This window comes from Maylandia zebra, linkage group LG13 (genome assembly GCF_041146795.1).
Source record: "Maylandia zebra isolate NMK-2024a linkage group LG13, Mzebra_GT3a, whole genome shotgun sequence".
Lineage (NCBI taxonomy): Eukaryota > Metazoa > Chordata > Actinopteri > Cichliformes > Cichlidae > Maylandia > Maylandia zebra.
Window position 1 is genome coordinate 33,625,853 of NC_135179.1, and position 144,179 is coordinate 33,770,031.

Consider the following 144,179-nt stretch of genomic DNA (forward strand, 5'->3'; position numbering starts at 1 on the left):
AATTATGCAAATTCTGGTCATGAGAATTTGCATAATTATGATTAAGGAACTGACCTCCCAGTCCATTGTTCCTTCCTTTACTGTTTATAAGATTTGGGGAAACCTGCAGTCAGCTGAGACTGAAGAAGTCACCTGGATGAGTGACGAAAACGTTTCTCCCACAAAACGGTAGTCCAGATGAACAGAATCAACTTTTGGAGATACCATAACAGCAACAAAAATAAAAGATAACGGAACATAATACACCCACTTAGAGCCATTTACAAGTGTGACTGAAGAAAACCTTTTAGTAGTAATACAAAAACAGAAAAGAAAAATAGCAGACTTCTGTCAGCGACCTACAATTTTGTAACCAAAAAAATAAAAATAAAAGAAATCAAAAAGTCTTCCCAGAATTACTTGGCAGACTAACCACCATGCTAAATCTCTTGATGCACTCTCTTTTTTTTTTTTTTTTTTGTGTCCCGTTTGGATCTTTAGCCATCAGAATTGTTGTCTTAAGGCCAAGAAAGATGCCAAGCGGATTTATTTTACCAAGTGGATCATCATGGCCTTGCCATATTGGTCCATTTGATTGACCTTTATTATAATTACCGTATTTTCACGACCATAAGGCGCACTTAAAAGCCTTAGATTTTCTTCAAAAAGTACGGCGCACCCTATAGCGCAGTGCGCCCTGTGTGTTGTAAGGAGGACGTAGTAGAGAACACCATGAGAACGCTAAAGGGTGAAGTGTGGGCGTTGATCGTATATACCGGGACAATCGCACATACCTGTATAAAAGGACAGGTATGTGCATTATGTGGAACATCGTTGTTTTAACAACCCTGAAAATGGCAAAGAGACACGCTTATGAAGCACAGTTTAAACTGAAGGCCATCAGCTATGCGGAGGAACATGGAAATCGAGCAGCCGCGAGAGAATTTAAGATTAACGAATCAATGGTTCGCAAATGGAGGAAGCTAGAAAACGAGCTCCGGCAGGTCAAGAAAACGCAGCTGAGTTTCCGCGGACATAAGGCGAGGTGGCCCGAGTTGGAGGAAAGACTCGAGCGGTGGATCATCGAGCAAAGAACGAGCGGGAGAAGCGTTTCGACGGTCACCATTCGGCTAAAAGCAGTTTCACTAGCTGAAGAGATGAACATTGAACATTTCCGAGGAGGTCCGTCTTGGTGCTTTCGTTTTATGAAACGGTGCCATTTTTCCATCCGGAACAGGACTACGGTAGCGCAGCAACTTCCAGCGGATTATAAGGAAAAGCTGGCCATCTTCCGCTCCTACTGCAGCAAACACATCGGCGACAAAAACATCCAGCCCAGCCACATCACAAACATGGACGAGGTCCCGCTCACTTTTGACATCCCGGTGAGTCACACTGTGGAGAAGCAGGGGACCAGCACGGTAGTGATACGCACAACGGGGCACAAAAAGTCTTCTTTTACTGTTGTGCTTGGCTGCCATGCTAATGGACAGAAACTGCCGCCTATGGTGATTTTTAAGCGAAAGACTTTGCCTAAAGAGAAGTTTCCAGCAGGAATCATCATTAAGGCAAATGAAAAGGGCTGGATGGATGAGGAAATGATGAAAGAGTGGCTGAGGGAGGTGTATGTAAGGAGACCAGGTGGTTTTTTCCACGCATCACCATCGCTCTTAATCTGTGACTCTATGCGTGCCCATCTCACAGCCGATGTGAAAAAACTAGTGAAACAAATGAACTGTGAGCTTGCTGTCATTCAGGAGGCCTGACAAAGGAACTCCAACCGCTGGACATCGGTGTGAACCGCCCGTTCAAAGTAAGGCTGCGAGCGGCCTGGGAGCGATGGATGACCGATGGAGACCAGTTTCACCAAGAGTGGAAGGCAGCGCCGGGCGAGTTACGCCACAATTTGCCAATGGATTGTAAATGCTTGGGCTAACATGTCTGCTGGCACTGTTGTTCGAGCTTTCGCAAAAGCCGGCATCATTTCCGAGGAGCCGCACGGCACGGAAAGTGACTCTGACGGTGAAGAAAGTGAACCTGGCATGTTTGATGGAGATTTAGCGCAGCTGTTCATTTCAGACACAGAGGATGAGGACTTCCATGGGTTTGATTGATGATAAAAATGTGAGTACCAAACTTCGTTTTGCTCCTGCTTTATTTTTAAATACGCACACTTGTATGCTTGTGTGTTGTTGATGATGACGATTACCGATAATAGAAATAATAATAATAATAATAATAATAATAATAATAATAATAATAATAATAATAATAATGGATACTTTATTGATCCCCATGGGGAAATTACTTGTTTTTCTCTGCATTTGACCCATTCACTCAGTGAAGCAGTGGGCAGCCGACTAAGCAGGCGCCCGGGGAGCAGTGTGTAGGGACGGTACCTTGCTCAGGGGTACCTCAGGGTAGCCGTTAAGTGGATTCGAACCGCCGACCTTCCGATCATGGGGCGACCATGTGAGTAGAAATGTGAGTAAGGTACCGAACTCAGGTTTGCTCCCGCTTTATTTTTAAATACGCATACGGTACTTGTATGCGCCCTATGATCCAGTGCGCCTTATGTGTGTGTTAAATACAGTAATGGCACACATAACTGAGACTGCGCCTTTTAGCACAGTGCGCCTTATGGTTGTGAAAATACGGTATGAATTTATTTTATTTTCAGTTGCTACAAACGGGACAGACATGACTGGGGGATAGGACAGGGAGAAAGAATGAAAGAAAGAGAGGGAGAGAAAGAAAACCAAAGGGGAGAAGAGACGGTGAGAAGGGGGGGAAGAAAGAAAAAAAAAACAAAAAAAAAAAACAAAAAACACCTGGGTCACCTGTATGGAGAAAAAAAACAGAAGAGAAAGCAAACAACAAAGAGCAACATAATAAAAAAAAACGGCACCATCACAATAAACTAGCTAGCAGTAGATATCAGTAGATACTAAATAATAAACGATATTGTGCAGCACGCAAGATAGACAGCGCACAATGTGCTTTGAGGCAGCAGCCAAGAAAGCTGTAGTCCGCGTCTGTGAATACCCGTGTGTACACCTGCTAGGGAGTGTGGGGAGCCACAGCCCCGTCCTCCAGGGTATGAAGCAGGTATGGAGGAGATCAAAACTCCAGACATCCAGAGGCCCCCAGAACACAAGAGACCAAGGAAGACCAACAGAGGGGCAGCCGCACCACTGTCCCAGAAAGAGCTGAGGAGAGTCCCAGATGAGGGCTCACTCAGCAGCCGCGGAGCAGAAGCCAGGGGGAGTTGCAGTGACGCGCCCGTGAGCCCGTGAGCAGCCAGCCGTGCCTGAGTGACCGAGCCCCAGGCCAAGAGGCCAGGGGCACCCCACCTCCGAAGTGGCCCGAGCGAGCCCCAGGCTCCAGGCCCCGATAAGCGGCCGCCAAGGAGTGAGCCCACCCCCAGACACAAAGAACCACCAACGCACCGACACCTGAGGGAGTCCGCCACTGGCAGGCGAAGTGGTGGTAGGTGGAGATAGGCCTCCAAACCTTGGAGGGCCTGAGATGTCCCCAGAGAGGTGGCGTCTGATACCCAACCTGACATATAGATACAGGCACACACAGACACAAACATCCATTCCCACCCTCATGCTCTCATATGCACTTACTCCACACTCAACCAACGTGGAGACAGACATAAAGAGACGCTGTACACACGATCACACTCCCCAAGCGTACTCTACGAACCGGGTCTAGGTACCCTTGCCCCTGGAGGGGGGAACTGCACCCAGACCCAGGTGGTGTTACCCTTTTCCCTGTGGTGGGGAGAGGCAGACCGCCCCGACTCCGCAGCAGCAGGGAGGCCCCACACTCCAGACCGCAGTCGGACGGCCAACTCCTCCTAGCCCCCCCGCTCCAGCAGGCCGCAGAGAACGGGGGTGAGAGAAGACTCCAAACCTCCCTCCACCCGCTCATTGTAGTATTGATGCATGTGTGTTCTAAGGTGCAATTAAAACCCAGGAGGGCTTGGAGCTACCTGCCAGAGAGCAGCAGGTAAGCGCATGGTCCCTCCTGCTAGCCCTCAATGTCTACGTGTATTCAAAATTGAGAGGTGGGCAACGACGCCAGGGGTGAGGTGTACACCCTGATGGTAATTTGGACTCCGTGTATCGTGCCCACCCCCAAGGTCCTATATGTATGTGTAATGAGAGTGTGAGTGATGTGAATGTCTAAGTTGTGGGATAAAATTGAGGCAGAGGCAGCCAGAAGGGGACGGGGGGGACGGGGGGTAGCCTCCTCTGCACCCTGGTGACATACCCCTACTCCAAGGCCCTGCATGTGTGGGTGGTTGTGGTGGAGCGGGAAGAGGGAGGCAGCTGGAGATGGGGAGGGAAGGAATGGAGGGGCAGGTGACCCCTCCCTGGGGCCAGCTCCCCCGCTGACCCCATTAGGCACTCCCATACTCCGCGACCCGCCAGGGAAAGGGGGCCCAGGCCCATCCAGACCGGGGCCCAGCGCAGCAGCACCCCCCGGCCCCACAGAGCCCGGGACAGTCCACCCAACCCCACCACAGAGAAAACTGCACCCACCCCACCATCCATTCATCTTCCAGACTACATAAGACAATAGACGCCCAGGCTGAGATCTTCCTCCACCTCTCCTGTATCTCCCCCTCCTGCAGAGAGTTCCTGAGGAGAGGAAAGCTCCTGCAAGGTGTGACAATCTCCCCCACCAGTTGAAGAGCCCCCCAGGCGGCTCAACACACCGGCGGCACCCTGCGCCAGGGATGGGCCCCCACGCACCCACCCGCCCACAACCCCGGCAACACACCAACCAGGACCCAAGGCCCCGAGGCCCGGCCAGGGCCCCAGCCCAGAGACGGAGCGCCCCCAGAACCTCACGCCCATCCCGGACCCACCCAGGAGCAGACAGGCTACCAGGTCAGTAACCCACATCCGTCAGCACAGACCTTCCCCTAGCCCCGCTGCACGCAGCCACGAGGAAACAGTCACCCGAGAGCCAAAAGAGCCCCCACCCGGACATGACCGCTACCCCGGGTTGAGCCCCCCAAGGAAGATGCCTCTGGGGAACCCCCCGACGCCCTAAGCCTGTCCCTACCCCCACACCAATCACAACAGTGAAGGCGGGACCAAACTATGACACCCCCCCCCCCACTAGGTGATGGAGCTGATCAAAGGAGCCCAGAGCAATTGATCTGATGTGGTGGCAGAGGCTGTATCAAGACTAATGTAATCTAATAGATAATTTCTATATTGGTTAGAATTAAGATTGTTTTTATTTTTCTAGTTCATGAGGACTGTTTTCTTGGCTATGCATAGGGCAGTGAAGATCATATGGGCTATATTCTTTTCTGAAGTGACATTATCTAAGCTGCCCAACAAACACACTAAGGGGGAAGTTGGAATGTTACATTTCAGACACTTTGATAAGTCTTCACATATCTCGCGCCAAAACTTCTGCACTGGTGGACAGAACCAAAGAGCGTGAATGTAATTGTCTGGTGTATTGCCTTGACAGTGTGAGCAGTTGTTGGAAGATGTAAAGCCCATCTTGAACATCCGATGACCTGTATAGTGCACTCTATGTAGTATTTTGTATTGTATTAATTGCAGACTGGGATTTTTAATCAATTTAAAGGTTTTTAAGCATACCTGAGACCAGAAGTTTTGGTCTAAGCTGACTGATAAATCTGCTTCCCACTTTGCAATAGGAAGGGATATTGATTCATCTAATTTAGAAAGTGTTCTGTATATTTTAGATAATAATTTGGGGGATTTAAGAGTAAGGAAATGTGCCGCACTTGGTGGTGTTTGTAATTCAACTTGACTGAGGTTAAATTTCTTTTTTACTATGGATTTAATTTGTTGATATTCTAAAAATCTTTTCTTGTTGATCCCATATTGTGCAACTAGTCTGTCAAATGGAATAAATTCTGTTCCCTCTAATATATGTTCTAAGTATTTAATTCCTTTACAACTCCATTCTGGGAAATTAATCATATTATTGTTTTGTAATATGTCAGGGTTATTCCAGATAGGTGTACGTTTGCATGGGATTAATGAAGACTCCGTTATTTTTAGAGACTCCCACCATGCTGTCAGAGAGAAGCTGATGTTGATACTTTTAAAGCATTCATGTCTTTTGATGTTTGAGCTAATAAATGGTAGGTCTGAAATCTCTAGATCCTTGCATAGTGCCTGTTCAACATCTAGCCAGCGCTCATCTAAGAAGGTATGTTTTGACCATTCTGAGATGAACTGAAGCCTGTTGGCTAAGAAGTATTGGTGAAAATTAGGCAGATCTAATCCTCCTCTATCCTTGGTTCTTTGTAGAGATGGCACGATACCACTTTTTTATGTCCAATACCGATACCGATATCATAAATTTGGATATCTGCCGATACTGATATGAATCCGATATAGTGTTTTTTAATCAACAAAACTGTTTTTTAAATATCTTGCTGCATTTTGTATAAGTTCATACTCAAGTTTAAAACAACAACTACACTAAAGCTATTCTGTTATACCTGTATGCAAAAAAAATTATTTCATAGTTCAGCAATACTGATCAATCTAATAAACTTAAACCTACACCATCCTCCCTATTCTGGTATTTTAAAGAGTACTTAGCGTAAATATTAAGCAACCTAACTAATAGGGTTCCAACTCCCAGCAACAACAAAAATAAATAAATAAAAAATAGGGAACCACCCTCCACCTCATGATGCTTAATCGACGTAATCAACCTTAATTTGATGCAGTGTGAAAAAAAATGCACAGAAATCAATTATTTTTCAAGAAATATTAAATAGATTCAACATCTTTCTTCAACAAAATTGCAGACTGCACAGATGGTACCTTCCCAAAGGAAAGAGTACTATAGCTTACTAGGGTATATTAGACTTAATAGTCACTATATACAGTAATTGACTTCTATTCATTTTACATCAAATTAAAACTTTGGGTGTAAGATTTGGATAATAATAAGCTAGACATTTTAAATGAGAATAAGAAAGAAAAGTATGTCTTTGTGCCCCCTTTTCCCTGTTAATGCCCTATCGGCCCCCCTGGCTAAACTTTGCTAGATCCGCCCCTGCACAGTTACCAGCCGTCAGCTACGTAGAAAAAGATCCTCGAGTAGAAAGTAATATTAAATACATTCTAACAACAGCTGATCAAGCTTAAACGTGCTGCTGTTGTTCAGCCGCTGGTTTCCTCTTTCTGGTGCAAAGTGGGCCGAAAACAAAGAAGAGAGACGGAGTCCCGACAGAAAAGCCGATCAGCTGATCATTAAGCAGTTTCATGATTGAAGTAGCAGCGAGAAGAGGCAGTCGCTTGTTAAGCTTAACGCAGGAATGCTTTACAAACATTCAGAGATGGACTTACACACTTGCTTTACTTCTCTCGGGATAACTTTGTCGGAGATGAAATGCCGGGTTGCTAGCGAAGCTCCAAATGCTATCCAGACCACCGACAGGTCCCACATGCCACAGCCGCTCTATCACGTGATGCATACTGCTCCGACGTGCTAACGTTCTGAGGTGAGTTACGGCGTGTTGCAAGTTTTGTGAGGTGCTTTCGTGATATTTAATGGATCGGATTACATTTTTTATTTTTCTCCGATATCCGATCCAGTAATTTAGGTCAGTATCGGACCGATACCGATACGTAATATCGGATCGGTCCATCTCTAGTTCTTTGTAGCGTTTTTAAGCTGATATGCGGGGGTTTATCTTTCCAAAGGAATTTGGAAATATATGAATCCAGAGATCTGAACCAATCTTGTGATGGTTTGTTAGGGATCATCAAAAATAAGTAATTTATTTTTGGCAAGATCATCATTTTTATAGTGGCGACCCTTCCCATGAGTGATATGGGTAAAGATTTCCATCTAGTCAGATCGCCTTCTACTTTCTTTAGAAGTGGGATGTGGTTTAATTTAGTTAAGTCTGAAAGCTTAGGAGAAACATTAATACCTTAATATTTAATATTTCCGGATTGCAGTGGGGCAGAGGAAGAATTATGGAAGGAGCAGTTAATGGGGAGAACTGTGGATTTTGGCCAGTTAATTGAATAATCTGAAACTCTTGAAAACCAGTTTAGTAGAGTAATTACCTCAGAGAGGTTGGTTTGTGTGTTTTGCAGAAAAAGCAACACATCATCCGCATAGAGACTGATTTTATGTTCTATGTTCTTACATTTTATGCCCTTAATTGTTGTAGCCTGTCTAAATGCTGCTGCTAGAGGTTCGATAAAAATTGCAAAAAGTGAAGGGGAGAGTGGGCATCCCTGTCTGGTGCCCCTCAGAAGACAGAAGCTGGAGGATGTCTGGTCATTTGTTCTGATACGAGCTGTTGGGGAATTGTATAATATTCTTATCCAGTTTATGAAAGTTGCAAATAAAAATTTCCAGTTAACTCTTTTTCTGCATCTAGAGATAATATTGTGGTTTCGATGTTTTTATTGTATGAGTAGTCTATTAAATTAAGTAATCTACGAGTGTTTGTTGAGGAGTGCCGACCTTTTATGAAACCAGTTTGGTCAGGATGAATTAAGAGGGGGGTTATTTTCTCTAATCTCTTTGAGAGAGCTTTGCAGATTATTTTAAGGTCTACATTTAAAAGAGAAATTGGACGATAGCTTGAGGGAAATAAAGGGTCTTTGCCTGGTTTTAGCAGGAGACTAATGTTGGCAGAATTCATATTTGGTGGTAGTCTGCCATTTTCCTCGATTTCCTGCATCATTCCGTGTAATACTGGTGCCAGAATTGTCCAGAATTCTTTGTAGAATTCTGCAGGAAAGCCGTCTGGACCTGGAGCCTTATTATTGGGCATACTTATCAGGGCTTCCTGGAATTCACTTGGCGTCAGTGGCAAATCCAGTTCCATTGCTTGACTGTCTAGTAATTTTGGAAGAGTTACGCCGTCAAGGAACAGATCAATTTCATTTTTAGATGGGTTTATTTGTGGTGAGTATAAAGTTTCATAGAAATCCCTAAAAATTTTGTTTATTCTTCCAGGGTCATATATTGTGTTCCCCGATAAATCTTTAGCAGCACATATAGTTGTTTTTTCTTTATTTATTTTTAACTGGTTAGCTAGAAATCGACCTGATTTGTTACTGTGTTCAAAATTCTGCAAGCGAAGTCTTTGTATAAGGAATTGTGTTTTTTTATTAATAGTTTCATTTAATTCTAGTTTTGTCTTGCGTATTTTGTTCAATGTTTCCTGATCTTGGTCGCACGCGTAGGCTTCTTCTAGTGATTTGATGGTTTTTTCTAATTCCTGAATATTTTTGTTTTCTTTTTTCTTTTTATGTGATGAGAAAGAAATTATTTTACCTCTCATCACAGCTTTCCCTGCTTCCCATAGAACAGAAGCAGATATTCCGGGAGTGTCATTAAAATCTAAATATGAAGTCCATTCCTTTTTAAAATATTTAATCTTTAAGTCTTCATCTTTAAGCAATGATGTATTAAATCTCCAGTTTTTACTTGGCGTAGTGTTATTCTTGTGCATTAGTGTTAAAGATACAGGAGCATGATCGCTGACAGCTATAGGATGAATCTCAGTGTCTGAAATGTCGTTCAGCAGTGAGCTGCTGACCAGAAAATAATCCAGACGAGAGTAAGAGTGATGGACATGTGAGAAAAAAGTATATTCCTTACTGTTGGGGTGAAGGGAGCGCCATGCATCGCAAAGACCAAAGTCGCTCATATACTGTTTGATTATATTTGTGGATTGCCAATTGCGCTGAGTTCCTGTTGTGTTGAGCCTATCCATGTCTTCATTTAGTCCAAGGTTGAGGTCACCGCCAAGAATGAGTGTGCATTCGAGGTGTTCAGAGAGTGCACTAAAAAATCCGTGGAAGAATGAGGGTTCATCAACATTTGGACCATATATACTTACAATACATAGTTTTTTGTTCAATATTGATAGTTTAATAATTAGAAATCTACCCTCTGGATCTATAACTGTATCGAGTACTGTAAAATTAACATTTTTATGTATTAAAATTGCTACTCCCCGTTGTCTAGAATTATAACAGGCTGCAAACACGTTAGGAAACTCAGGTGTTTTAAGTTCGTTTAAACCTGTGACAGGTCTGTGAGTTTCTTGTAATAAAACAACATCTGCCTGTAGTTTTTTAAGCTGGTTAAATATCTTTAACCTCTTTCCTCTGGTGCCAGCTCCATTTATATTCCATGTGACAAGCCTCAGAATGCCCATAATTGTGTGTGTATGTCTAATGATGTACGCTGGGTGTTTCGTTTAGACAGGTGGAGAGAGTGTGGAAACATCCCTTGTTTGTAAATAGAAAGAGAGAGAGAGGAAAAAAAAGTGTGGTGAGAGGCTGTGTGTTATACTTGTATAACTATGCATGTGACAAATAAAGAACCTTCAACCTTCAACCTTGAACGTGTTCTCCCTGCTGCTGGGACAGGAGGGAGGCTTTATCAGGACGGGCGTCCTAAAAAGCTTCATTCTGTTCCTCAGTAACACTGTTTGTGCAGGGTCAAAGGTCATCAAGAAACCAACCAATAGGTTTCAGTCAATTTTGGTGGCTCCACCCACCTGATAAAACCCCAGATCATCCAATCAGAGCTGGCTGAGGCAGCTGGACCACTGAGGAGGTGCTGTACAGATGGTTCTGTTCTGTAGAACGTCATGTGACTAACATGTCACATGACGTTCTTCCCACTGAGTTCTCTCTTTCTTTCGAATGACATCATTGTGTGTGTCCATTCAGAACTCCATTTGAATATGAATCAGTGGTCGCTGGGCGGAAAACAGCCGACACAAAGACTCCTTCACTGTGCCCCCCCTTACTTCCTGACTGACTGTACTGACATTACTTGAACAGCTTTCCATCCACAGTTGCAAGTCCTTCAGCTCAACATTGGTGCCACCATCTGAAAAAGGAAAGATGAGATAGGAGTGATTAAGATAGTGAGCATAGGAGTACAGAAAAAAAAATACAGAAAATTCAAGTTATTAGAATAGAATAGAATAGAATTCAACTTTATTGTCATTGCACATGCACAGGTACAGGGCAACGAAATGCAGTTTGCATCCATCCAGAAGTGCTTAGTGATATAGATATATTACAATATATATTAGCAATAATATAGATATGTAAGTATATTACAGAAATGGGTCTATTATGTTATAATGTACACGGTATGAAGTATGTTGTGAATATTCTATAACTATAAGTATGTACAGGCTGTAGTGAGTACAAGCTATGTACAGGATATGGACAGGATATAAATATGAAAAACTATACAGAATATGAAATAAATAACTTTACAGGAATCTGAGATATACAGCTATACAGAAATGGGAACTATGCAAGTTGTAAACAGTTGTAGGGTTAAAAATTATCGTATGTACAGAATGATTGTTTACACAGGGCTATACAGTAGTGCAGTTAAGGTAAGTGAGGGTGTGGATAATTTCTACAGAGGCTATATAAAGTGCTAGTGGTTGTGAGTGGTGGTTCACTCCATGTTATTATTGTGTTTGAGGGTACAGTTGTCCATTGTGGGGGTGTGTATGTTCAGTCCATGAGCTAACGTGGGTCAGATGTCAGGAGGCAGAGTTCAGGAGTCTGACAGCTGTGAGGAAGAAGCTGTTCCGGTACCTGGTGGTCTTAGTCCGGAGGCTCCTGTAGCGCCTCCCAGAGGGCAGGAGGGTGAAGAGTCCATGTGATGGGTGACTGGGGTCTTTGATGATTTTCCCAGCCCTTTTCAGACACCGCTTCCTGTAGATGTCTTTTATGGCAGGAAGTGGTGCTCCGGCGATGCGCTGGGCAGTTTTCACGACCCTCTGCAACGCCTTCCGGTCCGAGGCAGAGCAGTTCCCGTACCAGACTGTTATACAGTTGGTCAGGATGCTCTCGATGGTGCAGCGATAGAAGTTCACCAGGATGTCTGAGGACAGGTGGTTCTTCCTCAGAGTCCTCAAGAAGAAGAGGCGCTGGTGAGCCTTCTTGACCAGCTTGGAGCAGTTGGTCGTCCAGGTGAGATCCTCGGAGATGTGGACTCCCAGGAACTTGAAGCTGCTCACACGCTCCACAGCCGTCCCCTTAATGTGGATGGGTGGATGTGGGTCAGCATTCCTCCTGTAGTCCACGATGAGCTCCTTGGTCTTCTCGGTGTTAAGCAGCAGGTTGTTTGTGTCGCACCACTCAGCCAGACGATACACCTCCTCCCTGTAGGCGGCCTCATCGTTGTCACTGATGAGGCCAATCACCGTGGTGTCATCTGCAAACTTAATGATGGTGTTGGAACCATCAGCAGGTCTGCAGCCGTGGGTGAAGAGGGAGTAGAGGAAAGGGCTCATCACACAGCCTTGTGGTACACCGGTGTTCATTGTGATGGTAGATGAGCAGCGGTTATCCAGCCGGACATGTTGGGGGCGGTTGGTCAGGAAGTCCAGTAACCATTTGCAGATGAGGGAACTGATGCCCAGGTCTGTCAGTTTCCTGATGAGTTGTGAGGGGTGGATTGTATTGAATGCTGAACTGAAGTCTATAAACAGCATTCTGGCGTAGGTGTTGTTGTTGTCCAGGTGTGAGAGGACAGAGTGCAGTGCGATGGAGACTGCATCCTCTGTGCTCCTGTTCTGGCGGTATGCGAATTGGTGGGGGTCCAGGGTGGGGGGGAGACAGGATTTGAAGTGTGCTAGGACCAGCTGCTCTAAGCACTTAGTGATGATGGGGGTGAGTGCTACTGGGCGGTAGTCATTGAGGCAAGATGGGTTGGAGTTTTTGGGTATCGGGACGATGGAGGTGGAGTTGAAGCAGGCCGGTACCACAGCGTGGGCCAAGGACAGGTTGAATATGTCTGTCAGTTCTCCTGCACCATTGGACCATATATACTTACAATACATAGTTTTTTGTTCAATATTGATAGTTTAATAATTAGAAATCTACCCTCTGGATCTATAACTGTATCGAGTACTGTAAAATTAACATTTTTATGTATTAAAATTGCTACTCCCCGTTGTCTAGAATTATAACAGGCTGCAAACACGTTAGGAAACTCAGGTGTTTTAAGTTCATTTAAACCTGTGACAGGTTTGTGAGTTTCTTGTAATAAAACAACATCTGCCTGTAGTTTTTTAAGCTGGTTAAATATCTTTAACTTCTTTCCTCTGGTGCCAGCTCCATTTACATTCCATGTGACAAACCTCAGCATGCCCATAATTGTGTGTGTATGTCTAATGATGTACGCTGGGTGTTCCGTTTAGACAGGTGGAGAGAATGTGGAAACATCCCTTGTTTGTAAATAGAAAGAGAAAAAGAAGTGTGGTGAGAGGCTCCATAAGTCTGACTATGTGTGTGAATATTCACTAATATGAACAAGCGTGGCTTGCTTATGTGTCCTGCAAGTCTGTGCGTGCTGTGAGGCTGTTGTGAATGTGCTGCCGTTGAGCGGATGTGTTTGCGTGATCGTGGTGTGAAAATATGGAGAAATAGAGGGTGTTGTTTGTAGGTGAGTGGGGAAGTGGGTGATCACAGAGGTGAAACACAAGAGAAAGAAAGAAACCACATGAACTGTGAGCAACAACTAAAGAAAAGAAACGAAACGGAAACATTCCAATTAAAGCAATGACGGAGGGTGACGGTGTTATATCTGCTATGACATCATATTGATATTACTAGGTTAAACCCATGTTAAAGGGGAAAGTGTGAATGAATAAGAAAAGAGTGTAGCGGGTTCTTATCTGGAGTGCAGTCAATATAACCACGGTGTGGTGCCGGGGTCGCGGTACAGCTGTCCGTTCACGTAGAGCCGGTCCACGGCGATGACAGCACGGAAGCCTTTCTGGATGAAGCTACGTCGAACTGGGAACAGGACCTTGCGTCGTTCCAGGATCTCTTTGGGGAACTGGTCGTTCACGCTGAAGTCCGTTCCTTTCAGCTCTCTGCCGCGACTCTTCACCTGTTCCTTCTGTTTGAATTGACCGAATTTGGCCACAATAGGCCGTGGTCTCCCGGTCCGCGACCTCACGCCCCCCAAGCGATGTACTCTATCGAAGTCGATGTTCTTTACGGTGTCCTCCGGCAGCTTCAGGTGGATTTTGATGAAGCTTTTCACCGTTGCCTCCGCGTCCTCTCCGGCAGATTCTGGAATACCAGAAAACACAAGATTATCTCTCATGCTACGGGCTTGTAGATCGATAACGGACTCTTTTATTTTTTTATTTTCAATGTTTAGCTGGGTCACGTTATTGGTGAGAGATTTGACCGACTCCCGTAGCGTGGCATTTTCAGCGGCAAGCGTTTCCACCTGCTGCTGGCTGAATTCCAGGGATTCTCTCAGAGATTTAAATTCCCGGTGTAAAATCTCCACCAGGGACAGCCTCGCATCGAAACTGGACAATCGCTTGTCGATTGACTCCAGGATGTCTGCGATGTCTTTGCCGGCAGGCGATGTTGTACCGGGGGAGTCTGCCGGGCGACATCTCTTCGATGACGGCGTCTCAATTTTGGTCGGGGAGGATGCACTCTGGGCCTTCTTCATTACTAAATCTTGAAAACAGCGGTCGATGTAATCTTGGAGAGCGTCTAAACTCTCCCCGTTGTCCTCCAGGGTGTTAGAGATGATAAAACAGATGTTGTTAGTTATATGACAATTGATTAGTATATTTGGTAATACTGAAGCTTGAAAAACTTTTGTTAAACTCTATGCTACCATTTGCTTTTTTTCTGCCAATTCTCCGGCGTCTGACGTCACCTACAACATGGGTCGCTTACCTTACTCGTCACTTACCGTCACTTACCTTGATGCACTCTCAATCATCCAGGGAAGGAAATCCCAAAAGTTGATTCTGTTCATCTGGACGTTTGGAGAAACGTTTCATCATCATCAGGTGACGTCTTCAGTCTCAGCTGACTGCAGGTTTCCAACCTTATAAACAGGACATTTGCATAATGACAAAAACTAGCACCACTGACTAAGAATGGCCTGTGAGGTCAGTTTATCAAGATTAAAATGCAAACTGCGATGACCATTGATCAACAACCACTGATCAATCACCAATGATCCTATAACTCTGAAGGTTTTTGGCTTCGATCCTCATCCCGTTGGTAGGCAGCTCTGAACACCACATCCAGAACACCTTGGATTTTGTTGAGAAGGTGAGAGATGTCGTTATGGAGGCAGATGAAACCATGGTTTTGTACGATGTTACATCTCTTTTCACTTGCGTTCCAGTCATGGAAGCATTAGAGGTGGCTTGGCACTTTCGTGGATAAAATCATATCCCTCAGGAACTTTTGTCTTACGTTGGGTTAGGCCTCATCCTCTCTGGTCCCTCTGCCATGGGGGGTACCGCAGGGATCTATTCTTGGGCCATTATTGTTTTCATTGTATCTCCTGCACTGGGTACGATCTTCAGAAACACAATTGCATTTCTTCTATATGCTGATGATTGCCAGCTTTCAGTCACTCTCATAGCTCCTCCATAGGACATGCTTGATCGTCTTAGTGATGATAAATCAGGGATCACTCAAAATCTTTTAAATTTTAATGAACATAAAACAGAAGCAATTTTATTTGGTCCCAGTCGTTCCTCTGGTACCCCAGATGTTGACTTTGCTGCTCTGACCCTCACCTGAAGAGCTCAGTTACTAATCTTGGGATAAAAATCGACTCTGCACTTAGTTTTGATGGCCACGTAAACGGGGTGGTGAAATCTTCATCCTATCACCTCAGCCGTCTGTCGAAGGTCAAGCCTTCTTTCTCAAATGCTCTCAGTCCTGAAAGCACAGCTGAAACTTAGAGACAGAGTGTTCTCTATTGTGGCTCCGAAGCTTTGGATGATCTTCGTCTTCACATCAGGCAGTCTACATCAGTGCTGGTTTTTAAATCCACATTAAAAACTTATTTTCACTCGCTGGCCTTTGACTCGGTGGGTAACTGATAATGTTATTTTATTGTTATCATTATTGTTATTTATTCATCATATTTATTATTCTTACTGTCCCTCTTATATTTCTGTTGTGCAGCACTTCAAAAACAGCACATGGCTGACCAAAGTGCTTTAGAAATAAACTAAGTGTGTGTGGACGCTTCATCTCTTTGCTCTTGAATGCTTTGCTTCTTATATTGATTTTTATTGATTTTTATGCTGATTTTTTCCCTTTTTTCCGTGTGAGCTTACCTGCGATAACTTCTGGACACTTGTAGATCATTAGGACTAGAGTGTTCTTAACAGAAACAGCAACATTTTATGGTTACCTTGTCCTCAGCGCTCCGTGTGTCTGTGGCCTAGACACAGCTGAAGCCTGATTACAGCGTCTGGGCACCGAGCAGCCTCAATAGCCTGGAAAGGTGCTAACCGCTAGGCTAACTAGCAACAAGATGCCTTCCCTCTCCACAGATGACTACCACAGCCTCCTGCAGAAGATTGCAGTACTGGAGACAAAAATTCATCGCTTAGAAGTAAACGTGGAGGTAAATGGACTGTGTGGAAATGAAACAACCTTGCCTTTGATTCAAAACAATGGCGATGAGCAAGCTAGTACACAGCTAAGGAGCACAGATAACATGACCAAGAAAGTAGACTCTGTGCATTATTATAAATCCTCAAGTGATAATCCCCCCTTAGACTGTCTTGGTGCAAAACCAAGACATAAATCATGTCTCCTGGAAGGGGGAGGACGTATCACAGGCAGGGCACAGCGAGCTGAAATCTCTGAAACCGACTGGCCTTCACTTCCTACGAGACAGAGAAGCTCTTCTACCCCTATATACGGGAGGAAACAGGACTGGACAACCGTGAATAGGAAGGTTAACAACAAACCTCCAAAACAACTGAATGTGAAACTGCAGAACAGATTTGCTCCACTATCAAAGGACCCTGGATCTATATCGGACAACCATCCATCTAAAAGCAGCGAAATAAGGTCTGAAAATCTGTTGAAAAGTGAAAGGCCACAGGGAAAGCTAAAGGCTAGGCCTGAAACTCTGATTGTGGGTGACTCTGCCGTAAAGGATGTACAAAGGATGTGCTGTAAGAACACTAAAGTCCTCTGCTTTCCTAACGATATGGTCAACAACCTGAAGGAGAGAATTCTTCAAATTGCAGATGAATATCCAACTGTGACAAACATTGTTCTGCATACAGGGTCAAACGATGTGTCCAAACAACAGTCGGAGGTTCTGAAACGGGACTTTACTGGATTACTAAATACTGTAAACTCTCTGAATGCAGCTGTATTCATCAGTGGACCTGTACCGCCGGTCAGAGGAGGAGACGAGAGATTCAGCAGGTTGTTTACACTGAATAAATGGCTTATATCAGCATGTGCTGACCACTCAGTGCACTTTATCGACAACTTTAATATTTTTTGGGAACGCAGGCATCTGTTCAAAGCAAATGGATTTAATTTTAACAAGTCAGGGGTGAAACTGTTCACCTCCAACTTGTTTTATTCCATACGTCATCCATCCGTGCTTGGTGCCAAGGCTGAGATAAACGAGGAGTTATCTCATAAAGAGGAACAAACAGTACTCCAAGAACAGACAAAGCCCAGCAGAAACCTTGAGGAGGAGCTCCATTTGACCCCACCCGGGAAGAGCCTCAGAAAGGAGAGACATCCATGGCATCTGAGGAAGAGCCTCAGAAAGGAGAGACATCTAAGGCAAGAAGAGGGGTCCCTATTTGCCTCCAACTCTCTCAACAACACCAACGACCAGGACAAGGGACCACGACCTTCCCCAGTCCCCCAAACCCTCCTCCCCCTCCCTTTCTCCCTCCTCCCCACACCTGAAATTCACTGAGGAGATGATGGAGCGGGTCAATGCTGGGCTCAGATCTACCCCCCGTCCCAATCCCTTTTTGTCCCCCATAAACCCCCCACCAGAGCGGCCAAAGGTTCGCCATCGAGCCCCACCCTCAACAGAGCAATCGAAGTCACATTGCCCAGCCTCGCCCCCCTTAGTTCCTCTTCATGCCCTGTCTCCGCAGTCTGATGCGTGATGTGTGAAGGGTCCGGGCTGTGAGGATTATGGCAGTGATGACTTTTCCCAGGAGAAGCTGGGACCCTGTTTACTAGAAGGTTTTAAAATTTCTGTACTTTTAGGTGACAGGAGACATGTGGCCTGGTCAAAACACAGAGAGCTGCACTCTAAAAGATCTTTAAACATAGTAAACATACCTTGTGTGCCACAGACTGCTCCCAAACACGAGGGGACAAGTAATACCTCTAAAACACTTAAGTTGGCTTTATTAAACATTAGATCTCTAGCTGGGAAAACATTTTTAATTAATGATTTAATCACTGAGCACAGCCTTGATTTTATGTTTTTAACTGAAACTTGGTTGGACCAAAGTAACAGTGGAGCTGTTCTCATCGAGACGACCCCTCCTAACTACAGTTTTATCAGTGAGGCCAGGGTGAGCAGGAGAGGAGGAGGGGTTGCTGTCTTATTTAATGAATCATTTCAATGTAAGCAGCTATCTCCTGGAAGTTTTCAGTCTTTTGAATATGTGGCTTTACAGCTGAAGGCCCCATCCAAAGTTGTGTTTCTTAATGTTTACAGGCCTCCCACATACTGCACAGACTTTTTTTAATGACCTCAGTGAACTGCTGTCTGTGATCTGTGTTGATTTTGACTGTGTAATTATTGCTGGGGATTTTAACATTCATGTGGACAACCCTCAGGACAAAGGGACTAAAGACCTGAGTAACACTCTGGGCAACTTTGGGCTGACTCAGCATGTAACAGAGGCCACACATAATAGAGGACACACTCTTGACCTACTGATCTCCAAAGGCCTGAGCATTTCAAAGGTTACTGTGTCTGATGTGGGCCTGTCTGATCATTACTGTGTTTTCTTTGAAAGTAAAATCTCAGCCCACACAAATATATCAACAACAGTGATCACAAAACGGTGTATAACTGAACACAGTAGTGCAATTTTTAACCAGGTCTTCCCATTAACACCTGACCTGCCCAGAGGGTCAGTCAATGAGCTCGTCAATAGCTTCAATGCTAACATGTTAAATGTAATGGACACTATTGCTCCCATTAAGGTGAAGGTTATCTCTGGAAGGAAAAAGTCTCCATGGAGAAACTCCACACTAGTGAAAAATGAAAAAAGAGAGTGTAGGAAAGCTGAGCGCAGATGGAGAAAAACAAACCTCCAGGTTCATTATGACATTTATAAAGAGAAACTTCACAATTATAATTTACAACTGAGGAATGCAAGGAGGTCCTACTTCTCTGACATCATCACTAAAAACAGCCATAATGCTCGGGTCTTATTTTCTACAGTTGACAGGCTAACAAACCCTCCTGTGCCAGTGGCAGCTGAACTTCATTCGACCATGGCCTACAATGACTTTGCCAAATTCTTCACTGAAAAAATCCAAAAAATTAGACAAGCAATTGGTACATCAACAGCAGATCCAGGATATGTACTGTGTCCACCAAAAAACTGTTTAAACACCATGAAACAGTTTCAACCTATTAACAGCAAAGACCTGGAGGACATCTTAGGTAAACTGAACTCCTCCTCCTGCTGTTTAGATGTCCTGCCAACAAGTTTTTTCAAAAAGGTCTCAAAGACTTTAGAGTCAGACCTGTTACAGATCGTCAACTTTTCTTTATTATCAGGTGTGTTTCCAGAATCACTAAAAACTGCTGTAATCAAACCTATACTGAAAAAGGACAATCTTGACAAGACACAAATGAAAAACTACAGGCCGATCTCAAATCTCCCATTTTTAAGTAAGATCACTGAAAAAGCAGTTTCTCAACAGCTCAGTTACTTCTTAAAACAGAATAACTGCTACGATGCCTTCCAGTCAGGTTTTAGACAGAACCACAGCACTGAAACCGCTCTGACCAAAGTGTTTAATGACATATGTCTGAATACAGACCGTGGAAAAATGTCAGTCTTAGTTTTACTGGATCTCAGTGCAGCATTTGATACAGTTGACCACAACATATTACTCAAACGACTGGAGAACTGGACAGGTCTTTCAGGAACTGTACTAAACTGGTTCAAAACATACGTAGAAAACAGGAAATACTTTGTATCAATAGGTAACTTCACATCTGAGCAGACAAGTATCACATGTGGAGTTCCCCAAGGTTCCATCTTGGGACCCCTTCTGTTTAACATCTACATGCTCCCACTGGCACAGATTATAAACAACAACAAAATAAACTATCACAGCTATGCAGATGACACACAAATATATATCACAATGTCACCAGGAGACCGAGGCCCTGTACAGGCTCTTGGTAAATGCATTGAGGAAATCAATGACTGGTTGTGCCACAATTTTCTCCAGCTAAACAAAAACAAAACTGAGGTAATAGTCTTTGGCGCCAAAGAAAAACGATTACAGGTCACCAGAGAACTTCAATCTATACATCTAAAAACCACAAACCAGGCGAGAAATTTGGGTGTAGTGATGGATGCAGACCTAAACTTAGAAAAACACATTAAGACAATAACAAAATCAGCTTACTATCACCTCAAGAATATATCAAGGATAAAAGATCTGATGTCTCAACAGGACCTGGAAAAACTAGTCCATGCATTCATCTTTAGTAGGCTTGATTACTGTAACAGCATCTTTACAGGTCTACCTAAAAAATCAGTCAGACAACTACAGCTCATTCAGAACTCTGCTGCTCGAGTCCTCACTAAGACCAAAAAAGTGGACCACATCAGTCCAGCTCTGAGGTCCTTACACTGGCTGCCTGTCCGTCAGAGGATAGACTTTAAAGTTCTGATGCTGGCCTATAAAGCTCTGAATGGTTTAGGACCAAAATACATCAATGACCTCCTGACCCAGTATGAACCATCCAGATCCCTCAGGTCATCTGGATCCGGTCTTTTATCAGTTCCCAGAGTCAGAACCAGACACGGAGAAGCTGCATTCAGCTTTTATGCTCCTTATATCTGGAACAAACTCCCAGAAAGCCTCAGATCAGCTGAAACACCCAGTTTATTTAAATCCAGGTTGAAGACTCACCTGTTCTCAGCTGCATTTGAATAAAGCACCAAATCCACACTTTAAGCTTAAATTTCAAAACTTACATTTAACTACTGATTTTATCTACTGTTCTGATTTTATCTGTTTTGATTTTATATACTGTTTTGTTTGTTTGTTTGTTTGTTAATTAGTTAGTTAGTTTATTTGCTTGTTTTAATCAATTTTAAATCATGCTTTTTATTTGTTCTTGTTTCTAATGTCTCTGTAAAGCACTTTGAATCACCTTGTTGTTGAATTGTGCTATACAAATAAACTTGCCTTGCCTTGCCTATGGTATGGTAGTGGAAAAGAGGGCTTTGCTATCCTACCCTGGAACACCACCAAGCCATTGGTTGAGATATGTGGATGACACCTGGGTGAAAATCAAATCTCAGGACGTACCACATTTCACAGATCACATTAACTTGTTGGACTGACACATCAAATTCACCAGGGAGGATATGAAAAGTGGCAGGTTAGTCTTCTTAGACTGTGAGATTTCCATCAGTAATGGGGGACATCTAAAAGCTGATGTGTACCGGAAACCTACGCATACGGATCAGTATCTAAGGTTTGACTCTCATCATCCACTAGTGCCAAGTTTGGCCCTTCTGGTACAGAGCGCGAGTGTTGTGTGATCTGTTCAGTTTAGTGTTAAGGTGATGGATAAGATGTTGCACAAATGGAAGAAAGCAGTCTTACATATTTGTTTAATATGTGCGTTGAAGGACATGTCCTGGTCAAAAATGACTCCAAGGTTCCTCACAGCGTTACTGGAGGCCAAGGTAATGCCATCCAGAGTAAGAATCTGCTTAGAGACCATATTTCTAAGATTTTCAGGGCCGAGTACAATAACCTCAGTTTGATCTGAATTAAGAAGCAGAAAGTTAGCAGCCATCCAGGTCTTTATGTCTTTAAGACATTCCTGCAGTTTAACTCATTGGTGTGTGTTATCTGGCTTCATGGACAGATAGAGCTGGGTGTCATCTGCATAGCAGTGTAAATGTATGCTATGTCTTCTAATGATGCTGCCTAAGGGAAGCATGTATAATGTAAACAGAATTGGTCCTAGCACTGAACCCTGTGAAACTCCATAATTAACCTCAGTGTGTGAAGAGGACTCTCCATTTACATGCACAAACTGGAGTCTGTTAGTTAAAACTGTCAAACTTCTGAGTGAGTTTTTACTAAAAATGAGAAGACTGGGAAAACCTAAAAAAAAAAAAAAAAAAAAAAAAAAAAAAAAGAAACCCTAAAGACGCCCTGAGTGAGTCTGAGAGGACTTACAAGCGGCATTGGTCAGATTAGGCAAAGCTGAAGGAGCTTTTATGAGCCAACTTAAGAATGGATGTATCAATCACTGACAAGCAAAAAAAACAAAAAACAAAACTTAATAAAATAGAATAAAATTAAAAATTGTTTCACCTCCAAGTACTGTCATCAACTTATCAGGTTCCTGACAAATCGCTGACGATTTGTCGTGTCGCTGACGTCACCTAGCCTTCCACAAGAAAGCGACTCAACTGACTCTGACTGAAGTTTCTGATACAGTAAATCACCTATAAATGAATACACCTCAATATGAGCAATACACACACATTCTTACCTTTTATAGGATTTCCACATTTTCATGTTTGCTCAGCGCAATTAAAAGTTGTCAATATAAAAAAACAACAACAACCAATCTTTGCTTCACTTGAACAAGCTCCACCTCCAGCAGGTGTTTTCTCAGTTTATTGATTAGCTACTTCTTTACCTCCACAGATTTGACCCACCTGACAGGTGAGAGCAGGCTTACTGGAATGTCTATGTCCTCATAACAGGGTATCTGCCCCTGAAGTAATGAACTGACAGGAAGTGATGTCACTTTAAAGTTTTTATTGTTTTTATCATACACGTCCTCGTTTATACAGGAATTCACATATTAACAGATCATGTGATCAATGAGGCGCTCAGCTGACAGCCATTAAAAAATACCCCCAAAAAACAAAAGACATCAAGCTGAAGACCTGACCGCGCCATGTTTTAAATAATTCTCAGCATTCAAAAGTAAAACACAGAAAGTGACATCACACAGCACGCCACCAATCAGTTCTAAGCAAAATGTTAAACTAAAGTAAAAAGCGATCGATCGCTGATATGTGCTCTGATATGTCTTCACTGATCAGTCTTCAGCTGAAGCTCAACCCCTACCAGACACTTTACTGACCATCCATCCATCAATCTGCTACCATGGAGATGGCTGCTTTATGCTCTTAGCCAATCAGAAATGAAGGTGGTGATGTGTTTGAAGTCAGGAGGCAGGGCGTCACTGGACCGAATTCGAGTTTCCTGTTCCTGTCCCACACTGATTGGTGGAGAGACATGTGGAGGGTCAAAGGTGAAAAATCCCTGAAAGCAACTTAGCATCAAGCAGGCAGCTTATTGGTTCAAGGATGTGGTTTTATATAGAAAGGGGCGGGACACAATTGAGAGCCAATCAGTGTCTCTCTAAGGGCAGGGGCGGCGCAGAGTCAAACATCACAGGTGCTGCCAGTCGATAGCAACCAGCGCCTGATTGGCCTCCTGGGCGTGACCTATGACCTCAGCGATGCCGTGCTGGCGCCACAGGCGCTCGATCTTCCTGTAACGCTCGGCACACAGGTGGAGAGGATTCCCACGCCTGTAACAAACAAATAAACAGGTAGAGGGTGTGGTCAGGGGTGGGGCCAAACAAACTGGTAGAGGGGGTGGGGCTGAACAACCAAACGTACATACTTGAGGCCCTGGTCAGTTTCTCCATAGTCATCCAGGTATGGGGGCGGGTAGAAGCAGCCCTTTGTTTTACCTGCTACAAACAACACCTGACTCTCTCTGACCCTGCTCACACACAGACACACACAGGTTAGCAGGGCATGGCCGAGCGACATGCGTCAGTTCACTTGTGCAGGCGTTACCTGAGGAATAGGCCGAGGCCAGCTCCGCAGGTGAAGGTGTGTGCGGTGCAGGCGCCCACGTCCTCGCCGTCCACCTCCGTCTGACAGCAGTAACTCTGAGAGCACAGCATGCAGCCGCACACCAGGCACAGCGTGGGAGCGCGAGACTTATCCCCGCCTGAGCGCGGACACCTGCACATGTAACACTTAGGTGAGTTCAGATGGGCCGGCAAAGTTTCAGGTCACCTCACAAAAGAACTTCACAGCATTGATCCTTTTTAAATCGATCACTCTGATCTCACTGTGTGTTCACTGACGTGAAGCTGGACGCCTGATTGATGAGCACGCTGTAATCTTCCGGCAACTCGATGAGTCGATTTGACTCTCTGGGGAACCTGATGATGGCTCCGCCCCCCTGCAGGGTCTGTCTCATACCTGGATGACAACACCAACTGAACACACACACAGGAGTGTCAGGTAATGCTTTTCCAGGTACTTTGGAGTATGAGATGCGTCATTCAGGTGTTACCTGTGTATGAGCGGCTTCAGCAGTGTTTGCTGGTTGTGGTGAAGTAGCAGCAGGTTGGAGGGCAGACTGAGGTAGCTGCACAGTGCCTCCCACTGACCAGGACCTGCAACTACAACAAACACACACACTTCTGTGAACACACAGTGTAACAGAATCGTTACAGGAACTTTGCTCGGTGTTCGTCTTACTCATCAGCTCAGCGGGAGGCGCTGTGGAGTTCAGGTAGTGGAAGAAGAGGGCGGCGGCTCGGAGGAACGGCAGGACACCAGCTTTAAGACAACGATACAGCTGCCACCCAGAGGACACCTCAGGTAACACACTGATGATGAAATGAAGTCCTCTTTACTGATTTTGAATGTACTAACAGGGTAAATATGTCTCACAATCCAAACTCACCTGCCCAGGTGTTTCCTCAGTGTGCTGTACAGCTGACAGGTGAGCTCCTCCTCTGATCCACTGTTGTCCTGATCCATACATACCTCCTCTGCACACACAGGTAATACACACAGGTGAGACAGAAGCATCGGGTTCACAAAACTCAAGAGACTGTGTGTGAGTGAGAGAGAGCGACACCTGTGGTGGAGGTGAGCAGGATCTGAACCAGGTGAGCCACAGTGACCAAGTGAAGGAGGTGGAGGTGGCTCGAGTCCACCACACCGCATCCTGATTGGTCCAAACAGTGAACGGAGGAGTATGCCAGCACAGAGTAAACCTGCAGATGCCGAGAAATCAGAGTCACCTGCACCCACCCGACGAAAACGGAGCTTTAAGTGGTCCACGATGGACAGGTGTATAAACTCACCAGCAGGTGAAACATGTCGATCTCGAGGATACTCGGAGTATTTTCTACCTGAGTGTCTGGAACCAGAGCTAAACAAACAAACACACACAATTATATATAACAGATATACATATATATACACACACACTCACACACATGTATAAATATATGTGTATATATATATCAAATAAATGTTATCGCCCTCAATGGTTAATAATTGCAGGATAATTTCCAGAATCAGAATCGTGTTTATTGGCCAAGTATATGTGCAGACACATACAGGGAATCTGGTTCCGGTAGATGGTGGCTCTCAAGCACAGCAATGTAAATCACACACACACACACACACACACACACACACACACACACACACACACACACACACACACACACACACGTCTATATATACACATTACACATACATGGTAAATGGTAAATGGCCTGCATTTGTATAGCGCTTTCCTAGTCCCTAAGGACCCCAAAGCGCTTTACACATCCAGTCATCCACCCATTCACACATACACAAAGCTATGTAAACCAACTATAAATAACGAATCTAACTTATATACATAAAATACAGAAATGAATGAGGTGGAATGAATACTACAAAATGTGCATAAGGCAGCTGCAGTCTGGCAGTGGGAGCAGTGTGACAGGTCAACTGTTAAGAAGGGAGATGGGAAAGAAAGAGGGGAACGAAACTGTTCCTGTGTCGGGTGGTCCTGGTCTGCAGGCTTCTGTACCGTCTGCCAGAGGGCAGCAGATCAAAAAGTCTGTGTGCAGGGTGTGAGGGGTCTGCGATGATTTTCCCTGCCCGTTTCCTGGTTCTTGAGAGGTACAGGTCCTGGATGGAGGGCAGGGGGGTGCCGACGATCCTTTCTGCTGCCCGTACAGTCCGCTGCAGTCTGCTCCTGTCCTGTTTAGTGGCTGCTCCATACCAGACTGTGATGGAGGAGCACAGGACAGACTCAATGACCGCAGTGTAGAACTGGATCAGCAGCTCCTGTGGAAGACTGTACTTCCCCAGTTGTCTCAGGAAGTACATCCTCTGCTGGGTCTTTTTGAGGATGGAGTTGATGTTGGTCTCCCACTTCAGGTCCTGGGAGATGGTTGTACTCAGGAACTTGAAGGTCTTCACAGTCGACACAGGGCTGTCTGATATGGTGAGGGGGAGCAGAGTTGAGGGATGTCTCCTGAAGTCCACTGTCATCTCTACAGTCTTAAGAGTGTTCAGCTCCAGATTGTGCTGACTGCACCAGAGTACCAGCCGCTCAACTTCCTGCCGGTATGCAGACTCATCACCATCTTGAATGAGGCCAATGACAGTGGTGTCATCTGCAAACTTTAGGAGTTTGACAGCTGAGTTACTGGAGGTGCAGTCGTTAGTGTAGAGGTAGAACAGTAGTGGTGAGAGGACACATCCTTGAGGGGCACCAATACTGAGGGACCGGGTTTCAGAGGTGATCTCCCCCAGCCTCACTTGCTGCTTCCTGTCTGTCAGGAAGCTGGTGATCCACTGACAGGTAGCTGGTGACACGCTGAGCTGGGAGAGTTTGGAGGAAAGAAGTTCAGGCACAATGGTGTTAAAAGCCGAACTAAAGTCCACAAACAGGACCCTGGCATAAGTTCCCGGGCGGTCAAGGTGTTGCAGGATGTAATGCAGCCCCATGTTCACTGCATCATCCACTGACCTGTTTGCCCGGTAGGCAAACTGCAGAGGGTCCAGCTGGTGGCCTGTAATGTCTTTCAGATGGGCTAACACCAGTCGTTCGAAGGATTTCATGACCACAGACGTCAAGGCGACAGGTCTGTAGTCATTCAGTCCTGTGATGGTGGATTTCTTGGGAACAGGGATGATGGTGGAGCGTTTGAAGCAGGAGGGAACTTCACACAGCTCCAGGGATCTGTTGAAGATGCGAGTAAAGATGGGAGCCAGCTGTTCAGCACAGGTTTTGAGGCAGGAGGGTGAGACGCGGATGATCTGATATCCTCGTGTTGGTGTTGTTCCCAGACCATCATGAAAATGTTGTTCCAGGTTCAACATTGCAAGTGACCAATCACATTGTTGTGACGTTATTCCTTTGCGCACCAAGCCATTCGTGCATTTATGAAATTCCAATGTTGCAAGGACAATATCAATTCTGCTTACTGTTTATTAAAGGGTTACGGTTAGGGTCAGGGTCAGGGTCCGTTGATCGGCGGACAGAGGCGGTTTCACGCAGCTTAAGTACAGTTTTTTGTTTTACGCCGGTTTTTCCCGAAGTCGCAAAAGTATGACATCACAACATTCTGATTGGTCACTTGCAACGTTGATCCTGGAACAACATTTAGTATGATGATCTGGGAACAACACCAACACGAGGATATCAGATCAACCGGTGAGACGCCGTCTGGTCCGGGGGCTTTCCTGGGCTTCTGTTTCTGGAATAGTCGGCTCACATCCTGAGTGTGTATTCTGAGTTTCAGGGAGGAGGAAAGGGGGGTGAGAGGTGTGGTGGAGGTCGTTGAGTCTGGATTGGAGAGGGTGGTCGTTCCAAACTGGTAAATAGTCAACTTCAAAGTTATCTGGATGAAAATAGTATTTTATCTCCTTTCATCAGGAAACTGCGCAGTACTCTAACTGTTCTCAATGATGTCTATGAAGCCTTGGACACAAAGAACTACAGTGCAGCTCTTTTTATTGATCTAGCAGAAATCTTTGACACTGCTGATCATGGCATTTTATGTCAGACATTACTGGATACCTATGCTTGCTCTCTTCACCTGTTAGATTTGCTGTCTATGGCCAGGCATTCAGATTTATAACTGGCTGCAAACCTTTAACACACCACTGTTCTCAGGTTGACTGGTCCTCATTGGCCCCACGCAGGTATCACTTTCTCTATAAAATCTATTCTGATTTATTGTCCTCTTATATATCAGAGTATATGTTGCACAAACAGTCACAGACTGCAGACTCAGGACATCATTACGTTCGTTGTTCCATCAGTTCGTACAGAGCTTGGGAAGAAGGCTTTCTCCTTTTCTGCTCTGTCCTCATTGCACAACGATCTGAAGCTCTCTTCACTTGCAGACTTCAAAAGACGTACAAATGCGTCTGTGAAATCGTCTCTGGGGACTCTTTTACATTTTGTTTCTTTTATTGTTGAAATTTTAGTGTGTTTGTCAGTAATAGGTCTCTTTTGTAAATTGAGGCATTGAGTGTAAATGAGACTGTGTGTGTTTGTACCTGACAACAGTCTGATGAAGTGGGTGTGAACAGTTTTCAGAGGAGCTGCAGTCCAACACGCTGAACTGAACCTGGTGAGAGAACTCAAACAGTCGTCCTGCAACACACACATTATCAGGTTACCAAGGAAACCGCAGCATCCGCCGGAGACCAATCGACGCACAGAACTCAGTAATCAATACACTGATCTATAATATATTCGGTGAACTCTTCTTAAACCCCACCCCCTCTGCCTGACCATTCACAGCTCTTCTTTGTCATAAACAGTGTTACCTGTCGGCAAGGTAAACTTCCAAAAAGTGGCTTCTCCTCATCCATTAGCAGGCGCTCTGCAGAAAAACAAAATAACAGGACAACCTGTGACCTCTCAGGTGGGAGCACACCTGTGTCAGGTGTACACCTGTCTCGGGTGGTTGTGCGTGCATCTGTCTCGGGTGTGTATACCTATGCTTTGGATGGTGTAGGCGCAGGAGGACCAGCTCAGCACCGGGACTCGGGGGTCCTGCTCGTTGGGGTTCACCTTCAGTCCCACCTTATAGGTGGACAGGCTGAAAGTGGTAATCATCTCACTGATGCTGCTTGAGAATGGGTTCCTGTGACATCACAATGACATCATCACCACGTAATGTCCCATTAGGTTATTGATCAGGATCAGTACAAACAGCACATGACTCACTGTGGCGTGAAGTCTACTCTGAACCCTTGAGGAACGACAGGCTCCGCCTCTTCTGCTGCACCTGTAACACACGCATTAATTAACATTAACACACACGGCTCAGTTTGACTCAGTTTTCTTACAGGTAACTCACCTTCAGACTGCGTCCTGTGTGCAGAGTGCAGAGCTGCTATCAGCTGATTGGTTGTCTTAAGCCACACCTCGAAACTAGGATTTTCAACACTGAAGAAGAAGAAAAAAAAAAAAAAAAACAGAGAGAGAGAGAGAGAAAACCATTCACGCAACATCAGGTAAAAGCCAGGAACCTGTGTACCTGTGGTCAGCACAGGTGTGCTTATTGTGTGAGTGTCTCACTGCAGTCAGGTGAGCGTACCTGTGGTCAGGTGAGGCTGCGTGCGGTAGCATGGGGATCACGGTGTTGCTCAGACACTCGCAGAGTGGACAGAGGAACTCGCCGTTCTCCACATCGTAGCTCGTGTGGCCTCTCAGACGCTGCTGACGCCGCTGCTCCTTCAGCTGTACCGCCTCAAAGTACCTGAACAGAGTGAGGACAGGTGTAACATCCTGAGAGCCGACTGGAAGGTGTGCAAGTGAGGGGAGTCACCTCTGCCAGCAGGTGGCGTGCATGATGTGTCCACAGCTGGCGGTGTGAATCCCCAGACAGAGGTCGGGGTGCATGAACAGGGGGTCACGGTGCTCTGAAACACACGATCACAGGTTAACACCTGAACTTCGACTGGTCACTCGCCTGATGATGTCAAACTGGAGCTCTGCCCACCTGGGTTGGGCAGGTTGCAGTGGCGGTTTTTGGACAGAACAGTGGACCTTTGGACAAATGCTGCAAGCACCATTGCTCTGCTGTGACCTCTGACCTCTTGCTCTTCCTGACACAGGATACAGGTGACCAGCTGTCGGCGCTCAGTCCCTCCCACCCTCCTGGGACCAACAGCCACCTGGGACACACAGGTGAGCTCTGCACTGGGAGGACTGTAAAGCAGGAGGGAGAGGATCTTTTAATATTCTCTGAATAAGCTCTTCAATCACACGTGTGCTCTGCAGCAGGTGAGTCCACAGGTGTACCAGTCCTTGCCTGCACTTAATGTTAAGTGCATTTCATATTCCAACAGATAAATACGGCTTTGTACAGTCATACCTGTGCTCAGCTGATAGTAAGGCATCTAGTAAATGTGAATGAAAGTGGGTATACAGGTGTATTAGGAATGTACTGGTGTAAATATGCAGTTGTACCTGTGGTCGGCAGCTGACGTGGACGCCTCCAGCTCTTCCATGCTCTGCTGGAACAGCTCTTTGTTCTCGTTGATGAAGTGTTTCTGCATCTCTGACATCTGAGCCATGATCTTTTCCCTGCGGAGCCTCGCCATCTCCGCTTTCCTCTTCCTCTCTGCCTTATCTTTGTCCCTCATCGTCTGCAGCACGGAACCAATCAATTCATCACTTAATCAACACATACGTTAATGAGCCAATCAGTCAGTAGATAACCAGGGAAGAGGAAGCGGTGCTGAGTCTCACCTCCTCAGAGCCTCTTTCCAGGCTGACGGTAAAAGAGGAGGCTGACGATGTTCGCTCTCTCATCATTTTGATGTTTGACACCATCTACACACACACAGAGATCATACTGATTCAGCTTCACACCTTCACTCTGGTGTTAATTCACAATGACATCACAGTGACATCAGCGGTTACCTTGAGAATCCAGGTGATCATGTCTTTATGGACTTCCAGGTGAGGAGTGTTCTGCAGACTTTCCAGCAGAGCCAGGACACTTCCTGAAGTACTGGGTGCTTCACCTGGACCTAAACACACACACACACACACACACACACACACACACACACACACAGGTAAACACTCAAACACAAACACACACACACACACACACACACACACACACACACACACACACACACACACACACACAGGTAAACACTCAAACACACACACAAACACACACACACACACACACACAGGTAAACACTCAAACACAAACACACACACACACACACACACACACACACACACACACACACACACACAGGTAAACACTCAAACACACACACAAACACACACACACACACACACACACACACACACACACACACACACACAGGTAAACACTCAAACACAAACACACACACACACACACACACACACACACACACACACACACACACAGGTAAACACTCAAACACACACACAAACACACACACACACACACACACACAGGTAAACACTCAAACACACACACATACACACAGGTGTACTAACGTGTGATCTTGCAGGTGTAGTTGAAAGTGACATCTTCATCTCCGCTGCTGCTCTCCAGCTGCTGCTGCTCTTCCAGCAGAGCCATGCCCACCAGGTGGAGCACCTGCAGGTGAGGTACAAACACACACACACTTTGAATCTGATGTTCATTTTATTTAGGACAGAGGGCGGCCTCTACAGGTGTTTCTGAAGATCACAGTGATGATTACAGTCAGCCATTAAAGCTGGTCACCTGATCTAACACTGATGAACACACGAGAAAACAAAAGCGGGACGCAGAGCTGACTATCGAAAACAGCAACGCAAATCTCCGCTTTCACCCAGCTTCCTCACCAACACCAGATCCCTCACAAACAAAAGGGAGGAGCTACAATCAGAGATGTACTACAACCGTGTTGTCTGGGAGTGTTGTCTACTGAGTGTAACTGAATCCTGGCTCCATCCTAACATCCCTGATGCCCCAGTGGAGTCACCAGGCTGGACCCTACACCACCAGGACCACAACAAAGGTAAGGGCAGGGGCTGTAGGACTACAGTCGTAACAACACAACTATAAACAGTCACTGCTCACCGGACTCAGAGGTCATGTCATGTCCCTTTGATCTACCTTGCAAGCTAACGGTAGCCATAGTTACCATTGTTTACATCCCCCTGATGCTAACGTTAGCTCAGCGCTCAACCACCTCCAACTTACTATTAGTAAACAGCAGAGAGAGCATATCTGTCCATATCATTGTTGGGGACATTAATGAGGCAAGTTTGCAATCTGTACTCTACAAATGCCACCAACAGGTCAAGCGTCCTACCAGGGGGACAATACAGTACTCGTGGACTCGTGATATGTCATCAGTCGGAGACCAAGTACTGTTCCAATTCAAAGTACACATCAAGCCGAGAACGTGAAAAATTCCCAGATGTGTTCTCGCTCCGCAAATTTTATCGAGCATACATCGGCGGTGACTTGTGTGTACTTGGTACAGCTAAATATCCCAGAATGCATTTCGTCCAAAGCTCAAACATGGCAATGGTGGAGGAGTGCGGCTAAAAACGTTTAAATTTAAATATTACTCTTAAAATAACATTTTTAGATACTTTCAGGCGAGAATGTAGCTGTGTAAGCTTCAAATATCTGCTCGGTTTATCAAAACATCACATACTTGCAAAAGTGCTCCGACGTTTTCAGAGACGTCTGTACCCACCAACTCGATAGCTGACCGGGAGGTCAAGGGTCACTAGAGCCAGCAGGAACAGCGAACTACCGGCAGATCGTTTTCAAACCACCTGCGGTCTTTGGCTACTCAGGTTAAACATGATATATAAGTCACGTAGATCACTTCTAAATGTTAATGTTTGGTTTATTTCAGTGTTTTATTTGTTCCTGAGTAAATCGGTTTGGCTGAGATGAAAGTTCAGCTTCATAACATATTACTCACAGTTAAATTAAGAGGTGACAGCAGTAAAAACTGTGACATCATCAAGTACGCTGGTGTTCCAGTTGTACAAATCGTGAGTCTGTAACCCGAGTACGGACTTGCGTATTGAGAAAGGCCCATGGTCTGACTAACCCCCCATCACTCAGGCCACTCACACTGTGTTCAGACCAAGTCTCTGGACTGGTTCCCAGACCTCTCCTCTCCAGTGTGTCCCTCCTGTTGCTTATTTATTCCTGCTCCCTCATTTACATTTTATTTCATGTGCAACGACAATAAAGAGCTACTCTATTCTAAACACACACACTCACCCTCTGCAGCATGGACTCAGTCCAGCCCCCCCCGCTGGGCTCCACGGCCCACTGCAGCACGGCGCCCTCTATGGCGAGCAGCGCATCACATTGCAGGAGGTTCACCAGGCTGCCGAAGAGAGGGCAGAGGGGGGGAGGAGGGGGAGGGGGCAGGGCTATGCACACAAAGACACGTTACCAAGGTGACCATGTCATCCATCAGTCTTCCTGCTGGTGTTTTGTACAGGTGTGCTTACCTGTGTCCTCGCCACTCTGTCTCCTCAGCTTTCTCTGAGCTTCCTCAGCCTGAAACACAGGACGCAGCGTTACCATAGCAACAACACGTACACCAATCAATAACGCTCTGATCCGCATCCAGATCAGTGAGCGTACCTTTGACTGGTCAGCTCTGCTGTAGTGATGGAAGTACAGGTTGAAGTATCTGTTCCACTCAGGGCGGAGCTCATACAGCCCTCTACCTGTCACACCTGGTTTCCTGTTAGTACAAATACACTCAGTACTGCAGTTATTGTAACATAGAGAACAAAGAGAAATTGTAAGGATGCACGTGTATTTAAGGTGGACTGATGATATTTGAGGTGGAAGACTGACTTGAATGAAGCCACGCTGTCGATGACTCTCTCCAGCCCCGTCTCCTTGTTCCCCTGAAGACACAAACTCAGGTTATTACATCAAACTAAAAATGTTTCAGCGCACAGAAGTAAAAACAGTAAATTCCCTGCGCTCAGAAACACTGAATAGCAAACAAACAAAACATTTTAGCCTCAGGTAAGTCAGGGTTCACCTGTTCAGCAGATCTTGTATGATCGAGCCTTACAAAGTGTCTGAGTTTAACGCTCTGGGGTTACCTTTGATTTTACTCATTTACTTTGCCTTGTTTGGTATCATTCTTTTCAGCACGACCTCACATGTCTGAATTTACAGTCAAACTACTACAGTTGTATTAACACAACTGATCTAAAGTCAGGTAAAAAACATAAAATCTGAGTAGAAAAAAAGGTTATATTTTTTGCTGTAACTAACACAAACATTAATGAATCATTTTCGTAATTTGAAATGCAAATATAAACTGTACATTTTAATAACCTATGCACAAGTTATTTGCATCTATTTACCTAAAAATGCAGCCAAGGCGGGCCATTTCAAACCATTTCAAACAATTCACAGAACAATCAGCTGTTCTGCATCAAATATCATGCCACACAAATTATTTCCGCCACTCTAAAATATAATTTGTGTCCACTATAAGATAAAGGAGAACATCACAGCCTGATACCTGCAGGCCAGACAGCAGCAGGTGTTGGAGACACAGTTTACACTGTAATCTGCCTTTGGTGGCTTTTTGGCAGCAACTGTGACATTCAGCAGTCGACTAACTACACAAAATTGCACACTAAGTACATAAAACTGCACACCAACAACACAAAACTACCCACTAACTACACTCAACAAAAATTTAAACGCAACACCTTTGTTACTGCTCCCATTCCCCATGGGATGGACGTAGAGACCTAAAATTCATTCCAGATACACAATATAACCATCCCTCCCAAACAGTGGTCACAAATCAGTCCAAATGTGTGGTAGTGGGCACATCTGCTATATTGAGATAATCCATCCCACCTCACAGGTGTGCCACATCAGGATGCTGATCTGACATTATGAGTAGTGCACAGGTGTACCTCAGACTGCCCACAACAAAAGGCCACCCTGGAATGTGCAGTTTTTTGCGCTATTGGGGGTCTGGGGACCCAGAACCGGTCAGTATCTGGTGTGACCACCATTTGCCTCATGCAGTGCAACACATCGTCGCATGGAGTCTATCAGATTGTCAATTGTGGCCTGTGGAATGTTGGTCCACTCCACTTCAATGGCTGTGCGAGGTTGTTGGATATTCGTGGGAACTGGTACACGCTGTCGTATACGCCGGTCAAGCACATCCCGAACATGCTCAATGGGTGACATGTCCGGTGAGTATGCTGGCCATGCAAGAACTGGGACATTCTCAGCTGCCATCTGCCCTGAACAATGGGAACCACCTCTCCAACGTGCCAGACGCCATCGAATGTGAGCATTTGCCCACACAAGTCTGTTACGGTGACGAGCTGGAGTCAGGTCAAGACCCCGATGAGGACGACGGGCATGCAGTTGAGCATCCCTGAGACGGTTTCTGACCGTTTGTGCAGAAATTGTTTGGTTGTGCAAACCAATTGTTCCAGCAGCTGTCTGGGTGGCTGGTCTCAGACGATCTTGGAGGTGAACCTGCTGGATGTGGAGGTCCTGGGCTGGTGTGGTTACACGAGGTCTGCGGTTGTGACGCCGGTTGGATGTGCTGCCATATTCTCTGAAACGCCTGTGGAGACGGCTTATGGTTGAGAAATTAACATTCAATGCACGGGCGACAGATCTGGTTGACATTCCTGCTGTCAGCATGCCAATTGCACGCTCCCTCATTGCTTGTGGCATCTGTGGCATTTTGCTGTGAGACAAAACTGCACATTCCAGGGTGGCCTTTTGTTGTGGGCAGTCTGAGGTACACCTGTGCACTACTCATGATGTCAGATCAGCATCCTGATGTGGCACACCTGTGAGGTGGGATGGATTATCTCAATATAGCAGATGTGCCCACTACCACACATTTGGACTGATTTGTGACCACTGTTTGGGAGGGATGGTTATATTGTGTATCTGGAATGAATTTTAGGTCTCTACGTCCATCCCATGGGGAATGGGAGCAGTAACAAAGGTGTTGGGTTTATATTTTTGTTGAGTGTAGTTAAAACTGCACACACTACACAAAAGTACGCACTAACTAGCCACAAACTACACAAAACTACCCACTGACAACACAAAAGACTACACAAAACTGCACACCAACTACACAAAAGTACACACGAACTACACAAAAGTACAGGGTAACTGCATAAAACTGCAAACTACATAAAAGTACACATCAACTACACACTCCAAACACACTGAATGTCACAAATCTCTTGTGTCTAAACACTCTCTCACCGCTGTCACTCCTAAAACCTCTCCTTCTTCCTAAACAACCAATTGTCACATGTTGCCATATCATTTTGTGATTGGTTGACATGGTACATTTTTCCACCAATAGGAAAGCGGTGCTTTTTCTTTCTTTTATTTGGTCACAAGCAGAGAGTGCCGATAGTATTCAGCAAAAAACATCAGGTATATTTTTGATCATGACTCTGGTTTTTCGTGTCCTATCAACACAACTTAAAAACTTGTATATAGTTTGAAGTCCGCACTTAGACTTTAAACTTGGAGACTCGGGTTGGCTGCATCTTGTTGCAAAGTCATCTTAAATTGGTCGTGTGATTTGGATGTGCCGACGCGTCCGTCGAGCCCAGAGGGTTAATAAACTTTTAAAAGCAGAACTCACAAATACTTACAAATATGTAACAGCATAACTAAAAAAACATTAACAGACAGGTTAGGGTCTCACATTCTCAGGTAGAGCCTTGGCAAGCTCGCTGTGAGCCATCGGTCTGATGGACAGCAGGTGGATGATTTCTCTTCTGACCTCATCGTAGGGCTCCACCTGGCCAACGCCCGCCACGTACCGCTCACCTGTAACACACATGCAGAGGCAGTGCTAATGTTGCACCTGGACAAGGCGACCTCTCTGACTCATTTTCAGAGGAAACAAACTCACCGACCACCATAATGATGAGATGAAGCATCTCTTCGATGAGAGTGTTCTGCTGGACCAGGTCCTGAAACACAGGACAGAGTGGGAGGAGTCAGTCATACACCTGTAGCGTTTAACTCGAAAGATTCAACATTGCAAATGGATTTTTGAGGACTTGAATCCTTCTTAAAATCCTTCCCAAATCAAAAACCCTGGATTAACGGAGATGTTCGCGCGGCACGGAGCACCGCCTTTGCCTCCGCGAACACATCGGACTACAAACACGCACATTACCAACTCCGGAAGACGATCAAAGCAGCCAAACGTGAGTACAGGGACAGGGTGGAGCAACAGTTTGACAACCCTCGGAGTATGTGGCAGGGACTAAACACGATCACAGACTTTAGAGGGAAAACCAGCACACCGCAGACCACGGCTTCTCTGTGTGAGGATCTAAACGTATTCTACGCTAGATTCGACACAGCGAACACCATGAGACCGGACAGTGTGCGCACCGCGGATGACGTCAGTGCGCACACTGTGTCTGAGGAGGATGTGCGGAAGTGCTTCAGGAAGGTGAACGCACGCAAAGCTACAGGTCCGGACGGGATTCCCGGCCGCGTCCTCAAGTCATGCGCGGCTCAGCTGGCTGGAGTGTTCACGCACATCTTCAACCTTTCCCTCTCTCTGTCTGTAGTCCCAGCCTGCTTCAAAATGGCCACCATCGTCCCTGTACCCAAATCCTCCACCATCTCCTCATTGAACGACTGGCGACCTGTAGCCCTGACCCCCATCGTAAGCAAATGCTTCGAGAAGCTGGTCAGGGACTTCATCCGCTCTGCACTACCCGACTCACTGGACCCTCTACAGTTCGCATACCGCCACAACAGGTCCACTGATGATGCCATAGCCCTGACACTACACACTGCCCTGTCACACCTGGAGAAGAGAGACACGTATGTGAGGATGCTGTTTGTAGATTACAGCTCAGCATTCAATACCATCGTTCCCTCGAAGCTGGACAGGAAACTGCAGGATCTAGGACTGAGCAGCTCCCTCTGCAGCTGGATCCTTAGCTTCCTGTCTGACAGACGCCAGGTGGTCAGACTGGGCAGCATCACCTCATCCCCCATCACACTGAACACTGGTGCTCCACAGGGATGTGTACTGAGCCCTCTCCTGTACTCACTCTACACCTACGACTGCACAGCCACTAACAACTCCAACATCATTGTGAAGTTTGCGGACGACACTACAGTGGTGGGTCTTATCACCAACGGTGATGAGACGGCTTACAGGGAGGAGGTCAGCGCCCTGACCCACTGGTGTCAAGACAACCATCTCACCCTCAACGTCGCAAAGACAAAGGAGTTGATAGTGGACTTCCGGAGGTGCAGAGAAGTACACACCCCCATCACCATCAGCAGCGCTGCTGTGGAGAGAGTGAGCAGCTTCCGGTTCCTTGGTGTACACCTGGCTGAGGATCTTACGTGGTCAGTACACACAAACAAAACAGTGAAGAAGGCGCAGCAGCGCCTCTTCTTTCTCAGGAGACTGAAAAGATTCGGCATGAGCCCCCGCATCCTCAGGACCTTCTATCACTGTGCCATTGAGAGCATCCTCACTGGATGCATCACCACCTGGTACGGCAACAGCACCACCTACAACTGCAAAGCTCTCCAGCGAGTAGTGCGGTGCTCTGAACGGATAATTGGAGGTGAGCTTCCCTCCCTCCAAGACATCTACAGGAAGCGCTGCCTGAGGAAAGCGGGGAGGATCATCAAGGACTCCAGTCACCCCAGCCATAAACTGTTCAGACTGCTTCCATCAGGAAGGAGGTTCTGCAGCATCTGGTCCCGTACCAGCAGACTGAGAGACAGCTTCTTCCACCAGGCCATCAGACTGCTGAACACTTCATAGACACCTCAGCTTCACTACTGGAACTTCAACATTATGCACTCCATACTGTACAGTAACGCCACTGTTTTGCACATATTCAACTCTGTATATTTTATATATTTTATTTATTGTTTACTCTATTTAATTTGTAAAATATGTGTACACACACACACGTAGAAAAATATTTAGTATACACATCCAGAAATGCATATACTATTATATATTGTACATATATTTATTAGTTTCAGATGTAGCCATTCTTGTATTTTGCTTGTTTACATTATTGTATTTTGCACAACTCTGTTGCTTGTGAAGCTCGCACACAAGAATTTCACTCACATGTGCTGTACCAATGTACCTGCACATGTGATGTGACAATAAAAGTGATTTGATTTGATTTGAATGTCAAACACGACGTAATGTGAATGTCTGACCTGCAGATGTGATTCTAATTTCTCGTTACGTGCAAATAAACAGACAAGTCAAAGCGACCTGCTGCAAAATCTGACTTCTTGTCTGTTCATGCAGGTGTCTGAATTTAATCTGCTGCAGCTTTGCATCACCTGACGCTGCAGGAGCTTTAACATAACAATCTTTGGAAATGTATCTGTGTCGAGGGTGGGGCGGATAAGCTTAGCAGTAAAATCATGGCGTCTTGACAACAGAAGAGGACTGACCTTGTTGGCCTCTCTGTATCTTTTCCTGATGTCAGCGGTGCTGAAAACGTGAAACACTTCAAATCGACTCAGAACAATCATCAGGAAGTGGTTTGGATCCATCATGGACGCCCCTGCCTGCACCCAACCAAAAACAGCAGCAAGCATGAGCAGAGAGTCTGCACCAACGCTTCACAGAGGCATTAGTGCTGTTGAATCAGCACTGGTAGAATAAGTGGAGCGTCAGTAGAGGCGAGTTGTACCTGTAGCATGATGATGTCTTTGTCGAACATCTCGACTCGACACTTTACATTGTGGTAATAATAAATCTGAAACAACAAACAGCAAAAAACTTAGCTAATCAGCATTGATCTCTTCAGCATAGATTAACAGGTTAGAACTCACCTGATTAATCAGTGAGAATCCGTTCCTCCTCCACATCCCAGCATGCACCTGGGCACAGAGCACCAGGCAACGGAGGGGGAGTTCGATCAGAAGGGGGGGGCTTAGTTCACCCTGAGGGACACGTGGCATCAACAATCAATGAATCAAACTGGTTGGAAAATGGCGTTTCCAATCAGGGATCAATAATAATCTGTTACTGACCAATGGGAGCTGCTCAGGGAAATGAGACGCCACCTCTGTTCTGCTGAGGAGGATGTGCAGACCTGAGGAGGTGATTGATACAACTTCAAACAGGACGTGGAGACAGATGGTGTGACTTTTAAAATGTGTGTGTGTGTTTACCTGCCAGCAGCCTGCAGACCGGCAGGTGTATGGAGACTTTTTCCTGAGACACCTGATACCTGAATGTTTCCACGCTGTGGCCTGCCAGGCTCAAGCTGATTGGCTGCTCACCATCTGGAAGGCTGTTATGACAGTGACTGAGAGCGCTCAGACACTTCTTGTAGGCCTCGATCAGCACACGCTCCTGACACACACAAAGGAGCAAAGAAAAGGCTTGGATGGCTCACTCAATCAATCTATTTATTTAAAACTGATCAGATTATTGATCCAGAAAACAAAAAATAAACTGTAGGAACATAAAAGGTAACATTTGTAATGTTACATGTAGCGTGTTCAGTGTGTTGTCTCACATCAGTGGAGCACCATTCCTGGATCATCGTGATGATGTTTGTCAGCTTCATCTGCAGCGTGAACGCCGCCTCCCACTCAGGCTCCATCTCAATATGCTGCCCCACCTGTCTCACCACTGGGTCCATGCCCTGCAGGGAGGTGGGTTCACAGACAGACAGGCTCAGAGATGTTCGGGCTGCACCTGTACAGGTAAACCTCACACTGTCTCCATGTTACCTGCATGCACTTGAGCAGCTCCAGAAAAGCGTAGAAACCTTCTAGAAACTTGAGTCTGAGCTGATCGCTCCACTTGGACGGAGGGCTGATCAGGACATACCTGCATGTAGAAGCACTGGTTACACTGACAGGCCTGGTTTTATCATAAAACACGACACACACCCACAGCGTTTACACTTGTGAAAGAAGATTCATCAAGCTACAGAACAGGATTCATGGGTACCCTGCATACACAGTGTAGGGTCATCGCACAAGAACCAGTCTCTGTTTAGTCTCCAACTAACCTCTAACTGGCTCTTCATAACCTCTAACTGGCCCTTAACCTCTAACTGGCCCTTAACCTCTAACTGGCTCTTCATAACCTCTAACTGGCTCTTCATAACCTCTAACTGGGGCTCACTTGAGGTCACCAATGAGGCTCTGGACTCTCCCGAACTTGAAGGCCTGCTGGGCGGTGTAGCGGTCGAACTGGAAGCGCCCCTGCGGGTCTCTGTGGCGGAGGTGATCCACAAAGGTCCTGATGATGGTGGTCATCAGGTTCTCCTCCACCATCAGCATCCGGGCCTGCAGAACATTTGAGACCCACACACCAACACACACACACCCCCACACACGTACAGACGTGTCGTTCCTCATGTTCAGTGTTGGGCCTGTTATCATTTCGATCTGTGTTTCTTTGCTTGTGACATTTATTTTGGTGGATTCTGAAGAACTAAACTTTAAAGGTGATTGATCTGATTATTATTAATACTATTATTAATACATAATATATTAATAATAATTATATCTGTTATAATTATTGATTATCAACTAATCAGCTTTCAATGAAACTTCAGGGATGACTTTAGATCATAACATTTTTTCAGTGATGTCTGACATCTGTTCCACCTGAGGGTGAAGCACCCACTTTAAACAACTCAGCCGGTGGGATGACATCTACTCCGGCGGCAGCCACCTGAACTCACCAGTGACGGTACGGTGAACATTTGCACTGACAGGTCAGTGATGGAGAACTCACGGCCGTGGTCGTCTTTCACATAGTCGTTCTGCAAGCGTTCGTAATTCTAGCAGCGGGAGAGAGAGGGGAACACAGAGAGAGAGAGTTGTGTGGAGGTGCAGGAGGAGTACTCACCATGGTCGGGACGGTGAAGAGCTGGACAGACAGCGACGTCACTGACACCACTCGCTCGTGGTCGTCCTCCATAAAATCTGTCTGTAGGCGTCTGTAGTTCTGGAGGGACGACATTTCACCTCTGGGTCAGAGGTCGCTGCTGTCCGCCCAACACCCCACCACCACCCACACACTGACTCCTTTAAAAACCTGTCGCTAAAACTCTGATATTTTTAAGACAGCTCACAAAAGAAAAGTGTATCAAGACTTCTGTTAGTTCTGTAAACCTGACCTTAACACAGCACATGCACAGCAGCGACTGGTTCTTTAATCAAGATCAGCAGCAGCTTTAGGCGATCAGCTCAGCATGACCCATTTTAAATTATTTGTTTCCCACCTGAGGGTTATTTTCAGTCCGAAGACCGATTCCTGTGAATAATATGTGGACATACGTGCTTTGATCACTGAAGTCTTTCTGTCAGTCGACTTTTTAATGATTCATTTTCTAGCTGAGTGATCACCAGCATCTTTAACTTCAGTGAATTTTTATCCTGATATATCATCCTATCCTTCTTCAAATTGAGAACCACCAGTCTGCCAATCCAGAGGTACTGCCCTACATCTCCATGCAACACTGTAGAGACGTGTCCAACACAGCCCTACAACATCTGAGCCTTCAGAAACTCACAGCAAACCTCATCCACCCCAGGGGCTCTGCCATCAAGGAGTCGTTTACCTGCCTCAGTGACCTCGCCTCCAGTGATGGATGACTCACCACCCCCATTTGCTGCTTCCTCTACAGAAGTTGTATCAGTGGGATTAAGGAGGTCCTGGAAGTATTCCTTCCATCGTCCAACTATATCCTCAGTCAGCAGCGCTCTACAGTGCGGGTAGAGCGCTGTAGAGCGCTGCAGTTTGCCAGAATCGCTTTCAAGGAAAGTCATTGACCTTACTGAACTCCTCCCACACCCAAGTTTTTGCTTCAGCCACTGTCTGAATAAGTGTTCCGCTTTACCTTCCAGTACCCATCAGCTGTCTGTGAAGTCCCGCAGGCTAACAAAGGCCAATAGGATTGTTCTTCAGCCTGATGGCTCAGTTGGAAGTAAGAGTTCAAGAGCTCACGGACTGTGCCCGGCATTCACATTGCACTCTCACTATATGTTTAAGTGAGGCAAGCCTGTCCACAGTCCTAACCTACAACCTGATCCAACTCACCACCAGGAGGTGATCAGTTGACACCTCAGCAGCTCTTTTCACCCGTGTATCCAGAATATACACCTGCAGATCCGATGATACGATTACAGCATCGATCATCAACCTAGGGTGTCCCTGCTGCCATGTGCATTTACAGACGCCCTTTGAACATGGTGTTTGTTATAGACAAGTAACAGAACACCACTTGAGATCAGACCAGGCAGGCCGTTCCTCCCAATGACGCCCCTCTAAGTCTCACTGTCAATTGCTCATATGAGTGTTGAGTCTCCAGATGGAGCACCTCGAGCACCCCACCCAAAGACTCCCCAACCTGAAGGTGTCTGGTCTACTGGGAAAAAATCCAACATACAGGGCCCAAGATACCCACATCAACACACTGTCTCTTACCAAAGGCAACTCCAGACTGGAACAGAGTACAGCCCCTCTCTAGGAGACAGGTTCTAGAGCCCAAGCTGTGTGTTGAGGTGAGCCTGACTATATCTAGCCGGTACATCTCAACCTCGCATACTCCTTCTCCACCAGAGGGATGATGTTCCGTGTCCCGAACGCCAAACTCGGGGATCGATCGGTCAGGATCTCTTGCCATTAGCACACACTGCACCAGACCTCTACGGCACCCCATGGGGCTGGTGCAGGCCTACGTCGGGTGTCGGGTGCACCCAGCCGGGCCTTTTGAGCTAAGGCCTGGCCACCTGGCGTTCTCCCATTGGACACACTTCCCAGGCCTGGCTCCAGGACGGGGTCCCAGTAACCGTATCCCAGGCAGGGTGAACTCCCTTGTTGTTAAACTCATAAGGGTCTTTTGAATATCTCTTTGCCTGGTTCCTGACACAGGACCAATTTGCCATGGGAAACCCTACTAGGAGGCAAAAGGCCCTGAGAACATAGCCCTTGGGTTCCCTAGGACAAACAAACTAGTCTACCACACTAAGACAGCAGTTCATGGAGGGGTTAATGTGAGTTATGGCGCTCTTTGACAGGACACACTTTCCAAAGAGAGAAAAACCCCAAATTAATGAGATTTATGGTTTATTTTTGGCAGCGTAACCCCTTTTCTCTGTTGTTTTTGTCTGCTACATGAGCATGAAGGCTCTACACCTCAGGGTTGCTCTGTTCTACTTTGTGATGTCTTGTTGTTACATGTTTTGTTGTTTATATGACACTGTTTAGTAAAGTCTGTTTCAATGAACAAAGTTCACTCCAGAGGATCTTTTTGAGTACTTTGATTTATTTGGATCTAAAAATTCAATCGACACACGACTGGCTGGATGAAGTTTTTCATTTTAGCTGTAAACAAGCCAACAAGGTCATGTGGTGAGGTTTTAGGCTGTTGCACTGAGGAAACAGATGCTGCCAGGGAATCACAGATCATCGAGATTCTACTAGCATAAACCCCCCCAGACTATATAAAGCTCCACAGCTGTCATGGGTGTTCCGATCAGGTATATACACTTACCAGCCACTTTATTAGGTATGCCTGTTCAACAGCTTAATGCAAATATGTAATCAGGCAATCACAGGGCTTCAGCTCAGTGTATTCAGACATGTAGATATCAGACGAGCTGAAGTTCAAAATGAACATCAGATTAATGAAGGAAAGTGATTTAAGAGACTTTAAGCGTGGGATGGTTGTTGGTGTTTCAGACTGCTGATCTGATGTCATGTTCCCACCAACCATGTCTTAAATATGACAGTGAGTTTGCTGTATAAGGGCCTCCACGGTCAAAGATCTCAGTGCAGCAGAGCTCCTCTGTGCTCAGATGGAACAGAAGTTCTCATCATGCCGTGTCCACATGGACCAGCCTCTCTGAGTGTTTCCAGCAGCTTACCAGCAGTGAAGAATTGAAGCAGCTCTTAAAGAAAAAGGAGAACCAACCAGTACCAGCAAGGTGTACCTAATGAAGTGGCTGGCGGGTGTCAGGTATACTGCACAGGTGTGTTACCTTGGCAAATTGGATGGCAAAGATCTTCTTGTACTTGAGGTCCATGAGGAGGCTGTTCATGAGTAGCTGGTGATAGATGTTCCTCGCTCCTGCAAACATGACAGATCAGCTGACCTCAACTTGCTCGCATTTACTTGCAGCTCATCAACTCGCACACCATGAACAAACAGATCAAGGAGACTGCCATGCATCCAAACTTCAGCTAGTTAGAGTGCCTGTCAGTCACATTCAGCGCCAATCGAGAGTTTAAGACCACTTGAAAAATGGCCAAAAATCCTATTTTGCATTGTTGGATCTTCCAAGTTCCAAGTAGAGCTTCAACATGCAGAAACGGGAGTGAGACATAACATGCTTTGAGCATGCAGTTTACTAAAAACAAAACTTATACCAGGGGTCTGCAAACTTTAACACCTAAAGAGCCACTTGGACCCGGTTTCCACGCAAAAGAAAACACTGGGAGCCGCAAATACTTTTTAAAATCTAAAATGAAGATAACACTGTATATATTGTTTGTTTGTTTGTTTTTTTAACCTTTATGCTTTGTGTGAACAACTAAAGTAAGTAAGTAAAGTTTATTTATTAAGCGCTTTTCACAGACAAGCAGTCACAAAGTGCTGTACACAAATATTAAAATAAACAATACAATCAACAGACATTATACACAATGTAAAAGATCAAATGTAAATAATGTAAAGAATATAAAATACGTACAACAAAAGGCTTGTTTGAACAGAAAAGTTTTTAACTGCTTTTTAAAAGAATCCACGGAGCAACTAAGGTGTGTTGCTTATGAAATCCATGAAGTGCTACAGAGAAAATTACCTTTTATTCATGTAATTAACACATTTTGAACTCTTAAAGAAATATAACAAAAGGAAAGCTGAACTAAAATGATCCAGCAAACAAAAACTGTTGTGAGCCGCCCCGCTCATATCGCCTTTGGGCTTTTGGAGCCTTGACCTGACTTTTAAAAAGTAATTGGGAAAAAAAGCTCTATGCTGCTAAAAAAAAATAGATATTTGCAAAATTCTGCTTAAATATGTATTTACCTGGTTAATGTGTGTGGCGGGGTGTGGTCTGCAGCGCCGCTGCAGGGGAGGTGGACTGTAGCGTTGTCCTGCTGATAAACCCAGTGTTTATCACACAGATGAGGGCCCTCAGTCACGAGGACGCTCTCTGCAACATCTGGACATGGCCAGCAGCCATTTGCCACCCCTGCACCTCCTGAAGCTCCGTTGTTCCATTGAAGGAAAAAGCACCCCAGATCATTATGGAGCCCCCTCGCTGTAGGCGTAGTAAACACCTCAGGTGAGACCTGCTTATCATGGCAGTAACACTGCAAACCATCAGGACCATCAAAGTTACATTTGTTCTCATCGTCTAAGGAGCTTGGAAAGAAAAGTGTCTGGACTTCTGGAAGTTGCTTGAAGACGTTTCACCTCTCATCCGAGAAGCTTCTTCAGTTCTAGGGTCAAATGGTGGAGAGTCCCAGATTTAAGCCCTGTGGGAGTAACCCCCCGAGAGGGGACAATGGACCCCCTAATGATCCTCTACCTAATCACATGAGCCAAGGTGTGAAAGAGGCTCATGTGATTAGCTAGAGGACCTTTCAATGTCCCATGTTTGGTCAAAACGGTCAGTTCTGTGGCGTCCATGGAGACGAGGCCTCTGAAGACGTGTTTTGAGGCCGTCTGATGGTTATGGGGCTGCAGTCGGCACCAGGAACGGCCTTAATTTGGGTCGAGGGTTATCCAGTGTCTCGACGGACAGCCAACTGGATCCTCCGGCTCAGTGCTGATGACATTTGTTTGGGTCTTCCACTTGACTTTTGTTCCATAAACCTCAGGATCATTTCAGGAATTCCAAATAACTGTCTCACTGCGTCCCACCTCAGCAGTGACGGTGCTGTGAGAGACCATGCTTATGCAGTTCAACAACCCGACCCCGTTCAAAAAGGGAACATTTGTTTGCCTTTGCCATCAGAACATCATGACAGTGTGACTACCTGACAGGAAATGACAGTGAATCCACATTTGTGCCCAGATTTGTCCTTTTAAAGGCATGTGGCCCGAAACTTTTGATCAGCCGTAAAACAGCCCGTTTCAGTTTGTGTTGTTTTCAATAAACTGCATGCTCAAATGTTTTGTCTCAATCACATTTCTGCATGTTAAAGCTCTAGTTGGAACCTGGTGAAGATCCAACCATGCAAAATATGACTTTTGGCCACTTTTCAAGTGGTCTTAAACATTTAATTGGGACTGTATCTCTGCTGTGTGTCTTTGAAGGACCAACTCACAGATAAACACAAACTGTTTCACATCCGTTGGCTTCACGACCGTGGCCGTTCGAGCGCCATATGACTAGCAGCGGTACGTGCGGTTACCTTTCCACATCTTGGAGTCGTTGAGCATCAGTCGGTCGACAAGCGAGGAGTTCTCTCCCTCTGGACCTTTCTGCAATCCCACCTGACACAGGATCCTCCTCAGGCCATCTAAAACACAGTACACAGTCACCACATGCAGCAGCAGAGACACACACAGAGGAATTGTGGGTAATGAAGTCCACACGTACCAGAGTACTGAATGATCTGACCCAGCCAGCTCAGAGCCTTCAGAGCAAAACACTGATGAGCAACGACAGACGAGTGCATCACCTGAACCCGGAGAGGCTTTGACTGACGGCTGGTGTTTCTCTGAGGGGATAGGATAGGAGGAGGAGCAGAGAAGGAGGTGATGGGGATGTAGGAAGAGGAGGAGGTGAGACATTCTTTGTTTTCTTAAATTGTTGTGATGAGTAAAACCAGAAGGCAGTGAATGTAAATGAGTGCGACATTGAACGTCCCTGAAGCAGGCACCGTCAGCACCCCCCCCACATCAGTTCAAGACTTCCTGTCATTTACCAAACTTGGAAACACTCACCACAATCACGGACTTGGCCTGTTCACAGAACTGGAAGTCTCCATACCGAACCGACTTCCTGCCCTGCGCGCGCACGCACACACACACACACACACACACACAAAACAGATTCTTAGAATAATCACCAGAACATGAAAAACAAGAAGCTCCTTGTCACATTTCTGAGTTCCTATAAGCGTGTTACTGTGTGTGTGTACTGACATCTCGATCCACCGTAGTGGCGAAGCTCACGGCCTCCTTCTGGCTGCAGCTGACAGCTTTCTGCAGCGTGTAGATCACCTGCTCGTACGTGTGCACTTCATCATTGAACAGCATGCAGTAGTAGGTGTCCTCTCGCTCCCTGCAGACACATACACACACACACAGTGTGAACGCTGCAGTATGACGCGTTTACTGTCACGTGTCTCAGGTAAAGGTAGAGTGAGCCTACGGTGGCTGCAGTCCTGTGGGGAGCAGGTCCTCGTGCTCCCAGGTCAGCAGGTCGACGGCATACTTCAGGATGATGAAAAAGACACTGAACGCACGGCCGACCATGTCAGTGGGTAGCTGAGCTACGGGGTCCTGGAAGGACAAACAGCACAGAGTGAGCACTCTGAGAGACAGGGTTACCATCCTAAGCCAGCTCAGTTCACACCAGCCTCTAATCAGTCTCTCACACTCAAACCACAGCTGTGAAGTATGTCTGTGAAGGTTCTCAGTCATCCCTGTCATCATAGTCTAAGAAAGAAAAAGGCATCTGGACTTGTTTAAGTTGCTTGAAGACGTTTCACCTCTCATCTGAGAAGCTTGTTCAGTTCTAGGGTCAAATGGTTTTTCTTTCCAAGCTCCTTAGACCACAGCTGTGAAGATCCTTCTTCCTTCCATCCAACACCGAGTAAAACAACCCACGATTACTGCCACTCAAAAATAAAAATAAAATCCAAACTACAGGATCCAGGGAACGGAGGAAATATTTGCATGGCTGCTTTTATATTCTCTGAAAAGACGCTTAGGAACCTCCTCAAATAGGAACCTCCTTTTAATGTTTTAGTCGGGGAGCTCTCAGAGGACAACTTATCAGCACTCAGGTCTGCTGAAAGTGAATAAGTAAGTAAAGAAATTTTTATACAGCACCTTTCAAGATAAAATCACGAAGTGCTTCACAGAAGCTAAAACATAAAAACAAAAATCAACCAAAAGCAAGTTTAAAAAGAAGAGTTTTTAGCTGTTTTTTAAAAGAGACCACTGAGTCCACAGATCTCAGGCTCAAAGGGAGAGAGTTCCACAGTCTGGGGGCCACAGTTACAAAAGCTCTGTCGCCTTTTGTTTTCAGCCTCGTGTGCTCGACAACCAGCAAGCCCTGATCACATGACCTCAGAGACCTGTGGATGTACGGATGTAAAACATCACTGATGTATGTTGGTGCTTGTCCATGTAGAGCCCTGAATGTCAAAATCATAATCTTAAAGTGGACTCTGAATATTATGGGGAGCTAGTGCAGCTATATCAGCAGGGGTGTGGCATTACTTGGAAGGCTTGGTCTGAAGCTTTGCTGCAGCATTCTGAGCACCCTGCAGATATTTCAAAGAGGCATTACATAAACAGGTGAACAAGGAATTACAATAGTCCAAACGAGATGAGACAAATGCATGAATGATTATTTCCAGTTCAGAGCGTGACTCAATGGTACTCAGCTTAGCAATGTTTCTTAAATGGTAAAAACAGGAGCAGACCAGAGATTTAACATGAGCCTCCAAAGTCAGAGCTGTCAAAAGTTACATCAAGGCTCCTGATAGAAGGTTTGGAAAATGAAGCAAGAGGGCCTAAATTTTCCACTACCAAGGGCACAAATTTATCAGGAACACAAACAAGGACTTTAGTTTTCTCCTCATTAAGTTGAAGAAAGTTATCAGCCTCCAACCTCTCATGGAGTCTATGCACCTATGCAAGATCTGTAGTTTGGAAACATCATGTGGCTTAAAAGAGATATACAACTGAATATCATCTGCATAGCAGTGATACGAAATGTCCTTGTGCTAAGAAGGTCCTGAAGAGAGAGTATATACAACAAAAAACAATAAGGGTCCCAACACAGAACCTTGTGGCACACCATAGGCAAGACAAGTGGAGGAGGACCTGAACTTAGAGCTAGCCATAGAGAAGGATCGTTCACACAAACAAGACCCCGATATACCCATCCAGCGTCTCAGCCTATGTAACAAAATGTGACGGTACCAAAGGCACAGGTCAGGTCCAACATCAGCAAGACATCAAAATGTCACTGGACACTCTAAAGAAGTGCAGTTTCAATAGAGTGAGCGCTACGAAAGTCAGATTGGAATTTATCGAGAATGTTGTATTTATCTAAATCAGCTGTGAACTGCTTAGAAACAACTTTTTCTAAAATCTTAGCGATGAATGATAGTTTTAAATTTGGTCTACAACTGCTAAGCAGAGAAGTGTCAAGCTTGGGGTTGTTGTTGTTTTTTTTAACAGTGGGTGAATAACAGCATTCTTACAATAAACAGGGACCTGACCAGAAACCAGTGAGGCATTGATAATTGTAAGCACACAGGGACCAATAAACTGAAAGACATTTTTAAACAAAGATCCAGGTAAAATATCAAGAGAGCAGGAGGACGCTTTCATTGAATCAACTAACTTGACAGCTCAGGTAAGGACACAGGTAAAAATCTTTCTAAAATAGCAGGCCTAGCTTGAGTTGAAGCTGACAACAGAGACACAGAAGGAGAGACATTGTTCCTCACATTGTCTTTCTTTGTTGAAAAAGTCAGTAAAGACACTAGCTCTGAGAAATAGGCAGCCCTCGCATCTTGAACTGAAGAGTTAAAAGAAACTAAAAGGTCCTTTAAATAAAAGAGATGGACATGCAAACGAGTTTTCCTCCATAAACGCTCAACCTTACGGCAGCAACGCTTTAAACAGCAAATGCTGTCATTTATCCAGGGGGACAACTTTGAAACCGGAGCTAGTCTAGTTTAAACAGGACAAACATTGTCTAAAATAGAAAGACAAAGATTATTAAAAACATTTGTTAATAAATCAAAATTATAGGAAGGTAAGACTAAATAAAAAACATCAGAAATTTTGGCAGCAGTAGAGGAATTTAAGATGCGAGAGCTAACCACATGTTGAACAGGAGAGAGGGACAGATGGAAAGACAAGTTAAAAAGAATACAACGATGGTCCAAAATAAAAATGTCCTCAGTACAAAAAAAATCACTGTTTAAACCTAAAGTATAAACAAGGCCCAGTGTGTGTCCTTTGGTGTTAGTGGGACCAGACACATGCTGTGTAAAATGAAAAGAATCCATGACGCTAAGGAAACCTCTGGCAAAGAGGTCAGAGTCATCGTCAATGTGTATATTAAAATCCCCGACTGTAACCAGTCTGAACAGCTTCAAGGTGGAGGATAAAAAGTCACTGAACACCTTTAAAACTGACCATTTAGACCAGGTAGACGATACACTACAGCACAGTAACACAGATCTTTATCTCCAATTTTAACCAGCTGTAATTCAAATGATGAAAAATGTCGGACCATTACTGAGCGACAGTCAAACCGGCTTCCAAACACTGCAGTGAGATGACCTCCTTGACCGGACGTCCAAGGCTGGCTGATGAAGGAGTACCCGCCCGGGCAAAGCTCGATGAGGGATGAGTACTCACCATCGCACTGCCAGGTTTCAGTTAGAAATAAGAAATCCAGGTTTTTTTTGGAAAGAATAAAATTGTTCAACAAGAACGTTTTATTTGTCATTGATTGGGCATTAAAGAGCGCCATGCTCTGCGAGGTAGAAGTTGAATCATTAACAGAAATGGCCCAAATTAGGGAACATAAAAACTGAAGCTTTGATCCGCGACCTTTGTAAATTCCACTCACTGTGTGGACAGAAGGCCAAACAACTGGAAAGTCTGTATAAACACTCCTGAGGTAGCATAGTCTCACAGGTCCAGGCCCTACATAATCAAGCAGGGACAAGGAAGAAAAATGCCCCTCCGTACAAACTGTCTGACCACAGGTGACTCAGCGTCGCTTACCAGCTAATCCTCGCTTCAGAAAACTCTAAGTTTCACCTGAACACTTGCTCTCTGGAGAATGACGTGAACATTAAACTGAGAATAATCAAATGGATTGAAACATGCAGAAAAGTTTAAATACATCGAACAGATGATCGAGGTCAAAGGAGCGACTCACGTTCAGACTGAGCACCGGGGGGGGGGGAACAGACAGATGGGGTCATGTCATCAGCTCTGCTCAATTTGCTTGATTTTCTAATTCTGTTCACGGCAGGAAGGTTTATACTTAACAATAATTTAAAAAACATTAAGTCAGACCGACGGACAGAGCCACAGATGGTTAAGGTGCTAACATACCGTCCACAATGCCGTCATCACACAGAGGCAGCCGTTTGTACCTGCGGGCACTTCACAAAGAGCCACTGTGGTATTCTTCTAAATGAAACATGTTGCCATGCCGACAATATCACGTCACACGCACTGATGACGAGGAGAACAAGCCAAGAGTTTGTCGAGTGTTTATCATATCGCACTGGCCACAACAGACTCATAGAAAATCCTCAGCATTTTCTGGCAGATGTTGAAGGACCTCAGTCGCCTCAAAAAATAGAGACGACTCTGGCCCTTCCTGTAAAGTGCTGTGGTGTTTTTAGCCCAGTCCAGTTTATTGTCAATGTGTACTCCAAGGTATTTATAGTCCTCCACAATGTCCACACTGACCCCCTGGATTGAAACAGGGGTCAAGTGTTTCCTGGTCTTCCTGAAGTCCACGATCAGTTCCTTGGTCTTTGCCACGTTGAGCTGCAGATGATTCTGCTCACACACGTGACAAAGGAGTCGACCACAGCCCGGTACTCTGTCTCATCATCCCTGCTGATGCATCCAACCACCGCAGAGTCATCAGAAAACTTCTGAAGATGGAGGTCTCTGTGCAGTGGCTGAAGTCTGTGGTGTAGAGGGTGAAGAGGAAGGGGGAGAGGACAGTCCCCTGTGGTGCCCCTGTGTTGCTGATTACCTTGTCACACTCACTGTGGGAGACGTACATATTGTGGTCTTCCTGTCAGGTAATCAACAATCCAGGACACCAGAGAAGCATCCACCTGCATCGCTGCTAACTTATCACCCAGGAGGGTCGGCCTGATGGCGTTGAAAGCACTAGAAAAGTCAAAAAACATGACCCTCACAGTGCTCGCCGGCTGGTCCAGATGGGTGTAGACACGATTGAGCAGGTAGATGATGGCGTCCTCAGTTCCGAGACGAGGCTGATAAGCGAACTGAAGGGGATCCAGATGTGGTCTTACTATGGGTCGCAGCTGGTCCAGGATGAGCCTTTCCAGGGTCTTCATGATGTGAGAGGTCAGTGCCACGGGCCTGTAATCCTGGGGGCCACTGGGACGTGGCGTCTTTGGTACAGGGACGAGGCATGATGTCTTCCACATCACCGGGACCCTCTGCAGACTCAGACTCAGCATAAACAGTTTATGAAAGACTCCACACAGCTGGGGGGCACAGGTCTTGAGGACGAGGGGACTCACTCCGTCTGGTCCAGCAGACTTGCCTGAGTGAAGTCTCCTCATTTGCATCTCAACCTGGTATAGGGCTTTGGAGCGTGATGTCACAGGGGTGGGCGTGGAAAGGATTTTGGCCCGATCCGCCATTTTGGGGGTCTAGCGCAAGTGAAAAGGGAGCGAAGGCACACACAACAGCCATGGTTCGTATTTGCTGTGTGGTCGGCTGCAATGTACGATCACACGACCGGCAAGAGAATAAGGTTGAAAATGGTTTATCTTTTCATTCTTTCCCAACCTGGAAGCAACATGAGGCAGCTCGTGTATCGATGTTACCAAACGAAGGCATCTAGCCTGGATAGCAGCTGTGAGACGAGCTGATATCCAGTTCTCTTCCATCTCCAAATATCTGTTGGTGCTCCATACATTTTCATTCCGGTAAGTTCTAAATATGTTCACTCTTTATAGCCTATTAGTTTTATTTTCAATGCGCTCTGAGCTCATAGCAAATTAGAACAAACATCCTACTGAGTGATTTTGCAGAACTACCTTCTATTTATAGAGTTGCTAATTATTTGGCATTATTGCAGCAAACCAACCTATGAAATGGATGAAACATCGTGACTGGGTTCCAGCGCTACACAAGGGACCTGCTTCAAACATACCACCATGCCAATCAGATTACTTCTTCCATGTGAGGGTGAAGAGGTGACCCTCCTGGATAAGATGGTGAAGGTTTGCTGCGTTTTGGTGAACAGTGTGATAATAAAACCAGGGAAGAATGAAACCTGCTCCTGTTAAACGTTCTTAAGTATTGTGCTGTTAAAATTGCTGTATTTTTTCAAAAGATACAGTAAATAAAGTAATGTTAGTAGTGGGTGATATCATGTAAACACTCATGATTTTGTGTAAACATTTTGTCATTTGTAAACTATAAATGACATGGATTCTACACTGTAACTGATGTGATGTTCTATAAGGTGGTTTTAATAAAAAAAAAAAAAAAAAAAAAAAAAAAAAAGGCAAAAATTAGTTTGTTTCTTTATTCAACTTTTGAACAGTGGGACTCAGTCAGTACATATTCAGTAAATGTACATATACATATATAGTACATATTCAGTAAATGCAAATTATTTACACAGCAGTGCACTACAGGCATAAATCTAGACCCCTAGATAAAACATTATGGGTCATTCCCACAACCCACAGCTTTACTGTGTTCCAGCAAAGTATCCAATAGCAGTGACGACTCCTCCAAAGTAGCAGGTGGGATTTTTCTGTTTTGAGGACGGCTCCTTTTACCTGTCACTACAGATGGTCTGTGTATGTTTTGATCAAGAGCCTTTTTTGGGCAGCTGAAGAGGAGACGTCTATCTTATGGCCAACCTCTGGCTGTATCTTGGTCACATTACCCAGCAAAACCCAGTATGCAGGTTCATCTGTAACAGTCCTGGTGCCATGGATCAGCACTGTTGCTTCTACATTAAACAGAAGAGCAGTGACGTGGGTGCAGGTCTCCGCGACTCCAGCCTTACAGGTGCAGTGGGCGGCTTCAACCTTCCCTGTGATGCTCACAGTGACCCATGGCTGCAATGCTGGTTCATTCAGTCTTTGAGAGTGCAGGACCTGAAACACACACAGACAAAGTTCATTTAAAGACAAGAACTATGAGCCAAGGCCGACGTAAATGTGTTTTATCTACTTTATCATAAATGTAACAAAGTGTTTAGAAAGTTAGCACATACATGTCATTTTTCATTTCTTTATGTGTCCATCTATAGAACGCTGCAGGTTATAGTGTAAATCTGCCTGCAGAAAATGAACCTAAAGTATGTAATGCAAGGATGTCATCACTTTAGAGATGGAGAAAGCATAAAGTGACAATTATGAATCACTTAATATGATAAGGAGATTCTGCAGGTCATTAATCAATGTATAAAATTAAAATAAAATGTATTTTTAGTGACACAGGACACAAACATGGAAGCAAGATGTATAATTAGGATTATTTATAATAAATATGAATAAATTAGTGCAATTTCTTTAACCATAAAGAACAACAATCCTTCAGGACAATGTCACATCAATGCACTGAACTCACTATGTTATCCATCTAACAGCCTCCACATGTTCTCACTGTAATTTCCCCTCATGAATGAATTTGTGCTGCACTAATGTGAATGTTTGCAGGGAAATCAAACGCATTTCACTCGCAGTACTCAAGCTGACTTACCTTTGTTTGAATGACGACTTGTACGCGCTGACTCCACAGACAAGGTCAGGCTACGTCAGTAGCGGTTGGTCTTCAGGGTTTCTACTCCACGGCCGTATTTCATACGGGTCCACATTTCCAATGCACGCTCTTTTCTGCAAGTACCGCTGCTTCGCCTCTGGACGCAATCGGTCTCTATACAGTTCATTCTCTTTTGAGCTGCTTTTAAGCATCTTTCTTGTAGTCGTCGTTCCAACACAGTGTGTTTGTGTTGATTCGTAGACCCCGAAAATGGCGCTGCGCTCCCATAATGCATTGCGGCGTGACGTCAACTCCAAAGCCCTATTGAGTGAAGGTGATGGGTGGGGTGTCAGGAATCTCACAGGAGGCAACATGTGAAGAGAGAGGCTGGCACAGTGGTGTGGCTCTGGGTTCCAGGCTGACTGCAGGTGAGGTTGTGGGGGTGGGAGCAGACACTGTGGTGTCGAATCTATTGAAAAACAGATTCAACTCGTCGGCTCTATTCTCACCTCCCTCAGCTCCCCTGCTGTTGGTTGGCCTGAATCCAGTGATGGTCTTCATGCCCCTCCACACCTCTCTCATGCTGTTCTGCTGGAGTTTCCACTCCAGCTTCCTCCTGTAATTGTCCTTAGCCTCTCTGATCTTGTCCTTTAGTAACACCTGGACCTTCCTCACCTCTTTGTTGCCCCCTCTGAAAGCCCTCTTCTTGTTGTTGAGGAGGGCTTTGATGTTCTTAGTCACCCACGGCTTGTTATTTGGGTAACAATGAACAGTCTGAGCTGGAACAATGGAGTCTGTGCAGAAAGTTATGTAGCCTGTGATACACTCAGTAAGCCCATTGATGTCCTCGGCGTGAGGCTCACAGAGTGTTTCCCAGTCGGTCACCTCAAAACAGCCCTGTAGTTCCGCTATTGCCTCCTCTGACCACCTCCTAACAGTCCTGGTGGTCACAGGTTCCCTCCTCACAATTGGCACATAGCGGGGGGTGAGGTGAATCAGGTTATGATCTGACCTACCAAGTCAGATCATAACCTGATTCACCTAAAATTCATTTAAAGGCTGTAAGACATATTTAATGAAAATAAGGTAAAGCAACTTAAACACAATTTAAAGGACATAACAGCCATAACTGAAACTTCCAAATGAACATGATGGGTGCCAGACAGACAGAGCCAGAGCAAGACAGCTGGTTCAGTCAAGGTGTCTTTATATACACTGGGACTGGCCTTCTCAGGTGTGCTGCATCTATAATTGGGTCAGCTCCACCTACCTGCAAGAAACAGGTAACAGAAAAACCAAAACACAAGGCCAGCCCACAGCCCACAGAGCAGCTATCTGAACGCTACTCCAACAGAGGTCGATTATCTTGTTAATAATTTCACCTCCTCACTACGTACAACTCTGGATACTGTAGCTCAGGGCTGCCCAATCCCAGTCCTCAAGAGCTACTATCCTGCAGCTTTTAGATGCATCCCTACTCCAACACAGCTGAATCAAATGGTTTGATTACCTCTTCAGCATGCCATCATGTTTGGCAAAGGCCTGATAACGAGCCATTCATTTGATTCAGGTGTGTGGGAACAAGGATGCATCTAAAAGCTGCAGGACGGTAGCTCTCGAGGACCGGGATTGGGCACCCCTGCTGTAGCTCCTGTGAAAACTAAGGTCTCAAATCAGAAGTACCTGACTCTGTGGTATAATTCTCAAACACGTACCCTAAAGCAGATGACTCGTAAGCTGGAGAGGAAATGGCGTGTCCCAAATTCAGAGGATCATCATTTAGCCTGGAGAAATAGTTTGCTGCTTTATAAGAAAGCCCTCCGCAAAGCCAGAACATCTTACTATTCATCACTGATTGAAGAAAATAAGAACAACCCCAGGTTTCTCTTCAGCTCTGTAGCCAGTCTGACAAAAAGTCAGAGCTCTGTTGAGCCAACCATCCCTTTAACATTAACTAGTAATGACTTCATGAACTTCTTCACAAATAAAATGTTTTTTTTTTTTATTACTTAGCTTTTAATAAAGGTTTTACATATTTTTACAACAGAAAAGGAAAACAACAAACAACCGAAAACAACAATAACAAAACAAGCAGTTGACTGAAAAGCACAGCTTTTTCCCACAAAGCAATTCTGGCAGTGAGAACATGACTTTATATTCATGAATTGACAGCAGATCTACAGATGTAAGAGCAGCCTAGGAGAGGCATACAGAGGTTTATATAGATGTATATGTGTGTGTGTATTTATATAGAGTAGGCACAAACAGGAGAAAGAAAAAATAAATTAAATTTAAAAACAAAAAACAAAACAAACAACATTCTAATTTCGGATATATTTCAACCACTTGTACCATCTTGTGGTATAAATATTAGCCTGCAGTCTTAACAAAAAGGTACGTTTTTCCATTTTATGAATCTCCTCAACAATGCTCAACCAGTCGTCCAGAACAGGGGGGTCAGTACAGAGCCACTTACGAGTAATTGCTTTTTTTGCTGCAGCAGTAAGAATCTTCAGGAGATATTTGTCATTGCTTGTTAATTCTTCGGGTAGGTCTCCTAAATAAAATGTTATGACAGGCCGTTGTTTTGATTTAAAGCCTATAGTCTGTTCTATCTTTGATATAACATCTTCCCAAAATTTTTCGACACGACCAGAATATGTGGGTATGGTTTGCAACAGTTTCCCCACAGCTCCTCCAGCATGAAGAATTTCACCGTGTTTGTTGTTTTGGTGTTATGAAAAATCGTACCAGATTTTTCCAACTAAATTCTCGCCAGTATGCAGAGGATGAGGTTGAACTGGCAGTCTCACACATATTGTCCCATTGCTCAGAAGTTATAACTGAGGACAACTCTCTCTCCCATCTTTCCTTTATATACAGTAAGCTGTTGAGGTTCCCCTACTTTTCAATATGCCCTGGTAGAGTTTAGAGATAACTGACTTGCAGCCCTTATAATATGTTTGTGAAATCAGATTAATTATTTCATTGGGTTGTGTATTAATTTCTTTAGTCACTTTTGAGGATAAATACTGCCGTAATTGTAGGTATCTGAAAAAAAAATCCCTTTTTCCTAGTTCATATTTTTCTTGTAATGTTTGGAAACTTTGCAGGCCATTCTTATCCAGTATTTTACAGTATACATTAATGCCTTTATGCGACCAATTCTTAAATTGTAAATCCAATTGGTTTGGTTTAAACTCAGAGTCATAAGCCACCCACTTAAGTACTTGAATGTGGTTCCTTAGATTTAGTTCCTTCACTATCTCAAACCAGATAAGCAATGTAAAAGATGTGAAAGGGTTCAGTTCTTTCTGGTGGGCTCTTGCCAGCTTCCGATCTCCTATCAAGGCTTGTATTGGAATGACCCCACGCATATTCTCAATGTCTTTCCATCGGGCCCCATAAGTGTCAACATACCATTGTATAATTATTTTGAGTTGAGCAGCAAGGTAGTAATCCCTGAGACTTGGGAGGGAGAAGCCGCCTTTATCTTTATGGAATAATAATGTGCTATATTTAATTCTAGGTTTCCGCCCCCTCCAAATAAATCAAGATATTTGTTTGTCCCAGACATGGAACTGAGATTTGGGGATTTTGATAGGCAGAGACATAAACAGATACAGTAGTCTGGGTAGGACTGACATTTTAATGACCTCCATTCTCGCGCTAAAATCAAAAACAAGTGTTGACCATTGAGTGAGGTCCTCTTTAATCTTTTGGCTCACGGGTTCAAAGTTTTTTTTTTTATACAAGTCTACTAACGATTTAGTCAGCCATACTCCTAAATATCTAATTGCTTTCAGAGACCAATCAACAGAAAAAAATAATAATTTAACCTCATTCAACAGGCTATAGTTAAAACTCAAAATTTGTGTTTTTCCTATGTTGAGTTTTTAACCAGAATACATCCCAAACCTTCCCAGCAAATCTAAAAGGGTCCGGATGGACTGGTCTGGATTCGACAAGTACAAGAGGACATCATCAGCATATAGTGCTATTTTATGTTCTCTTGAATTAACTACGACCCCATGAACACTATTATTTTCTCTTATTGCTTGTGCTAAAGGTTCAATGTAAAGAGCGAAAAGAGTCGGAGACAAGGGACAACCTTGACGAGTAGATCTTTCCAACTTTACACGGTCCGTGACTCGTCCATTTATCTTGATTCTCGCGGTAGGCATTAAATATAATGTCTTAATACTGTTAATGGAGTTTTCAGCAAAACCAAACCTTTCTAAGACCAAGAACAAATACGACCAGCTGACACAATCAAAGGCCTTTTCGGCATCCAGACTAATTAGTACCGCTTTATGATTATTTTCTCTTACATTATTGATTATGTGGAGAGAGCGTCTTATGTTGTCTTGGATTTGCCGGCCCCCAACAAATCCAGTTTGATCTTCATCAATCAAATCTGGGATGAACGAGTTTAGCCTATTAGATATAATTGAGGCATAAAGCTTATAATCTTGGTTTAGGACTGATATCGGCCTATATGAGCTGCACAGCATTTTATTCTTACCGTCTTTAGGTATAATTGTTATGATTGCCTCAAACCATGATGGGGGTGGGGCGGGGGGGTGGACATATTCTCTAATGTCCAGTTCAATGACCTTAGCAAAACTGGAAGCACCTCCACCTCAAATGCTTTATACCACTCAGCCGGCAGGCCGTCTGTACCTGGTGTTTTGTTATTTTTTAGTTTCTTTAAGGCCATTTCCAGTTCTTCTTTCTGAATCTGTTTGGTTAGGCATTCATTTTGACACTCGCCAATTGATGGCAAATCTAATGAATTAAGAAACATTTTCATATCTTCTGTATTGGCTTGTGCAGGTTGTGCGTATAACATTTTGTAATAGGTTTGGAATGCCAAGTCAATTCCTTCCAGGTCACTTTGTAATTTCCCAGTTTGGGGACCAAGGACTGAGCACATAGAATGCGTCATTTGCCTTTTACGAAGTTTTCTAGCAAGTAATTTTGTTGCCCTTGGCCCAGTTTCATAATATGATTGCCTCATAAATTTGTATTTTTTCTCTTCTTCTTCCTGATATATATCAAGAATTTGTTTTTTAATTTTCTGAATTTGTTTCAAGGTCTGGTCAGATTGAGTATTTTTGTGTCTGTTTTCTAAATCTTTTAGTGTATTTTCAAGTCCATTCAGCTGATTCTCTTTAGCTTTCTTCAGAGCTGCACTTAGTGATATAAATTTGCCCCTAACAACTGCCTTTAAGGTGTCCCATAAAATGTTAGGATTTACCTGGCCATTATCATTTATTTCTAGAAAATATTTTATTTCAGCTTTTATCTCTTTTATAATAGCCTTATTGTTAAGTAGACCTGTATTTAGCCTCCATACAGTTTTTTTTGGTCTAGTCTCTAGGTTAATTGTTAGATAAATTGGTGAATGGTCTGACATATTCCTAGTGCCTATGTCACAACTTTTTACCCTATGTCTATCATTTCTAAAGACAAAGAAAAGATCTATTCTTGAATATATGGCATGGGGGGGTGAAAAGTAAGTAAAATCTCTATGCTTTGGATGCATTTCTCGCCAAATATCCAATAAGCCCAAGTCATCCAGGCCCTTTCTTAGCAATTTACTCTGTGAAGTCACTATCCTCTTATTATTAGAGGTATCATCCTTATGCATGATTGTATTAAAGTCCCCTGCGCATATTAACACACCCTGAGACTCCGAGGAGATCAATTCAAGGATTTTCTTAAGAAGTTTCAAATCATAATTTGGTTGTAGGTAGACTGAAAGAAGAGTTACCATTTTGCCCTCTATTTTACCTTGAATTAACACATATCTGCCTTCATTATCCTTTACTTGTCTGGTAAGTTCAAAATGTAGGGAGTTGTGTATCAATACCGCAACTCCTCTTTTGTTACCTGTTTTAAAAGAGCTGTAAAATGTATTTGTGAATCCAAACTTCTTTAACTTCTCATGCTCTGTTTGAGATAAATGAGTTTCTTGGAGAAACACAATCTGTATTTTTCCCCGCTTTATCTTAGACATGACTCTACTCCTCTTAACAGGGTTGTTAAGTCCATTTACATTCCATGAAGCTGCTCTAAAGTCACAGTTACTCATACAGGTATTTCCAACCACTTATGTCGACGCTCTGAACATAGTTAGAACTATAAGAACAGATTAACCACAAAAACTGAACATATGTTACCTTGACTTCCACTCCTGGGGCTTTATAGTGCCCTGTCATTCTATAGTGTCCATTCTTACAATATTGGAGAAAAAAAATCCTACCATATATAGGAGCTCCATCGCTGCATCCAGCAGCTTTCTCTTGTCTCTGCGCATTTTAAGTATATCTCTCTCGGTCCTGATCAACATAGTCTGTTTTACACGACACAGGTCTAACGCAAAAAATGGTATAAAGTAAAAATGTTACTGGAGCAATACGTACAATGCCAGCATATGGTAGAGGTATTTCTTTATAAATCTTAAATAAGATGTAATAGAAAGGTAAACACCTCTTCCTCTATTATATTAAACTAAGATTAGGAAACAGTACTTACAGAGCCAAAACACGTATTTTAGCCGCTTAGTCCAGTGAGGCTTAACACAAGATAGTTAATACTTATTGTCTGAGAAATCCACGAAGCCTTCCGCGGACACGTTCGGAGTGTGAGCTATCCATTTTCTCCCAGTGTGCGCTTCGGGTGAGAACCTGTTCCCAGTTGACGTCCCCGCAGCGTGGCATCTCCACAGCGTAACCCCGCTTCTTCATATGAATTCTCATTTTAGCTGGGTATGGTGTCTGGAAACAAATTTTTTGTTCTTTGAGGATCTTCTTAATGTCCTTCTATTCTTTGAGCTTGTTGTTAATCTCAGTCGGTAAGTCGTGTGTAAAAGTGATAGTTTTGCCCTCATAAGAAATTTTCTTAGCCCAAGCTGCTCTCAGGATTTTGTCTTTTATGTCATACCTCTGGAAATTAACCACAATAGACCTTGCAATCGCTATGTCTTGCGGCTTTGGTCCCAGTGATCGGTGAGCACGCTGAATCTGCAACTCCTCATCTTCGGAAAGGGCAAGTTCTTTCTTTATGAAGTTGTTAATGAATGCCATCATATCATTCTCCTCAGCACCTTCCTTAATTCCGTATATACGGAGGTTGTTGCGGCGCGATCTTCCTTCCAGGTCCGTGACTTTGGTCTGGAGAGTTTTCTGCTGGTCCAGACAGTGAATTAGCGCATCTCTCAGGTCCACATTCACTGTCTCAAATTCGTTCACATGTTGTTCTGCTTCAGTTAGCCTAGTGGCGTGATTAAGAATATCCACGATGGCATCTTGTAGCTTCTGATTCATCTCAGCCTTTAGGTTATTCAGATCTTCTTTGATTTCTTTCCTCATCTCTCGGATGTTATCGCTCAAATTTTGCATTGCTTTAGCCATTGTTAGCTCGTTTTCCTCACTTTGCTCCGTGCTCCTCTTCATGCTAGCTCCGTCGCCGTCGCGTAAGGTGTCTTTTGCCTCTCCGTAACTTTTGGAGCTACCTGTGTCTTTTTACATCTGCCTCCACGCATTGTATATCATCGTCAGTATGAATACGTTTATTGTATCGAGTTTGTGGAGTTTTCCTCACTTATGATCAGGAGCGGACAAAAAGTTAATCCGCCATCTTGGAGCGCTCACCAGAAGTCCCCCACAAATAAAATTTTTATCATTAGAGAAAAAATTACCAATAATCATCCCACAGATGTAATATTATCTACAGCTACTCTTAGTACCATTGATGTTAAGTTAGACTCTTTTTCTCCAATTGATCTTTCTGAGTTAACTTCAATAATTACTTCCTCCAAACCATCAACGTGTCTTTTAGACCCCATTCCTACAAAACTGCTCAAAGAAGTCCTGCCATTAATTAATTCTTCGATCTTAAATATGATCAACCTATCTCTAATGATCGGCTATGTACCACAGGCCTTCAAGCTGGCTGTAGTTAAACCTTTACTCAAAAAGCATCTCTAGACCCAGCAGTCTTAGCTAATTATAGGCCAATCTCCAACCTTCCTTTATATCAAACATCCTTGAAAGAGTGGTTGTCAAACAGCTAACAGATCATCTGCAGAGGAATGGTTTATTTGAAGAGTTTCAGTCAGGTTTCAGAGCTCATCACAGCACAGAAACAGCTTTAGTGAAGGTTACAAATAGGGCTGTTCGATATAACGATATATATCGGATGACGATATAAAAACATCTATCGTTTCATTTTATGCTATCATTTGTTTCGCGGTGTCGCAAAATAAACTGTTTACGGCAATATTTTTTCACCATTTTGATGGTCACTATATTAATTTCTTAAAGTTCTCTCTTTCTCTTATATTTAATATAACCACACTACGGACGGACAAGTGCCTGTTTTTATGCGTTGTGGTTAACAACAACGACGGTAACAGCATCCGTGTCCGTTTGTTTATGTTCCACATAAACCTTTCACAATAAAGCTCAAGATCTTGTTGAGACTTTTCAAAATAAACTGAATCACGTGAAAGAGCAGATTGTTTACGGATGAGAATTAAAAAAAGAGCCGCCAGATGCTAAAATTAAACCTTAGACTCAAACGTTAGAACAGGCTTTTCCCCATAGCACGCCATGTAATAAATACTTACAAAGAAAACGGCGGCCGTTACAACTTATGTCTAAAAATGTATCGTTTCATGCATCGGATAAAACACTCGACTCCAGCAACATGACGCGCAGCTGGAAACACTTCACGCAAGACGAGCTGCCCGAGATTCACAGAATTTACAGAAAATGTTACATTTTTGTGATTTATATCGTTTTCGGACAATAGATGTCTTATATCAGGATATGAGATTTTAGTCATATCGCACAGCCCTAGTTACAAATGATCTTCTTATGGCCTCTGACAGTGGACTCATCTCTGTGCTTGTCCTGCTAGACCTCAGTGCAGCGTTCGATACTGTCGACCATAATATCCTATTAGAGCAATTAGAACATGCTGTAGGTATTACAGGTACTGTGCTGCAGTGGTTTGTATCATATCTATCTAATAGACTCCAGTTTGTGCATGTAAATGGAGAGTCCTCTTCACACACTGAGGTTAATTATGGAGTTCCACAGGGTTCAGTGCTAGGACCAATTCTGTTTACATTATACATGCTTCCCTTAGGCAGCATCATTAGAAGACATAGCATACATTTACACTGCTATGCAGATGACACCCAGCTCTATCTGTCCATGAAGCCAGATAACACACACCAATTAGTTAAACTGCAGGAATGTCTTAAAGACATAAAGACCTGGATGGCCGCTAACTTTCTGCTTCTTCATTCAGATCAAACTGAGGTTATTGTACTCGGCCCTGAAAATCTTAGAAATATGGTATCTAACCAGATTCTTACTCTGGATGGCATTACCTTGGCCTCCAGTAACACTGTGAGGAACCTTGGAGTCATTTTTGACCAGGACATGTCCTTCAACGCACATATTAAACAAATATGTAAGACTGCGTTCTTCCATTTGCGCAACATCTCTAAAGTTAGAAATATCCTGTCTCAGAGTGATGCTGAAAAACTAGTTCATGCATTTATTACTTCCAGGCTGGACTCACTGTCGCCAAAGTGCTTGCTCATAGGGGGTCATATGATTGTTGGGTTTTTCTCTGAATGTATTATTGTAGGGTCTACCTTACAATATAAAGCACCTTGAGGTGACTGTTGTTGTGATTTGGCACTATATAAATAAAATTGAATTGAATTGAATAGAGAGTCACAGAGAGACATCAGTCTGACCTCTTCGGTGTCCTGGTTGCCATCTCCCGGTGTGTGTTTCTGGCAGTAAGGGCCGGTCTTCCAGGCTTCAGAGTCTCCACAGTCACAGAAACCACCTCCTCCGGACGTTGTCATCTGCACGCGTGCGCACACACACACACACACACACACAAAAAACCCAGAAAAGTTCTCTGCTCATTTGTTTAGGGACGAACAGGATGAGAGCTGCCAGAGCTACAATCAGACCACCAGCAGATGTGCTGGTGGTCTGATTGTCTTAAACCAAACAGTCAGAATCAGACCTACAAATAACTGAGTATCATTTTTAGTTGCTCCAATTAAATTTCAGCAAAATGGACTAGCCTAGGATCATTTTTTCATTTAGATTTTTGGGGGTTTCTTTGAATTCAGCCGTTCGCAAGGCAGGGCTGGACTGGGACAAAAAAAAAAAAAAAAAAAAAAAAAAAAAATCAGCCCAGGCATTTTGACTAGAGACCGGCCCACCGGGTATTACAGGAAAATAAAAATTAATACCGCTGTTTTAACAGCACCCTCTTTCATCTGAGAGCAAATGCCCCCTCCTCAGAGTATGCCCAAATGATGGAGCTGCAGAAGCTGGTGATAGCCGCATACTCAGCCGGACGGTGGACACGGAGATGCTCATACAAGTTAGTCGTGTTTGAGTACTCTGCTCGCACTTTACGTCTGCACAAGTGGCACACCGCTTTGGTTACATCCTTAGGTTTACCTCTTTCATCCCGACTTTATATTTTTTTTAGTGCTGTCAGCGTTAATGCACAGTCATCACGACTAACGCGATTAACAATTAACCCATCTGGAGTGCAGACTGAGTCAAAATCTTTATGCTTTATGGGCAATAAACAAACAAGAGAGAGGGGACTTGCAACACCAAAGCCAATTTGATCAGTTTCATGATTGAAGTAGCAACAGGAGTGGGAGGAATAAGTCCAGCTTTGTGTCTTTGTTTCATTCTAGCTGAAGTCCAGGACAAATCGCTTCCTTTTCACCTCAGTAATATTCGGTAATAAGACTGCTTTCAGAGGGAGGGCGCAGCCGACCTCCTCGGCTGTAATTAGTCCAGCCCAGAGTCGATCATGACCAGTTGGCCAATCCACCCCCTTTCATTGTTTATACAGTTACAAAAACGAACAAAAAAAAAAGAAAAAAAAGAAAAAAAAAAAAAAAAAAAGACATTGGCCCATAAAAACGAAAAATCCCCATCGGGCATATCGGGAGGGTTGGTCATTTTTCTGTCTATCAAGTAAGTAAGTAAGTAAAATTTTATTTATATAGCACATTTCTAGATAGAGATCACAAAGTGCTTTACAAGATATAACAGATTAAAAAGACAAAATACAAACAAAGTTAGCAAAAGGCAGTTTTAAAAAGATGTGTTTTTAGCTGTTTTTTAAAAGTAATCAATGAATCAGCGGATCGTAAGTCCTGAGGAAGGGAATTCCACAGTCTGGCGGCCACAGTAGCAAAAGCTCTATCACCCCTAGTTTTCAGTCTCGTATACTGAATGACAAGTAGGCCCTGACTACTCGACCTCAGAGACCTACTAGGGGCATAGGGCTGTAAAAGTTCAATGATATATGGTGGTGCTTGTTGTTGAAGAGCCTTGAAAGTTAAAACCAAAATCTTAAACTGGACTCTAAATTCAACAGGAAGCCAATGTAACTGCATGAGCAACGGTGTTATATGTGAAAATTTAGAAGCTTTCGTCAAAAGTCTTGCTGCAGCATTCTGAACGATCTGCAGACGCTCCAAAGAACCTTTATTTAAACAAGTAAACAGGGAATTGCAATAGTCCAGTCGTGAAGAGATAAAAGCATGAATAACAATCTCCAGTTCGGTATAGGATATAATAGAGCTCAATTTAGAAATATTTCTTAAATGATAAAAGCAAGACCGAACAAGAGATTTAACATGACTATCTAACGTAAGAGCAGGATCAAGGATAATCCCTAAGTTCCTGACAGATGGTTTTACAAACGTTGAAAGAGGACCAAGAGCATTTATTATACTGGGTATATGTCTATCTGGGGCACATAAGAGGACTTCGGTTTTACTTTCATTTAGTTGGAGGAAGTTTTCAGCCATCCAGCCTTTAATGGTTTCCAAGCACACATTTAAAAGCCGCAGCTTAGAAGCCTCTTCCGGTTTAAAAGATATATAGAGTTGTATATCGTCTGCATAACAATGGTAACAAATATCCTCAAAAGGGCTCAAAATGTGCTGAAGAGGGAGTAAATAAACTAAAAACAGTAATGGCCCTAGCACAGAGCCTTGTGGCACACCAAAAGACAGGGACGCAGAAGATGATCTATACTTAGAAACTGCCACAGAAGAATATCGTTCAGAGAGATACGAGGAGAACCATTTCAATGCAGTCCCAGAGACACCAACCCAGTGTTTCAGCCTGTTAAGTAAAATATAGTGGTCAACAGTATCAAAGGCCGCCGTAAGATCCAACATTAAGAGAACAGAACATTTACCTGCATCGCTTTGTAACAAAATGTCATTAGAAACTCTAAGAAGGGCTGTTTCAGTGGAATGAACTTTACGAAAGCCAGATTGAAATTTGTCGAAAATACTATATTTATCTAAAACTGCTGTAAGCTGCTTAGCCACGATCTTCTCTAGAATCTTAGCAATTAACGGAATTTTTGAGATCGGTCTATAATTGCTAGTGAGAGATGGGTCCAGCATAGGCTTTTTTAACAAGGGATGTATAACAGCAGTTTTAAAATAGGCAGGGACTATGCCCGAGGCCAAGGAGGTATTAATTATAGTAAGAATACAGGGACCAGTAGAGTAAAAGACATTTTTAAATAATGATGCAGGTAAAAAATCAAGAGAGCAAGAGGATAATTTTGTTGCACTAACTATTTTTCCCAGCTCTGGTAGTGAAACAGGTGAAAAACCTTCTAAAACAACAGGCCGAGCTGGCGTGGGAACAGACAGCGCAGACGCTGAAAAAGACAGGTTTTTCCTTATGTTGCTAATTTTTTCTAAAAAGAAAGCAAGAAAAGTTTCACAATCTTCAACAGAAGAAATAATAGCAGCAGGTGGAGCAGGAGTAATAATATTAGTAATAGTATCAAATAAAACTTTAGGATTACCTCTGCTCCTTGCAACCAACTGAGAAAAGTAAGCAGCCCTCGCAACTCTAATAGCATTGTTAAAGGAGGCTAAAAGATCCTTTAAATAGAGGAGATGAACATTTAAGTGCGTTTTCCTCCATAACCGCTCGGCTTTACGACAATTACGTTTTATAAGACGAATGTTGTCATTTAACCAGGGTACAGACTTGGAAACAGGCACAGGTCTCATTTTAATCGGACAGATTTCATCTAAGATCGAAAGACAATGATAATTGAATAGATCTATAGAAAAATCAACATCGTTTTGTGGGGATAATGTTAAATTAAAAACATCAGAGAACTTCTGTGCTGTGGAGGAGTCTAAAGTGCGGGAAATAACTGTCCGATGAACAGGAGACATAGGCTCATAAAAAGACATATTAAAAAAGACACAATAATGGTCAGAAATAAAAATGTCCTTAGAACAGATATAATCAATATTCAGACCCAAAGAAAAAACAAGGTCCAGTGTATGGCCTTTGTTATGTGTGGGGCCAGATACATGTTGGATACAATGAAAAGAGTCCATGATACTGGTAAAACTCCTAGCAAAGCGGTCGGACTCATCATCAATATGTATATTAAAATCTCCCACAAGAAGCAATTTAGACAACCTCATAGTAGAGGACAGAAAATCACTAAACTCGGCTAAAAACGAGTTGTTTGGGCCAGGAGGGCGATAGACCAACGCACAGTAAAAAGGATCCTTCTTTCCAATTTTGATGAGCTGCAGTTCAAAAGACAGAAAGTGTCCAACTTTCACTGAACGGCAGTTAAAACGGCTCCGATATGCCACCGCGAGGCCTCCTCCACGACCAGATCCTCGAGGCTGGCTAATAACAGAGAAGCCATTTGGGCACATTTCAATAGTAGACGAATAATCCGACCCCCGTTGCCAGGTCTCAGTCAAAAACAGGAAGTCCAGATTTTTAGAAACAATAAAATCGTTAAGCACAAACGATTTATTCGTCAAAGATCGGGCATTAAAGAGCGCCATAGACAGCGGGGTGAAAACATTGTTGTTGGAAGAAGCTAGAGTTTCTCGAATTAAAGGGCGTAAATTCTCGGGATCAGACCCTTCACGTTCATATATTCCACTCACCGAGGGGATGAAAAGCCAGTCGGCAGGAGAGTCTGGATGAACCCTTCTGAGATAACACGGCCTTGGAAAGCCGGGCCCCCTATATCCAAGTAGGGCCTTGGGAGACAGATTCCTCTCCATATAGCTGTCATGTGCGTAGGCAACGGAAAACGCCCGACATCGCTTTCCAATTCGTCCCCGCCGCCAGAGGAGCCTAAGCTTCACCTGGATGCCCGATCTCTTTCCTCTTCTTCTCCGTAGTCTACGGGGAACGCTGAAAGCGCTGGCCGAAGATCCAGTCACAGGCAGAGGGTGGAAGGTACCAAAGGAGTGCGGAGAAAAGTGTGGAGAATGGAAAGTCCCACAAAAGGAAGGAGAAAAAACATCTTTGGCCGTCATTGACGAACGGATGGATAACAGCGTCAGACGATCGTAGACCAAGGCAGCCAGTACATCATTAAAACAGTTAAAAAACAGCAGAGTAGAAAGAAAAAACACGACAATAGAGCGAGACCAACTACACCCGGCAGCGGCGAAGCCAAACACAGGCGCCATCATGCCGGATGCCGGACGATGTGGCTTCTTTTCTTTCCCAACACATTACCCAAGTAATATCAGTACAGCTATCCAGGATAAGGATTTTGTTTTACATCTGAGATCTGACGTTTGTTTCTTTTAAAGTGTCCCTTTCACGTATTTAAGCAGTTTATTTTCTGTAGATCTGAGGTCAAACACATCCAGCTGATGATGATCAAGTCCGAGATGGTCTTCCTCCTCTTCTCTGTTCCATCTGCAGCACTTGAGCAAGAACACCTGAGTTACTGGATTATTGCTCGGCGTGTTCTCTTAAACTGACCTCCTCCTTTATTTTAAACCTCTTTAACTATTTTATCCTTTTAAAACTTTGTAAATATCAGTAACTTCTTAAAAACCTTAACCGCTGTCTTCCAACACATAGACTGTGATGTCCACTGAATAACAGAGGACGCCATATACCCATGATGACCAAACTCTCTGTGTGTGTGTGTGTGTGTGTGTGTGTGTGTGTGTGTGTGTGTGTGTGTGCGTGCGCTTACCCTGTATCGATGCTCTTTATGAACGCTGCCTAAGAAACACTTCATGCAGAGGACACATGTCGGGTCGGCCGCACATTCCCTGCACACACACAGATCATCACTTAAAATGAGTCACCTGTGTTGCATGTGTCACCTGTGGACGTGCGTCTCCTACCTGCAGGAGTAGGTGGGCTCTCCCACCTTAAACACGTGCCCGCAAAGCGCTGATGGTTGGTTGTTCTCCTGCAGCAGCGCCAGGCCACCTGCTGGCTCCTCCCCCAGAAGGAGCCACTCCAGTGGTGCAAGGAGGAGGAGCTGACAAGCGAGCTCCTCCCTCTGCTCCTCTCTGTCACTGCTGCTCAGCCCCAAGCAAAAGATTCTGGGTACGTATATGGCCAGGTGACGGCACACTTCCTGCTGCAGGTCGGCAGCTGCGAGCCACCGCTGAGATGGAGGAAGAGGTGGAGATCAGTGACGGCTCACACATGCTTTAATGAACAGTGGTTAAACAGTACAACTGTGAGTGCTCTGGCAAACAAAGCACGAAAAAACATCAGCTTCAGTTATTCTTTAATAAACTCGAGCTCATTGTTCACAACAGACACCTGCAGCACACAGGTGTGTACAAATTCACACCTGTGTGCAACAATTTCAAATTGTGGCACTGTGGCGTGCACTGACAGGTGAGTAATGGTGAAGGTTTTTGAAGTGTTGCTTAAATGTAATACAAGTAACAAAAACAGAGTGACAGATGGAGATCGGTGGCTCTGCTCGCTGACAGGAAATAGGAGCTGCAGGTCACTGATAATCAGCTCAGACTGTCACAGCCACTCAGTCAGAATAACACACTGACCTGGTTACCAGGGGACAGCATACAGACAAAAGGCCGACACAGACCTACAAAGCAGCAAACAACCAGTAGACACTGAGCTACAAACCAGCTAAGGACCAGTAAACGCTGACATACAAACCATCTAACAACCAGTAAACACTGACATACAGGGAGTGCAGAATTATTAGGCAAATGAGTATTTTGTCCACTTCATCCTCTCCATGCATGTTGTCCTACTCCAAGCTGTATAGGCTCGAAAGCCTACTACCAATTAAGCATATTAGGTGATGTGCATCTCTGTAATGAGAAGGGGTGTGGTCTAATGACATCAACACCCTATATCAGGTGTGCATAATTATTAGGCAACGTCCTTTCCTTTGGCAAAATGGGTCAAAAGAAGGACTTGACAGGCTCAGAAAAGTCAAAAGTAGTGAGATATCTTGCAGAGGGATGCAGCAGTCTCAAAATTGCAAAGCTTCTGAAGCGTGATCATCGAACAATCAAGCGTTTCATTCAAAATAGTCAACAGGGTCGCAAGAAGCGTGTGGAAAAACCAAGGCACAAAATAACTGCCCATGAACTGAGAAAAGTCAAGCGTGCAGCTGCCAAGATGCCACTTGCCACCAGTTTGGCCATATTTCAGAGCTGCAACATCACTGGAGTGCCCAAAAGCACAAGGTGTGCAATACTCAGAGACATGGCCAAGGTAAGAAAGGCTGAAAGACGACCACCGCTGAACAAGACGCACAAGCTGAAACGTCAAGACTGGGCCAAGAAATATCTCAAGACTGGTTTTTCTAAGGTTTTATGGACTGATGAAATGAGAGTGAGTCTTGATGGGCCAGATGGATGGGCCCGTGGCTGGATTGGTAAAGGGCAGAGAGCTCCAGTCCCACTCAGACGCCAGCAAGGTGGAGGTGGAGTACTGGTTTGGGCTGGTATCATCAAAGATGAGCTTGTGGGGCCTTTTCGGGTTGAGGATGGAGTCAAGCTCAACTCCCAGTCCTACTGCCAGTTTCTGGAAGACACCTTCTTCAAGCAGTGGTACAGGAAGAAGTCTGCATCCTTCAAGAAAAACATGATTTTCATGCAGGACAATGCTCCATCACACGCGTCCAAGTACTCCACAGCGTGGCTGGCAAGAAAGGGTATAAAAGAAGAAAAACTAATGACATGGCCTCCTTGTTCACCTGATCTGAACCCCATTGAGAACCTGTGGTCCATCATCAAATGTGAGATTTACAAGGAGGGAAAACAGTACACCTCTCTGAACAGTGTCTGGGAGGCTGTGGTTGCTGCTGCACGCAATGTTGATGGTGAACAGATCAAAACACTGACAGAATCCATGGATGGCAGGCTTTTGAGTGTCCTTGCAAAGACAGGTGGCTATATTGGTGGCTGATTTGTTTTTGTTTTGTTTTTGAATGTCAGAAATGTATATTTGTGAATGTGGAGATGTTATATTGGTTTCACTGGTAAAAATAAATAATTGAAATGGGTATATATTTGTTTTTTGTTAAGTTGCCTAATAATTATGCACAGTAATAGTCACCTGCACACACAGATATCCCCCTAAAATAGCTAAAACTAAAAACAAACTAAGAACTACTTCCAAAAACATTCAGCTTTGATATTAATGAGTTTTTTGGGTTCATTGAGAACATGGTTGTTGTTCAATAATAACATTATTCCTCAAAAATACAACTTGCCTAATAATTCTGCACTGCCTGTACAAACCAGCGAACAACCAGTAAACACTGAGCTGCAAACCAGCGAACAACCAGTAAACACTGAGCTGCAAACCAGCGAACAACCAGTAAACACTGAGCTCCAAACCAGCTAACAACCAGTAAACACTGAGCTCCAAACCAGCTAACAACCAGTAAACACTGAGCTACAAACCAGCAAACAACCAGTAAACACTGAGCTACAAACCAGCAAACAACCAGTAAACGCTGACATTAGGGCTGCCACAAACGATTATTTTAATAGTCGACTGGTCAGATCATGCATCCATTAGACATAAATTGTACAGCTGATTACAACCAGCATGCATCTGCTCTTATATAACTATCATTAGCTGACAGCGTGAAGTGTTTAAGGTGCTAACTAACAATAAAGAGCAGATGATAGTTTATTAAACTTTTAATAAAATTTCCAGATTGTCTCGGTGGAGTTTAATAAACTCGGCCGTCTGCTCCTTGCTATCTAAAATATAACAGGACACTGGAGTAAACTCTCGGCCGTCTCACACTACTGTTTAATCAGTTTTCCGTTTGACATTTATTCAGCTGTGTGAAAACAAAGGAGGAACCCACTCGATGGATTAATAACGTTTTATTTTATCTAATCTAATAACTTTAATCTCAGGCAAACCGATTTACTCACAAACAAAACACTGAAAAAAGTCAAACAATAACATTTTTAGGTTATCTAAGTGACTTATATATCATGTTTAACTAAGTAGCGAAAGACTGTGGTGATCTGAAAATGATGTGCCAGGAGTTAAAAGTTTATTTTGTGACCCAGAAAGAATAATAAGTGTACTATTAAAGCTAAGCAGCGGCCGCCATTGTTGGAAACTTGAATTGTCTGAGCCGCGCTATGAATCCTGGGATCCTGGGGAAAAGGAGGATGCATTTGCAGCAGTCTTTGAATTTGGACAGTCTTCGTCACGTCGCTGTAACGTAATCAGCCTACAAATGCGGCCTCCGAAGGATGTGGCCCCTGAATTTGGACCGGAGGTTCCTTCTTCTTCTTCGGGTTTAACGGCAGCTGGCATTCTCGTAGATTCATTGCTGCCATCTTCTGTTTCAGTTCGTTATTACACTCTTAAAACCTACTTATGCCTGCGTCTTTCAGGATTTTACAAAGATTCAAACGACGCGTCGACTATTGAATTAGCCGTCAACGATTGTGACTAGTTTGGTAAATTGTAAATGGACTGGTTCTTACATAGTGCTTTTCTACTCAAAGTGCTTTATGTGTTCATATGAAAGGGGCGGGGCTCTCAGCATTGAACCAATCAAACCTGGATTCAAGTGTAGTGACAGCAAAACAGCTGACTTCAGAAACTAAGGCTACGTTCACACTGCAGGTCTTAATGCTCAATTCCGATCTAGTGTGAATCCTCAAAGTGGCCCGCATGCGCAACAGAAGACGTCACACACAACGCGCTCTGTTTAGACCCAGAGCAACCAGTGTTGTTTGACTGTTTCGGGCTTTACGTTTCCCAATTTTGCTTTAAGTTATAAAGTTATTTTGTTATCTACATTTGGCCTAATAATGATCCTTATTGCTGTTTTAGAGGAGCGGTGCTTCAAAGGATAGCTGCAGATTTCTGTCAGAATCTGCAGAATATACAGTACAAATAAAATGTTCACGTTTCTCCAACATTGTCTTCCCAACAGTTTCACTGGATGCCCAGGAAGCGTTCACGATGTCTTCTCCGGCGCTGATAATTGGCGTCTGTCTTGTGTCAGCGACGTAACCATCTCTCCCTGTTCCTCACACCTAGGTATTCACCACTCATCCAACGTGTGAAACCTGCTGTGAGGACAATTAAAGTGTGGCCAGAGGGGACAGACGCAGTGCTCCAGGACAGATTTAAAAACACAGACTGGAATATGTTCACCCACACAGACCTGGACCAGTACATCTGTACTGGATTACATCTCCGAAACCACAGATAGTGTCACCACCCAGAAACGGATCACCATGTACCCCAACCAGAAGCCTTGGATGAACTGGGATGTTCGTCTCCTCCTGAAGGCCCACAACACCGCCTTTAGGTCAGGAGATGCACACGCCTACAGCACAGCCAGGGCTAATCTAAAGAAGGGCATCAAAAAAAGCCAAACACCATTACAAAAAAAAGGTAGAAGAACACTTCTCCAACTCCAACCCCCGACGCATGTGGCAAGGACTCCAGACCATTACAGACTACAGGACCACCAAACCCTCCCCCGCATCCTCTGATGTCTCCTTCCTCAACGAGCTCAACAACTTTTATGTTCGTTTTGAGCGAGGGAACCCCACAACCACAGCAGACACGACGCCAGACCACCAACCTCTGACTCTCTCCCCCACCGATGTAGGAGCGGTGCTGAGCAGGATCAATGTCCACAAGGCTGCAGGCCCTGATGGCATCCCCGGGCGTGTTCTCAGAGCGTGTTCTGGGGAGCTTGCAGGAGTGCTCACAGACATATTCAACCTGTCCTTGGCCCACGCTGTGGTACCGGCCTGCTCAAATCCACCTCCATCGTCCCGATACCCAAAAACTCCAACCCATCTTGCCTCAATGACTACCGCCCAGTAGCACTCACCCCCATCATCACTAAGTGCTTAGAGCAGCTGGTCCTAGCACACTTCAAATCCTGTCTCCCCCCCACCCTGGACCCCCACCAATTCACATACCGCCAGAACAGGAGCACAGAGGATGCAGTCTCCATCGCACTGCACTCTGTCCTCTCACACCTGGACAACAACAACACCTACGCCAGAATGCTGTTTATAGACTTCAGTTCAGCGTTCAATACAATCCACCCCTCACAACTCATCAGGAAACTGACAGACCTGGGCATCAGTTCCCTCATCTGCAAATGGTTACTGGACTTCCTGACCAACCGCCCCCAACATGTCCGGCTGGATAACCGCTGCTCATCTACCATCACGATGAACACCGGTGTACCACAAGGCTGTGTGATGAGCCCTTTCCTCTACTCCCTCTTCACCCACGACTGCAGACCTGCTGATGGTTCCAACACCATCATTAAGTTTGCAGATGACACCACGGTGATTGGCCTCATCAGTGACAACGATGAGGCCGCCTACAGGGAGGAGGTGGATCGTCTGGCTGAGTGGTGCGACAGAAACAACCTGCTGCTTAACACCGAGAAGACCAAGGAGCTCATCGTAGACTACAGGAGGAATGCTGACCCACATCCACCCATCCACATTAAGGGGACGGCTGTGGAGCGTGTGAGCAGCTTCAAGTTCCTGGGAGTCCACATCTCCGAGGATCTCACCTGGACGACCAACTGCTCCAAGCTGGTCAAGAAGGCTCACCAGCGCCTCTTCTTCTTGAGGACTCTGAGGAAGAACCACCTGTCCTCAGACATCCTGGTGAACTTCTATCGTTGCACCATCGAGAGCATCCTGACCAACTGTATAACAGTCTGGTACGGGAACTGCTCTGCCTCGGACCGGAAGGCGTTGCAGAGGGTCGTGAAAACTGCCCAGCGCATCGCCGGAGCACAACTTCCTGCCATAAAAGACATCTATAGGAAGCGGTGTCTGAAAAGGGCTGGGAAAATCATCAAAGACCCCAGTCACCCATCACATGGACTCTTCACCCTCCTGCCCTCTGGGAGGCGCTACAGGAGCCTCCGGACTAAGACCACCAGGTACCGGAACAGCTTCTTCCCCACAGCTGTCAGACTCCTGAACTGGACTGAACATACACACACACACACCCACAATGGACAACTGTACCCTCAAACACACAATAATAACATGGACTGAACCACCACTCACAACCACTAGCACTTTATATAGCCTCTGTAGAAACTATCCACACCCTCACTTATCTTAACTGCACTACTGTATAGCTCTGTGTAAATAATCATTCTGTACATACGATAATTTTTAATTCTACAACTGTTTACAACTTGCATAGTTCCCACTTCTGTATAGCTGTATATCTCAGATTTCTGTAAAGTTATTTATTTCATATTCTGTATAGTTTTTCATAGTTATATCCTGTTCATAGCCTGTACATAGCTTGTACTCACTACAGCCTGTACATTACAGTACGAATATTCACAACATACTTCATACCGTGTACATTATAACATACCATAATAGACCCATTTCTGTAATATACCTACATATCTATACTATTGCTAATATATATTGTAATATATCTATATCACTAAAGCACTTCTGGATGGATGCAAACTGCATTGTGGTACTGGTGTCAAGCCAGCCTCCAATTCGAGACTCGCAGTCAAGCCAGCCTCCAGTTTGTTTTACGTTCCCTGTGTATTCAAAGTATTACGGGAATGGATGTGGAAACCGGATTTCAAAATAAAAGCCAACTTCGAGTGAATTAACAGATATGTTAAGAACATAATAACATATAATTTAGGCTTTTTTTTTTTTTTTTTTTTTTTTTACACAAACTCTAATGTTAGATCTATATGACACAGCCTTGTACCCTAATTGTGCCCTGTCACTATCAAGGCCATCTTATTTTGGATTTCAAAGTAAAAGCCCTGTGAATCTTCATTTTTGAACTACTCTTTCAATGACTTAATAATGCTCTTAAAAGCAAAAATCGTATTTCCAAATACTATTTGAACTTTATATCAACACTTTCCAACCACAGTCTTTTTCACAGTGATACCATATCAATATCAAGTCATTCTGATTTTGCTCTCAAAAATAAAACCCTTTTCATATTGTCCATAATTGACCTAACTTTCAGTGATTTCAAAATGCTCTAAAAAGGAAAATTCCTGTTTCCACAGGGTAATTCCACCTTAGATCAACAGTATACAGCCCCACAGTGATACCATATCAATATCAAGTCATTCTGATTATGCTCTCAAAAATAAAAGCCCTTTCAAATTGAGCATATACGACCTACTTTTTTAACGATTTCAAAATGGTCTTAAACAGAATTTTGCTATTTCCACAGGATGAATCCATGTTAGATCAACAGTATACAACCCCACAGTGATACCATATCAATATCAAGTCATTCTGATTTTGCCTTCCAAAATAAAAGACTTTTCAAATTGCCAAGATACGACCTACTATTTTAAAGATTTCAAAATGCTCTAAAAATGAAAATTGCTGTTTCCACAGGATAATTTCACTTTAGGTCAACCGTATACAACCTCACGATGTTACCATATTAATTTCAAGTAATTCTGATTATGCCTTCCAAAATAAAGGCCTGTTGAAAATGCCCATAATTTACCTAACTTTCAGTGATTTCAAAATGCTCTAAAATGGAAAATTCCTGTTTCCACAGGGTAATTCCACTTTAGGTCAACCGTATACAACCTCACGATGTTACCATGTCAATTTCAAGTCAGTCTGATTTTGCTTTTCAAAATAAAAGCTTTTTCAATTTGCCCATATATGACTTACTCTTGGAGCGAATTCAAAATGCTCTAAGATGGAAAATTGCTGTTTCCACAGCATAATTCCATTCCAGATCAACAGTATCCAACCCGACAGTAAAACCATGTAAATTTCATGTTGATCTGATTTCGCCTTTCAAATTAATGGCCCGTCGAATTTGTCCATATGTGATATACTCTTTCAATTATTTCAGAATGTTTTAAAAATGAAAATTGCTGTTTCAACACATATTGGGTTTTCATTTTGAAAAGCAAAATCAGACTCAATTGATTATGACAGAATTCGAATCATGAAGATGTAAAAGGAAGCTGAAATTGCCAGTAAGTTGTAATTGATGGTACGTTCATATTTCAAGTCTGTGGAAAGATGTCATTCTATATAAAGAAATTACAAAACAACTTGCAAACCATTTCCAGGGCGATTATTTTTAAATCCAAAACAAGAAAGACTTGATTTTCACAGTGTACAACTTTGAGGGAGTATATTATTGATTTAGAGGAAAAATTATTGCATGGGAACAGGGATTTTCCTATTTAACAGCATTCTAATGTCACCGAAAAGTATGGTCACCAACTCCACTGTTAGATTATATACAATGATATGTGTTGGCACAAACTGGTATTAATTCATAGAAGCTGGAACTTTCCATTTAATGCCATTCTGAAGTTGTGGAAAGAGAAGCTCCTATAAACAAAGTCAAAAGGCTTGTACTCTGAAATGCAAAACGAGATTGAGATGTTACCACTGTAGAGGTTGTGTATGGTTTGCATGAACTCCAATTACTTAGTGGAAACAGTAATTTTCCTGTTAACAGCATCCGCGTTTAATTATTAAAAGTACCAAATGAACAATTATAATTCCGATACTGACGTGATAAAACTGTGGGGTTGTATACTGTCAATGTAGAGTGAAATGATCTTGTGGAAACAGCAACTTTGCTTTTAATGGGATTCTGAAGTCAGTGAAAGAGTGGGTCATACATGGACAATTTCAATGGACCATTACTTTGAAAGGCAAATTGACTTGATATCACCGTGATAGTGTGCACTGTCGATCTTGAGTGAAATTATCCCGTGGAAACAGCAATTTTCATTTTTAAAACATTCTGAAATAATTGAAAGAGTATATCACATATGGACAAATTCGACGGGCCATTAATTTGAAAGGCGAAATCAGACCAACATGAAATTTACATGGTTTTACTGTCGGGTTGGATACTGTTGATCTAAAGTGGAATTATCCTGTGGAAAGAGCAATTTTCATTTTTAGAGCGTTCTGAATTCTTTAAAAGAGTAGGTCGTATATCGGCAATTTGAAAAGTCTTATTTTGGAAGGCAACATCAGACTGATTTGATATTGATATGGTATCACTGTGGGGTTGGATACTATTGATCTAAAGTGGAATTATGCTGTGGAAACAGCAATTTTCCATCTTAGAGCATTTTGAATTCGCTCCAAGAGTAAGTCATATATGGGCAAATTGAAAAAGCTTTTATTTTGAAAGGCAAAATCAGACTGACTTGAAATTGACATGGTAACATCGTGAGGTTGTATACGGTTGCTCTAAAGTGGAATTACCCTGTGGAAACAGGAATTTTCATTTTTAGAGCATTTTGAAATCACTGAAAGTTAGGTCAATTATGGACAATTTGAAAAGGCTTTTATTTTTGAGAGCAAAATCAGAATGACTTGATATTGATATGGTATCACTGTGAAAAAGACTGTGGTTGGAAAGCGTTGATATAAAGTTCAAATAGTATTTGGAAATACGACTTTTGCTTTTAAGAGCATTATTAAGTCATTGAAAGAGTAGTTCAAAAATGAAGATTCACAGGGCTTTTACTTTGAAATCCAAAATAAGATGGCCTTGATAGTGACAGGGCACAATTAGGGTACAAGGCTGTGTCATATAGATCTAACATTAGAGTTTGTAAAAAAAAAAAAAAAAAAAAAAGCCTAAATTATATGTTATTATGTTCTTAACATATCTGTTAATTCACTCGAAGTTGGCTTTTATTTTGAAATCCGGTTTCCACATCCATTCCCGTAATACTTTGAATACACAGGGAACGTAAAACAAACTGGAGGCTGGCTTGACTGCAAGTCTCGAATTGGAGGCTGGCTTGACACAAGTATTTCGTTGCCCTGTACCTGTGCATGTGCAATGACAATAAAGTTGAATTCTATTCTATTCTATTCTAAAAGACGGATTTAATGCAACATGACCATTCAAATAGCAGTCGCTTTCTAAAACATCAGATATGTATCGGATTCAGTACCACATACGAAAGTGACCCAGATCGGATTTGAAAATATTGGATTTGTGCCGTTCACACTGTCACACCATGATCGGATAGATGGGTCACATAGGGTCAAAAAAGCTGTATTTGATGCACCTTCGCCTGCAGTGTGAACAGAGCCTAAGACTGAAATATTAGAGCAACATGAAGAGTTAAACTCAGACTGACTGTAACACAGCTGCTGCTGACAGAGCAGCAGTGAGGCTGTGTGTGTGTGTGTGTGTGTGTGTGTGTGTGTGTGTGTGTGTAGGTGCGCACATTTCAAACACTTTGCTGCGTCAGACTGGAAACTGTCCGTGTCCTGAGAGCTGTGTGAGCAGCCTGATCGATCAGAGAACCTGATGATCTTCTGAGTGTTTCATTAGATTAAAATTTGTATTTCCGCTCCAGCCTCTGCAAAGTTTTAGCCCACCTGGTGATTACACTACCTGCTGGGTTGATGAGGTCAGCAGGTACACACAGGTGTAGTGTTCTTATAGAGCGGCACAACTATGTTCAGCCAGCAGGACAAAATAAAGGTGAGTCTCAGAATCAGCGGTAAAGGTAACGATCCTCCATCAGGAGAATTTGTCAGGGTACACTTTGTAAGGCCTGATCAATCAGGTGATCAGTCAGGTAAACAACCTGCTGTAGGTAGGAAAAAGAAACATACTTAAATGTGAGACGTACCTGTGCAGCGGTCTAAGCGTTCTCAGGACCTGTTCCACCCCGTTACCTGAACCTCATGTATCTATCCATCAGCTGTCAAACACACCCGAGATGCTCACCTGCTCCAGCTGTTCTCTCACAATTGCACAGGCAAGTTCACCTGTGTGTACTCAGGTCAGGTGACCTTCTGCAACCAGGTGATTCTGACGTTAAACAGGCGCTCAGGACCGTCTCATTAAAGGGTTAACAGCTTAATCAGCGTTACTAACAGGCGTGAACACACAGTTGTAGCGCTTTAGGGTTACCATTAGCATTAGCATGAAAACAACCACGGATCGCTGACCCGCGCGGACAGCAGCGGCCGGAGCTCGGCCACACACCGGGACACGCTGCGCAGCGTCCGCGGGGCTCAAGGCTCCTGGAGCCACTTACCGACGCGGTGTCTTTGGCGGAGAAATCCAGGAACTCCGAGCATAAAGCGGACGGATCTCTGTCAGCCTCGGTCGCCGCCATCTTTCCTCCCTCTGCTCGGTGCTGGAGCAGGAAGAACCTGGAACTGGAAATGACCAGAATGGGGGGCGTGGCCAATGTTGTTTTTTCCGGTGTTTGTTTTTAGAATAGAGACTTAGAGCTTTTTATTGTCATTGTGCAGTTTCTTGGACAGCGAAATTGGGTAGCTGAACCACAAAGGTGCTAAAGTAAGAAGAGAAACCAATACAACGAAGGCGGAAAATAAATAAATAATCAAATAAATAGAATAAAATAAAAAACAGTGTATATGTATACATATGTGAGTAGAATAGAATAGAATAATCCTTTAATTGTCCCACAAGGGGAAATTTGGTTGTAACAGCAGCCAGAAAGACACATATACAAACAAACAGTACACAGAACAGAAACATACACAATTTTTCTTACATATTTACACATGGACAATGGTTACTATAAACAGAGTACTGTACAGTTATAAAATTAAATAAAAATAACTACAGGTAAGAGGAAAACCAGGTTGTAGTGCGAATCGGTTGATTAAATTATTGCAGTTACAGCATTGATGTAAACATCTATGTTTGTTGGGAGCAATTCTGATTGTACAGTCTGACAGCTGCAGGGAGGAAGGACCTGCGGAAACGCTCCTTCATGCATCTAGGATGCAGCAGTCTGTCACTGAAGGAGCTCTGCAGTTCAACAACATTTACATGCATAGGGTGGGAGACTCTGTCCATCAGTGATGTTATTTTGGCCAGAGTCCTTCTGTCTTCCACCACCTGCACTGGTTTTAACTCGCAGATTAAAAGAACACAAACGTTTAGCTCCTGGGCACGAGTTCAGTTTAATAAGAACAAAATGTATTAATAACAATAGTAATGTTGCGGGAATTGCCGTCTTGTGTGTGACTGGGTGCAGTAAGGAGTGTATGTGATGTGTGTGTGAGCATGCGCGTGAAGGAAACGCGGGGAGCGAAAGAGAAAAATGGAGAGAGTGTGTCATGGGTAGAGAGGGCGACCGGGAGCAGCGTTCTAACGGGCTACAGGCTATGCAGTGTGTTTTCGAAGTGTGCAGTACTGTTATTAAAGCCTCATCTCTTCAGTACTCTCCGGTGCCTCGGCTGATTTCTGTCTGCCTCACTACTCCACAAAAGTGAAGGGAGTTAACCCCGAAGGAGGACAAACTTCGGCCCTGGAGGAAGCATCTCCCCTCGCGTCTCCCGACCACGGTCAGGGGACTGACGGCGAGGAATGGTTAACACTGGCGACCACGAAGGGACCCTCTCACGTTGTCAAAGGAGTGGTGAGCACTGAGAAAAACCGACAGGCTAAAGCGGCTAACGATAAAGCCGAGTGACCGTAATTACAAGTGTATTAGCCCGTAGCTAAGCTAACTCGCGATGGCCGCTGCTCGCCATTCTTGTGAAAAGTACGGACTTGAGACCAATTACTCCAACCCGTTCATATCGCTGACCAGTGTCTCCGAGGGTGCCGCGAGCATTAGGGAAGCTAACAGAGACAGGGCTGTGACTAAATGTGAACATATGAACCCATTCCTGTGTGCCGAAAGTTGTGCTAACACACATGCTAATGGAGAGGGTGTATTCGCGCCGCCCGATGGTCCTGCCCGGCCGCAGTTTTCCCGCACGAATCCCTTCGTTGAAGCTGAATGCCGCAGCTACGGCCGTGAGGGAAACACGGGCAGCAGCATGAACTATTATCCAGCTCCTACTCCCCAAATGAAAATCCACTATCCAGACTCAAACCCATTTTCCTCCGCTCACATGGACAGTTTTGTACACAGCACACTGGCTCAGTTTAACGCAATGTTAAATACACCCATGCAATGTATGCCTTCCAGTAGCCTTAATGAAGCCATAAGCTATGGGGAAACCACTGCACAGCATAAACCCCGCTCGAAACCAGGCAAGACCCGCTGTGTGCCCCGTCAGCCCCCACCTGACAGTGAAGAGGACGGTGACACTAGAGAGTCCCCACCCTACGTCCGGGCCAATATGACGGCACCACACCGTGGAAGGAATTTCTGCACAGGTTTAAGAGCTGCGCTGAAGCCAACTATTGGTCAGAAAAACCAATGACAACTCAGCTTAAATTCTGCCTAGTTGGAGCAGCAGGGGCCATTATCCACAGAAATCCCCGCTCATCCAAATGGGATTACCGCCGCCTGGTGGACGAACTGGAAACTGCATATGGCCCTTCTTCTGACCATGCAGCTGCTGTTGCTGTAGAACTGAGGCAGCGAGTGCGTAAACCTGGTGAGGCCCTGCATGTTTTCAGAGATGACATTTATGGGAAAGTGGCTGTTGCATATGGTAATAGAGCAGAGATTGAACAAGACTCTATAGCTGTTGAAGTTTTCACCAATGGGCTGGGTGATGCAGAAATAGTACAGAAGTTGCTAGAGAGGCACCCAGCCACACTTGCCTGTGCATACAAAATAGCCCACCGACACGAAACCACTAACAGGGCTGCATCTTATGTAACCAGTGCCATGCAGCAAGGAGCCCGTAACGCAGCTGAACGCCGGCCCCGAGCTGCTGTCGTCAGAGAAAAAGACAAAGATGAGACTGTTGCTGAGCATGCACCTGCAGCTAGCCCCTCACCGAATCGTTTTGTCCCACACACACCCTCGACAACACCGAACAATCACAGAAATTTTAAAAGGAGTGGGGTTTGCTGCCATAACTGTCAAGGTTGGGGCCATGTCCAAAAGCAGTGCCCTTCCCTTCACAAAACCACCAAGGCCTTAACATTGAACAGTAGTAGCCCAAAACCCACTGTGCTCCACCTTAAGTGCCAAAGCCAAGAAATGAGTATCCCCATGCGCCTCTACGAAGTGGAGGTATGTGCTGTTTTGGACAGTGGAGCCCGGAGGAGCGTGCTGCTGCTGCCCTACTACAACTCCATCCACCCAGACGTGAGACCACCACTACAGCCCTCAGTTGTTGAGACCTTGCTTGGTGTGGGACCTGGGGACGTGCCGGTGCTAGGTGAAGCCCAGATACCTGTCAATATCAACAATCGACAGGTGGATGTTGATTTCCTGGTGGCAGATATAGCAGGAAATGAGGTGCTGCTTGGGCATCCCTTCCTCACTCAAGCTGAAGCACGTCTTGATTTCGGCAAACGCCGCATCATTCTGTTCGGTGAAGAGGTGCTCGACTACCAAACCGAAGCCAGTACAAAGTCACACGCAGTGAGAATAGCTAGTACTGTGGTGGTGGAACCGGGGCAAGAGTATATGGTGAAAGGCAATGTGCATCCTGGTGCAGCAGCTCGAGGTGACATGATGCTTAGTCCCACCAAAGGTTTTGTTGAGAAGCACAAAGTACTTATCGCCAGAGTCCTAGTCAACGCACAGCCTTCTAAAGCTGTCCCACTTCGCCTTTTTAACCTTGGCAATAAAGCAGTAACAATTAAGGCGGGATCCATTGCCGGGCTCCTCCAGCCAGCTGAGACTGTGGAACCCTCCATGGTCTCCCCAGCTGCAGACTCTCTGACCAGCCCTCCTGTGGTTCCTCTGCACCTGCAGGAGCTCTATGCCCAGAGCTCCACAGACCTCAATGACTATGAACAGCTCCAACTGAAACGCTTGCTTTGCACTTATGGACATGTGTTTTCTACAGGGCCTGCTGACCTGGGCCGAACCAGCCTTGTGCAGCATGACATCATAACCCGTCCTGGTGCCCCAGTCAAACAAAATCCACGAAGAATGGCAGGGGAAAAGCAGCAAAATGCTAATCAGCAGATCTATCAAATCAAATCAAATCACTTTTATTGTCACATCACATGTGCAGGCACACTGGCACAGCACATGCGAGTGAAATTCTTGTGTGCGAGCCCCACAAGCAACAGAGATGTGCAAACACAACAACACAAACGAGCAAAATACAAGAATGGCCAACCTGAAACTAATAAATATATGTACAATATATAATAGTGTGTGCATTTCTGGATGTGTATACTAAATATTTTCCTACGTGTGTGTGTGTGTGTGTGTCTGTGTATACACATTTTTACAAATTAAATAGTAAAAAAAAAAAATAATAATAATAATAAAATATATAAAATATACAGAGTTGAATATGTGCAAAACAAGTGGCATTTATATACAGTGTGGAGTGCATAATGTTGAAGTTCCAGTAGTGAAGCTGAGGTGTCTATGACGTGTTCAGCAGTCTGATGGCCTGGTGGAAGAAGCTGTCTCTCAGTCTGCTGGTACGGGACCAGATGCTGCAGAACCTCCTTCCTGATGGAAGCAGTCTGAACAGTTTATGGCTGGGGTGACTGGAGTCCTTGATGATCCTCCCCGCTTTCCTCAGGCAGCGCTTCCTGTAGATGTCTTGGAGGGAGGGAGCTCACCTCCAATTATCCGTTCAGAGCACCGCACTACTCGCTGGAGAGCTTTGCAGTTGTAGGCGGTGCTGTTGCCATACCAGGTGGTGATGCATCCAGTGAGGATGCTCTCAATGGCACAGTGATAGAAGGTCCTGAGGATGCGGGGGCTCATGCCGAATCTTTTCAGTCTGAGAAAGAAGAGGCGCTGCTGCGCCTTCTTCACTGTTTTGTTTGTGTGTACTGACCACGTAAGATCCTCAGCCAGATGTACACCAAGGAACCGGAAGCTGCTAACTCTCTCCACAGCAGCGCCGTTGATGGTGATGGGGGTGTGTACTTCTCTGCACCTCCGGAAGTCCACTATCAACTCCTTTGTCTTTGCGACGTTGAGGGTGAGATGGTTGTCTTGACACCAGTGGGTCAGGGCGCTGACCTCCTCCCTGTAAGCCGTCTCATCACCGTTGGTGATAAGACCCACCACTGTAGTGTCGTCCGCAAACTTCACAATGATGTTGGAGCTGTTAGTGGCTGTGCAGTCGTAGGTGTAGAGTGAGTACAGGAGAGGGCTCAGTACACACCCCTGTGGAGTGTTGAAATCACGCAGTTCTTTGAATCTTTGGGCTGAAGGAGGGACAATACTCGGTGTATAAATGCTCAATCAACAATCATTTATTTCCATACAATTCAACAATAAGAGCATTACAACGTCCGGACGGGAGAGATGCTACCAGAGGGTCAGGCACATGTCTCAAAATGGTGACGGGTTGCTCAGCTTTTTATAGTCTCTAGTGGCCCCCAGCTAGTCGTAAAAGCCAAAACATCACATTTTTTTCTCTGTTACAGCGCCTAAGTTATGACCTCGGCAGTTGTTTCTCTGCTTTCTGTAAGGTGGGGGTGTGGAATGTGGTCTGTCTATCTCCCCTGTCTTTAGACACAGAGTCTCCTGCTTACAACCTTCTCTTCATGATTCAACAATTAAGCATGTCAAGAAAACAGTGTAACACATTCCCAGCAGATCAAGGATACAGAGTGATGCACATTTATCCAATGGACTAATATGTGAATATGTTCTGTTAACTCAAAAGTATAATGAGAACTAAACTACATACAGCTCACACACTCTAATTTTAAAGGGTATAATATGATCTACAGCAGTATTCTAATTCAACTACTTTGATTACATATATAAGGTAACATATAATAACAGAATAATTTAATAATTCCCCCTTTTGATCTCTGAAAGAGATCACTTACAACATGCACTCCAGGGTTGCAAGGTCCAGGTTTTCTTGATCCTGAGGCCCTCTGTCCCCCTTTAACGGGTGGACCATATGTGGGATGACCTCTGTGTTCACGCAGTTCAGATGCAAGCAAAGTTAGATTTACAACCATAACAGCAGTTACAGATGACACTCCCATCATTCCCAATTTTCCCACAGCTTTATTTTGGTGCTCCAGTTTTCCACTCCCATTTTAATGCCCCCTTATACCTTTCAAATGTACTTAGACTAGAACCTCTGTCTAAGGAGCTTTTAACCTTTATTTTTATTGCTGCAGCTACCAGTGTCTTCCAGTTGGGTGATTCTCAGCTTCTTTCTTCGTCCTCCGGGGTTAGACCACCCTTTAGTCATTGCACAGTTCTGGGGATTATTGCGATTTCAAACAAGGATCTGTGTGTTTTGGGGTCACCGCCGTGTCCCCCTTTTTGCCAAGAGCCTCTCGAACCTCGTTGGTCTGGTGTTCCTGGTTTTCGCCAACCCCTTCATGGTTATTGCTGTGTTTGTGGGATCCATCTTCTCCAGGAGCCCAAACGTCATGACACTTGACCCCAGTTGCTGTCTCGGCTGTCACTGTGTCTGACTCTGCTACGGAGGATCCTCGCATCTCTGTGACCTCGTCTGGTGTCTGTTCCTTTCTCTGTAAGAGACAGAAAACCAAAGCACCTCTCTTCCTAACCCTAATAATCTAATGTTCTTATCTACTGACCTTCTAGTGATTCAGAATTGGTCTAAAACATTCAGAATGTCCCAGGGACTTATTCTAATCATATCTTATGTGTGTGTAAGCATGTTTGCATTTAGCCCTCCGCACTCAAGGCATTTCTTACACTTTATCAGTCCGGACAGTCACGCCGAACGAAGCTTCTGACCTTCAAAAGGCCGAGTGCCAACTCGTTATAAGCACATTTGCAAGGTGTGTCTGAAAATTATTGAAACCCCTCTTTTTAACAAAAGACAAAAAATTAACAAATCTTCTAAACGCTATTCAGTTCATTTCAATGAGTAATGATTAAACATGAAAGTGATAGTTTATGCTTTTTCACTGATTCTCTAAAAGGTCCGTCTTCTCGGACCGCTATTAGCTTAAGCTTTACCATTCCTAAATTATTAAAGACACAAATGAAGTTATAAAATGTTCAAATAATCCTGGTTTGATGTTAAAGCTCAACCTTCCCCCCCTTTTTTGACACATTCCAATGTGTCAAATCAACGGAGCTAGAACATTCAAAAAAAAGTTAGGCAGCTACAAAGTTTCCCAGACTCTTAAGGTGATCCGCGTGTAACGTTCTGACTCAGGTATTTAATATTTTAATAAATCTCGTTTAATTAACTGCCACTATTTAAACTAAACTTAAAGACATAATTTAAGAAAAGATCACAAAGAATAACATGATATCAGTGTTTTGTAAGCGCGTGCGGCCTTCTATGCTCGAAGCCTTTTCCCTCAATAGATCAGTCAGACATTCGCGCTGACTGTAGCTTTTAACCCTTATTAACTTGAGCACAACTCTACAATGAGCAACAAGTTGCAATATGTATAAAAACGATCATGGTTACACCTGCAATGAAAACCATCACTGGCGTCTGACAGGGTGGTGCTGCATACTCTTCCTTTAATGTCACTATTTTCACCCTGTTAATTAGAGTGTTTAAACCTGAAGTCGACTACGTCCACAACAAGTCAATACAGCTGTAAATGTGGCCAATTATCAATCTATTACCAATCAATAACAACAGATAACTTCTATTTTATGCATGCTTTTAATCAACCACTCACCCAGAGGATCTCCAATCCCAGGAAATGCCTTCTCCTCCTTTAATGAGTCTGTCCTCCTTCCATGCCCTGGTAACTGGTCCATCCAGAGCCATATGATCTCAAATATACATACGACAAGCCAAACCACACCTTGGTCACACCAACCCCTTTCCACCCCCAAGATGTCCAATGCCATCCTAGTATGGACTGTCAAATGTGGCTTTAACGCTGACTGTTCTGACAATCCATTTTATAACGTTCCTGGTCAGATTTGCCAATCTCTGCACCAGAGTTTTAAACGTTTCGCCATTTTCATTAGGTTTTATCTTTTATTTAGTTTCGACTCCAGATTTTCAATTTTTTGCCAGTTGTAATTAGTTTTTACCAATTCTTTGCTAGTTTAGTCTAGTTTTTATTTTCTGAAAATCCTTAGTTTCAATTTAGTTCTATTTGTGTTTTGCAAAAGTTAAGTGTAACAAAATCTCCGTTCCATCATATCAGTCATGCTCTTCTAATTATCCTTGGGTGTTGAGACTAATAACTATTAACTCTTGCCGCACCGAGTGTTCCTAATTTTGGTTAAAGTTAATTGATAACCTTTTGAAGGCGATTGTTTCACACCTTTATTTAGATGTCCCAGTCCTGTTATCTCGGGATACATCACGCTGCCTTATCTGGGGTTAGCTATTTTCTTGGGATGCGAGTTAAGTGGGTGAGCTCTTCAACGAGGGGGAGCGTGCTCCCCCTGATGAGGTCTTCTAGGTAAGCTAGGTTAACCTTCTTGTGTGAGCTTTTCAAGTGCACTTTAAGGTTAGTGGGACTTTTAGTTTTATAAATGTCCCTCAAGACCCCCTGATGACCCAGTAATTCATTTTTGCGCACTGTAGTACACATTTAGTTTTTTGCTTGTAGCTCTCATACTCTACTTGCCACTCCTCTAAGTCCTGATGTTTCTTAGAGGGGACAACAGTACCTTTAAAATTATGTCACATGTGTGGGGGTGTGGCCTTGCCAATTGTTTTGCCCACCTTTTCAAAATGGCTGGCGTGCCCACAAGCACATTTCATGGAAAAAGAAAGGTAAGCTTGATATTTACTTGTTAAACTCAGATTTTTATTTTATTCTTTTTGCAAGTACCCCTCCTCGGTGGCGAGAAACTGTTGGTGTGGTCAAGTGGGTGCTCTAGAAACAAACGCTCAGGACAGAACAGTTATCAGTCATGTACTTCCTACAAATTTTGCATATGTTTTATTCCATATTGATCCTCTGAGTGTAATGGTACATTTTAATTTGAATTTATCCAAACTAAACACAATATTTTCTTTATTTACTTTGCTCTTGTTCTTTTTCAGTACCACATCCTATCAAATGTCCCTGTCGATTATATTCTACCTTTAATAACTTACTATTTCAAGTGAGAACCTAAATCACGTGGACCAATGTTTATTATTGCATATCTCTATTCTGAATGTGGCAAGTCATTCATAGGTATTGTTAAGGTTTTGGCGATTTTCCTCTATAAAATTTAATTGACTTTTTTACAGTGGCCTGCTGTGGTTAATAATAACATATTCCTGTCATGAGTGGTATCAAAAAGTCTTCTCCACTGTAGCATTTGGCATTCCCAATAATATAACATGATACCTTAATCAAAACACAGCTAATATAGCACAGTTTTCTTAATGCAAACATCAGTAACTCAAAATCAGCAACCACAGTGTTAAGTCTGCAGTTCATACTTATGTGAAGCTAGAGTCTCCTCCTCCAGTCTCTCTTATCCTCCTGCTCCTGAAAAAACAAAACAAAACAAAGCGAAGCATCCACCCTTCTCTTGTCGGCTGGGTGAATTGTTTATGAATTGTTTATTGGCATTTACTAATCCTAAAGTGGGTGCAGTCATTGTCTCAGTATCAAGTCAGTTAAAACTTTTAGTCGTCAGTCCATCACAGTCCATTCGCATGCATACCTCCATACACATTCATACCAGATGTTGCTGATAATGGAGTCTCCCGCGCAACCTATTCGAGCATCCATCACCAGCAAGATGACGTCATCATTTTAAAGGAAAACAATTCCTTGTTGTTTTTTGGGCCGGATTGACTCGGTGCAATCCTTTTAGACTCAGAACTTCTCAGTGTTCCCTATAAGTGAATTTCTCCCAAGCCAATTACAATCATGGAGAAGCACACTTTGCAACTGTTTACAGTAATAATATTTTATAGCGCTTTAAATCTCAATCTTTCAGGCCTGGTTTAAAGAGCTGATTGTTAAATCATGAACTCACAAAATATCAACATATCACCACCGGTGGATCACACCTCTCAGATGTTTTTTCTCCAGTGCACTGTAACAAAAATGAAAACAGACATAACCAACAAAATACTACTAAAATAACACAAACTAGGGCCCGTTGCAGACATGTCCAAGCATAAAACTATCCCTCTCTCGCTTACGAGAAAGAACACAAGCCAAAGCTCACTGATAAAATCAAGCTAGCGCTAAACCAAAACCAAACAATCAACCAGAAATTCACAGGAACATTTTGCTTCCTGCCGGGACAATATTGTGTGGGAATGGGAACCTCAGGTGCCGTAACACCTTTTGTTCCTCCTTGAATTAAATCTCAATCACAGAAAATGCCGTACTCCAACCTAAACTTACACTATTAATTCATCAATTTCACTCTGTGCCACTGTTCCTCATCAGGGCTGTGTGAAGCACAGCAAAGAATTCAGTCAAGGCCTTGAGCCATAAACAGACATCACGCACAGACATTGTTTTCATAACCAAACCGTTTTAGAGCTTATTCCTAAAATCTACATAAATGCCTTCTAGGTGACATATAACACATTCTAAGTAATCAATGGTAATCAATGGAAATCAATGGCTCCTCATAAAAATTATGCATTGGGATGTTTGTGTGCAGCATTTTGCATATCAGCATAAGCAAAGCATTCTTCATTGCATCAGCGTGTATGTGTGTGTGCGTGTGGATCACTCTTTATTGCACAAGCGTGTGCATGTGTATGTGTGTGCATCACTTCTCAGTGAATCAACATTCCCGTGTGTGTGTGTGTGTGTGTGTGTGTGTGTGTGTGTGTGTTTCTCTTCATTGTGAGTCAGTGCATGTAGATGTGTGTGTTTGTGTGGGTGTTTGTGTTCATCACTTTCCTGTTCTGGTGTTCTGGGTAAACCACGGCCTGAAGCGTGCCCTGGGGTCCTGCCCCCCTCCTTTTTCAGTTTGTTTGCGACCATTGCTGCTGCTGCTGCTCAAAATTCAGTCCGTCCTGGTTCTGACCCCAATTGGGGCAGTCCTTTCTCCAGTGTCGATGTTCACCGCAGGTGAAACCTGCATCTTCTTCTGTGTTTTTGTCCATTCTGAGGTGCCTTCTGTCCTCAGTTACTCCTCTTGTCTCGGTCACGCCCTTTTTCGCCACCCGATCATCCGTGTTGGTCCATCACTGTCCTGCACAGTGTGAATGCAAAGTTATCAAGGTCAGCATTCTTTCGCTCGGCCTTACTTTTCATTCGGGCTTGGCGGGCGTCTCGTCACAGCTCTGTCAGCTGACGCAGTCTGGGAATTTTCCCCCGTGTAGTGAAACGGGCCTTAGGTTTAGTGCTCTCCGTCTCGGCTGCATGAGATCACATTCCTGCAGGTCTGTTGACATTCTCAGGTCGTTGTTGTGGGTCCAGCTGTTGCAGCATTTGGTCAGTGTCACGTATGGGGGAGAGCAGGAGTCCAGTCAGCCTCGGCTTTCAGGGCCGGCAAAGCAGCCTGTAATTAAATATGTATAGAAAAAACAAAAACAAAACAAAACAAAAACAAACAAAAAACAAAAACAAACGAACAGGAAAATGTTGTTGTGTTGGCTGTGTTATTCAGAGGGGAGACAATGGGGCCAGGCCCTATGTCAGCCTTCTCTCCCCCTTTTTTTTGTTTTTTCTCTCCCGATATAATCAACTCCTAACCCACCAAGTTGACAGGACAACACCGGTATATATTAAAATTCTTAAGATCATGTTTAAAAGCCCAAAAATGGAACTTTCTTTCATTCAGTAATCACTTTTATTAATCAATCAACAGAAAACATGTCACAATTTGAATCTTTTAACCACTAAATTTGTTGTGTCTTGCCTGGTTGGTTAGACCAGTGTTCCTTTTTTTTTTTTTTTTTTTGTTAAATTGTTGTCCTGCAACCCAGAGGGTTTCTTTGTCAGTAATGTATAGACTTCATCATTTAAGTATGTTAATTTTTCTTTAACCTTGCTGGAAAATCTTCACGTGTTCATGAGTGTAAGCTGTTTCTTCATTGCGTGTATGTGCATTTGTATAAAAGCAGGTTAATTTTATCTTTTCTCAAACTAGGCGTTACCTTAAAAGGAGCCTTTCTCTCAGATTTCTCTGCTTGTGTGTGTTTTTGTTTCACCTTTTTGTTGTGATGCTCCGGACGCCTTCCCAACCTCCACAAGTCCGTTGGCCCCAATTTTATGTGTTAAAACTTCTCTTAATTTCTCCTCTAATTCTCTCCTCGCTGCTGTCTTTTTCACAGCTGCTGATTCGTGCTGGGTGTGGTTCCCATTACCTATAATTTTGCTTCGGCCGCTGTGCTTGTGGGGGCAGTTGGTCCAGGTTCGCAGCTTCCTGTATTAACACACTAAGAGATTTATTTTAATTTCATTTTCATCACTTTTAAACCGATAAGCAGGCAACACGCCTACCTTGACAGCGTAAACTGTACGCCAGTCTCCCAACTCATTCCTCTCTCTACTCCTCCATAATTCTCCACTGCACACCTCTTACTATCTCTCCTTTTTATTTTTATTACACCACAGAGTAATACACCCAATTATGCCCGTCTATCTCTATGTGGCTCCAAATTCCCTCTTTATTTTAATTTCACACTCGTCAGGGGACAGGCACACAACAATTTCAACCACTGAAACGAGGAATTCAACCTTTTTATATTTCTTTACTAATCTAGACTCAACGTTTGTTCGCAAAATGTGTCTTGTTCTAGTCCGGAAATAAATGTGAACCCGTGATTACACGGCCGTTCCAGTGTTATTTCCGTGGCTATGCGGGGGCCCTCACCTCCCCAAGTCACCACCTCGGCACCCGGACGCCGCCGGTCCTGGCCAAGCGTCCCCGGACAGGAGGGTCGCCACTCCTAGGGCAAAGTTCCACAGGTACACTAGGCATCAACCTTTGATCCTAAAATGTGTATTTGCTCTAATGTCCTCCTAATCAAACACATTAACCGTCACTGTCACTGTGTTCACGCTTCACACTCCACAGAAAACACACCCAGAGCGCGCCTCACTCACACTCTCACTCAGTGCGCGCTTCACCCACAAGACAGCACCCAGAGCGCGCCTCGCAGCTTCACACACACTCTCTCACCCAGAGCGCGCTTTGACACTCACACACAACACTTTTCCTCAGCGGGAATTTTACACAGAAACCTCTGAGCTCAACTATTAGATCTTCTTAAAGCACACTGCACCATAGACCAAAATACCCTTTTCTCTGCGATTATGACCGCCACCACGGGGCAAAGTCGCATCATAAAAGTGATGCTTGCATCCCCGAAGTTATACCTGACATCATAAACCAGGTGTTGCTCTGTACTTAAATTTTTACTTTGTATTATGGCCGCAGCCCTTTATACTCGACTGACGCCACAAACCACCGTCAAAACCTCTATCTAATGTACTAAAATTAGCACCAACCACTACTGCACTTCACGGCCGCACCACCGGAACACGCCGTATCATAAACCAAACCTACGGACGTGTTTCGCTCTCGCGTTGCCAGCGTCCAACTGCACCGTGAAGCCAGTATCTGCTTGTCCTTAAATCAACTTCTATTTCATAGCCGGCAAAAGCCAGGACATCACTGACACCATAAACAAAATAAACAAACCTCGACTTCAATGTACTGAACTAATGGCCGTGTCTTCAGAAGAAATTCTAATGTATTATTGCTACAGAAGCCAGTATTAGACAAAATTAAATGTGGAAGGTAAAGTGGCTGCAACTAGCTCAACGTAGTATCTTATTAGTTTCTCGGTAGAAGCCGTTTACTGCAACTAGCTCAACGTAGTGTCTTATTAGTTTCTCGGTAGAAGCCGTTTACTGCAACTAGCTCAACGTAGTGTCTTATTAGTTTCTCGGTAGAAGCAGTTTATTTAACACACTGGAATTCAGCCTCAACTTATGTTGTTAGTATCTTGCGCCAAAAACCAGACACCGACAAATTTACTGTGAAAATACGTGTAACTCAGTGAACAGATTAATTTGGAAAGCCCAATATGCACATTTGGTATTTATAATACAACAGGCTGTGCTTACCTTTTTATTTTTGGACCGGTCCTCTGTTCACCTCGCCTCACGATCTCACCAAAGGTCAAATCTACACCTCCTCAGCACACCAAAGATCCGGGTCACACGGCACCAAGTTGTTGAAATCACGCAGTTCTTTGAATCTTTGGGCTGAAGGAGGGACAATACTCGGTGTATAAATGCTCAATCAACAATCATTTATTTCCATACAATTCAACAATAAGAGCATTACAACGTCCGGACGGGAGAGATGCTACCAGAGGGTCAGGCACATGTCTCAAAATGGTGACGGGTTGCTCAGCTTTTTATAGTCTCTAGTGGCCCCCAGCTAGTCGTAAAAGCCAAAACATCACATTTTTTTCTCTGTTACAGCGCCTAAGTTATGACCTCGGCAGTTGTTTCTCTGCTTTCTGTAAGGTGGGGGTGTGGAATGTGGTCTGTCTATCTCCCCTGTCTTTAGACACAGAGTCTCCTGCTTACAACCTTCTCTTCATGATTCAACAATTAAGCATGTCAAGAAAACAGTGTAACACATTCCCAGCAGATCAAGGATACAGAGTGATGCACATTTATCCAATGGACTAATATGTGAATATGTTCTGTTAACTCAAAAGTATAATGAGAACTAAACTACATACAGCTCACACACTCTAATTTTAAAGGGTATAATATGATCTACAGCAGTATTCTAATTCAACTACTTTGATTACATATATAAGGTAACATATAATAACAGAATAATTTAATAGGAGCACCAGTGTTCAGTGTGATGGGGGATGAGGTGATGCTGCCCAGTCTGACCACCTGGCGTCTGTCAGACAGGAAGCTAAGGATCCAGCTGCAGAGGGAGCTGCTCAGTCCTAGATCCTGCAGTTTCCTGTCCAGCTTCGAGGGAACGATGGTATTGAATGCTGAGCTGTAATCTACAAACAGCATCCTCACATACGTGTCTCTCTTCTCCAGGTGTGACAGGGCAGTGTGTAGTGTCAGGGCTATGGCATCATCAGTGGACCTGTTGTGGCGGTATGCAAACTGTAGAGGGTCCAGTGAGTCGGGTAGTGCAGAGCGGATGAAGTCCCTGACCAGCTTCTCGAAGCATTTGCTTACGATGGGGGTCAGGGCTACAGGTCGCCAGTCGTTCAATGAGGAGATGGTGGAGGGTACAGGGACGATGGTGGCCATTTTGAAGCAGGCTGGGACTACAGACAGAGAGAGGGAAAGGTTGAAGATGTGCGTGAACACTCCAGCCAGCTGAGCCGCGCATGACCTGAGGACGCGGCCGGGAATCCCGTCCGGACCTGTAGCTTTGCGTGCGTTCACCTTCCTGAAGCACTTCCGCGCATCCTCCTCAGACACAGTGTGCGCACTGACGTCATCCGCGGTGCGCACACTGTCCGGTCTCATGGTGTTCGCTGCGTCGAATCTAGCGTAGAATACGTTTAGATCCTCACACAGAGAGGCCGTGGTCTGCGGTGTGCTGGTTTTCCCTCTAAAGTCTGTGATCGTGTTTAGTCCCTGCCACATACTCCGAGGGTTGTCAAACTGTTGCTCCACCCTGTCCCTGTACTCACGTTTGGCTGCTTTGATCGTCTTCCGGAGTTGGTAATGTGCGTGTTTGTAGTCCGATGTGTTCGCGGAGGCAAAGGCGGTGTTCCGTGCCGCGCGAACATCTCCGTTAATCCAGGGTTTTTGATTTGGGAAGGATTTAACTGTTCTGGATGGGACGACATCTTCCACGCATTTCCTGATAAATCCGCAGACTGAGTCTGTGTATTCATCAATGTCTCTGGCGGCCACGTGAAACATTTCCCAGTCCGCGTGATCAAAACAGTCCCGCAGCGCAGACTCCGATTGGTCCGTCCAACAGTGCACCGCCCTCCGGGTTGGAGCTTCCTGTTTCAGCTTCTGCCTGTAGGCGGGCAGGAGCAGGATGGAGCAGTGATCTGATTGGCCGAATGGGGCGCGGGGGAGGGCTTTGTACGCATCCCGGAAGGAGGTGTAACAGTGGTCGAGTAGCCGGTTTCCACGTGTGTTGAAAAGGATGTGTTGATGGAGTTTTGGTGAGACTTTCTTCAGGTTTCCCTTATTAAAGTCTCCGGCTGTGATAAACGCTGCCTCTGGGTGTGCGGTTTCCTCGCTGCTGATCGCGCTGTACAGTTCCCTGAGTGCACGGTCAGTGTCGGCTTGTGGGGGAATGTAAACAGCCGTAATAATCACTGCTGTAAATTCCCTCGGTAGCCAGAATGGCCGGCACTTAATCATCAGGTACTCCAGGTCCGGTGAGCAGAAGGATTTGACCGGGTGCACGTTCGCATAATCACACCAGCTGTTGTTGATCATGAAACACACACCACCGCCTCTGCTTTTCCCAGTAAGATCCTGTGACCTGTCCGCGCGGTGCACAGAGAACCCCGGCAGTTGTATTGCGGAGTCCGGTACTTTGTCCGATAGCCAGGTTTCTGTGAGGCAGATCACGCAGCAGTCCCGCATCTCTCGCTGGAATGAGATCCGTGCCCGAAGCTCGCACAGCTTGTTCTCCAGAGACTGCATATTAGCCAGTAATAAACTGGGTAACGGTGGTCTGTAAGTGCGCCGTCTCAGTCGAACCAGAACGCCAGATCTTCTCCCTCTGCGTCGGCGTTTGCGGCCTCCAGGGCCAGAGAACAAAGGCGTCTCAGGTGAGATGAATGGGGGGTCTGCAAACGGAGCGTCCGTGTTGCAAAACTTGAACTCCGGAAAGTTATAAGAAAGACCGTCTTTTATGTCCAGTAAGGTTTGTCGGTCGTACACAAGGAGACAAGTGCTGCTCGTGAAAAAATAAAGGAAAAGTAAAATTAAACACAGAAGAAAGCCGTTGCTTGGGGGAGCTCGCGACGAGGCTGCCATACTCGGCGCCATCTTGAAACAAAGACATTCTACAGAGCGGTTTTGCCCAACGCAGCTGCAGCAGCTGGGCCTTGCCCATCGTTATGGTGCGTAAGAAAGATGGGACATACCGTCTCTGCATTGACTACAGGGCTCTCAACGACCACACTATAACAGACGCCTACCGGCTGCCCCGCATCCAGGACACGCTGGACACTCTCAACTGCCAGATGGTTCAGCACATTAGACCTCGCATCAGGCTACTGGCAGGTTGAGCTGACACCTAGAGCACGCAGGGCCGCCGCTTTCTGCACTAGGACAGGCCTCTTTGAGTGGAACGTCATGCCATTTGGACTATGCAATGCCCCGGCAACGTTCCAGTGGCTGATGGACCGCGTCCTGGCTGGCATGCAGTGGGAGACCTGCCTGGTCTACTTGGACGACATCATCGTGCTGGCTAAGGATGTGTCGGGGATGCTGCAACGGCTTGGCCAGGTATTCTATAGACTTCAACAAGCTAACTTGAAACTGAAACCTGCCAAATGCTGCCTCTTTCGCCGCGAAGTTGCTTATCTTGGCCATGTGGTATCCGAGCATGGTGTGGCTACCGACCCCAGCAAAGTTCAAAAAGTTCAGATGTGGCCCACACCTACGTCCATCCAGGAGGTCAGACGCTTCATCGGCCTGGCCTCATATTATCGCCGGTTCGTGAAAGATTTTGCCTCTATAGCCGAACCCCTGCACAACCTGACCAAGAAGAATGCACATTTTCAGTGGCATGCTGAGCACCAAGCAGCTTTTGACAAGCTGAAGTGTTGACTCACCTCTGCCCCTGTTCTTGGCTATCCACTTGACCAGGGAGAAATGACACTAGACACTGATGCCAGCGACACTGGCATCGGCGCGGTGCTGTCACAGATGCAACAGGGCGTGGAACGTGTGCTGGCATATGACAGTCGTAAGCTATCAAGAACTGAACAAAACTACTGCACCACACGATGTGAACTACTAGCCGTCGTGGATTTCACGTCCCATTTTCGCCAGTACCTCCTTGGATGGCCTTTCAAAGTGCGCACAGACCACAGCAGTCTACGGTGGCTAACAAAAATGAAAGAGCCAGAGGGACAATTAGCTCGATGGCTCGAGAAGCTTGCTGAGTACAACTTTGAGATCATCCACCGTCCAGGTCGAGTGCACACCAATGCTGATAGCCTCTCCAGAAGACCCTGTCGCCAGTCCTGTCCATGCAGAGTGCAGGACCCCCCCCCAAGCATCTCGGGGGGACCAGTCATCAGGCAGTCCAATGCGAGTTGGACTCTGACACCAGCTCCCTGTTGCTGAGTCCGGTGAGGGTGGAGGGACAACCGGCTACTACAGCGGTGTGTCTAGTGGGGGTAAGTCATAACACCACTACACCAGAAACAAAGACTTTAGACCAAACTGCTCTTACAAAGTCAGACATTTTATGTCAAAACACTCCTACCAACACAGACATCTCAGAACAGACAATGCACACTAGAACAGACATGTCACCGCAAGCTCCGATGGGAACTGTCCGGGTAGGAGCCCCAATGGAGCGCGTTGCGCTGGACATTATGGGACCACTGAATGAGACGGAGCGCAGAAGCCGATATGTGCTTGTGACTACTTTACAAAGTGGACCGAAGCCTTTCCTATCCCAGATGAACGGGCTGCAACCGTTGCCGAGGTCGTTGCATCTGAGTGGGTGTGCCGCTACGGGATACCTCAAGCACTGCACAGTGACCAGGGACGCAATTTTGAATCTAATGTGTACCAGGGGGTGTGCAGTTTGTTTGGCATAGATAAGACTCATACAACGCCATTCCGACCCCAGTCAGATGGCCAGGTTGAACGTTTCAATGCCACTCTCCAGAAGATCCTGGCCTCCACAGCAGAGCGTTGCCATTGGGACTGGGACCTGATGATCCCGTACGCTGTTATGGCCTACAGGGTGACCAAACACAGTGCTACAGGTTTCACCCCGAACTTCATGATGTTTGGCCGCGAACTGAGTGAGCCAGTGGACCTTGTCGCAGGTCTACCTCCTGATCCAGACAACCAACCCTCAGCTCCAGAGTATGTGCAGCAAATGCGTGAGCGGCTGGAGCTGGCCCACCTCATTGCCAGGGAAGCCCTGGGTGAGTCAGTCAAGCGTGCAAAAAGGCAATACGACAAGAACTGTTGCCACACACAGTATAAGACTGGAGATCCTGTGTGGTATCTCATCAAAGGAACACGTCACGTCAGAAAGTTCCTCCCATCGTATGAAGGACCATTCTTTGTCCTGGGGCAATTGGATGACCTAGTTTATCGGATCCAGAAGAACCCAAGGTCTAAAGTGAAAGTTGTCCACCATGACCAGCTAAAGCATTATCGCTGCCGCGAGCCACTGGACAATACCTGGGTCCTTGATCAAGCTCATCAGTGGTCCCCTACAGAGGTCCCACCACCAGCTTTAGAGGATGACCAAGCAGACCGTGATCTGGGTCTGGACAGTCTGTTCTCTACTGCAACTGGCAATGGCCCCAGCTCCTCTCAGCCTTCTGTCTCAGTTGCAGCTGATCCCGCTATGGTTGTGGTTGTCCCATTGTCCCCTTCCCATGTAGACCATGAGAATGGTGGGGGTGTGGTGGGTGAGCCAGACCACCCGGGCCAGCAGTTTCAGCGACCAACTCGTCGGCGCAGAGCTCCAGATCGGTATGGAGTGTGGATCACTTAGCTTGGTTTACCTACCATGGACAGTTCCAAGTAGGACTGAAGATTCAGTTCAAGTTTAAATCGTTTCAGCCTCCTACACTGTTAGCTACAATGGTTTAAAAGAGCTATATTTTTCATTGTTCCAGTGTTTACATTTAAAAACAAAAGTGAGTAAAGTATCTGAAGGACCTACGGGGTTATCTACATGCACTTAACCATTTGTATTTGTGCCTTCCTAGATGCTAGGATAAGTTAGTTATTCCCGGTCGCCATGTAATAGTTACAGTTGTGTAATTTCTTTTCTACTTAACAGCACTTGAAATGCTTTATTTTGCACATGTATGTACACCTTAGTTGAGCCAACCTCTTTGTCACTGAAGTGCACTCGTTGATACTATACCTCACCTTATATGCGGTAATGGCTAACACTTTTATCTAAAAATAAAAATGGAGAGAGTGTGTCATGGGTAGAGAGGGCGGCCGGGAGCAGCATTCTAACGGGCTACAGGCTATGCAGTGTGTTTTCGAAGTGTGCAGTACTGTTATTAAAGCCTCATCTCTTCAGTACTCTCCGGTGCCTCGGCTGATTTCTGTCTGCCTCACTACTCCACAAAAGTGAAGGGAGTTAACCCCGAAGGAGGACAAACTTCGGCCCTGGAGGAAGCATCTCCCCTCGCGTCTCCCGACCACGGTCAAGGGACTGACGGCGAGGAATGGTTAACAGTAATAATACAACATTTTATGATTGTTTTAGTGTATTATAACGTCACCTCATAGTATCGTTAGTGTGGTGTGTCAGTTATTCTGTTTTGGTCCATTTTCATCACAAGTGAATGAAAATGGATCCAGACAGGCCGATTATTGTGATGACAATCAACAGATCAAATACGGATCAATACAAATGTAAAAACCCAGTGCCTCTCTAATAATCAGTGATGGGAATAACTGCATTACAATTAACGGCGTTACAAACGGCGTTACTTTTTTCAGTAACGAGTAATCTAACTAATTACTATTCCTATTGTTACAACGCCGTTAAAGTTACTAACAAGAAAATGCAGTCCGTTACTATTTTTCAACAAACAGACGGTTGAAGCTGTGTTCAGCTTATGGCATCTTATATCAGTTGCTGGAGGAGCCAAGATGGCGACCTGTGTGGACACTTCTCTGTAAGCTCGTGAATTTCTGATGAGTACCTAACGTTTTAAATGATCTAAACTTTCTCAGCAGGTGACCCAGGTGATTGATATATGCATTTTTTTTCTTCTTTTTTTTTTCTGCTCATTCTGTTGGTTTTTGTCTTTTGCCCTTCTCCCCCGTCCCTCTTCTCAGCTGTTTCTCTTTCCCTCTTTCTTTCTCCCCTTCTTTCCCCCAGTCAAGTCTGTCCCGTATTCAGTAAATGAAAATAAAATGAACAATAAAAGGTGAATCAAATAGACCATTACGGCAAGGCTGGGATGGTCAATTTGGTAAAGTAAATCCGTTGGGCATCTTTCTTTGCCTTTAGACAACAATTCTGATGGCAAAAGAGCCAAACGGGACAGGCAAAAAAAAAAAAAAAAAAAGATCTAAACGGACTCAGATTATTAGAAGTGACTCATTGCACTTGTATTTTGCGCACGTACAGGACATCTTTATAACATAAAATCAGGCCGAACTCAGTTTCTTTTTTTTCCCTGCCGAATTCCAACACGGTGAAGTGTTAGCTTGTATAGAAACATTTAGCTAATAGCCATGGGATAAGCTTGCAAAATGGCCAAAAAAGAGGCAAGAAGAAAGGAAGGACTGATAATGGTCTTGGAGCCAGATAAAAACCTTTGCAGGCTTATGCTAACCTCTTCCTCAGACCCCTCTTAACAGACCCCTCTTTTTTTTTTCTTTCTGCTTTTGCTCTTGACGAAGGCGGTCGCACTTTTCTCCTCCTCCTCCTCTCCCTTAGCTTCCCTGCTTAGCCTCTTATGTCCTTGTCTTGTCTCATGTTTTTTGTATTACTTTTCCTTGGAACATTCTCTCACAGTCTGTTCTCTAAAACCTAAAAGAGGAATTATGGATTGGATCAACTGGTCCCTAAATGCAATTGACACCCCTTTCTCAACAAGAAGTTTGGGTTGGGTGAGCCTGAGTACTGAAGATATCTACCTATTCGGAACCATGGTAACAGGGTTCTGGATGATCGGAGCTGGCTTGGCCCTGACTTATCGAAGAATTAAGAAAGCGGAACCGGCTGTTCAAACCCCCACAAGGCTGCCCACTGGGATTGGAACAATGGGAGAGGCATGAGTTTCTCAAAATGGGCTCATTGAGTCAGCACGGATAAGATCTTGGCTGCTGTGAATACTCAGAATAAGATCTCTGACTGCAGACTGGATACATCTCGGAAGGGCTCGCTCGGAATAACAGGGAAATGGTAGGCTTGTCACATTCAAAATGGAGATATGTAATAACAAACACTGGTCTCCGTTTTTTAGGTGCTTTCTTGAAATAGTCAGCAATTTAAAAGTAGGATAGAACCGACAGGGGCATGTGCTGAGAGGTGGTGCTGCACAAGAACAAGACCAAATAAAGAAAAATTATTGTGTTTAGCTTCGATAAATTAAAATTAAAATGTACCATTACACTCAGAGGATCAATATGAAATCAAATATATGCTAATTTTGTATGAAGTACATGACTGATAACTGTTCTGTCCTGAGCTTTTGTTTTTACAGCACCCACTTGACCACACCAACAGTTTCTCGCCACCAAAAGGGGGTACTTGCAAAGAATAGGGAGGAATATCATCAACATTGGGAAAGGTAAGCCCCGAAGGGGGTGATGACACCATAAATTTTACTTATGGTCAAATTCTCAAAATTTGACCCCAAACATGAAAAATTCTTCAAACATTTAGAGACAGAGTGGAGTTCTAGATAAACATAATGTCGCAAACCAAATAAGGATGGAGCATTGGAATCGATAAGATGGTGAAATAACACGCAGTAAAATGTTGCTCATGTTGATTATGTTTATTCCAGTGTGCAGAGAAAGGTTATTATCGTTAACGAAAACTAACGAAATAACGAAAACTAGAAGTGAAAAAACATTTTCGTTAACGAAAATAAAAATAAAATAAAAAAAAAGGAAAACTAACTAAAACTATAATGAGTGTTCACAAAACTAACTAAAATTAACTGAATTTATAGCAAAAATGTGTTTAGTTTCATTGATGTGTGCGTGTCCTACAATAGTCAAGGGTGAAAATGAAGTTTAGTTTCCGGATTTTTTCTTGCTGTCTCATTATGCCAGCAGGTGGCCAGTACGTTAGTCGAGTCGTCTGTGTTGCTGCTCCATCCACGCGCAGAATCATGTCAGGAAAAGTCGGGAGAAAGCGCCAGAGTCCAATTTGGGATTACTTTGAATATGACTGTGTTTTGGATAAAGCAAGTGTCTTGTAGTGGAAAGAGACAAATTATGAGGGACATTTCTAAAGGGAAAAAATCCCACAAACCTTAAAGTGCACTTGAAAAGCTCACACAAGAAGGCTAACCTAGCTTACCTTGAAAAGGTAAGGGGGAGCACACTCCCCCTCCTCAAAGAGCTCCCCCCACTCAACCCTCATCCCCAGAAACAGAAGCTAACCCCATGCAAGGTAGCGTGATGCATCCCGAGACAACAGGACGGGGACATCTACATAACTGTGTGAGTCAATTGCCTTCAAAAGGTTTATCAATTCACTTGAACCAAAATTACGAACACCTGGTGCTGCAAAAGTTAATAGTTAGTCTCAATACCCAAGGATAAGCAGAAGAGCATGACTGATATGATGAAACTGGGATTTTGTTACACTTAATTTTTGCAAACACAACTAAAAATATAACTGAAACTAATCAAAACTAAACTGAAACTAAGGATTTTCAAAAAGAAAATAGAAACTAAACTAAACTAGCAAACAATTGGTAAAAACTAATTACAACTGACATAAAATTGAAAATCCAAAGTCGAAACTAAATAAAAATAAAAACTAATGAAAATTGCAAAACTATTAAAACCTTGGTCCAGACTAAGATGGCGTTGGACATCTTCAGGGCGGAAAAGGGTTGGTGTGACCAAGGTGTGGTTTGGCTTGTTGTATGTATATTTCAAGATGATATGGCTCTGGATGGACCAGTTACCAGGGCATGGAAGGAGGACGGACTCATTAATTAAGGAGAAGGAAATTTCTGGGATTGGAGATCCTCTGGGTGAGTGGTTGACTAAAAGCATGCATAAAATAAAAGCTATTTTTCATTATTGATTGGTAATAGATTGATAATTGGCCACATTTACAACTGTATTGACTTGTTGTGGACGTAGTCTACTTCATGTTTAAGCACTCTAATTAACAGATTGGAAATAGTGACATTAAAGGACGAGTATGCAGCGCCACTCTGTCAGTTGCCAGTGACGGTGGGGCTCAGTGATGAATCAGGTGAGCTGGATTCATGGCTGAATCAAAACAAAGCTTCCCCTGCTGTGGTCAGTAAGGGAAAAACAGGGGGAAATATAATTTAAAAGAGGCATTTATAAACGTTTATGTGTGAAGTTTATGAACGGGATAGAATAGAATAGAATAGAATAGCCTTTATTGTCATTGTACAGAGTACAACGAAATTGGAGTGCCACTCCCTTGGTGCAAGTTTCAATAATAAATATAAATGTAAAATATAAAAAGTACAAAAAAACAATCGTAAGTACTCAAACAATAGTATGTACAATATATACAGGATAGCAGCATTAATATAATGACAGTATGAATAGCAGCATAATATAATGACAGTGACGGTATGGAATAGGTTCAATTGTTTTTGTGCTTATTTACTACGGTGATAGCTCTGGGAAAGAAGCTATCCCTGAATCTGTTTGTCCTGGTTTTATGTGACCTGTACCGTCGGCCTGACGGTAATAGTTCAAACAGTTGGTTGCTGGGGTGAGAGTGGTCCTTGATGATATTGCCAGCTCTGCTGAGGTACCGAGAGTTTGCAGTGACCTCCAGGCTGGGCAGAGAGCAGCCAGTGATCTTCTGGGCTGTGTTGATGACCCTCTGCAGTACTTTCCTGTCCGCAGCTGAGCACCCTGCATACCATGTTGTTATGCCGTACGTTAGGATGCTCTCTATGGTGGCTCTGTAAAATGTCACCAGCAGCCTCTCCTCCAGGTTGTTCCTCCTGAGCACTCTCAGAAAGTGGAGACGGTGCTGGGCCTTTTTAACCACCGACGTAGTATTTGCAGTCCAGGAGAGGTCATCAGAGATCTGCACGCCCAGAAACCTCATGGAGCATACCCTCTCCACACAGTTCCCATGAATGAAAAGGGGGTGTTTTACTGTTATTTCAGCATCAGCATTATCGTTACATCAGAATCATATAACAAGCATTGCATTAAACATTGCTTGAAGCTATTGACATTACATTAACATTTGTATTACAGTGATTGTTATAACCTCAGGTTAATCTTCTATTTACAGGTGTCAGGATAATCATATGATCTTTCATTGCAGGTGTAACCATGATCATTTTTATACATATTGCAGTTTGTTGCTCATTATAGAGTTGTGTTCAAGTTAATAAGGGTTAAAAGCTACAGTCAGCGCGATGTTTGGCTGATCTATAGACTGGAGTGACTTCGAGCACTGAAGGCCGCACGCCTTTATTCTAAAGAGCTCATCAGGGGGAGTGTGAGATTAGAATATTATTTTATGCCATGTTATACCCCTAATTAAAGATTGTGAATTATTATGTAGTTTTAGTTTGCATTATTCTCCTGAATTAGAAGAAGGTGATACACTGTTAACCTTTGCTGTATTTTTCACAGTAAAATACCACAAAATGCCCAGTAACTTACCTGAAAACGTTTCTACAGTTAATTACTGTAATTTGCTTTGCATTATGGGTATATTAAGGTTACTTACTGTATTTTTTAAAATTGCGGTAGTAGTTATACCTACCGTTAACACATTAGCAGTAGTGCTACTGTATTATGTGATTTGAATGGTTCATCATACTGTTTGTGTATTTTTACTCTTTCAGTGGTTGGTTGCAATAGTGCATTACATTTTAACTCTTTCACTGCCAACCATTTCCAGATTTTCCTCCAACCTATGCCATTTGTCAGTATGATACCAGTGAAAGTATTATGGTTTTGACTTTTTAGGGGACTTGCCTGTGTGTAAGGTTCAATAATTCTGATCATCTAATCTGCTGCATGCAGTTGTATGCACATGCACAGCTGCTGCAAATGTGTGCTTGCCACTGCGTTGCCATAGAGATCAATTCAAGTGACAGCTGCTCCTGGGGAGAGGGAAAAGAATGCAGAAAGGCCTCCTTGTAGGGAAATTTTATAAAGCAAGGTTCTCCAAATCTCTCCCAAAATTCTGTGTTTTCTTAATTGACTTCCATTCATATGTAAAGACTATAAGGTTAACTACAAATAAAAAAAGCAGAATTCACATTGCTGCATCTCCATCACTTATCTCTGATTAACCCTGAACAACATTCACACTTCCTTTTGTTAATTTTTTTACTTGCCACTATTCTGTTGTTGGATTTCACTTAGGTTGTTGCTGCTGTCTGTTTTTGTGTAATTTTGTACTCGTGACAAGTAGTGAATAAAGTTATTTTAAAAAGACGCAGAAAGGCGAACTTCATTCAGTGGAGAATATTGTAATAATTTGGCGGAGGCTTCTCAGTCGAGCAGTAACTGAATTGCTCATTTACTGAACATGCAACATGTACAGAACTCTTCTGGGAACTAGTCAACCCAACTTAGTGAAACACACACTGAATGCATGCTGGCCCCGCCCACCCACCTACCTCTACCAACCACCACTCCATATCCTGACTGACATGACCTGTGATCCAGTGATTGACAGGAGAGGAAAGACAGGCCAACTTTGTTAACTCTTCGTTACGATATGCTCGAGAGGACAAAAGATTTTGCACCTCGTTATTGTTGGACCTCTGTATGGAAACTGCAAACGGGACGTCATAAGGTAATACAAAGGACTCTCCTACCTAACATACTCGTTTATTAATTTTTAAGAGCATATATATTTTTTGTGTGTGGGGGGGAGGGGGGGCTTAAAATCGGTGTTAGCTTGGTCGAAATAGCTCATTAGCTGAATTATTCTGGAAAAGATGGGTTGTGTGTTTTTTTCCCTTTTATTTACTTATGTAAATATATTTTTCAAGGGTTAAATAAATACAACATTAAATTAACAATTGTCTCTCTGTCTTTTCCCGCCCAGTGTGGTGCATTGCAAGCCAGAGACTTCAGTGGAACAAGGAGATTGAACATCTGCTACTTGAGTGCACAGTGCAAAGCTGAACCACAACCAGATCGCCACAGCAGCCATCCTTCTTCTGATGAAGTACTTCCAAGAAAAAGAGGACTCAATCTTCATCTTGGCTGATGTAATTATATTTAAAATTTTACACATGAACTCTCAATACTGTCAACATAAACAAAGGAAAAATATTTCAATGATTTTGGGTATCATCATTCAAATCAGTTCCTTTTGTGTTTTAAAGGCTTTTTCCACCAAGATGTCTGTTGAGAGAGAGATGACCTTACCCATCACACCAAGGGTAATAGCGCTTGGTAAGTAAATAGTTTCAATCCTCTTGTAATATTTTTGTAAAAAATCTATGTAATTATTGTGGTATTTGTACCCACAACAACTTACTTAACAGGGGTTTGTCTGTTTTATATTGTATAAAAATAGAATACACACAGTTTGCTGCTGTTTCTCTTATTATTTATTATACACAATGACCAACAGGAAAAAACAGCCTAACATTTCAGCACAGGCCAAAATGCCAAAACATTAGGCAGTTTTTTCCTGTAATTGATCATAATTTTCATTACATAATAAATAATAAGAGAAATAGCAGCAAACCGTGTGGATTCTATTTTTGTACAGTGTGAGGCCTGCTATCCAGCATTCTTGTGGAAACCTTATTTGTAAGGGTGAGCACATTGTCTTATTGGACTCTTGTCTGTTTTTAGGGAATAATTTCATGTCTGCAAGCCGCTGGATGATCAGTTTGGAGGGCAAGGCATTTTATGAGCCTGAGCAGATGCATGACTTTGCCAGCACCCTTGCTGTATTCTTTACGTCATACTACGTTTTCAACCTTGAGTATCAGGAGTCAGCGTCCATCACACTGGAGATGATACAGAGGTAAATACTTTACACCATTAAAGCTTACACCATTTAAGAATGAAATATATGTGATAGCTTGACTTAGAGCTGGGCGATAGAACGATAACGATATGTATCGCGATATAACTGTTACTCGATAGAGAAATTAAACTATCGCGATAGACCTCGCCGCTCTTGTCCTCTTAAAAAAAAAAAAAAAGGTCAGCCAATCCAAATTAAGTAGCGCAGAGCCGAACCAATCACAGCCGCAGCGTCGGAGAGATTCCGTAGTGTGAAGGTATTTCGGCTATTTCAAGTCTGACAAAAAACAGAGTAGCGTGCACTGTAAATTGTGCCGAAAGCAAGTCTGGAAATACAATAAACTGGTGCATGCGTCACACTGTGCGCCACGTTATTGTTTCGGTGAAATGAATTTCTACAATACTGTTACTGTTAATTCTACTCTCTGCAGTGTTTAAATGCTTACATATACACACAGTTACTGTCCGTCCACACATACGACTCTGTTCTGCTTCTATGCCCCAGCTTTGTTTACTTTTTCCCACCGAGGCTTCTAGACTTCTGATTGGCCAACATTTCTGCACGGTTAGGAATCTAGCGCCACCTGCTGCTTTGGCATGTTCATAGCAGCGTTTTCCTTCATTTCTGCCTTTATGTGTGGACGGGATTATTTTTTAAAACGAAAACGGAAAATCTCCGTTTTCAAAAATACCCGTGTACGTGTGGACGTAGCCTCAGTCTCTGACTGGAAGCGCTAATTCATCATTCGGCTTTTGTCAGACTAAAGTAACTGTTAAAACTGTTTGAAAAGCTCAGCTATACAACAAGGAGAGATTGAGAATTTCCTTTTAGTTCTCAGTTTATTTGATATTGACAAAAGTTAGTTTTGTCTGTTCTTCTGTAAAACAAACTAAGATTTATTTTTAGAATTAATATTTTGTTTCTAAGTGGAATTGACAATTTAGTCTGTTTCGTTTGTTCTATTTTGAAACTTAAACGCTTTAGCGGCTGCCTTTTGTGTAGTTTGCAATATTTGCCTTTATTTATCTGAAAAAGTCTCATGTTCCTTAAGTACATCTACCCTGTTGAACTTATTATGGGAAATAAATATTTAAATAAAAACAAGCTGCTGATTATTTCACATTTTACTTGTGAGCAACGGCACATTTAAATCTTACAAATATAGTTATTTGGCTTATATCGTGATAGATATCGTTATCGCCTGAAATGAAAAAAACATATCGTGATATGAAGAAATCTCATATCGCCCAGCTCTAGCTTGACTACAGTTGCAGAAACATATAGGTGATTGCTGTAATGTATGTTTTAATTTTGAAATTAAAGCAGCCTTTTTTCCGTTAAAAGGTTCTTTGTGAGGATCAATCCAGACATGGGAACAAAATGCCCTGCAAAACTTGGTACAAGCCGCAAGACAGGTCGTGTCGTAAAGAGGAAGGTTACAAGCATCAGCCCTTGGATCACCACCTTCCTCCAGCGGCTCTCTGAGTTTGAATGGAGGACTTCCAACTAGGTAAGAATACAGAGATGATAATATCTTTTACATAGCTGATAATTATATACATACTGTACACACATCCATACAACAGTATGAATGATCTCAGACAGATGTGAACAAGTGAATAACCTGAGCAAACATGAATATTGATGATGTGTCTTTGACAGGTGGTGATAAAGACTACGCTGAACCCGACCATCCTGGTAACGGAAATCTAAATCCCATGTCACATTCTATTTCCTGGGACCCACTGATAATTATTACATTTTGTAAATGATTTTTGTTTTACAATTGTAATAGTTTATTTTTTTTTTTTTTGAAAATATTTTTATTGAAAAAAGAAAACAGTACTTGCAGTTACCGAAATACAATCAACCTTTCTTAATTTTCCTAAGTAAATTAACATATATATATATATATATGAAAAAAACAACAAAAAAAACAAAAAAACAAAACACAACGCCCCCCCCCCCCCCCCCCCCCCCCCCCCAGTCCCACACAGATCAACACAACCATCAAACATATTAGAGGAATATAACAGTAACAAAAGTAGATTTAAACAGGCAATACCTCTAGACTAGCAAAATAAGAGATAAAGGGTTGCCACTTGTGAAAAAATTTGGCTGTGCAACCTCTCAACGTATATTAAATTTTTTCAAGTTTTAAAAAAAACATGACATCTTTAAGCCACCGGGAAATAGTAGGATACTTAGCAGACTTCCAATGCAACAATATTAGACGTCTCGCTAATAGGGATGTGAAGGCTATAATATCCCTTTGTGTGGAATCAAGTGTAAGTGAGCGAGCAGGAATCCCAAACACAGCAATCAGAGGACAAGGATGAAGAGTTACCCCAAGAACAGTTGACATAATAGCAAAATACCTTGTCCAGAAACCTTGTAGCTCAGGGCACAGAAAAAACATGTGGCTAAGGTGACAAGGAGAACCATGGCATTTATCACATTTATTTTCCACTTCTGGATACAATTCAGAAAGTCTAGACTTAGAGAAATGCACCCTGTGTATGACCTTAAATTGAATAAGTCCAAGACGAGCACAGGAGGTGGAAGATCGTATCCTCGTTATAGCCCGTTCCCAAGACTCCTCATGTATTCGAAATCCCAGTTCTTCTTCCCATGTACGCTTAAGCTTAACATTAGAGTGGTTACTAAAAGACAGAATAGCATCATAGAGTTTCGAAATGGTTCCTCTGTGATGAGGAACAAATGATAACGTAGTTTCCCACTGCTGTTCTGGAGGTAAAGAGGGGAAATTGGGAAACACTTAGCAACAAAATTTCGAATTTGAAAATAGTGAAACAAATGGGTAACAGGGAGATTGTAACGAGAAGACAAGTTGGGAAAACTATCGAAAACACCATCCACATATAAATGTTTGAACTGTTTTATACCCTTGTCACACCACACTGAAAATGTCGAGTCCAAAAGTGAAGGGGGAAACAAATGGTTTTCGCTTAGAGGACCCGAGGAAGACGGCATTACAAAATTAAAGTGACGTCTAAACTGAAACCAGATTTTGAGTGTGTTAAGAACCACCTGATTATCAGTGTACAGAGAGGGTCTCACGGGTAAAGAGGAATAGAGCAAAGCCGGTAAAGAAGAGCCCTTACATGATGATAGCTCCAATTTACACCACGAGGAACCAGAAGATTTTAGCCAGTAGCAAAGTTTATGGATGTGAGCGGCCCAGTAATAGACTAAAAAATTAGGTAATGCAAGTCCTCCACTAAATCTGCATCGCTGCAGCAAAGTTTTAGAGACCCTAGGTGGCTTCCCTCCCCAAATGAAAGAACCAATAATCTTGTCCAGTGAAACAAAAAAATGTTTCGGCAAAAATAAGGGAATTGACTGAAATAAAAATAAAAATTTTGGTAAGATGTTCATTTTAACAACGTTAATCTTACCGATTAAAGAAAGGGGGAGATTACCCCATCTTTGAATATCAGATGTGACCCTAGATATAAGAGGAGACAAATTTGCTGATTTAAGGCCAGCTAGAGAGCGAGTCACGTTAATCCCTAAGTACTTAAACCCAGACGGACTGAGACGAAAGGGTAGATCGGACTGTTGAAGTTGACGTGCTGCCGTATTAACAGGAAAACACTCACTTTTCCCCAAATTCAATTTATAACCTGAAAACGAACTGAAGTTCTCCAGAATACTTAAAACAGCAGGGATGGAGCATGCGGGGTCAGTCATATATAATAACAAGTCATCCGCATACAATGATACTTTATGTGTAATTCCATTACGGATGATTCCCCTAAATACAGAAGAAGATCGCAATGTAATAGACAGAGGCTCGATGGCAATGGCAAAGAGTAAGGGAGACAAAGGGCAACCTTGACGACAACCACGACCCAGCGCAAAATAATCAGAGTAAACATCATTAGTATGAACACTGGCTTTAGGGGACGAATAAAGAAGCCGAATCCAGGAAATAAATTTATCACCAAAACCAAATTTCTCTAAAACTGCAAACAAGTACTCCCACTCCACCCTATCGAAAGCCTTTTCAGCATCTAAAGAAATCACAAGTTCAGGAAGTTCAGATAGACGCTTTGAGTAAATAACATTAAAGAGTGTACGGGTATTAAAAAACAATTGCCGTCCCTTTATAAAGCCATTCTGCTCTTCAGATATAATTCGAGGAAGCACATCCTCAAGGCGAGATGAAATTACTTTAGCCAATACCTTTGCATCGGCATTAAGCAGAGATAATGGCCTGTAGGAACCACAGGAGGTTGGGTCCTTGTCATTTTTGAGAAGGAGCGCTATGGTTGCTTGTGTGAAAGTAGGTGGTAATGAACCGGTTTCCAAGGATTCGTTAAACACAGACAAAAGCAATGGTGCCAATTTACCAATAAATGTTTTATAGAATTCAATTGGAAACCCATCCGGGCCTGGGGCTTTATTAGACTGCATAGCTGTAATAGCTTTTAATACTTCTTCAACAGATAATGGGGAGTCCAATTGCCCCGCATCATTAGCACCAATAACAGGGTTTGAAAGATTATGAAGAAATGCATTCATTTTAGCTTTATCCATGGGAAATTCGGACCTGTACAACAAAGAGTAAAATGTTTTAAAGGTAGAATTAATTTCCAAGGGATCTGTAGTAATATTGTCATCAGAGTGTTTAATAATGGGGATCACACGCGAGGAGGCCTGACGTCGTAACTGATGTGCCAACAAGCGACTAGCCTTGTCACCATATTCGTAATATGAGCCACGACTGCGTAGTAATAAGTGCTCAGCCTCTTTGGTTGACATAAGATCAAATTCTGCTTGCAAATCAAGGCGCTGCTTCAGTAATTCTGGAGAAGGGTTCAGTGTATAACTTTGATCAAGGTTACTAATTGCAGCTATAAGTTCTTTAAGCCTGGCATTAATCTTTTTATTAGCACGGACAGAGTAAGAAATAACTTGACCTCTCAGGTAGCATTTAAGAGTCTCCCATAGCAGAGAATATGAGACAGAATCATCCTGATTGAAGGACAAGAACTCCTCAATAGAGCCTGAAATAAATTCACAAAATTCTTTATCCGCCAGAAGGAGAGAGTTAAATCTCCAAAGTGGAGGGCTACGTTTATGGGTAGAAAGATGAACATCCAATAGCAGAGGAGAATGATCAGATATTACAATACCAGAATAGTCGGAAGAATTAACACATGAATTAAGAGTTCTGTCGATGAAAAAATAATCAATCCTGGAATAAGACTGGTGGACCTGAGAGAAGAATGAAAATTTTTTGATTGAAGGGTTGCGAAATCTCCATGGATCAACAAGATCATTCTGTTTCATAAAATCTGAGAATGTTTTAGACATAGATGATTGAGTCAAATTACGAGGACTAGATCGATCCAAAATTGGATCAAAAACACAATTCAGATCACCACCAAGGATAAGCAAATGTGTATTCAGAAAGGGGATGTTACTCAGCAATCTATTAGCGAATTCAGCATCATCAAAATTCGGGGCATATACATTTACCAACAAAACCTTTTTCTGCATTAGGGTACCAGCAACAATGATGTATCTACCGTTCCTATCAGCGACAACATTGGTCAAAGTGAATTGAACTTTCTTATTAATGAGAATGGCCACTCCTCTAGCCTTCGAATTAAAATTTGAGTGAAAGACCTGACCTACCCAAGGGCAATATAACCTATAATGATCCTTAATGCGAAGATGAGTCTCCTGTAAAAATGCTATGTCAGAATTTAGACGTTTCAAGTGAGTAAAAACCTTAGATCTCTTAACAGGGTTACCCATACCTCTGATATTCCAACTAATGAATCTAAGAGGCATACCTGACCCAGCAATGCTGGGGTCTATATTTCCATTAACCATTTACAAAAAGGAAGAGGAAAAAGACCAAACCAAAATGCCAGTGGCCATGAAGAGCCGAAATGGGACAGCCCCCCCCCAACCCAACCCTGAACACAAATACACCCCCAAGTCTCCACAGAACAGAACAAAGGAGACAGCAGTGTACCCCCAAAGTAGCAAAAATGATTCACCGAAGTGACTGGACTAATTGTTGTCTAAATAAAAATAAAAGCGAGAGAGGGAAAAATAACCTCTCACCAACTTCTCTACAGCATAACAGTGTGCGCGTAACAGTAAACATGTTTTTTTTAAAAAGGGAAAAAATAAAAAGGAAACCAACCAACCAAAAAAAGATCTCACAGTACAAAATATGACTTCCTCAGAAGGAGAACTTTCCAACAAATCACCGAAAGTGCATAAAATTTAAAAAAACAAAAAACAAAAACAACATACATAAATAGATAAACAATTAAAACAAAAACAACCAAACAAAAAAATAAATAAATAAAAATTTAACAGAAACGAAAAACAACTCAGTCCTATGCAAATCAATGCAGCAAGCTTGGAGAAGATTGTGCCGGACTGGTCCGAAGTTCAAGAGTATATTATATGATCCAGTTTCAATAAATAACAATGAAAATAAAAGGAACCAGCACACCAACAGTACAATAACCAGCAAAATGGCCTAAGAAAACAATGCACAGGTGGCGTTAAACCTAAGGAGACCGTGAACCCTTAGCAGCATTACAGCATCAAACTGAGGAGCTAACGAGGCTCACCCAGAAATCAAAGTTTTGACATAATCACTGGCCTCCTCTGCCGAAACAAAGTCCTTCTCGACACCCTTATATGTGATGCGGAGTCGCGCTGGATGAAGCAGGCCATACCGAACACCGTCAATGCCACGGAGTTGCTGCCTGACCGTGTTGAATGCAGCACGAGCCCGTGCCACCCTGGCGGTGTAGTCGGGGAAGACTGAGATGGTCCGATCTCCAACTTTAATCTGTCGGCGTTCTCTAGCACGTCGTAAAATGTCGACACAGTCAGTGTGGTAATGAAACCTGCATACAATGGCTCGTGGACGGTCGCCAGGCTTAGGTGCGGGTTGGAGGGTCCTGTGCGAACGATCCAAAAGCGGCTCCTTCCCCAGATCAAATGCTTCTTTTAGCAAGGAAGCTACGGCGGCAGTGGTGCACGTGTCAGGGCCCTCCGGTACTCCCACTATCCTAACATTGTTGCGCCGCGATCTGGACTCCAAATCTTCACACTTACTTTCCAGCTTGGCTACATGAGCTGTGAGACCCTTGATAGTGTTTTTCATCTCAGCTATATCATCAGAGCAGACAGTAAGTGCGTGCTCCATCTCCTTCACCGTACCTTTTAGCTCAGACATGGTAGCGTCATTTGCAGCTTTATCGATCGCCAGCTGCGTCTTCACCGCCTGCAGGTCGAACTTAATGGTAGACAAAGCATCACCCAGAGTATCCTGAAGTTCCTTTTTAAAGATGTCGGCGATATCTTTCCTCAGCGAAGCCAGCAACTCGACCTTGAGAGCCTCAATATCAGGATTAGCTTGACATGTGGGGGGCTTTGCAGGAGACGACGGCTCACTCGAGGGTGTGGTCGCGGTTTGCAAACTAGGCCTCAGTTGTGTCTGAATAGTACTGCGGGTTTTAACATTTTTTGCTGCCATTTTACGCCGGCCCGAGTAAAACTTCTCAACAAGACAATCCACAAACCAAAACAGGACTGAAAATACAGCCAAAACGCGCGAATAAATAACAATTTAATCGAAATCGGCGGGAGCTCCCAGACTCGCGTCCTACTCCATCAAAGCTCAACCGGAAGTCCGTAATAGTTTATTTAATGTTCATGCTGGTGGGTTTGTCCTGTTTTTAGTGGAATGAAAAACTGTTTTCCTTAAAAAAATCAGACACAGAAAGGTGAAGGACTGTGTAGTTTTCATGTACGCTTCTATTTATTTTGGTTATTGACATTGTTTTTATTCAGTTGAAAAATGTTTTTCTTGTTAAAAAAAATATCAACAATAAATGTTGGTTTAATTCACTATTCTGAGACTACTTTATTGAATTATATTGTTTTTTGTAAATGTTCTTATATTGAATATGAATGTTAATATTATTTTATATGCTGTAAAACACAATTACAGTCTAAACAAATTATACTGTACACAATTACAGTGTTATACCATAAACCACATTTGCAGTACAGTGATACTATAAAACGTAATCACGGTAAGTCTTTCTAACTGTAAACCACGTTTACAGTAAAACTGTTATACTGTAATATATGTTTACAGTAAAGTGGTTGAACTGTAAAACATCACAACAGTAAAGATACTGTAGATCAGTAATTACAGTAACTTACTGGCAATAGTGTTGCCAGTAAGTTAATGTAAAAATACAATAAAATGTCTAACAGTGTAACTATTGCATCTGTTAAACTGATTTGCATTACATTAGACTGCTGATTTATTGTGAATGAATGATATTGTTTTATGATGCATTATACTGCTGAGTTATAAGAAATACTGTTCGCAGAAAGTCATCGCCTTATTTGTCTGATTAGAAGAGAACAGAATATACTGGAGTTTTCTGCCCCATCTCAGCAGGAGCAGATAAACAGGGAGCCAAGGTCGTAGCTTAGGCGCCGTGTGAGAGAAAGCATGTGAATGTTTAGGCTTTTATGATTAGGTGGGGGCCACTAGAGGCTATAAGAGTTTGATCAATGCTCCACCATTTTGAGATCTAATGCTGTCTGCGTACGGTGTCCATCTCCCACGCGTGTGATCATTGAAATCATCGTTTGACTCAACCCGGTGGTTATTTTGGTTTTTCCCCTGCCAGTGGCGGACTCCCTCAGACATCGGTGCGTTGGTGGTGGTTCTTTGTGTCTGGGGGTGGGCGTCCAGGTACACACCGGCTCACTCCTGGACTATTTTTTTTGAAGTGCTTTCTCATGGTTTGAGCGTTACGCTCAAACCATGCCCATTAGTTGCCATTTTTGGTGTTTCTGAAGATGCCAGCCTAAACCTTAGTTGTAAGCAGCTGGATGTTATCGCTTTCACTTCACTGCTGGCACACCGTAGAATTTTGCTGTCTTAGAAAGCTCCTCACCCTCCAGCCCGATCATGTTGGCTGGAAGATGTTATGTTCTTTTTAAAAATGGAGAAAATAAAATTCAGACTCAGAGGAAATGTTAAGTTCTCACGGTCGAGTCTGGCATTAATATTTGACATCGTTTGTTTTTTTCCCTTTTTCCTTTTTTTTTTCTTTATTTTTATTTTATTTGTTTTATTGTTATCATCCAAATTTTAATGGGCTAATCTGTATTGAGATATGTCTTTGTATTGGTTGGTACTTGCTTTGTTGGGCCTGATATGTCAACTTACATGTAAAAACTCTATAAATAAAGAGGAAAAAAAACTTGGCCAGTTTCCTTTCCATGGGCACAGAGAGTCTCCAATCCAGTGTTTTTAATCCCAGCAGAGCCACACAAATCCTAATTAAAATGAGTCCTCCCCCCAACATCCTTGGATTATTTTAAAAGCAAAACCAGGCCAGGTTAAAAATCCATTCCCTTAAAATGTGCACACTTCATCCTGGAGTCTCAGAGGCTTCCCTGCTGCACCAGTGTCCTACTAAAAAAACAACAACCCCCCTTCCCGTTTCCTCTCCCCTTTATAGAGAAGGGCTTCAATCCTTCCCAATCAGCTGCTCCCTGTACTCGACTCCAAATAACTGGCAGCTGGACTAGAGTAGAATCTCCACTCCCACCTCACACCAAACACACACAAAAACACCAAAGCATGCAATTAATACAAAAAAACTAAAGTAATGCCAACCCAAAAGTTTAGTGGGGGATTCTCTCCATTCTTTTCCACCATGCTATACTCCGCAACAGTTGATTTGTTTTGTGTGTCAGTGAGGGCACTAATGAATTCACAAAGGCACTTTGTAGTGTGCAGGTAGAAACCCAGCGGAGTGATACACCTCCTGCTGTCAGGCCTGCATGTTTATCCCTGTGCTGTTCTCCTGTCTTGTGGTGGACAAATTTTTATTTTTTTTTACTGGCACACATAATTTGTGGGGCATCTTATTGCAAAACCTGATTGTTCTCTCGTGTTAGTTTTAGTAATATTTTTAAATAGTTGTGGTCAAATGTGTTTACAAATTGTGTTTACAAAATGTGTGCATAAGTTTTCAAAATGTACAATTTATTTATTTATTTATTTATTTATTTAGCATTTTAAGTTATAAAAATAATTTAGTCAACATGTCTGTGGTTTTTGCAGTAAAAAAAACAAACTTCTAGGATTTTAAGTTCTTTGTGTGATTTCATATCAGTTGTGTTAACACAGTATGTCAATGAAAAAACAACTAAATTCAAACACGTGAGGTTGAGCTGAAAATAATGATACTGTGCCGGACCACCAGGTGGCTCCACTCACACTTGAAGGGAAGTGTTGGGGTGGAGATTTTGGCGCTCACTATATGTGAAGTTCTGAGAGTCAGTTAATAAAGTTGGAGTGAGACACTGAGACCTCTCCTGTCGTTATTACATACCTCCACATTGGTGACCCCTGTAGCGAACATGCTAAGGCTCGACGACGAAGCCAGCTCCGGCCTGGAAGCATCGGCTGCCGCCGGACTTTCACCTCCGCCAATGGCTGCGTTTGCTGTGGCGCTTAAATTGCCGGATTTTTGGCTTCACGATCCTCCTTCATGGTTCGTGCACGTTCGTGCTCAGTTTGCTCTTCGTGGAGTTTCAGCCGACGATACTAAATACCACCATGTGGTGGCCTCACTTGACCCGCCGTCAACCCGCCGCGTGATGACTCTCCTCCGGGACCCCCCAGCCCAAGGCAAGTACGCCGCCCTCAAGGCGCTGCTGCTGCGGCGTTACTCCCTCTCTGATGCTGAGCGAGCCGAGAAACTCCTTTCCCTCGCGGGCCTGGGCGACGGCACCGCTCTTGAGCTCATGGAGAGCATGCTGTCCTTGCTGGGCGCGGATGACGGAGGATTTCTCTTCACCCACCTCTTTCTCCGACAGCTGCCGGCTCCAGTGCGCGCTGGCCTTGCCAACTCCCCGCTATTGGCCATGAAGGATTACCGCTCCCTTGCGGAAGAGGCGGATCGCATCCTCCTGGCTACCAGGACTTTCGGCGTCCAGGCGATTGTTCAGGACTCACCAGCGTTTTCCCCCGCCCCCTCACCGATGCTCCAGGGGCCCTCTGACTCGTCCACGGTGGCCGGAATCGCTGCACGGCGGCACCGCGGAAAGGGGCTTTGTTTTAATCACCAGCGTTTTGGAGCGAAGGCACGGCGCTGTCTCCCGCCTTGCAGTTTCCAGACCCAGGGAAATGGGCATGTCAGCGCTCTGTAGCAGCCGCGACCGCTGGCAACAAGGAAAGGCTGCTTTTCTTAGAGGACTCACGCTCGGGGAGGCGTTTCCTGGTGGACTCCGGCTCACAGAAGAGCCTTCTTCCCCCGGCTGGCTCGGACAGGCTAGCTAAGGGCTGCGGGCCATTGCTAACAGCGGCTAATGGCTCTCCCATCAAAACCTTCGGTGAAAGGTTGGTGACTGTTTGCTTTCACGACCGTGACTTTCAGTGGAACTTTGTTGTTGCTGCTAGCTCTGTGCCTATAATAGGCGCTGATTTTCTTTGTGCTCACGGACTGCTGGTTGATGTTGCTAACAGACGTTTAATTGATGCTGTGTCATTTTCCTCATTACCCTGTTTGACTCGGGGTGCTCAGCCTGTGGTGCATGCTAACTCAGTAGATTCGGGTGACGTTTTTCAGTGTTTGCTTTCTGAGTTTCCCTCACTCTCTGTCCCCACTTTCTCAAGCACGGTGACGAAGCACGGGGTGGAGCATTACATAACTACAGTAGGGCCCCCGGTGTTCGTGCGCGCGCGCCGCCTCGACCCTGCCAAACTGGCTGTCGCTCGGGAAGAATTTGCCACCATGGAGCGTCTGGGCATTGTGCAGCGTTCGAACAGTGCCTGGGCTTCTCCGTTACACATGGTGCCTAAATCTGATGGTCGGTGGCGACCTTGTGGGGATTTCCGTCGTCGTAATAATGTCACAGAGAACGATCATTATCCCATTCCCCACATCCAAGATTTTTCCGCCCATCTTGCGGGGACTTCGGTTTTTTCGAAGATCGATTTGGTACGGGGATATCACCAGGTTCCCGTGCGCGCGGAGGATGTCCCCAAAACCGCCGTGATTACACCTTTCGGCCTTTTCGAGTTTCTGCGCATGCCGTTTGGCCTGAAAGGTGCCGCCCAAACCTTCCAGTGGTTGATGGACTCGGTCTTGCGCGGGCTGCCCTTTGTTTTTGTATATCTTGATGATATACTGGTGGCCAGCAGCTCGAAGGAGCAGCACATGTTCCATCTGCGGCAGGTTTTTCAGCATTTGGCGGAGCATGGACTGATTATTAATCCGTCTAAATGCCAGTTTGGGTTGCCCGTTCTCAATTTTCTTGGGCACCGTATTTCCGCCGAGGGCGCGGTTCCGTTGCCTGACAAAGTCCGAGCTGTTTCGGAATTTCCGCGTCCCACGACTGTTAAGGCACTGCAGGAATTTTTGGGGATGGTGAATTTTTACAACCGTTTTCTCCCCAGAGCGGCACATCTGCTGAAGCCCCTTTATGGGGCGTTAAAAGGTAAGAAAGCTAATGACTCCGTTGACTGGTTTCCGGAAAGCATCCAAGTGTTTTCTGATGCTAAGTCAGTGTTAGCTAATGCTGCCCTTCTGGCCCACCCATCCCCCTCAGCGCCGATTGCGTTGACCACCGATGCATCGGACATAGCGGTGGGTGCGGTGCTGGAACAGCGAATCTCGGGTGTCTGGCAACCGCTCGCCTTTTTCAGCCGTACGCTACGTGACAGCGAACGCAATTACAGCATTTTTGACAGGGAGCTACTGGCGCTCCACCTGGCGACTCGTCATTTCCGTTTTTTTCTCGAGGGTCGTCACTTTACCGCATACGTGGACCACAAACCCTTGACGTTTGCCATGTCCAAGGTTTCTGATCCATGGAGTGCACGCCAGCAGCGCCAGTTGGCAGCCATTTCTGAGTTTACCACGCACATTCGGCACGTGGCTGGTAAATCCAATCATGTGGCTGACTGTTTGTCCCGTGCGCTGGTTTCTCCCGTCTTTCTCGGCATAGACTACTCCGCCATGGCTGCCGATCAGAGCGGTGACCCGGACATCCTCACGCTTAAATCCACCCAGACGGGCCTCATACTAGAGGACAGACCCGTGCAGGACGGTGGCCCCCTCCTCGTCTGTGACGTTTCCACCGGCTGCCCTCGCCCAGTGGTTCCCGCTTCCTGGCGTCGTCAAGTTTTTGACTCGGTACATGCTCTCTCTCATCCAGGGGTCCGGGCCTCTGTTAAACTGGTCAGCTCTAAATTTGTTTGGCCAGGCCTTCGCAAATCTGTTAAGGAATGGGCGTTGGCGTGCATTCCCTGCCAGCGTGCGAAGGTTCATAAACACACCAAGGCGCCCCTGGAGCCGTTCTTCATACCCGGCAAACGTTTCGATCATGTGCATGTCGATCTGGTGGGTCCTCTGCCGCAGTCACAAGGTTTTACGCACCTTTTGACTGTTGTTGAGCGGACCACCAGGTGGCCGGAGGCGGTCCCCCTGGCGTCCGCTACCGCAGCAGTTGTGGCCAAGGCGTTTTTGTCAAGCTGGGTCTCACGTTTCGGCCCACCCGCGGACATTACGTCAGACAGAGGCTTCCAGTTCATTTCCGAGCTTTGGTCAGCCATGGCTGATGGACTGGGGGCTAAAGTCCACCGCACAACTGCATACAACCCGCAAGCTAATGGGATGTGTGAACGGTTCCCACGGTCGCTTAAGGCTGCTTTTCGCGCCTCCTTAAAGGATGGCAATTGGGTTGACCGCCTCCCGTGGGTTTTGCTTGGGCTGCGCTCTGCGGTTAAGGAGGATCTCAGCGCTTCCCCAGCTGAGCTAGTGTTTGGTCAGCCCCTCTGCGTGCCTGGAGAATTCTTGTCCGAAAATCCTCCTCCCTGCTTCGATCCATCGGTGCTATCTCTCAACCCGCTTTTGCACTCGCTTAGGGTTCCTGGTCCGGTGCACCATTGCGTGCCTGACACCTTTGTTCCAAAGACTTTAGAGACTGCTAAGTTTGTTTTTGTCAGGCACGATGCCCACAGGACACCGCTGCGGCCGCTGTATGACGGCCCATTCAGGGTTAATGAACCGGGCCAGAAACATTTTGTTTTGGATTTTGGGGGTCGAAGGGAGACTGTGTGTGTTGACAGACTTAAACCTGCACGTTTTTCCGGACGGTAATGTAGTGCCGGCCCAGGCCCCTCGCCGTGGCCGCCCTCCTTCGATGGGGTTGACAAACTCTGGTTTTCCCCCCAGGACTACCCCCGGACCACCGGCGTTTGAGCCTCCTCCTGCCTTTCCTGCTCGCCTTCACCAGCCTCGTTCACAGGATGGACCTTCCTCTGCCTGTTCTCTCCCTCCCAGGTTCAGTCGTTCGGGTCGTTTGCTTAGACCCAGGGTCCTGGACTGAATAGAGACCTAACTGTGTGTTCGGGGGGGGTATGTGTGGCGGACCACCAGGTGGCTCCACTCACACCCAAGTTGAAGGGAAGTGTTGGGGTGGAGATTTTGGCGCTCACTATATGTGAAGTTCTGAGAGTCAGTTAATAAAGTTGGAGTGAGACACTGAGACCTCTCCTGTCGTTATTACATACCTCCACAATACCAAGCAAGGCAGGAAAAAAATAAAATGAAAGAATTTGAAGGTGAAATACAAATGTCCAAAATGACCAGTTATATTTTGGACCTCGGAGGGTGACTCCAACAAATCATGAAGAATTAGGTTTACATTTTTGTTCTTGACAGTGCAGATTTCTGACATTTTGTGTAATTTAAGCATGTAACACTTTGATTATTTTCTAACTGGAGTTAGACCTGTGTTTGTAAATGAACCGCCCGATGTTGTGTAGCTTTTCTGGATACTTATTGGGCTACATATTTATTTATCATACAGGCTATACAGTACATAACATCAAAACTCACATGTTTTATGTAACTAAAGTGTTTAATTATGTGGGTTACAGACAATAATTAAGTTATGTAATTTTGTTTATATGAAAAACGTGTATACTTACTGCATTTGAATAATTTTAACCATATGTAACCACCTGCATATGTGTTTGAAAAAAAAAAGGCTTTGATTTTGCCACCCTAAGAAAATTTCTCTAGATCCGCCCCTGTTTCAATCCCCTGCAGTCTTCACTACTCAGGTTAAACATGATATATAAGTCACTTAGATAACTTAAAAATGTTATTGTTTGGCTTCTTTCAGTGTTTTATTTGTTTCTGAGTAAATCAGTTTGGCTGAAATTAAAGTTCTAGTTTTCACACAGCTGAATAAACGTCAAACAGAAAACTGATTAAACAGAAGTGTGAGATGGTCGAGAGTTTACGCCAGTGTCCTGTTATATTTTAGATAGCAAGGAGCAGACGGCTGAGTTTATTAAATTCCACCGAGACAGCGGTGACGCAGATCTGAAGGCTAGACCATCACATTTCACAGCCTCACACTTCCGGCCTTCTCAGTCTTCGGAGAACCCGGCCCACGTAGACTGTGAAGGCCGGGTCCTGAGGAGGATGGGGCCTCTGAATTGGGACACAGCTAATGTCTCTGGACTGAACCATTAATGAAGCTGTGATGTTATTTTTTCGGGGGGGGGACTTTATTTTCAAATAACAGTCCACATTCATTCCAAGATGGCTACCAAAATACCAGCTAAAGATGAATGACACTGAACCTTTAGCAAACTTCTTACTGGTATTTTCATTTATGAGAGTTTGTAAATAACAATTAAACAGGAAGTCCTGGACCAGAGGAGATTCTGGAGAAACAGAAACATGAAACAATGGTTCTGACATTCCTCCCAGTCTAACCCACAGCTCTTATACAGAGTTGGTCTTGGTTTTAACCAGCTGCAAGACCAGAGTCTGGAGCTCCTTCAGCTCTGCTCGCAAGGCCTGAAGCTCCTGGGTCTGCCTCTGTAGGATTTGGCGACATTTGTCTTTGTTGTCCTGGTTCTGATTCTGTTTATCATGGTCCTCTTGAAGCTCCTGGCTCTGCTGGCACTTATTCCTCTGGGTCTCCTGCTGGTTCTGCTGGTCCTGGTCCATCTGGACTCTGAATGAGAATCCACATTAGAGAAGCTGAATGAAGAAGAATTGTGTGTCAGTAGTGATGGAGTTCTGCTAACCGTGGACCTTCTGTGGTCTCCGCCTCCCGCTGCAGGACCAAGAACTGGTCTAGAACCTCCTGCAGACACACAGATACCATGAGAACCTGAAGCACATGACTTTAGATCAGAATTTGTTCTTCAGAAACGCACTTTGATCTGCACTGTAATTCGTCCCATCTCATCATGGTAATGCAAGTTTGTTGTGATGCCATCATCAGAGGGTTCGACCAATGGCGAGCAGTGGCTGGAGATGTACTGGTTGTCGTAGAAATGACGCAGGAGGGGCATGGATTCCTCCACCTGCAGGATGACAGCGGCCTGCTGCATCATAGCATTGGCCTGTGAGTTATTGTGAACCCTAAAACACATAGACACACACACTTGTTCTCTCATTTTAAATAAAGTCAAGATGTGATTTTTTAAAATATATTTTTGTACATAATCCTCTTAAGAATGACTGGGGCATTGTGACATTTTTAACATGAAATGAGGCGACAGAATGTTTGGAATTAGTGGATTTTACTGAGACATAAAGCAGAGAAATCAAATGTATCTTCCTAAAATGTGGCGTTGTTGCTTTGGCTCATTATCCCTCTGCACTTGGAAGTGCTGCATTAGTCTGAATGTGAGCAGAGAGTGTTGACGTGTACACCTCACAGATCATCCTGCTGCTTCTATCAGCAGTTACATTATCAAGAAACACAAAGACTTCTGGAACAATGTCCTTCAGACAGATGAGACCAAAGTGTAGATGTGTGTCCAAAATGCACAGCAGCATGTTTACCTCATAGCAGCTGTCAGCTGGTGGTGCACACATGATGATCCAAGCACTGTCCTTAGAAAATGTGGTTTTCACCATTTCTTCCCGCACAAAACGTAAGATAGTATTTAGAAAGTTGTATTGCATGTGTGTTGTTGCTGCATGTGTTTGATTTAGTAATTTCTGTAACTGTGAGACACTTGCTGCAGCCAATCTTGGCCAGGTCTCCCTTGAAAAAGATTTTTTAACTCTCAATGGGATCTTCCTGGTTAAATAAAGGTTAAAAAAATAAATAAATAAATAAAATAAAATAAAATGGAAAACTGGCATATAGTTTGAAGTCTTGAACACAAGCTGAAATGGAGACTCAGCATGTCTGCAGCTCGTAGCTATGTCCGCTTAAATCGGTCACGTGATTCGGGGGTGCGGCGCGTGTCGACCCCAGCGGGTTAATAACACTCATATTCATTCCATTTCCAGAGTGTAACAACCAACCGCCTGTGCTGAAATCTGAAAATGTCCACGTATTGATTCAAAATGATTGTGTGGGACAATTGTCAGCATCGGTTGCTACTGACAACAAGAAATAAAGCCAGTCCGTGCTATGGGCTAAACCACTTTTTAGTGGTGTGTGTGTGTGTGTGTGTGTGTGTGTGTGTGTGTGTGTGTGTGGAGGAGGGGAGGTAACACTATGCAATATATTTAGTTTTAGAATTTATATTGAGTGTTAATTGCAGCCAGGCTCAAAGTCCAAATGCTAGCTTATTATTTTAAATAAACAGCATTTTGCTAAGCAAACTAGGGTGGCTCTAGGATCATGCCACCCCCGTAGATCCGCCCCTGCTACTCTCACAGCGGCTGTTTATAACAAGCTGAAATGATTATTGACTTCAGCTTGTTGGTGCAGCAGTCCCAGTTTCTGCCCCCCAACATAAAGTTTTATCAAATGCAGGTGTGACCTCTGACCTCTGGAAGGTATCAGTCAGCAGGGCAATCAGCAGGTTAACACACAGGATTGAAGACGCTGCCAGAAACGTCCCACACAGCACAGGAGCCATGACATCATCCACAGCCACCATGGCAGCGTACTCGTACTCGTCCACCAGAGTGATCCGATACAGACTGTACAGCAGGCCCAGGACAGACTGCATGCTGGGAACTGAAGCCATCCCTGGGGGCAGGGTTAACTTACTGTTATCATGATGTCATCAACTACCAACACACCAACCTACTCCCACACACAGACCTCCGAACATGATCCAGAAGCTGCAGGCATACGGGATGAAGATCTCCGCGTAGAGGAACAGGAAACGCATCACATCCCCAACAATCTTCCCCAACATGACGATGAACGGCCCCATCAGCCTGCAAGTACACACTAAACTTTATCTGTGCAATAGCCATACGGTTCTGCAGTAGACTGTAGCTTTTCAGTACCTGAAGCCTCTGACGTGTTTCATGAGTCGCAACCACAGGAAGACAATGGTGATGGAGAACATACGCAAACTCATGGTGTTAAGAATGGTGGACGGTCCAATCACATCGGCCACATGGACACTGAACGATGCAGTCAGCAGAAAGTACACCAGCCAGTCAAAGACATTCCTGAAGTCAGAGTGTTGCTTTGTGATTTAAAAAAGTTTTAAATAAAGATTTCATGAATATAACCTCTGAAAAAGCAAATATGCATCTGTAAAAACTTCAGAAAAATCACACAAACCCATCAGCATGATCCAACAAGACGACATCTTCAGATATTAAAAAATGAATTAATACAACAGAGAGTTGAGGTTTCTTTAAAATTTGGGAAAGAATAAAGAAACTTTACAAAAGTCAGTTGTGAAAATCTAGTTAATCTAATGAAGAGAAAAACAAACGAAAAGACAAGGACTCAAAATGTAAAATGAAGCACACAGCAGCCAAATGGGTGAGAACACTGACGAGCAGACAGATACCTGGAGAGAACAACATGGGCACAAGTGGAGCTGGGGTGCCGTGGGTGTAGTGAAACTTCCTGTTGGTGTAAAGAAGTCACAGAGGGGTTTGTGTGTCCCAAGGATCCTAGGGGCTATGTTGTCAAGGGGCTTTTGGCCCCTGGTATGGTCTCCCATGACAAATTAGTCCTGATTAGTCCAAATTAGCCCTTTAACAACCTCCGTCTGATTTCTAACCTAACTTTCATTTCTAAAACACTTGAAAAAACGGTTGCAGCTCAACTTCATTCACACCTGCTTAATAATAACATTTACAAGAGATTTCTGGTTTTCGTTCATGTCACAGTACAGAAACTGCTTTACGTGAAGTTACTAATGATCTTCCTCTCGGAGCTGACTCTGGTCTTCTCAACATTCTCGTCCTTTTGGATCTGAGCTCAGCCTTCGACACCATCTCTCACTCCATCCTTCTAAACAGACTTTTCTCTCTCGGCATTTCTGACACACCCCTAGCCTGTTTCCAATCATATCTCCTTGTCCCAGTTTATTCAGCTGAAATCATTCCGCTCTCATCTATTCCTGGTCACTTCTGGTGTACCCCAAGCCTCAGTCTTAGGCCCTCTTCTCTTCATAATTTACATCCTCCCTCTAGGTACCATTTTCCACAAATTTGATCTTCACTTTTTTGCTGAGGTGAATCAGGCCTGATTCCTCCCTCCCACCTTCTTTCCCTACAGAATGCCTATCTGAACTAAAATCCTGGTTCAGCTCTAATTTTCTTAAGCTCAATGAGGATAAAACTGAAATCCTCCTTATTGGCACTGAATCCAACCTAGTGAAGGCTAATCATTTCTCTCTCACTATCGATAACTCCACAGTTTTCCCTTCTCCTCAGGTTAAGAGCCTTGGTGTCATCCTAGACAGTTCACTATCCTTTAACTCTCCCATCAGTAATCTCACCCGTTCTGCCTGTTTCCATCTACACAACATTAACAGGTTACGTCCTTCTCTTTCCACCCAGTCTATGGCTGTCTCCCAATTCAGGGTCTGCAGCCTTAAAGTACGCAGCCTCAACGATCCTCAAGGGCCGTGTACTCTAAGACCGCTAAGGCCGGAAGTGCGAGGCTTGTGAAATGGGACGGTCTAGCCTCCGTTGCGCTGATACTGTTGTTTGTCAATAAAGTTTTAAAAAAAAAGCCTCCGTTGCGCTGCCCAGGTTTCCTAGCAACCATGATACTAACAGCTGGAAATGTGTCGTACAGCTTTGTTTGACAGAAATGAAGGAGAAAATCTTTTGTTCATTTGTTTGTTTCTACATGAGCTTTGATCATTCTCTGTGAGATTAAGCTCAGCTATTGAACGGCGTATATTTTAAAGTAAAGGCTTTAAAACCAAGTTAGTACAAACGTCACTAATGTCACATGACTTTGCCGACATGTGGGCAACAGTAATGTTTAATGGTATTAAACATTTGCACATAAATAAGTGACATAATATTCAGTACTTACTTTTCACAGTTTACTCTTCGGCCGCTCCGCTTCTGCCGTCTGCGGCAGAATTCTCCACACCGACTGCCGCGCTATGAATTGTGGGATATATGGGACCACGAAGTCTACTCTGCCACAGCCTTAAAATTCAGGGAAATGAAGGAGGCATTTCAGGGCCGCATTTCGAGCAGCCTTTGAATTGGGACAGCCTTCGGCGCGCCGCTGTGACGTAATCGGCCTTGAAATGCGGCCTTTAAGGCTGCAGACCCTGAATTGGGAGACAGCCTATGTCCATTCTTGTCCTCCTGCCTTGACTGTTGTAATTCTCTCTTTCATGGTCTCCCCCAAAAATCCCTCCATCAGCTTCAACTGGTTCAGAACTCTGCTGCTCGCATTCTCACCAGAACCCCTCCTACCAGCACATCACCTGTTCTTCAGGAACTTCACTGGCTCACAGTGAAATTCTGGATAATTTTCAGACTTCTTCTGCTCACCTTCAAGGCCATTCATAACCTCGCACCTCCTTACCTTTCTGACCTGTTATGCACTACCTTTTCTGCCCGCTCACTTCGATCTTCTTCTTCTATCCAGCTTACTGTGCCTTCCTTCCGCCTCATCACCAGAGCTGCTCTGCTCTCAGGCGGTGGAACTCTCTGACCCCACATATAAGAAACATTGCTTCTCTCCTCCAGTTTAAATCTCAACTCAAAACCCATCTGTTCAAATCTGCAAGTTCACTGTGAACCCAATGTTTGTTAATTTTATCTTGTGCTTTTGTTCTATTGTTCTTCATTTTGTCTTTGTTCTATTATGTGTTTTATTCTATTGTTAATTTTCCTTGGGTGTCTTGTCGGGTGGCTGTAGCTCAGGTGGCAGAGCAGGTCAGCCACTAATCAGAAGGTCGGTGGTTCGATCCCAGGCTGCCTCCTGGCTGCATGCCAAATATCCTTGGGCAAGATACTAACCCCGTGTTTGCCTACTGGTGGTGGTCAGAGGGCCCGGTGGCGCCAGTGTCCAGCAGCCTCGCCTCCGTCAGTGCGCCCCAGGGCAGCTGTGGCTACAATGTAGCTGCCATCACCAGTGTGTGAATGGGTGGATGACTGGATGTAGTGTGAAGCGCTTTGGGGTCCTTAGGGACTAGAAAAGCGCTATACAAATGCAGGCCATTTACCATTTGAAAGGTGCTTCATAAATAAAATTTATTATCATTATAAATTTATTGAGTGAGACTTATTTGTCCCACTTAGTCCTTCTTTGCCTGGTGAGGGACCAGGTATGTATGTTGGGGTTTCTCCCAGTGGATGAGAGGATTTCTTCCCTGTGCCTTTGGGTTGGGGAACGGGTCCTGACTGTTGTCTGTGCTTATGCGACAAATGATGGTTTAGCCTTATTGGTGTCCCTGAGTGCTCCACCTGGGGACTCTATTGTCCTACTGGAAGACTTCAGAGCAGTGTTTTGTTGTTGGATTTCTGTGCAAACAGTTTGTCCATAACAAATACCATGTTCGAAGGGTGTCCCTTAGTGCAGAAGACTGAGAAGAGGATCGCCACAGGGCTGTGTGCTTAGTGCACTGCTGTTCACCCTGCTAACACATGCCTGTACTGCACAGTACAGCTCAAATCACATTATCAAGTTTGCAGATGACACAACAGTGGTGGGTCTCATCAACAACGATGAGTCTGAATACAGAGAGGAGGTACAACACCTGGTGGACTGGTATCAGAATAACAACCTGTCTCTAAATGCTCAGAAGACTAAAGAGATGGTTGCTAACTTCAGGAAGAGCTCAATGATCCACACCCCACTGCACATCAACGGGTCTGCTGCTGAGATGGTCAACAGTGTGAAGTTCCTGGGAGTGCACATATCAGCTGACCTCTCCTGGAACCTGAACACCACCACCATCATGAAGAAAGCCCAACAACGTCTTCACTTTCTTAGGAAACTGAAGAAGGCCAGTCTACCTCCTCTAGGGATGGGTATCGAAACCCGGTTCTTGTTGAGAACCGGTTCCCACTGTTTCAATTCCTTGGGATTGTTTGTCATTTTTGCAAACGATTCCCTTATCGATTCCAGTCGCCCCGAATGACGTCAGCACGTTGCGGAGCGTCATTTACCTGGCAGGAAACACAGTGGCTCAAACGCTCAAAAATTTGGTCATACTTTACGAGAACGGATGACAACAGGGCAACTTGCAATACTTGCAAAGTAGATATTTCATTTAAGGGAGGAAACACTACGAATATGCAAAAGCATTTGCTCACAAAACACGCGATGACCTTAAATGAATGTCGTGTTTTTAATTCCGCTCGACTCGTGAATCTCAACCCAGCAGCAGCGGTAACGTTTGCACGTCCTCTCCCGTTAATGCGGCAGGTAAATAATCAACAACAGTGCATATTATGTTAGCGCGATCTGCCTTATTACAAACCTGCCATTACTGTGCATTTAGTGACCATGATGAGAGAGACAGAGTCTGGCTCAGATGCTGGCAGTTCTCGCTGCAGTCTACCGGTAGCGTCTCCTTTCAGGCAGGATAGACGAATGTCACCGAGCAGAGACTCAGTTTGTGGTCAAAGGCTTGCAGCCGTTTGCCACAGCAGATGGTTTTCAGTAAGTGAATGTGTTTAATTGTAGGCAGGGACATTACTGGATATTCTTGTGTAATTGCTACAGAATAATTTATGTTATACTTTGTTATTGCTACAGAAGAATATTTATTTTATTATTTTACATTTACAATGTTTTTTCCTGGGGACCCTGTGACACCCCATTGAAGAGGCTGTGTGTTAGGTTTTGTATTGTTGATTGTCATTTATGCTTAGAAATATTTAACCATATATGCTTAGAGGTGTATAATCAATTGTGTAGTGATAGGATGTGTGATCTTTAGCAGGCTGCAAAGGCTTGGTGTGTATTCCACACTGGAATGCACACCTACATCCTGGGAGCATGAGAAGAGGTCATACCCTGTTTTATTGTTTTATGGCAGGATAAACGTGGCTGTATCTGTTTTAGGCTAAGTGCCTTTTGTTTAGATGAACTGTTGGACTTCCAGACCAGCAGGTTTAGGGAAGTCATTTATGGGGTCACACTCTGATCCCCCCCCCCCCCCCCCCCCCACACACACACACAGTATTCTTTGTTCACATGTATACCTATGTAAGATGTTATATGTTAATGACCCTATGCATATTCATGTAACCACAATAAAAGGAGTGCTGTGGGCTGGCTGAGAGTCTGACGGAGGTCAAGTGGTGGGACAACACTTGGCTCCAGGCAGGTCTCCCTCATGCATGAGTAACAAGAAGAACTTTGCCTACTTTGTGTCTTGCTTGCTGTGTAATTATATTGTCTTCAACGTTCCAGCGAATAGGTTCAAGCTACAAACCTATCACTGTGGATCTCTTAAGATCTCACTGTTGGGTTTGTAAGGCCACGTTACTCCTAATTTTCTATCTTGTTCAAAGAGAAGATATAAAACAAAGTTCTAAGCTAATCGACCTTAGTGTTCTCCTTTTTTAAAAATAAGAATCGATAAGAGAATCGATAAAGAATCAAATCGTTAAACAGAATCGAAAATGGAATCGGAATTGTAAAAATCTTATCCATGCCCATCCCTACCCTCCTCGCATTCTCACAGCATTTTACCAGGGAACCATTGAGAGCGTCCTCTGCTGCTACATCACTATCTGGTACGGGATCTGCACCCTCGCTGAAAAGAAGTCTCTGCAGTGGATAGTGAGGACAGCAGAGAGGATCATTGGAGGCCCTCTCCCACCCATCTCCCAACTCAACCACAAACACATTATCCAATGTGTGAACAGCATAGTGAAGGACACTTTCCACCCCTCACATGCACTGTTCTCCCTCCTTCCATCTGGCAGACGGTTTCGCAGTATCAAAACTTAACGACCAGACACTGCAAGAGCTTCTTCCCCCAAGCAGGGAAAGCTCTCATCTCACTACCACAAAAGGACTGATAAACACAAACACCCTTATAAATACCTTACAATACTCATCAAAAGACTTAAACTTACACAATCCACCTGCTTAATATGCCTGTTTGCACACATCTAAATTATACTACATTTGCACATTTTGCACGTGTCTTTGTCATGTCTCGTCTGTAAAATCCTGACAATAACTTGAACCTGGTATTCAATACCGCTGCACAATCCACTTTGTATTGTCTCTGTCCTGTCTTTCTTTATCATACAGCTAGTATTGTGTAGTTAGTGATTAGTACCTTAATTGCCTTACCTTAATTTTACCGAAATTTAGCACGTTATTTATTTGTAAATCCCAGTTTTATATCTCTTGGAGATATATCTTTAATATACTTATAAATGCACCATGGGAGGCTTGGGGTGAAACAGTATACTGTGTATACTGTTGTATTGACAATAAAGCTCTTGAATCTTGAATTGAATCTTGAATCTGGGCTTCTCTGCTTAGGCTGCCCCCGCTACCCATGCCCCGAATAAGTGAATGAAGAAGAAGTGGATGGATGAAGAAAAATTGCTGTGATAAAGAAGGAAATCTGTCAGCACAACTCTTTAAACTATAAGAAATAAATGAGTGAAATTACAGAAAAAGGTCTGCTAGCTCATTGCGCACACTGTTCAGATTTTTTTTTCTAACTATACAGACTTGTGCTCTTTATGATTATTGCAGGAAGTGAAAAACAGAAACTATTCTGTCATTTAATGGTTTATGGCTTCATGACTTTGTGTTGTATGAATGGCCATAAGGGAGGTTTTTATCAGAAGGAAAAGCTGTAAAAGTTATTGAAACACAGTTAAAAGTTCAACATTCCTGCTTGTGCTTATTTACGGAGAGCAGCAGATTAAACAAATTAAGAATTATAAATTGTAATTATAATTATGAATGGCTAGAAGCGCACTATCAGGCCTGTGAGACTCATTCAGACTCCAAGCCATGGCTCTGTGCTACATGCACACATTTCTGCAACGCTGCCATTCAAACACACTTTATGTATAGTTTATTTTTTTGTAATAGTAAATTTTTGACAGAGGCGAGGCAGCCGCGCCTCTGTCAGTGCGCCCCAGGGTGGCTGTGGCTACAATGTAGCTTGCCATCACCAGTGTGTGAATGTGTGTGGGTGGATGACTGGATATGTAAAGCACTTTGGGGTCCTTAGGGACTAGTAAAGCGCTATATAAATACAGGCCATTTACCATTTAATATTCAATACTGAACTGCACATTTATTCTCTTTCAAGGAAGCAATTTTCTCTTTATCCAGCTGCTATTTTTAAAAAATGATGCACTTAGCTTCTCATTCTCAACAATCACAAAAGTACAGCCAGATGCTCTTTTGACGTTTTCACTCTTTTCTCTTATCTACCCCCTGCTCAGCTGATGATGAATTTCTTCCTTTTTCATTGATCCATGCAAATGATCATTTAAAGATCACACCAACCATATTTTAACCTTTTCTGAGCTTTTTCTCCGCCTCCTTCAGTGGATTAATGTGGACTGATACTAGATACTAGATAGTAGATACTAGAGCTGAACCTGATTTCTCTGCGTTATACTTTTGATGGTGGGGGTTTCAATGTCCTGATTTCTTGCTGTGATATTGATCTGCACACCTGATGTCCATTGTGATGCAGATACTCTTTCTGATTGCTCTGACCATGCATTCACACTGGGACATAGTGAAGCTAAAATGTAATAAAGTGATTGTTTCACACATGATTACATTTGGTTTTTGTTCTGTGTGTGTGTGTGTGTGTCAGTACCACAGGTCCCGGCAGTAGCTTCCTCTCTTCCTGTCAACCAGTTTGAACTGGTTTAGTAGAAACTCTCTCTCCTGTAAACACAACATACACCTGAAACGTCAAAGGAGCTTGCAAAGAAAAGCGTCTGGACTTCTTTAAGTTGCTTGAAGACGTTTCACCTCCCATCCGAGAAGCTTCTTCAGTTCTAAGGTCAGATGGTGGAGAGTCCCAGATATAAACCTAGTGGGAGTGACCCCCCACAGAGGGACAAAAGGACCCCCTGATGATCCTCTAATCGCCTGAGCCAAGGTGTGAAACTGGGTGTGGGTCCCAATCAGCCAGAGTTTTGGGTGTGTTCATTGTGAAACCTGGCCCCACCTTATCATGCGAATTCCTGAGGTCAGCTGGCCCAGGATGTGAGTGGGCGTTAAGGCGTCTGGGAAGGGATCTCAAAACTGGATTATAGATGGCAGAGAGTTGGTGTCGTAAACCCCGCCTCTGTTCAAAGATGGTCGCTCACAGTGGACATAGATGGCTTCTTTCACTCCTCTTTCAAACCATCTGTCCTCTCTGTCCAAAATGTGAACATTGGCATCTTCAAAAGAGTGACCTTTGACCTTTTTTAAATGCAGATGGACTGCTGAGTCTTGTCCTGTGGAGGTGGCTCTACTATGTTGTGCCATGCGCTTGTGAAGTGGCTGTTTGGTCTCTCCAATGTAGAGGTCTGGGCATTCCTCGCTGCACTGTACAGCATACACCACATTGTTAAGTCTGTGTTTTGGCGTTTTGTCTTTCGGGTGAACCAGTTTTTGTCTGAGCGTGTTGCTGGGTCTGAAATACACTGGGATGTCATGCTTGGAGAAAACTCCTGAGTTTCTCTGATACACCTGATACATAGGGGATGACAATGTTGTTGCGTCTGTCCTTCTTATCCTCCCTCGCTGGTGTCTGGTCTTCTTTTCTGTGCCTCTTTGCTGACTTTAAGAACACCCATTTAGGATAGCCGCACGTTTTGAGTGCTTCCTTTACATGTGTGTGTTCCTTCTTTTTTCCTTCAGGCTTAGAGGGAACATGTTCTGCCCGGTGGTGTAGGGTCCTGATTACTCCAAGTTTGTGTTCCAGAGGGTGATGGGAGTCAAAGAGGAGGTACTGGTCCGTGTGTGTGGGCTTCCGGTAAACTTCGATGTTGAGGTTGCCGTTCTCTTCAATGTGCACAGCGCAGTCCAGGAAAGGCAAACAGTTGTCCTTTGTGTCTTCCCTGGTGAACTTGATGTTTTTATCCACAGCGTTAATGTGCGCAGTGAAGATTCCACTTCTTGTGTCTTGATTTTGACCCAGGTGTCGTCCACATATCTGTACCAGTGGCTGGGTACTCTTCCTTTGAAAGAGCCAAGAGCCTTCCTTTCCACTTCCTCCATGTAAAGGTTGGCTATAATAGGTGACACGAAGGAGCCCATGGCACAGCCATGTTTTTGTCTGTAGAAGCCTTCGTTGTATTTGAAATATGTAGTGGTGAGGCAGAGGTTTAACAGTGTGCAGATCTGATCGGGTGTGAAGTTGGTCCTGTCTTCCAAGGAGCCGTCTTCTTGTAGTCGTTTTCTGACAGTCTCCACGGCCTCCGTGGTGGGTATGCAAGTGAAGAGAGAGACTACATCAAAGGACACCATGGTTTCATCTGGATCCAGGGTAAGTTTCTGGACCTTGTCGGTGAAGTCGGTGGAGTTCTTGATGGTGTTTAGCAATGTTATAAGTGGCTGAGTTTATGCTACTGACTATGGGTCTGAGTGGGACAGCTTCCTTGTGGATTTTAGGAAGTCCGTAAATGCAGGGTATGGCATCCCCTGGGTAAAGGCGGTGATATGTAAGGTGGTCAATAATTTTGTCCTTTTCAAAGTCTTGAAGGCAAACTATAACTTTCTTTTTGTAGCTGCTTGTGGGGTCTCGCTTTAAGGCTTCGTAGGTATTGTTGTCACTGAGGAGAGTAGTGATCTTTGTATGGTAATCTGTAGTGTTTAGGACCACGGTGCATCTTCCCTTATCAGCTCGTAAAACAGTGATGCTGTGGTCTTTGCTCAGGGAAGCAACGGCCTTCTTTTCCTGTATTGTGAGGTTGGATGGAGGGACTTTGGCACTGGAGAGCGTGGCTGAGACTTTCATCCTGATTTGCTCTGCTTCTGTCTGTGATAATTTATTAATCCGTATGGCGGTTTCTGTGGCTGTGATGAGGTCCACTATGGGCAACTGTTGTGGAGAAATGGAAAAATGTAGTCCTTTGGCTAATACTCTCTTTTCAGGTTCAGTGAGAATCCTGTCTGAAAAGTTCTTAACCCATTTCTCCTGACTGTCTTCAGGTGTGTTTTCTTCTCTGGGTTGTGTAGGTTCGGGATGAGGAGTGTGTGTTTTTGAAAGCAAGGTGTGAAATTTCCTGCGTTGTCTTTCTTTTCCTTTAGAGTGTTGGGCCCGCTGAGCCTTGTCCACAAACTTGTAAACCTCTTCTAAGATTGGAGAGGGTAGAAGGGTTTCCAGTTCCTGCAGGGTCTGGCTGATCTTGATCTGGAGGGCATCTATAGTGAAATGGACCTGTCTTATCCTTTCACTTAAAAGGTGATTTTGTGCTCTCTGTAGAATCAAGTCTGCTCTGTATCCCCTGACAGTGGATCCAAGGCGCAGGCTCTTAGGAACAACTCTGCTTTGTCTACATCTGGGACTCTCCACCATTTGACCTTAGAACTGAAGAAGCTTCTCGGATGAGAGGTGAAACGTCTTCAAGTAACTTAAAGAAGTCCAGACACTTTTCTTTGCAAGCTCCTTTGACTACGATGACCTGGATGACTGAGAACCTTCACAGACATACACCTGAAATATCTGATACTTCCTGTTCCTGTCCATCACATCATCCTGATTCCTACCTGTGGCCACATGGGATGTGAGCAGCTCAGGTCACTCTGGAGACGATGCTTCACCAACTGCTGCCAGAGGTGGAGCTTTTTCCTTGAGCGCAGGATGTCCCGCACATCCCTTAGCACTTCCTCTAGGGTCAACAGGAGCGCCAAGACCACAAAGAGGACACACCACCAGTCCTGAGACAGACAGGTGTAACATAAATGTTAGAGTAACGCATGTGAGAGATACACAGGTGACACATAGATAGATAGGTTAGGTGTGACAGACAGGTTACCTCGGGGAGGACATAACGATCAGGTGAGTCTCGGTGGACAGACACTGAGATAGCGACAGTCGTCCAGGAAACATTAAACAGGAAGTTAAGGATAAGGAGAAGCCATGCCCCAAACCTGTCAGCAGGACAGACAGACATGCAGGTAGAAAAGTGTCCTATCACCTGACATAACCATCAGTCAGAGAGACTTTACCTGCCGTAGAGATTCCATTTGACGTGGATCAGTTTGAGGAAGACGGGATTCATGATGAGATCAAGTTTCTCCTCCTGAATCACCATCTGCAGCTTGAACAGATACAGGTACAGCTGATGTCCGACTGCATTTATAGCACGTAAAATAAAATCCTCTGTGCACTGATGCCATCAAACAAAAATAACCTGCACTGGTTCTTAAGCTCCGTCAAGCAGTGCTGTGCAAAAGTCATGAGCCATTGCTTATGTATTTTATTTTGTTCCTCTTTGGACATTGGCTGCTTTTCACTCATGTTCAGTACAGTCCTTGTACCTGACCATTTTCACTGGATGGTTTTGGTTATTGACCCTCTGAACTCTGACCCATGAATTATTCAAGCAATGACTCCTAGCCCAAGGATGATGAGAATTGTGTTGACACATACTAGAAGCCGTTTTAAGTAGTGTAGTGGTAGTGGCTCTACTCCAGGCTCCTGCCCTGTTGTAAGGCTGAGCCCAGATCCTCTGCAGAGGAAGCTTGTTTCTGCTTCATTTATCTTCAGTCTTATACTTTTGGTCACTAAGCACAGCTTGTGAGCTAGTGATGTGTCGGTCACGAGAGAAACGGCTCTTAGAGCTGGATCTTTGAAGTGAACAACGCGAGTCGGCTCCTTATTGGGAGCTGTGGGTTTTTTTTTTCTTTCTCTCTCACTTTTTTCCGCTTCACTCCGCATGCAAGCCTTGTGCTTTGCGCTGGGAAGAGGGGGGAGGGGCGGTAGTTACACTCGCAGTAGCACAGGATATATGATTTATTTATTACATTTTATGCGGAGTGAATAAATAAAAGTATATTTATGGTGGCCCCTAGAGAAAAAGCACGTACAAACTCCAAAACACGTACGAACTCCAAAACACGTAAAAACTCCAAAACACGTACAAACTCCGAAGGACATACAAACTCCGAAGGACATACAAACTCCGAAGCAGGTAAATACTCCAAAACACGTACAAACTCCGAAGCAGGTAAATACTCCAAAACACGTAAAAACTCGAAAAAACTTACGAACTCCAAAACACGTACAAACTCCAAAACATATACAAACTCCGAAGCACGTACAAACTCCAAAACACCTACAAACTCCGAAGCACGTACAATCTCCAAAGCACCTACGAACTCCAAAACACATACGAACTCCAAAACACGTAAAAACTCCAAAACACGTAAAAACTCCGAAGCACGTACGAACTCCAAAACACGTAAAACCTCCAAAACACGTACGAACTCCAAAACACGTAAAAACTCCATAGCACAAACAAAACACAACAGAAGTGCTCCAGTATGCTAGGGCGCAGTGTTGAGCTTTTGTTACCTAGTGGCTACATAAGCCAAGAATTACCAATGACCGGATTTGGTGTGTGGTAGTAACAGGTAAATAAAATTTTTTTTTTTAAATTATTTGAATATATATGAGTGCTTGTGTATAAATTACAGATGGCACGATACCACTTTTTTATGTCCGATACGATACCGATATCATAAATTTGGATATCTGCCGATACCGATATGAATCCGATATAGTGTGTTTTTTAATCAATAAAACTTTTTTAAATATCTTGCTGCATTTTGTATAAGTTCATACTCAAGTTTAAATAAAAAACAACAATAATACTATTCTGTTATACCTGTATGTAAAAAATACACTGCACCCAAAATATTTCATAGTTTAGCAAAACTGATCAATCTAATAAACTTAAACCTGCTCCATCCTTCCTATTCTGGTATTTTAAAGAGTACTTAGCAGAAATATTAAGCAACCTAACTAATAGGGTTCCAACTCCCAGCAAAAAAAAATAGGGAACCACCCCCCACCCTCCGCCTCATGATGCTTAATCGACGTAATCAACGTTAATTTGATGCAGTGTGAAAAAAAAATGCACAGAAATAAATTATTTTTCAAGAATAATTAAATAGATTCAACATCTTTCTTCAACAGAACTGCAGACTGCACAGATGGTATCTTCCCAAAGGAAAAAATACTATAGCTTACTAGGATATATTAGACTTAACAGTTACTATATACAGTAATGGACTTCTATACATTTTAGATCAGATTAAAACTTGGGTGTAAGATTCAGATAAATATTTATTAAAAGCTAGACATTTTAAATGAGAATAAGAAAGAAAAGTATGTCTTTGTGCCCCCTTTTCCCTGTTAATGCCCTATCGGCCCCCCTTTGCTAGATCCGCCCCTGCACAATTACCAGCCGTCAGCTGCGTAGAAAAAGAACCTGGTGTAGAAAGTAATATTAAATAAATTCTAACAACAGCTTATCAAGGTTAAACGTGCTGCTGTTGTTCAGCCGCTGGTTTCCTCTTTCTGGTGCAAAAACAAACAAGAGAGACGGACTCGCGACAGAAAAGCCGATCAGCTGATCAGATCATTGTTCAGTTTCATGATTGAAGTAGCAGCAAGAAGAGGCAGTCGCTCCATATATCGGTTGTTAAGCTTAACGTGGGAATGCTTTACAAACATTCAGAGATGAACTTACACACTTGCTTTACTTCTCTCTGGGATAACTTCCTCGGAGATGAAATGCCGGTTTGGTAGCGAGGCTACAAATACACACAGCCGTTCTATCACGTGACACATACTGCTGCAACGTGCTACGGTTATGAGGCGAGTTACGCTGTGTCGCAAGTTTTGTGAGGTGCTTTTTTTGATATTTAATGGATTGGATTACATTTTTTATTTCTCTCCGATATCCGATCCAGTAATTTACGTCAGTATCGGACCGATACCGATACGTAATATCGGATCGGTCCATCTCTAGTATAAATACACAAACAATACACATATGCTTTCAATTGTGTAATTTAAGTGATGTAGCTCTGTTTTGGAATTTCAGTTAACGCTAGAAATGTGTTTTGCCGTTCGTATGTGCTTTGTCTCTAGGGGCTACCGTATATATTTATATATAAACATATATAAATAAAACCACTTTTTTTTACATTAGTAATTCCTTTTGTGCATAATTTTATATTATTGTTAATAATAAATTAATTAAAGCAACAAAACAACCTGAAGAGCCGGCTCTTTTTAGTGAGCCGAGCCAAAAGAGCCGGTTCTCCAAAAAGAGCCGGAAATCCCATCACTATTGTGAGTGTAGATGAGGGTGGGAGTAGATCAGCTGGTAAATGGACACCTTTGGTTTCACCAAAGCTACAGTGTCACTGCAGTCATGGTGCTAAACTATGTGTTGACATGTGTCTGCCCTCACTTAAACAAGAACCCAACATACTTAAACTCCTCCACTTTGTCCCTGTTCTGGAGTACGGCCTCCACCCTTTTCCTATTGAGGACTATGACCTTAAACCTGAGGCGTTCTCTTTTCTGCCCTTCACGCTCGACAGTGAACCATCAGGATAGCTCAATGAGGCTAAAATAACCGCATCAACACAAAAAGCAGAGCGGTGATCCCAAGGCCACAGAGTAGATGTGTACCCACACCATCATACATCCTTCAGAGGACGAGGAGTTGATCCAAAGAGCTGTTTAGAACTTCAGACAGGCACTTAGTGAAGGAACCTGACTCAGTCATGTAGACGCCCCAACTCCCAGTAAACATCTGCATCATCATCATTTTTTTTTCTACAGTTTGATCCTAATTTTAGTTTAAGAGGACACTAATCCATGAGTAATATTATAGGATGCCTTATTAAATCATGGGGATCCCTCTGGACAAGATGATTTTTTTTCTTTAAATGTAGCTCAGGTGGTGCTAATGGGGATGCCGAGGTTTGAATCCCTTCACTTACTGTTGAAACTTACCGGAGACATTGGCTCACCGACCCACACACCTACAGACAGACAGAGGGGTGTTAGGCAAGACCAGCAGCTGTAATATCAACACTACTGCAGAAGTACTACTGCAGCTGTGAGGCTGCTGTACGCCAGACTGCACACTGTAGTATCACCTGACAGCTGGTCCTCAGGTGAGTGTAGTTCTGGTTCCAGCAGGTTCAGGTAGTAGTAGTGCTGCCTGGTCATTCGGTCGAAAACATGGAACTGACTGAGAGCCAGCTGAGCCTAAACACAACCACATGTTACATAACAATGTCTGTGAACGAATCACAGCTGTGTTGTTTTTATGTGGGACGTTATACCACTGGGCTCATCCGGCCAATCAGAGCTGTTATACAGAACTGTCCATCAGAGTCCTTCAGCCCCGCCTCCGCCCCGAGCTCCAACAGCACACGAGCTGCATCACTACGCTCTGAAGACACAAAGAGATGATTACAATCAGACAGTGGGAAGGAAAAACTTCCTCTTGACAGGAAGACACCTCTGGCAGAACCAGGCTCAGGAAGGGGCGGGGCCATCTGGAGGTTAGCAGAGGAAGACGCAACAAAGAAGTACTGTGGAAGAGAGCCAAGGGTTAATAATAACGAATAATCAAATGCAACGAAGTAAATAAGTGAAAAGCTGACTGAAGAAGAAACACCCAGTGCATCATGGGAATCCCCCGGCAGCCTACACCTGTTGCAGCATAACTAAGGGAGGATTCAGGGTCACCTGGTCCAGCCCTAACTATATGCTTTAACAAAAAGGAAAGTTTTAAGCCTAATCTTAAAAGTAGAGATAGTGTCTGTCTCTGAAATATCTTATTATAGAAAAGTTAGACATATTTTCCTAGCATGTGCTTAATTTTGCTTGGTAAGAATATGGTTTCTTTTTAGACAAAAAATACGAAAAAATGTTCAGAAACAAAGTTTTTTTTTTACTTTCTTGAAAATCGATTTTTGCAGTGCAGTTTTTTCTTGTACAGACTTTTAAAAACATGGACAGGAAACTGGTCCAGTAGCTAGCACCACTCCCTCCATCAAGAAGGTTCTGAGTTCAACTCCAGCATCTGCCTTGTGCCTCCCCTCTGGGTTCTCTCCCACAGTCCAAAGATTGAAGTTAATCGCTTATTCCAAATCGTCCACAGGCAAGACTGTTAGCCCTGTGACAGACGGGTGACCAGAAGATCCTTCCTCTCAAAGTGAAAAAGAAACAACACTGAAAGCATTACTGACGGGTTTGTTTTCAGTTGATCTGACTTCAAACATACTTGTCTACATAATTTTTCTTATTTCAAGAAATCTTATCGAGTGTAATTATCT

General features: G+C 44.0%; 2 protein-coding genes across 7 annotated transcripts in view; both read right to left on the minus strand.

The window, feature by feature from the left end:
* Positions 1-22,832: 22,832 nt before the first annotated feature.
* On the minus strand, positions 22,833-82,160 carry ubr2 (ubiquitin protein ligase E3 component n-recognin 2). 4 transcript variants are annotated; one of them, XM_014413296.3, is made up of 46 exons: positions 82,026-82,160; positions 70,837-71,105; positions 70,683-70,761; positions 65,380-65,493; positions 48,268-48,398; positions 48,039-48,177; positions 47,838-47,900; positions 47,491-47,611; positions 47,303-47,410; positions 44,920-45,008; positions 41,616-41,714; positions 41,051-41,214; positions 40,651-40,750; positions 40,434-40,562; positions 40,084-40,267; positions 39,943-40,004; positions 39,742-39,852; positions 39,600-39,665; positions 39,358-39,474; positions 36,806-36,866; positions 36,596-36,720; positions 33,718-33,770; positions 33,499-33,601; positions 33,363-33,411; positions 33,127-33,281; positions 31,386-31,488; positions 30,804-30,913; positions 30,630-30,713; positions 30,348-30,526; positions 29,878-30,086; positions 29,704-29,797; positions 29,473-29,634; positions 29,233-29,321; positions 29,100-29,160; positions 28,868-29,016; positions 28,697-28,752; positions 28,424-28,520; positions 25,216-25,283; positions 24,987-25,125; positions 24,810-24,897; positions 24,602-24,732; positions 24,414-24,522; positions 24,202-24,336; positions 23,906-24,076; positions 23,727-23,828; positions 22,833-23,631 (listed from the first exon to the last, which is right to left on the minus strand). In XM_014413296.3, the coding sequence occupies exons 1-46, from the start codon at positions 82,104-82,106 to the stop codon at positions 23,490-23,492; spliced, it is 5,250 nt and encodes a 1,749-aa protein (XP_014268782.1). In that variant the 5' UTR covers positions 82,107-82,160; the 3' UTR covers positions 22,833-23,489. The 4 variants fall into 4 exon arrangements, with proteins under 4 accessions (XP_014268782.1, XP_014268779.1, XP_014268780.1 ...); XM_014413293.3 differs by having other exon boundaries at positions 24,187-24,336; XM_014413294.3 differs by lacking the exon at positions 41,616-41,714 and adding an exon at positions 41,783-41,881.
* Positions 82,161-124,562: 42,402 nt separating this feature from the next.
* Positions 124,563-144,179, minus strand: part of LOC101484410 (uncharacterized) — a 21,027-nt gene continuing 1,410 nt past the window's right edge. The window contains exons 7-19 of one of the 3 annotated variants that reach the window (XM_024804783.2): positions 143,181-143,290; positions 142,992-143,103; positions 142,846-142,874; positions 139,038-139,123; positions 138,845-138,959; positions 138,576-138,746; positions 135,688-135,758; positions 127,937-128,104; positions 127,746-127,864; positions 127,466-127,670; positions 125,890-126,097; positions 125,758-125,816; positions 124,563-125,684 (exon numbers count right to left, since the gene is read on the minus strand). In XM_024804783.2, the coding sequence (XP_024660551.1) occupies positions 125,450-125,684; positions 125,758-125,816; positions 125,890-126,097; positions 127,466-127,670; positions 127,746-127,864; positions 127,937-128,104; positions 135,688-135,758; positions 138,576-138,746; positions 138,845-138,959; positions 139,038-139,123; positions 142,846-142,874; positions 142,992-143,103; positions 143,181-143,290 (1,688 nt within the window). In that variant the 3' untranslated portion in view covers positions 124,563-125,449. Of the gene's footprint in view, positions 125,685-125,757; positions 125,817-125,889; positions 126,098-127,465; positions 127,671-127,745; positions 127,865-127,936; positions 128,105-135,687; positions 135,759-138,575; positions 138,747-138,844; positions 138,960-139,037; positions 139,130-142,845; positions 142,875-142,991; positions 143,104-143,180; positions 143,291-144,179 lie in introns of all 3 variants that reach the window. The other 2 variants (XM_024804784.2, XM_024804782.2) reach the window with 2 other exon arrangements.

Excerpts from the sequence above, each read along its gene's own strand:
- ubr2 (XM_014413293.3), bottom strand. The coding sequence starts at position 82,106 with ATGGCGGCGACCGAGGCTGACAGAGATCCGTCCGCTTTATGCTCGGAG. Across the intron at positions 36,721-36,805 it reads TCTCATCATTATGGTGGTCG|GTGAGCGGTACGTGGCGGGC; the intron begins GTGAGTTTGTTT and ends TGTGTGTTACAG. Across the intron at positions 25,284-28,423 it reads CTTCATCAGACTGTTGTCAG|CTCTGGTTCCAGACACTCAG; the intron begins GTACAAACACAC and ends TTGTTTGTTTAG.